This window comes from Mixophyes fleayi, chromosome 2, assembly GCF_038048845.1.
Source record: "Mixophyes fleayi isolate aMixFle1 chromosome 2, aMixFle1.hap1, whole genome shotgun sequence".
Lineage (NCBI taxonomy): Eukaryota > Metazoa > Chordata > Amphibia > Anura > Limnodynastidae > Mixophyes > Mixophyes fleayi.
The window spans coordinates 150,221,445-150,365,623 of NC_134403.1; the positions used below are offsets into that span (position 1 = coordinate 150,221,445).

The following is a 144,179-nucleotide window of genomic DNA, read 5'->3' on the forward strand; positions in this document are numbered from 1 at the left end:
GATGCCTGTATCAGTCCCACGTGGTGCGGTGTCTGCATGTCACTCATTTGGTAATTAGGAGCTTCTAGCGGTAAAGTAATAGCAGGTGTCTATGGGGATATCGTTACATGGACCTCATAAGTCGTTTAAGTGTGTACAAAATTCTAATCTTTGCTCATGACAATATGGCTGTGAAAAGTCACTGCCTGGATGGTCGGTCTTCCGTTAATCGTCTAAAATGTGACTAGTGTGTACGCATTAATCGAGCGATCGGATCTTCGATTAAAGGTAAAGTCATTGTAGATTACACGTCAGTCGAAAATTCTTCAGTGTGTATCTAGCCTAAGTACTCAGACAATTAGCTAAGTGCCATGGTCCATGCAGCAGGACCACAAAGCAGATGGATACACTACCCAGCAAGAGAGACAAGTTCTATAATTTATACAGCACTTTTTAAAAACCTATTATAGGTGAGAATGTTTTTCACCTGTATGAGATGTTTAGAAAAATAAGCGAAGATCCTTACCTACAACATCACACAGTAATTGCGGCTAATTGCATCAGACCCAAGTGGGTATATTTACTAAACGGCGGGTTTGAAAAGTGGAGATGTTGCCTATAGCAACCAATCAGATTCTAGTTGTCATTTTGTAGAATTCACTAAATAAATTACAACTTGAATCTGATTGGTTGCTATAAGCAACATTTCCACTTTTTCAAGCGCGCAGTTTAGTAAATCTACCCCAAACACTTGAATGCAAATTATCCTGTGGCACAGTTCATTTTTCTCTTCTACATACTAGTCGGTAACTGCATCTGCGATCTTCAGTACAAAGTTCCCCACTATTGGATGGAGACTGGAGGGGGGAGGGGGGGGGCTTTGTACTGTAAACAGCACTTGCTACTTGTGGCTGCTGACACTTCAAGCAGATCCAGGGAGAATCTTCAAGTTCCATTCTAGCCTATGGTGATCTCTGGCTTGGAATAGCTAATGCAGCCATTGCAAACACGTTTCAGCACCTGGCTTTCACGGCAGTAAGAACTTGCACCTAATGCAGGATAGAGGCGTGATTGTGATGTAAGTGGCCAAGGACATAACTATAGCCATAGTCATTCATGCGACTACAATGGGGATTAATATAGCTTCATAACAAATTTATCCAGGTAGTTATATGATTAGGAAAATAATGAAGGTACAATGCCAGGAGCCAGACTGCCTAAAGGTAGACTTTATTCTTTGTCTTACCCTCAAACTAAGACCATGGAAGATTATCTTCAGGATAACCTCAGTAAAGACTTCATATATCCTTCTAAGTCACTGGTGTTTCTAAAAAAAAGATGGGAGTCTTCGACCCTGACTTGATTTTAGGGGTCTAAATAAAATTACCATGAAGTATACTTATCCATTACCATTGATCTCAGTCTTGATCAGCTCAAGGAAGATAACATTTTTCTAAAATAGACCTTCATGAAGCATATAATTTAATTTGTGTAAAAGAAGGAGATGACTAGCAAACTGCATTCAATACGCAATCTGGATATTACAAATATCTGGTTATGCCCTTTGGTCTCTGCAATGCTTTGGCAGTCTTTCAAGAAATAATCAGTAGGGTTCTAAAAGACTTCCAAGGCAAACTTGTTGCGTGTCTAGATGATATTTTTATCTATTCTTCATCTCTTGAATTACATCTGCTTCATGTTAAAAAGGTCATTCTCAAGCCTTGATGTACCACCTTAACTAAAATGACAGCCTTGGCCTTGGAAGCCTCCACTGTTCTACAAAGAGTATTTTTTTCTGCTCCAGTGCTTTGTCATCCCAAACTTGACTGGGCTACCTCTTATCGTGGGAGTGGATGCTTCTGATCTTGGTGCTGGAACCATCCTTTATCAGGTTGCTCCTGAATGGTTACATCCCTGTGCCTTTCTTTCTCAAAAGTTTAATCCAACTATGATGTTGATGACTGGGAATTCCTTGCCATAAAATGGGCCTTTGAAGACTGGAGTCACTGGTTAGAACAGGCCAGTCATTCCATTACAGTCATTATATCACAAAAACTTGCTGTATATATCAAGTAGCTAAAATACTAAATTCAAGACAAGCATGTTGGGCACTATTCTTTACACAAGACAACTTCATTATTAAAACCTCAAAGCCTATCCTCGATCCCAGAGCTTCCTTCAGAAACATAATCCTGAGTTTGTACAACTGCCAGTTATTCCTGTTACTTCCATTATAGCAGGACTCACACAGGATCATTCTACCCAATTGTCTCAAATGCAAGATCAAACCCCTCCTGAAACATCCACTCAGCATGTATTTGTTCCTGCCGGTCTTAGTAAAGCAATTCTGTCATAGCTCCATTCTTGCAAGACTTAAGGTCACCCTGGGATTACTAAAGCATTGAAACTTGTCCCGTTCTATGTGGTGGCCTTCCATGAAGATGGGTGTAAAATAATTTGTCCTGTCTTCTGAGATATAGGCCAGTCCTAGGAATATTCCTTCTGGACAACTCATACCACTCTCTGTGCCTTGAAAACCTTGGATCCTTATTTCCATGGATCATTTTGTTCCACTTACTAAGTTAACAACTGCCAAATCATTGCCTTCTCTTTTTATTCAGCATGTATTTAGACTCCATGGTCTGCCTTTTGATATAGTATCGACAGAGGGCCTGAGTCATTAAGGAGAGTAAAACATAATAAAGGAGTAAATTTGCACCTTGGCAAAACCATGTTGCATTGGAGGGGGAGATATGTGGGGATAGATTTATATTTTGGGTAGGGTATGGCCTAGATCAACAATATATTTCAGTGTAAAAATAAAGCTAATACAGAAGTGAAAGTTGCTCAATAAATTTGTAGGCTCAAGCAGGTGCTTGAAAGGGTGGGGTTATCCTTAAAGGAACAAACACACATAAAATTCCCCCAGCACACTGCTATAGCCAGCAAAAGACCTGCCAGTAGATAAAAATGCTAAAGTCTTAGTTGCACACATTTGCAAATGTATGTTAAAGCCACCCGCCACTCTACGGCTCTTTTGCTAATAGGGTGGTCCTAACTCTAAACAGTGAAAGTCCCATATATTTGGGCTATACATATACGTATTTTTAAATTGAGAGCTAATTTACCAAAGAGGCTATCAAGTATTTGGTTGCTACATGAAAAAGCAGCCAATATTTTCCTTACATGCAAAATAATAAACTAATTTGTACCCCTTGCATTGTAACATGGTCTTTCCAGGAGCAAGCTTACTCATTGTTATGCTTTTGTTTCCTTAATGACTCGGGCCCAGATGGTCTCAATTTGTTGCTCAGTTTTGGAGGTCGTTTAGTGCTTTGTTAGGTATAAATTTAAGTCTATCTTCTGCTTATCACCCATATTCCAGTGGCCAGACTGAGAGAATGAACCAATCGTTGGAGCAAGACTTCAATTGTTTGTTTCCAAATTCTATGATAATTCGATTGGCTTCCTACCTCGGGCTGAATTTGCATACAACAATTCTTATTAGTCATCCTCTAATACCTCTCTTTTCTTTATGTGTTCTTGGTCAGCACCCCTGAACTGATTCCTTGTCTCATCTCATACCGACTAATCTTTACGAAATATGTAACACTGCTGTTTGTTTTAAGTCCACTTGGAAGAAAGTCCATACTGCCTTATTACCTGCCTCGTTTAGTTCAAAATAAATTTCAGACCACCATCAAAAAACTTGTAATTTCAAAGAAGGCGAAAGTGTCTTGCTATCCCCTCGCAATATCAAACTAGGCAGGGAGGGCTTATCCTACCTGCCGGTTATAGCGTTTTTACCCTGCATTACATTTGCCTGCTGTCTTGCTGATATTCTATTCTGCGGATTGTCTACCTGTTGCCTGCGCCTACGTATTTCTGGATTCTCCTAGTCTGCTGTCCGTCTCAATCCCTTGGCTTGTTCTTTAGACTTTCCTTGGTAGCTGCGTACCCCGACCTTCCTGTTCGCTGCCTGCCCTCGACCATTTGCATTGTTCCTGGCTCCCCTGTGTATACCGCCTGGTATAAAACTACTCTCAGCCTCCATTACCCATTGCTCCCTGGTTAATAAGATAAGCTCCTACTACTCTGAGTACAAGACATCCAAGTCTTTTGACAGGCTCCTCCACTTCTTTTTTTGCAGATTGTAATTTCCATTAGATAAAATAAAAAGCAATATAGGATGACAACTTGCTCAGTGAGGGGCCGCAACACCGATAACATCCACAGTGCCTGTAAGACTCTATATCAGTACAGAGCGACTTCCTTTTGATTGGTCAGAAAACGGGACAGACGCTCTGTAGCGGTAAGACCTCACTATTCACAGCGAGCTACACTGCTACAATGTAGTTTGCTGATATTTTATTATTATTATGATGATTATTATTCATTTTTATTTATAAGGCGCCACTAGGTATCCGTAGCGCCGTACAGGGACAGACAGAAACACGATACAGGGTGAGACAGCACGGTACAGTTAACAAAAAAGCACAGTAACTCGGAAGCTCAATGTACAGCTAGATGAGAGGTGAGAGCCCCCAGCGGGGTAGCTAGAGGGGTAGAAGGGCAGGAGGACCTCACGGAGGAGACAAGGAGCTGGAGAGCAGAGTTAAGGTGGTGAACAGGAGGAGAGGAGGCTCGAAGGAGTGTACAATCTAAGGGGAGGGTAGGACGGACAGAGACGCAAGGGTAGGAGGAGGAAAGGGGTAGGTGGGAGGCAGAGACGGAGAGGGGGGGGAGAGGAGGAGGGCAGGATAGGGAGGGCGGTAGGTGGGAGGCTTAAAGGAGGTCGGTTAGGTGGGGGACTGGAAGGCTTTATAGAAGAGGTGGGTTTTTAAGGCCCGTTTGAAGCTGGACAAGTTGGGGGATGTTCTGATGGAGCAGGGGAGCTGGTTCCAGTGGAGGGGGGCAGCGCGGGAGAAGTCTTGGATGCGAGCATGGGAGGAGGTAACCAGGGGGGAAGAGAGGCGACGGTCATTAGCCGAACGCAGAGGGTGGGATGGAGCGTGGATGGAAATGAGGTTGGAGATGTAGGAAGCAGTGGAGTTGGAGAGGGCCTTGAAAGTAAGCGTGAGGAGCTTGAACACGATTCTGTAGGGGAAGGGGAGCCAGTGAAGGGATTGGTAAAGGGGGGAGACAGAAGAGGAGCGGCGAGAAAGGAAAATGAGCCGAGCGGCTGCATTGAGTACAGAGCGAAGGGGAGCGAGATGAGTGCAGGGGAGGCCGGTAAGGAGGATGTTGCAGTAGTCCAAGCTGGAGATAATAAGAGAGTGGACATGAGCCTTAGTGGCATCTTGGGAGAGAAAGGGCCGAATGCGTGCGATATTACGCAGCTGGAAGCAGCAGGATTTAGCGAGAGAGAGAGAATGTGAGGGGCAAAGGAGAGAGAGGAGTCAAGGATGACACGAGGCAGCGAAGTTGAGGAACAGGGGAAATAGAGGAGTTAAGAACAGTGATAGAAAGGTCGGAAGGGGAGGGGGAATGAGCGGGAAGAAAGACAATAAGTTCGGTTTTAGCGAGATTAAGTTTGAGGAATCTAGAGGACATCCAGGAGGAGATGGCAGAGAGGCAGGCGGACACCCTGGAGAGGAGGGAGGGAGAGGAAAGGTAGAGTTGGGTGTCATCGGCATAAAGGTTTTACTGAAGACCAAAGGAGCTAATGAGTTTCCCCAGGGAAGAGGTGTAAAGAGAGAACAGTAGGGGTCCGAGAACAGAGCCTTGGGGGATCCCTACTGGAAGGGAAGAGGGGGGAGAGAGAGGCAGAGAAGGAACGGTCAGCAAGGTAGGAGGTGAACCATGACAGGGCTGGGCCGGAGAGGCCAAAGGATTGAAGGGTGAGGAGCAGGAGCGAGTGGTCAACGGTGTCGAAGGCCGCTGAGAGATCCAAGAGAATGAGAAGGGAGAAGTGGCCCCTAGCTTTCGCAGAGAGGAGATCGTTAGTGACTATGGCCAGGGCAGTTTCAGTGGAGTGGAGGGGGCGGAAGCCAGATTGGAGAGGGTCAAGGAGGGAGTGGTCAGAGAGGCCATATAAAAATGATAAAATGTATCATGTGTTGGCACTGTCTTTATTATATTTGTCTCAATTGCACATTTTAAAGATTGTGTTACACTGGTAGAATTGCACCTATTATTATTATTATTATTATCGTTTATTTGTTAGGCGCCACAAGGCTTCCGCAGCGCCGCACATAGTACAAACAGTAGACTATACAGGGTATAACAGTACAGAACAATAAACAAAAAGCACCAATACTTCAGAAACTCCAGGCAGGCTGATGCAATGAACACGGAGCAGAAGAACGGGTAAGGAGACAGGAGGGAAGAGGGCCCTGCTCATGCGAGCTTACATCCTAAGGGAGGGTTAAACAGACCAGGCACAAGAGGAGCCAGTTGAGGCAATAGGAGAGAGGGGAGAATGTGCGGAGGAGATGGGGGTTAAGTGGATGGTTGGTAGGCTTTGAGAAAGAGGTGAGTTTTGAGTGCATGTTTGAATGAGCACAGAGTAGGAGAGAGGCGGATGGAGCGAGGGAGGTCATTCCAGTGAAGGGGGGCAGCACGGGAAAAGTCCTGGATTCTGGAGTGGGAAGAGGTGATAAGAGTGGAGGAGAGGCGTCGGTCTTTGGCCGAGCGCAGGGAGCGGGCAGGAGTGTGAATGGAGAGGAGGTTAGAGATGTAGGGGGCAGTAGAGTGGGAGAGAGCCTTGTAAGTGGTGGTGAGGAGTTTGAAAAGAATTCTGTAGGGGAAGGGGAGCCAGTGTAGGGCAAGGCAGAGAGGGAAGGCAGAGGAGGAGCGGCGCGAGAGGTAGATGAGTCTTGCTGCCGCATTGAGTATAGAGCGGACGGGGGAGAGACGGGAGTGGGGGAGGTCGGTGAGGAGGAGGTTACAATAATCGAGGCGGGAGATGATGAGTGCGTGGATGATGGTTTTGGTGGCCTCCTGAGAGAGAAAGGGACGGATGCGAGCAATATTGCGTAGTTGGAAGCGACAGGCTTGGGCAAGGGAATGAATGTGGGGGGCAAAAGAGAGAGAGGAGTCAAGGGTGACACCCAAGCAGCGGAGTTGGGTGACAGAGGAGATGGTGGTGTTGTTAACGACAATGGAGAGGTCATGGTGGGATGGGAGGCTGGGAGGAGGAAAGACAATGGATAAAGTAGGAATGACCTGAAAAGTGCAGTTAGGGGAAAGGAGAAGGCCCACTCCACCTCCTGGACGCTCATCCGGTCTGGTGGAGTGGGTGAAGGAGAGGCCCCCATATGAGAGGGCGGCAGGTGAGGCAGTATCAGAAGAAGTGAGCCAGGTTTCAGTGATGGTAAGAAGATTAAGAGAGTTGGAGATGAATAGGTCGTGGATGGAGGCCAGTTTGTTACGGATGGACCTGGGGTTCCAGAGGGCACATGAGAAGGGGAGGGAAGAGGGGAGATGCGGATGAGATTGTCAGGGTAGATGGGGCGTGAGGGAGGGTGGGGGGTTGGGCAGCGAAAGATGGGCGGCATGGTGAGAGACAGGGATGGATGGGGAAGAAGAGAAGGGGCAAGGGTAATTAACACAGAGGTGAGGGCAGCAAAGGGAGACTGAAATGGACCAGAGCAGATAAGAGGCTTAGTTAGATTAAGGATAGACGGAACAAAGTAAGACAAAGGGGTATATTTACTAAGCTGCGGGTTTGAAAAAGTGGGGATGTTGCCTATAGCAACCAATCAGATTCTAGCTTTCATTTATTTAGTACATTCTACAAAATGACAGCTAGAATTTGATTGGTTGCTATAGGCAACATCCCCACTTTTTCAAACCCGCAGCTTAGTAAATCTAGCTCAAAGACTTAGTTAAATTAAACTTAGTTAGATTAAGTTTAGTTAGATTAAGTTTAGTTAGAATAAGTTTAGATAGATTAGGGATTGACGGAACAAAGTAAGACAAAGACAGAGGAATGGAGCAGGAACAATAGGCGGTCACAGAAGCGATATAAAGTGCCGTAAAGAATTAAAATAAAATGGAGAGAGTTAAAAATGCAAATAAAATACAATAATTAAGATAAAGTCAATAATTAAGATAAAATAATTAATATAAAATACAGTACAATACAGTACGGTACAAAACAGTACACTACGCTAAAATTAAATTGCAGTAGAATAAGGTTAAATTAAGCTTAAAATGAGTTTAAGGTAAGTTAATCCACTGTACTATGAAAGTATAGGCCCAGGACCAATCTCTGCCCTCTCTAAGCACATGTAAAAATAAAGTCCTTTTGTGGCGAGAAAAAGGCATTGTGATCCCTGTTATCTAGGGAACTGCCCTAGATGATGCATTCTCATTAACCCTTGTATCACATATAAATAACTCATCTCACAAATCAGAATCTTCTTTTTACATGTGCACCTAGCCTGCATTTAGCAATGAAGGCACCAATCTACACAGCTCCTGATATCAGACAATGTTGAATTTTACCCCCACCAGGTACAGGTTGCTCTACCTGGTATCTGAAGGTCACTCTGTGGCATCATTTTACATTTAAATTGTGGCGATTAACATGTTTTTAAATGGTTCACAAAAGTTTCGTGTGTCTTCCAAGTCATTGCATTTTAAGTTGAGAATAGCAGAGTAAATATATATATATATATATATATATATATATATATATATATATATATATATATATATATCTGCATTTCAATTCCCACTTGCACTACACACTTTCTATTTTACACTGTGGCATCTGTGGGCATTACTGAAGATGAAGCCATATCATCATCATCACGGGTTTATTTATATAGCGCCACTAATTCCGCAGCGCTGTTCAGAGAACTCACATCAGTCCCTGCCCCATTGGAGCTTACAGTCTAAATTCCCTAACACACAGACTAGGGTCAATTTGTTAGCAGACAATTAACCTACCAGTATATATTTTGTAATAGCATCAGAAATCCACATCTTTACTATATATTTTACCCCAAAAAAACATTAATGTTTAATGTAACAAAAGTAACCCATCACTTTGATTGTTGTAATTTTTTTTTATATAGAAATATTTAATTTTTACAATAACTGTACAACACACTAGATATTCAATATTACATATAATCATTTTGATAGAAACCTCAACATAACAAATATTACAAAATATAGAAATCAAAAAGTGCATGTGTTTAATTTAATCTTCAGTCCTTTCTCCAAGAAAGGGGCATTACAAATGCTTTGCAATATGACTCACAATCGGGCGTTTAATAAAATGCATAATGTTCTGTACAAATATACCATTATTTATGAAAGAATCACTGGGATCATTTACAGCAGGCAGAAATAGCACAACAGTGCCAAAACCACTATTACTTATCTGCAATGTCATTATGGCTTTTTTTTAGCTCTCTTTCTACTTATATGGTGCCTTTGTGTGTGAAAATCACAGCTTTGCAACACTACTGTGAATTTGACTCCTAAAAAGGTCATATTTGAGTGGGTCTTAGGCACAACAAGGTAGTTGGATTTCATGGCGCACAGTAAAAGAGCAAAATGGGAGTTGACTAAAGCTGGGTACACACTACAGAAATTTCTACCAACTTTTTATGCCGAGCGATTTTACATGCGATCGATGGTCCGATCGCTCGGTCCATGGACTGCATACACACTAGCCTTGTTTAGGACGATAAAGGGAAGAGCAGATGTCCCTTTAGCGAGTTTTTACAGCCATGTTGTCGTGAGCAATGATTTTAATTTCGTACACACTGCAGCGGCATTTGCGGGGAAATGTACGAGATACCGGAGACATTAGCATAAAGGGGCGGACTCTGCACTATAGTTAACTCCCAAAACAGCTTAAAAACAGAAGGCTACACTGTCCCTTCATTCATTCCCATTTGTAAACGTACAATGGCTACAAAACAAGAACAAGCAGCTGCACTTCTCATGCTTACTGTGGCAAGAAGACTGCTGGTACGGAACCGAAGAGAAAGAATAAGAAAGTGTTGCGTTAACACTGTGTGGTTTATTCTGAGTATTTCAGACATATTGGGGCATATTCATTATGTAATAAAGGTTAATATGGCGTTATAACTTTAATAGTTTGGAAACTTTATAAAGGTTAAATGAGAAATGAATGCCAACATACATCCAAAGGGTAATAACCCACGTGCTTTATACACGTGTAACGGTCTGCCGCCAGACAGGTGTAATACACATCTATACAAAACACAAGTCTGTGATGTGCGGATTCCGCACCACGTGGTACTGGGATTGACATCAAAAATTTACATACACACGCCCCCCAGGTCGAGGAAGTATCGGAGGATTGTCGTGGATCTGTCAGAAGTCTATATACACTACAGAGCGGAAACGAGATTGGAACGAAAATATTAAACAGTACGACCAACCGAATGAGGCGAGAATCGTCCATTTGGGCAGACTTTCGACCATCATGTAACTGTACACACTGACCAGACTTTTGAACGAGCGGTCGTTTGTCGGCTGTATCAGCCGATTATTGGACGAAAACAGTGTAGTGTGTACCCAGCTTAAGCAAAATTGAAGGCATGTTCTTTGTTTGATTGGGATATTATGGCTTGAGGCGATAGAAAACACTTGGTGAGCAGATGCATTCAAAGAATAGCAGTGTAATAAAAAACTGAACTGATATATCATGCACAAAATTAATGTACAGCCCATTTTCCTCATCATTCCATTGAGTTGTTTAAACACAATAATACTCCTTAATACTGTATAGTCATTATTGGCACCCAAAGAGAATGTGTCTTACATATTTGGGGCTTGGTCACAGTAAAATGGAGCATGGTGAGGTGGATAATTGTGTTAATTTTAACCAATTTTTTTCTGGTAAGTTTTGTTTGTAATATGTCATTTACTTGGTAAAACTGCTTTGACAGTGGTGTGTACCACAGGAACAGGGCAGCAGGATGGCACAGTGGTTAGCATTGGTGTCTCACAGCGCTGTAGTCATGGGTTCAATTCCGACCAGGGCCCTACCTAAGTTTGTATGTTCTCCTCGTGTTTGCAATAGTTTTCTTTGGGTACTAGGTTAATTGGTGTTAGGTTAACTGGCTGCTGACTAAAAATGGAAACCAGTATGTGTGTTTATGTGGTAGAGAATTTAACTATAAGCTCCATTTAGGTAGGGACTGATGTCAGTGATTAAATATTCTTTGTACAATGCTGCATAATATGGTGGTGCTATGTAAATAAATACTATGAACATAGGTAGTCAATGATTAGACATGACTTTCTACATTTATACAGACAGCAAGGGTAGTAGACAAGTGAAGCATGCAAAGGGGTTGTACACACATTTTTGACTGACAAGTGTACATTTATACACTCAGTAGTATAGCAGCTATTATGGTAGAATATAAAAGGTGATGTATAGTTGGAACACTGCAGTTACTTGTTGTAAATTACCCCCAATGAGCGAGCGTTCTTTGCACACAAATGTACGTACTGAACGTGCATTTCTTTATAACATAAGTCTAAGGCAGCTGAATGCTATCAGAGGGGACACCCTATAGAGGTTAGTTATAATTTGCACTAAGCCAATCAAATGTCTATCAGCTATGTTTTAGTGCATTTCTGCACTTTCACACCTTTGTAAATAACACTCACTCTGCTTATACTGCCCTAATACACAAATGCTATAGAAATATGTTTTAGTGTTACTGCAATTTGAGAATATATATATATATATATATATATATATATATATATATATATATATATATATATATTATGTACATATTTTACACAAGGATGAAATTCTCATCAAAAACAAAGGGCAAATTGTGTTCATATATTTGGTATTTTCTTGTTGCAAAAGTCAAGTAATTGCCCCACATATCCTTTTAGTAAATATTGTCTACATGATTTCTTGCAGTCTGGTCCATTTCTTCCTCTCCTATACCACTGTGCTTCAGCTCTATGACACAAGGGTGACAGATTGGTACCTCCAAACATCTGCACTACCAAGGTTACAGGAACAATGCCCAAAACAAACAAAAACTACAGTGGAACAGACGGATGAACCCTTCCAATTCAAATTCTTACCACAATAGGATGTACAGCAACTGATAGTACAGAAGAGAAGAGAAATACAATATATTACATATAATGAAATCCACAGTCACCATTTACCCTAAACAGTCCTGTTTCTTGGCAGTGTAAAGGGACAGGACCTGCCGGAAAGCGGTTGTAACCTTGCTAGGAATGGCTGGAACAAGAATATGGCCTTATTTGTTCTGATTTTGGGAATGTTGAGAGATAAGAGTAAATACACAGGCTCAATCCTCACTGACCGCAGTAAGAGTAATCTAAAATAACTAAAATATATTTCCTTCAACTACAAATCTGTGGTTATGAAATGTGTATGTACCAACAAAGAGTGAGCATTCTAGCAAAGGACTTGTCAGATCTGATTTAAAGGGTTTGTCCACCTTCAGATGACTGTAATTCATTGGCTTGTACAGATGATGTAAATGTTATAAGGAACAGTGCAATCCAATGTTGAAGTCAAGTGTGCACACTGGATATGGATGCAGTAGCCACACCCCCACCATAGTGTTCCTATACATATTAATTATTATTATTAATTTTTATTTATAGGGCGCCACTAGGTGTCCGTGGCGCCGTACAGGGACAAACAAAATTACAATACGAGGAGAGACAGCACAGTACAGTAAACAATAAGCACAGTAACTCCATGAGCTCAAAGCACAGCTAGGGGTGGGGGAGGGGAGAGGGGAAGGTCCGCATACGACGGAGCCCAAGAAGGAGGGCACGGAAGACAGGGAGACCCCCAGGGAGGAGAGGAGGGAGCAAGAGGGGACGGGGGAAGAGGGTCCTAGAGGAGGAGGGCAAGGTAGCTGGAGAGCAGAGTTAAAAGTGGTGAAGACAGGAGGAGAGGTGACCCTGCTCAAAAGAGCGTACAATATAAGGAGTGGGGTAGACAGACAGAGAGACACGGGGGAGAGAGGGAGAGAAGGAGGAACGGAGGATAAGGATAAGGGAAGGGGAATAAAGGGGAAGAGGTTTGTTACAGACACTCAATCCATTTGCTGCACTGAATAAAATCTGCCCTATATGGACAGGTTCTTTCCATTTGCTCTCTGCATTTAATGCAAGTGGTTGTATCCCAAGGCAAAAAGCCTGTACAAGCCATTAAGTCATAGAAAGGTGGAAAAATCCAATTAAAGCCATTAATAGTGAGAGGGAAATTATATGATGTTTTGACGTGTACCTAATACAATAAAATCAGAAAGAGAACCACTTGCTAATCATTTGAAAAGGTGCGTTCCTATGCCCACAGTACAATTCATCAATAGTTTCTTTTTAAAAACCATAACGTCCATGCACCTTCAGCTATTATTGTAGAGGGAGAAATAGAGAAAAAATGGTACAAACAGTCCAGTGACGAAATCACGAAGAAAACGAACAAGAAAGAGACATATAGCAAATGAATGGGCATATAAAGCAGAATTCATGGAGCAGATCTCCATACTACCAGTCCTGACATTTGTATGAGACCTGCACTGCACAGACATAAAATGCATAATTTTTCATCAATATTTGGGAATTTGTAAGTTATCTACTAATGTTGAATTGACTGACTATAGTGCTTTCATAAATACAAGAGCTGATAAAATGAAAAGCTCTTCTTGAACGAGGTGTTTAGAAGTGGCGCTTCCAGCTGCAGGGTGCAGTCCGCGTAGAACAGTTTATGTGTCCTGAACCATGTGACAAGCACAAGATCTTCCAGCAGATGAGCCATAACTTCACTGACAGCAATTTGTGCCATACTACTGGGTAACTACACAATATGCAGAAAACGAGGGATTTCTAAACTGATGACAAAGAAAAACGATGTCTGATTAACAGGTTTGCTACTGTACACCAGATGTCTCACAAAGACTATTAGTTCTCCTTGGTGCAATCTGCTGTAACTCCAGACTCCCCTGATGCTGGGCATAAGTAGGCAGAATCAGGGAATCCAGCTGTTCCTTCCGTAAAGTGCTTGGTGTTGCCACCTAGTGAATAAAATGAAAATGTAAGCCAAAAAGGGTTTCAGAGAAAACATTTTTAAGATATTAAAATTTATTTGAATTTTCTCTACTGAGCAACAATGCAGTGTATTAAATTAACAGAAAGGCTTCTACATGTTTAAGTAATTTAAGAGCAAAAATTCTCCACAAAATATTTGCCTCATTACACATTTGGCTGTGAAATTGGGCACACTGAATAGACTTTCATCGTCCCAGCTGTATTTATAGACCGTAAATTCCACAATATGCAATTTTACAAATACAGTATGGAATGGTGAAGCAAAAGCAGAATTTGAAGATTTGGGGGTAAATGTATCAAGCTGCGAGTTTGCAACTCCAGCGATTTTCTCAGGAGAGTTGAAACTCGCCGATGTATGAAGCTGAGATTTCATGCAAAATCGCCAGAGTTGTGCTTCTGTCAAAATCGCTGTTTGCAAAATCGCCAGTGATCAAACTCCCGACTGTTTGCCACTGCAGCTATACAGCTCTCAAATGTATGAAGCTGCGAGTTAGCAAACTCAGGAGAGTTTGCTTCAAAACACGCCAGATACAACACGCTGCTTGATAGCAGCGTGTTGTACAAACACATCACTGTTACACTGCCCTGGCAGTATTAAAATGTTAAAGAACAGATAAAAGTTATAAAAAAAAAAAGCGTGGGGTCCCCCCGCTATTTATGCTTAACCCTAGTGCTGCCTGACTAGTGCTGGTCCCGTGAAAATCTGGGAAAAATTTTGCGTGGGGTTCCCCCGATTTTCACTTTACCAGCACTAGGCAAACCAGCCAGGGTTGGCGGCACTATAGCAGGGGGACGCGCGGCAGGGGTCCCCCTGCCATAATGACTAACCAACCCTAGACTGTTCAGCGCTGGGCTGGATTCCCTAGGGAGTGGGGTCCGCTGAAAAAAACGAGCGGGCCCCCCCCCCTAGAAAGAACCAGCCCAGTGCTGATAGCACTAGGGCTCTTCCTACCACCCCTGGGCTGCGGGTAGTAGGGTAATCTGGCGTAAAGTAGTTAAAAAAACAAACTGACACCAATTTTGTTTGTGGAACTACAAGTCCCAGCCAGCCAGGTTGCCAAAAACAGTGTGGCCATGCTGGTGCTTGTATAACTACAAGCACCAGCATACCCACGGCAGCCAGGGCATGTTGGCACTTGGAGAACCACAAGTGCCAACATGCCCTGACATCCCTGGCTTGCTGGGCCCTGTAGTTCCACAAAGAAAAAAGTTTACAAAGCCACAACACCCTCTTATAAACCACATACATTTAATAAAAATAATAAAACCCACAATAAAGACACTAACCACCCTCTTTTAAACCACAAGTATTTATTAAAATAATAAAACCCAAATACTTACCGATGATGCCTTCTTTCTTGCTCCAATGTCCCTTATTATTTGTAAATCCATCTTGCCGGCTTGCCCCAGTCCCAGCCATTGATACCTCCATAAGGGAAACTGTGCCATCAGGAACTCTTCGCCCAGAAGGGGCACATATTTGTACATCCCGAATCTTGAGTCTTGATTGAAGATAAAAATAAAAAAAAGCCAGGAGCCGCCGCAAACACCTCCTACCTAGTAGGAGGTCCGTTCCGCAATGCTCTTACGCTGTTTGCGTAAGAGCTAACTACTGTATTATGGTATTTTCCCACGCTAGTGGGGAAATCACATAATACTGTATCTAGCGCTTACGCAATTAACGTAGCGCATTGCACATGCGCTACGCTACTTGCGTAACCTGTAATACAGTAAATTCCTACCCACAGCCCAGGGGTGGTAGGAAGAGCCCTAGTGCTATCAGCACTGGGCTGGTTCTTTCTAGGAGGGGGCCCGCTTGTTTTTTTCAGCGGACCCCACTCCCTAGGGAATCCAGCCCAGCGCTGAACAGTCTAGGGTTGGTTAGTCATTATGGCAGGGGGACCCCTGCCGCGCGTCCCCCTGCTATAGTGCCGCCAACCCTGGCTGGTTTGCCTAGTGCTGGTAAAGTGAAAATCGGAACCCCACGCAAAATTTTTCCCAGATTTTCACGGGACCAGCACTAGTCAGGCAGCACTAGGGTTAAGCATAAATAGCGGGGGGACCCCACACTTTTTTTTTTTTCAACTTTTATCTGTTCTTTAACATTTTAACAGCTGCCGGAGCTCCGGCAGCTGTATGACAGGTCAGTGTAACAGTGATGTGTTTACATCTCACTGTTACAACACAGGAGAGTTTGCCAAACACAGGAGAGTTAGCTAAACTCGGGAGTGTTTACATCGCTCAAAATCGCCAGAGATGACCAGCGATTTTGAACATGAGTGTCAAAATCGCAGCTTGATACATTTCCATTTTTTTTTTAAAAAATCGCGGGTAAACACCCGCGATTTGCCGCGATTTCAACACGCTGGCAAACTCGCACTTTGATACATTTACCCCTTGGAGTTGGGAGCAAATCCATGTTGAGATGCAAGGCGTGCAAATGGAATGTTTGTTGTGTGTGCAAGGAAAACACTGCCTGCTTTATTTTGACTTTAAGGTGCAAAGGTGGAATTACTCTTAACTCTATTATTGCCATACCTTTTTGCTGCAAAACTCTTATCACCATGATTCATCTGATCCTAAATATAATTTAAGGCTGAAATATTCTACATTGATTCCATCCTAACAGAAACTCATAGATTGCTTATGTTATTGTTCAGTCAAACTAGTTTATTCCTGTATACAAAGGTCAGATTGTTGTTCTATTTCAGATAGACTAGCATGGTCTACTACAGAGTGGTGCTCTACATTATGTGTTCCTCTAAGCTGGAGCATCTGCAAGACAACTTAGTTACTCACCCAGAGGGTACAGGGTGAGGGTCAGTTTTCTGCATTTCGTGGCATAATTTTTAACAGGTCAAAAATCCATAAAATAATATTGAGTTCAAAATTGGTGAAATTAAAGGTTTTCACCAAATAATTGGTCTAGAAATAGTTTGTCGCCTATCATTCGGCAGCATTTATTCATTCACAGAATAATGAAACCAACAGTTAACGCCACAATTTCTGTACTAAGCAACGTTGGGAGAATCAATGAAGGAAAGCGGGGAATAGCCTTCAGTAATTTTGATAATTGTTGACATGTTTTTAACAGTTTTTACAACTACTTATTAATTCCAGAAACAATTTAGCATCTTAACAAAAAAATAGGCCAATTTATAATACATTATGGTGCTCAGTTAGAGTTGCGTGGATTTGCGTCCAAAGTGCAGCATCCACCTATCAATAACAAAGAAATCAGTCTAAAGATCTTTTACCTGGACAAATTGCTGCTGAACTTGCATAGACTGGAGGTTCGATTGTTGGGATGAATGTGCCGATGTAAAACCAGGATGTAAAATTGCTTGGCCCATTAGCACAATAGGACCATTGTTGATAGACGTCTGCACCTCTAAGCTCCCAAATATTTGTGAACTCTGTGAATATCTGTTATGTAAAAAAGAAAATCGATAAGTAATGCTGGGTACACACTACAGGTTTTTCACTAGATTATCACACGATAAATGACCATTTGGCCCGATGTCACATTAGTGTGTACGGTCCAACGATGAATGATTATTGTTCCAAAGCACATCGTATCATTTGCTTTGATTTTAGAAACGTACTAAAAAATGTTTTCAACAATGGAACAATGTCATTCCAATTCAGCAATGTCTATGCACTCAAGACCAGATCTCCATAGACTTTACAGAGTCACCATCTTTTCAGCAGATGGTTGTGACAGATGAAGGGCACAGTCCTGAAGGTAAAACGTGTAGATTGTGTACACATGAATCATCATGCTTATCAGGAGAAATTTTCTGTAGTGTGTATCCAGCCTAAACCTTCTATCCAGCAAAGAAATATGTTACAAGAGTCCCAGCTCTGATAAAAAATGTATAAATTACCATAACACCCTGAAGTCTGAGGGTTTTTATAATTTAGTGACCAGACCAAATTTTACTTTCCTATTTCATTTTCATCGGTTGATTAAACTTACAATACATTTTAACAAATTTTTGTACCCATGAGCATTTTACAGTTTTTTCAGTACAGATTCGGTTTTCTTTTCATATGCTTATAGATATTGTCTAAATAGTTATTATACAGCGATAACTGATCAAAAATATAAAAATCTCAAACTTTCCTTGATTTCAGCTTGAACATTTTTTATAAATAAACTAGTGCTATAGACAGATATTCTACTAAATTGATGCTTATATTTGCCCCAACTAAATGTTATTTACTCAAGAAATGCTGTTTGGGAGTATATTTATCAAGCAGTGTTATGTAAAACCACAGCGGTTTGCAGACATTTTCAAAAATGGCAATTTTATTCAAGAGAAAACCTGATGGGCTTTGCCTTTAATAAAATAGTTTAAAAAACTGTCAGCAAACCGCCGAGAATCAATGGTTTTACAAAACCGCCGATTGATACATCTACTCCTTGGTCTACAAATAAAGTTGTATATTTAGCTTTCAAAGTGTAATCATTTTCTCAGACCATGAGAGAAAAATCCTAGCTTGCCACAACATGATAAAAACCTCTAAAAGCAGTCCATTTAGAATAATAGACAACTAAAGTCTATTTATTTATGGATTTTTTTAAACTAAAATTTTCGCTTTGTTTTTTATTTCTTTTTAAGTTTAGGCAACTATATCTTAAAAAAAAAAGAAGGAGGAAGGCATTTGTCATTACTGCTACATTTCAGTTTTTTCCCCCTTCATGAGTTAAGTGTAAAAACACAGTCAGAATATGTTCAGCAATGTCTCCTGTGTATGAGGATACAACGTGTGCTGAAATGGAGAACCACATGGCTTTCTGTGGATAATTTTTCCATAGCTGGTTTCCTGTCTCCATGTTGTCATTACAAGGAATCTGCAGTGCCAGATTAAGAACACCCCTAATATCACTCTTCCTAGAAAAACAGACACTCCAAGGTTTTTCTCTAGGGGTATAGTGAGACAGTTGAGATATATAAATAAATGTCAAATAATTTCACTAGTATATTCCAAGCAAGAGAGCCCGGTACTGTGTGACATTTTACCAGCTGTGTCAAAGTCCAATGAAAAAGGTCTATGAAAAGCCACAATTGCATCTAATAAAAAGTAACAAATAAACGCACTGTTTGGCTAATATTAACATATACAAACACAAATATACACTGTAAATAGAGTGTATAAATGTATATAGATAGATGTAGATAGATATATTTTTTACACTGTACCAAGCTATTTACCTTATACACATAGATTAGTGTTAATTACTATACTTACTACCTTTAGTACAAAAAGCGGACACTAAACGTATATATTATTTTAACCTTATGCCTATCTACCTTTGATAGAAATCTAAAATAAAAAATAGCATAAAATGCAAACACTACAAGCTAACATTAAACTATTTATAATTTTTACATTATACCTCCCGTTAACACTAAACTCAAACACTGATCTATATATCATTTGTACACGGTCCCTAGTTACCACTAAATAAATACCATAACTATTCAGTGTGTCACTTTAGCTCTTCATAGGTAACCTATGTAGATCGCAAATTCATACAAAGACCACCTACCTATAGCTATTCCTGTCTAGAAATGATCACAATTTTCAACTTGTTCTGTGGTCATGTTTTGTCCTGAAATTTTGCATATTTTTAAAGTAGAATTTGACCTTACATTTTCCTAGTTCTATCCTAACCACACCAAACAGCAGAATTAGTTGACCATTGACAGCGAAGCAATTGCCATTGTACATCTTGCATATGTGTTTTATGCTGAGTAAAACAAATAGGGTTAGTGAAGATTTTTAGAAAATTAAAAATATAATTGTATTGTGAACACTCCATTTTGTTCCACTGAAGATCACCAGAAGCTCAGACCTACACATCTATCCCCCAACGCTAAAGTTCCACCAGGAATATCTAGCAGTACATACTTTGACTGATGTCCGCTGTCTGAAGATGTCCTTGTGCTACATGAGCTTGGCATCATTGGCTGGATAGGTTGGCTGAGCAATAGTCTAAATATTAAAGAGAAACAAATAAATATTTTCAGTTTATCTGTTAAAAAAACAAAACACCTTCTTAAAAGGGGTGGGTACCTACTTTTAGACAAGCTACCTCTCTTTAAATCCTGCCCTCATGTAGCAAGGCCAGAATGTACTACAGGAGGGTGCAGAACTTGAACAAGGTCTTTTGTCCCAAACCCTTTTAGGTAAACCATAGAGAAAAACAAGTTTTAAAATCAATTGAATAAATTAATAAACACTAAATCCCTGGTGCAAATTGAGATGTCCAAATTAAGTGCATTATCTGTGTGGAGTTTGTATTTTCTCCCTGTGTTTGCGTGGGTTTCCTCAGGGTGCTCCGGTTTCCTCCCACAACCCAACATCATACTGGTAGGTTAATTGGCTACTATCAAATTGTCCCTAGTCTGTCTGTATGTGTATGTTAGGGAATTTAGACTGTAAGCTCTATTAGGGCAGGGACTGATGTGAGTTCTCTGTACAGCGCTGCGGAATTAGTGGCGCAATATAAATAAATGATGATGATGATTGTAACACAAAAGGGGGTAGATTCAGTTACAACGTCCCATAGGAACCTCACATGATGTATCCATGGGATATTTAAGAGAATAATCTCTCATTTTTGCTCTCACCTATTTGTTTTCTGTACTGTAATTGCAGTCAATGTTCACAAAAAAAGCACAGGGTTCCTGTTTGTGTGTAGGAAAGTAAATGTAAATATACAATTCTTTTGACACTTTTATGGGAGACCGTGTGCTTTGGGATGCCAAGTGTCCCTGTGTTATTGTTCTGTAACCCCAAAAGAAGAAGTTCCCAATAGAATATAATGTGAGACAATCAGTGATCTCACCTCTAACCCACGTTGCCCACCGCTGCTGCGGCTGCTCTTAACTTATGTCTGCACAATATTTGCAGTTGAGAAGATGAGTGGTACAGAGGTAGGTGGGGATGGGAATTTTTAGCATATAGGACTTATTTCGAAAGACAAAAACAATGTTGGAACTGCTTTAAATAGTCTGTTGTTTGAAGCAATCATTGTCATAGAATGTACAAAAAGCTTTTCTGTACACATTTTTATATAAATATACTTTTTTTACGACTTTATTAGATATATCATACGTGAAAGATAATGGGGTTCAACATATTTAGGATGTTAACCTAAGGTGTATATTGCTGCAATTGAAGGCAGCACAGGGGAATCTAAAACTTGTATTTATTACTCATATATTTCCATCCAACTTCAGATATATCCTGCTGCTCCAGTATGCAGTATTAATAGCGCACAGTAAACTCTATTTGTTTTTCGTATATTTTGTAGTAACGATGAAATTGGATGTTAACCTAAGGTGTATAATTCTGCAATTGGAGATAGCGTAGTGGAATCTAAAACATATATTTAGGGCCTGATTAATTAAGGAACGTAAACGCCAATACATTGTATTTTGTGTAAAATTGCTCTGCGCATGGCCAGAAATGGACTATACACCAGTGAACGCAAGTACATCCAATTCATCTTCGAATGCAAAGGACAGTTCCGACAGCCTACGATTTCAAAGGTGGAACGGGGGAGGGAAGGGACGTATGCACGTAGTCAATGCACAGTAAAGGCGGGCCAAGGTTGAGTGCTCACACATACGCCCGATTAATGCTCTGGACATCTCTGAGGTACGTGATTTTCAGCCATATCACTTACACCAGCTACAATAGAGAGTGATAGTGATGACAGCTGTGTAGGTATGCTAGAACATGTGTTTTTGCAATCAAGAGCAACTGTAAAAATTATTTTTATGTGCAGGAATTAGCAACATCCTGATAAATGTATTTCATGTAAAAAAGAAAACATTTTAAAATGTATTTTTCATTAATAAATATATTATTAACATGTGTTAATGTATTTAATATATTTTTTTCTGTTTTCTTGAGTTGACTTTGACAAGGGCCAAATTGTGATGGCTAGACGAGAAGCGAAGACTAGCCTGTCTGGTCCAATTCCACAGAAGAGCTACTATACCACAAATCGCTGAAAAAGTTAATGTTGTCTATGATAGAAAAAGGTGTCAGAACACACAGTGCATCGCAGCTTGTTGCGTATGGGGCTGCTTTGCCGCAGACTAGTCAGAGTGCCATGCTGACCGCTATTCACCACCGAACAATGGGAGCATCGGAACTGAACCATGAAGCAATAGAAGAAGGTGGCTTGGGCTTATGAATCCCGTTTTCTTTGACATCATGTGGACGGCCTGGTGCGTGTGCACTGGGGAAGAGATGGCAGCAGGATCCACTATGGGAAGAAGCAAGCCAGCGGAGCCAATGTGATGCTCTGGGCAATGTTCTGCCGGGAAATTTTGGACATTCATGTGGTGTATATATATATATATATATTATATCTATACCTAGCTATCTATATCTATCTAACGGTGTATATATGCATTGTGCATATCCTGCAGTGTGTTGTGTCTGCCTGCATACGGTAAGTGCCGTATAGGCAGAGCGCACTTAGACCTTATTCAGGCTAGAAACGTTTCGTGAGCCCCTCTCCGTGATGAATACGGCGTACCTGTGTGCATTTTCTACCTGGTTAAACAAAAATGCATATTACATTCACTTTGCGTTCTTTAATGTGTCAGGCCCTTAATGTTTAAGAGTCATATGCAATGTAACTGGACTTATACTGCTATTGTTTTATTAATCATTATTGTTATATAAATGGTCGTCCAAGATTGATTTTACTGTGTATAGAAAATCATTTACTTGAAGGTCAGAGACAAAATCTTTAGTAGATAGCAGTAATGTAACATACTGCTCGCTGGAGCATTGTCTTGCTTGGTGCTCTTTACTTAGACCTGCCCCTGCTCCTTTACTGTCTATTATGTCTTGAAGCTGGAACGTGCGGCTGCACATTGGATTCGCACTTGCTGATGTTGGCAGGCTCTGTATTTAAAAGTGCTCTCAGTGAACATTATTGTGTCTGAGCAATAGGCATCTTTGTTATTTCTGTGCGTCCCTTTTTGGCTTTTTGGTTAATCATCCGTTCAGCCCTCTTTGTGACGATCACAGTCTGCTCGCTATCCTAACGTTTGGCAACTGCAGCCTAATGAAGTTAGCCTGTGGCATGTGGGTGTCTTACAGCAAAGTCTCCTTGAGGAGACTGGCTGGACACTCATTAATCTCTGGACCCCAGTTGAACAAGGACCAACTACTATATTACAATATGGGTCCACTAATTGTGCTGATGGCAGCTTGCTACACGCTCTAAAGCTTGGAGCACTCTCTCTGTTCCTCCACCTGCTGTGCTGACCCCTGAGCCATCAGTCTTTATGTTCCTTCACCACTTCATTACAATGGGGATCCAGTTACTTACTGGGGGTTCTTCAACCAGTGAACCATTCTGTTCAAACTACAGTATGGAAACCTCTGCTACTGAACATGCCAGGGGTCTTATATAATCCCTTACTTTCAGATGAAACTATTTTCTTAGCCTTGCCCATTTGTGAAAGAAAAAATCCAATTTTATAAAGGTCAACTGCCCTTATCTCAGCGTCGCCTTTCATGAGCCTGGATTGAACTTCGCAGCATGTGCCACTTGCTGTGCTTACAGGGCATTATTACCAAGGGATTAGTATGATTATTTGTTTCATGCTCTGGTTTCAGAACGTGGGTGGAACAAAGAAGTGCAAGGGCAAGAAGTGTCAAGGCTTTTTGGATACAATGAAGCATGAATTGGCAGGCTGAGATGTTCTAGCATTGCTTAATGAGCTTGTCACTCTTTACATCATGATAAATATTTGTACTGAAGAAAGAGGTCGAGCACGAAAATCACACTCTCCTCCTTTGGCTTCAATCTTCTACAAACTTTTGCTTTCTGCCCCAGAATAACACATAGAAACATACACAAAGAAAAGAAAATGGTACTCACTAATATATTGCCAAATATAAAACTTCTATAATTTTATTGGTATATTTTAAAATAGTTCCCATCCCCACTAAACTATGGTTAATTTAAAAGCAGGGGAATCTTAAAAAGTGATCGTCAAATAGAAAGCGTAGCAGAAAAATTGTGAATCATAAAATGCGAACTGATAAATACTGGTTTAATTGTTCTTAATTTTGGTACATTCATTGTAGACTTTATAATACAGATTTTTTAATTATGTATCTCATAGTCAGTTTAAATAGTACCATTCAATGTTCACACATTTTTCAATCATTGTACTATATTTAACCTATTTTTTTAACTATATTTATCTTGTTGTTTCTTTACCACAATTCATAAGCATTAGGTAATTTATTATATAAACATATGCTAGCGTGTTCCTCCGTAACTCTTTAGCACCAAATGTATGTATAATTATTCATTGATTAAGTGTATGTTCATACAAATAAATCAGGGTTAAGGTGTGGAATGCTATACAATTGGAAGCTTGCGAGCAGGGCCCTTTTACATTTCTGTCTGTCTGTATTAACCTGTGTTTGTAAAGTGCTACAGAATTTTTTGGCACTATATAAATAAATGAAGATGATTTCCACTCCTTGTGTATTCTAACTAGTCAGGAGAGATACATATATCCCCATTTTGATAAATTCATAATGGTAGTGAAGACACATTCATTGGAGAGAATTGGAGTTAATACGCAGTACAGTGTGAAACAGGACATAGAGTACATTCTAACTATCCTTGCCAGTTAGAACAAAGTCTTGGCTGAGTGGGACAGTCACACAAAATTGGCACTGCCCCACCAGAATCAAGACAGTGGGCTATAGTTGCCAGTGTATTTGAAGGGTATGGAGAGCAGCCTTGCATTGTCTCAGATTATAGCTATCTAACCCCCCTCTACAAATCTTGTGTTTGTCCCTGCCTACACAAAGCACTGCAAGATATTTTTAGCAAGTAAATCAAAACTCTTTTACCGAAGATGTCTGTCATGACTGAAATCTGGGGCTTCGTGGTGTTGGCTGTTATCCTGCTGTGAGCCAGAAGAGGGTGCTGTGTTCAGATTTTGTGTTGATGCAGCAGGAGTGCTGAACTGAGAAGCAGGGTTTCTGTTAGTTGATTGGCCTCCATTTGATATTCCTTGCATGTTTCTTGTTGATTTTTGACCCTGAAATACATGTTTGTATTGTAAAATCCTTATAGTAGATGTCACAAAATGGAAGTAATTTACAAACGTCATCTTGGTTTAGCCCCAGTGCACTTCAAGGTAAGCCATACTTGCCTACATTATCAAGTGCTCCTCCAGGAGATCAGGTGGGTGTGTTGGGGGGGTGACGGGTCACGTCATTTGGCCCCACCCCTAAACCATCAATCACTGTACCTGGCCAATTAGAGCTGGAGGGGGGAGGGCACAATGACTTGCAATTTGCGTCCTAAGCCTCACCCCCTGCCACTATACTATCGAGGCGATTAAAAATCGGGAGGTTGCCTCACTCTCCCGGGAGGCCTCCCAGAAATTCAGAAGTCTCCCAGACATTCCAGGAGAGTAGGCAACTATGAGGTAAACACTTTCACTCAGCTCCTGGGAGCCACCTCCACAAACTAAGAGTGCTTGGTTTGGCGTTGCATATGGTTTACTGATGACAATTGAGAGAGAGAGAGTGTGTGTGTGTGTGTGTGTGTGTGTGTGTATGTTTGTGGTGTAGTGTAGAGTTTTATTACATTGATCCAAGTGCAGAAATATTCTGACATTTGATCAAATTGAGGTGCACAGTGGGTCTAAAGCTACATTTCCACTGTGGAGAATCCATTTTGTGCTTTGTAAATATCTTACAGTGGCACAATGTAACCTAAGTCTTTTTTGTTTTCTAATTAAATTATTTGACACTTTCTTAGTTATTCTTTCAAGGGCTTACCTCCATTAGAATGTGCTATCATATATAGCACATTATAGTGAAGGCAGTATAGCAGTACGAAGATTAGGTCTGCAATTGCCTGGTCTCTCTGCTGGTATGTCAAGAAACAAAGAAAATCCCCCACAGGTGGCGCTATAGAATATAAGGTCTGCCACTATTTTCTGAACACAAAAACACAGCACTAATTATATTACAGTTTTATTAGTTATATAATCATTTAAAAGATAAATATATAAAAATAAAATTAAAATGTAAATATAATTTGAGGCTTGCTTTCTTAGTGTTCTAAATATGTTTTATTGATTAAAAAACACAACAACAAACGTGTACTTTGGGCAGAAGATTATTATTATTATCGTAGGTTTGTAAGGCGCCACAGTGCTCCGCAGCGCTAATGACAGTATATGATCGATAAGATTTGTATATCAAAAATAAAACAAATTCATTGCTGATATTACACTACTCGCCTGCTGGTGATTTCATCAGAAGTGCACATGACCATAATTAATTTACACAGCTTATTAAAGAACTTCTAACCAATGAATGAAATCCAGTCTAAACTGACACATTAACCCCGGAATGACAGTTCAGACCCATGAGTGAATTTGGTTCTTAATAAGCAGATTAACAGTATTTGTGTCATAGGAAATTGGGTTCCCCTTATGCTGGTTATATATAACCTATAAAATAATCCACATGAAGCAATTCCATAAATAAAATAAAAATCTTGTGTCTTCTAAAATAGAAGATTCAAGCTGTTTATCTACAGTAATAACAATTTAAGTTTCCAGTATCAAAAAAATGTTAGACATTTAACAGTTATAAATGTTTATATTAATGTGAGCCACATAAACAGAACCCACCCCCCAAAAAACACAAAGGTGAAGAGGGGGAGATTACTAACATTCTTCAACAAAATAATAATCCAGCACTATTCCATACTTGCCAGAACAGAAGGGAACCAGAAATAACATATCATAATACTAGTTTTCAAGTGATCTTTATATACTCCTTTTATCATAATGGGCTCCCAGAAAGCTTCATGTGGACAAAATCTTCTAAATTTATGCCCTCCTCTAATCATTAGTGGAACTGCTCCAATTCCCATTATTGTTTAGGAGTACCATTCTAAAAATTACTAATATGTTTGAATACTATGTGAGAAGCAAATATTTAAAACATGTCTCTGACGCTCCAAAAAACAACATTTCACTGTCTGGTTATGCAACCACATATTAGATATGACTTGTTTTATTCTTGATGGAATCTCTGTCTTTTATGAATTACTGATTTTATATGCATTTTAATATATCAATAAAAAATATTTAGAACTGTATAAAGACAGCAAGCTTGTAAAAGAACAACATTATTTGTATATATTTATCAGTCTTGTAGCTAGAAAAGTCTAATAAAAAAAAATCAGCTATCCTTGGCGAAAGGGATTATTAAGAAGTGAGGGGGGGAAAAATAATAAGAGGGTTTGAAAATAGTTATGGATGGAGACCTCAAATCAAAATACTACACCTCCCCATGTTGTAAACGGCACAGTATGTATAAACTGAGGTATTGCCTAAACATGCTATATAGCATATCTGCAAATTATTAAACATATTTAATATGCTAGCAAAGGAAAGCATCAGTAACATATCAGAATACTTCAATATATGGTTTATTTTAACAACATTAAATTGTATGTAGACTTCATGTTGTTTTTTTACCTATTTATATATATATGTCTCCCCAGTATTCTGCAATATGGATACTCAGTGGTTATAATATCCAGTGGTTATAAGATGATGGTGTGGTATTGTACTATGTAAGAGCAATGTTACACCATTCTATATATCTGTAATATGGAAAACCACTGGTCATAAGATGATGGTATGGTACTGTACTAAGTAAAAGCTGTATTACACCATTCTACATTTCTGTAATATATATGTAGCCATAAGATGATGGTGTGATACTGTACCATGTAAGATCTGTATTACACCATTCTACATCTCTGTAATATGAATATCCAGTGGTCATAAGATGATGGTGTGGTACTGTACTATGTAAGAGCTGTATTACACCATTCTACATCTCTGTAATATGGATACCCATTAGCCATAAGATGATGGTGTAGTACTGTACTATGTAAGAGCTGTATTACACCATTCTACATCTCTGTAATATGGATACCCATTAGCCATAAGATGATGGTGTGGTACTGTACTATGTAAGAGCTGTATTACACCATTCTACATCTCTGTAATATGGATACCCATTAGCCATAAGATGATGGTGTGGCACTGTACTATGTAAGAGCTGTATTACACCATTCTACATATCTGTAATATGGATACCCAGTGATAATAATGGTGCATGACTCCACTTTTGCCCCTGTTGGAGTGCTCTTATCTCCCCTGTATTTGGAAGAGAGGGATATATTTTATGTTTACTTAAACTGTACTTTCATGTAGTACAAAGCTGTAGCTCAATAACCTGCATGTTGTCATGTGAGCAATTACAAAATGCAATGCATAGTTTGCATTGGATGACAAACCCAGTTTGCATATTCACCAGCACATTATTTGTTTGCATCTGGAGACCTCCTTGACACCTTCGCAACTCAGGATTTCCTCCCCAATGTGCTGAGCCTATTTTAGCTAGCCACATTCCAACATTAGCATCAGTAATATGCAGCACCCACATATATTGTACCTCCTTATGTGTCAATGAAAATCACTTATAGTGCCCTCTCTTATTCCCTTGACTCATCAAATTTGTAGTGTTTTTGTAGTGTGATTGAGCACAGCATGCCCAGTGACATCATTGCACACCAACAAGATGATGTCATCATTATGCAACTTATCACCTGACCCGCACTGACAGGAAATAAGGGTGGGGAACGGGTAAGTATGATTTTTTTCACATCTTTGTACCTTTTCTGTGCTAAGGATGATTGGAACCGGTCCTTAGCACTTTAGGGGTATATGTGGAGGCCCTTATTACTGCCGAGTTTAAATGCAGTATTTCTGTTTTTTAATAAATGAAGGATATAAATGAAGTGGTACCTTGCTGGATATGACATTCACATCTCTCAGTATTGGTGCAGATGACACCAGATGCTGACTTGTAATCTGGGAAGTTGGTATCTGTGCTTGAATTGGAGGACTAGACATCAGTTGCTGTTGCTGGGATATTATGGCAGACCTCTGGTGCACTTGTTGCTGCTGAGGTTCAGTTGGTTGTACATTGCTAATGCTCAAAGAAACAATTTGCGGCTGGTAAAACATCTGGCAGAAAAAAATCCAAACATCATTATTCAAGCTTGAACAAGAAAACAATGTGCATTGTGAGGAACAATAGGGTCATTTACACCTTGACTTTTTTGAAAATCTTTTTTCTTTGTAAATCTCAAAATGTCTTTCTTTTTTTTTTCTACTGTTAAACGGCTAATTGTTAGTTTACCAATCAATCTGCAGATTTAGATTTGATGGAACATTGCTATGTGTTTTCACCAACTGCAGGACAACTATTACAAGGAAAGCAGGACTAGACCCTAAACAGATTATTATGTAATTAGTTATAGGTATTTTATTCTTGGCATATAACTGCCACTACTATTTATATAGTTTACACATATGTATAACAGATTCCTAATCGGTGGCAGCCTCAAGACAACCCAGCTACCAATTAGGTGACCTAAGATTCAGATAAAGCATATCTGAAATAAGTACATATAAATTATAGCTGATAAAGATCTCTGATGAGCATGAGCAGTGCCCGATTTTGAACAATGTGCCCCTTTAAATAGCACTATTTTATATATATACAGAGATTTTTTTATTCTGTATAAATCACACACACTGTTCATGCATATGGATGATTCAGGTTAATACAGGACAAATTCATGTGCTGCTGATGGAGCTCATTGCTGATTTTATATATGATCTTCATACTCAATGTCTATCTTATGTAGGGGGCGTAATTTATGTATAAATTGAGTGTGCAGTGTATATCACATACAGACGCACCTGACCAACAACATATTGTCCCTGGGAACTGGAGTCAGATGTTGGCAACTTTAAAACAAGAAGAGTGTAATGTTAAACAAAGTCCCAAAATGAACAGCATTTTATATAAACTGAAAATTGGGTATATTGTAGTAACCTGTCTATGCTATGCAATCTACTACTCTTCAATTAAAATACATTAACAAACAATAGTTAACGGGTTCTCTACTGTCAGTGAGCTTTATCGTCAGTCGTGTCTGTTTACACTGCTTTCAACTGCAGCACCCCATGTACAAAAACTGCATCCAGATCTATCACAAAACATATTTATTTTTGCATAGATGTCAATTAACTTTGACTGGTTAGTCTACTTTGGTATTTCGGATAATCGAAATGTATTAAATGTTGAGTTTATTTCATCTGTATCTTAGCTATAACTTAAATAAAATATTAGTATTTGTGAATAACCCACATGATAGGGTGGTAAGAAACAACTTTTAGGCTTGTATAATGCATCACTCATTTTACCCAAGTAATTAACAGGTCTCTCCCGTTTGTATCAAATGACCCATGATGTAAAGTGTAACAAAAACCTCATTATAAACAGCAAGAACCCGTACAGAAGTGAGGAGAAAGCAGAGTTGGCACTCCGTTAGTATAATGTGATAACGAGATTTGTACATTTCACACCAAGTGCAATATATGGGAAAAAAAGCAGTGAGTTGCTTCTAGAGGATGAGTAACAAGCGAATAACTAGATATATTTTTAAAAGGTTTTCCTGGCAGACACTATGGTGTAGTTGGGGGTGACACACCTGTAAGTTGGAATCCTGGACTATACTCAGCTGCTCCTGAATCTTTTGTAGTTCTTCCTGCTGCCACTGTATGTTGGCCTGGATATTGAGTCTCCTTTCTTCCAGTTGGCTCTTAATGGTTTGGAACATGCCATGTGCAGAAAACTAATAAAAAAAAGACACATTTAGAAAGGCTGACATATAAAATGCAATCTGCTTGCTGTGTTTTAATGTAATACACCATATAGAAGCAAGGGTTAAAGCACTAAACAGTGCATTTACAGCACAATCATCATCATAACCATTTATTTATATAGCGCCACTGATTACGCAGCACTGTACAGAGAACTTATTCACATCAGTCCCTGCCCCATTGGAGCTTACAGTCTAAATTCCCTAACATACAGACAGAGACAGAGAGAGACTAGGGTCAATTTTTGATAGCAGCCAATTAACCTACTAATATGTTTTTGGAGTGTGGGAGGAAACCGGAGCCCCCGGAGGAAACCCACGCAAACACGAGGAGAACATACAAATTCCACACAGATAAGGCCATGGTCGGGAATTGAACTCATGACCCCAGTGCTGTGAGGCAGAAGTGCTAACCACTTAGCCACGGTGCTACCTATAAACCATGCTTTCTATTATTTTAATACATAATTATTGTTCATGGCTGAAGCAAATGCTAGCAAACCAGCTCTCCAATTGAGGTAAATGAAGGGATTTGTTAAGAAAGGGTTGTCCAAAACTGCTGCCATACTGATAATAAGACCACAAGCAAACAACACATTCTGTGTGTGTCAGCAATCACTATTATATGTAACTATGAGTGGGTTATTTATTTTTGAGTATTAACGTTGAGATTACATTGAATATTGCATGCAGATTTAGAGTTAACATACAGTAGAACAAGCAATGTCCTTTAGTATTTAACAATGACTGACTGTTCCACACAGTTTTCTTCAACTGTTACAGAAGTTTCTGAAGCTCCGGTAATTATGTGGTATGTTCTTTGGGGATGCTTTATGGCAGTGAGTCAAAACTGTGGTTGGACTGCTCTTTCCCCAGGATCACAACTAGTGGCAAGCCACTGCCTGTAAGGTCCTTTGGTGACTATTATGGGCAAAATGTGCAAATATTTTATACAGTGGAGATCATTTACAAAGCACATGGCTTAGTTAAGCACCGATGCACTGGATGCTATGTCCAACAATCTTCTAGGTACACGCCTAACCTCTGCTCTCAGAAAAGGCTCTCAGAACAGAGGTGAACACAACCTGGCTCAGGTGAGATGCCAGATTAAAAAAAAAAATTGATATCCGGAAAACCTCTGCCTCCCGAAGCCATAGGTTTCTTGAGTACTGCCACAGTGATTCTAGGGGGCTTACCCCACCAGATAAGTTTCAGAAAGGAGAAATGCAAATCCCGGAACACAGAGTCCAGTACTTTCACCAGTATGGTATGGAACAGGTATATGAGTTTGGGGATCAGGTTCATCTTGATAGAGATGATCCTCCCCATCCTCCCCAGCCACAATATGATATAGCCTTGAGGTCCTGACTAATTTTAGCCAAATGGTGGGGGGAGTTTTCCCGATATAGCCTGTCATATGAAGAGGTGATGTATACTACGAGATACTGTTAGGAACTCCCTAGCCAGCACAATAAAACTCAGAGTCTACTCAGAAAGCCTGGTGTTCGCTGGAGCCCCTAGTGGTGGGGACAGACTTAGCCGCAAGCTGACAGAGGGTCGAGAATCGTATACCGGCTAAGGAGAACCCAGGAGTGGAGTGATTGGCGGACAATAGCGTAGAGTTCAGGCATAGAAAACCAAGGTCAGAGGTCACAAGCACAGGTTCAGAATCCAGGGACAAGCGAAAGGTCAGGGGCACTGGCGGAGGAGCAGAATCCGGTTTTCAGGCAAATGGTCAGGGTCAGAAGCGTAGGTTCAAGGTCCAGGAACAAGCGAGGGTCATACACGGGAAGTCAGTCACAGGTTTTAACACCAAGCAGAGAGGGCACAAGCAGGCAGCAGAACTGTGAACAGGACGCTATAACTGGCAGTGAGGCTCATTCCTCACTGCCTTAAATATTACAGATGGCCAATCAGTACACAATTCAGAATGTGTCCTCAGCTGCAGTATAATGGATATGCAGAGCCTGCAGCCAATCATGTCTACAGAGTGCCAGCAGTAATAAAGCTTAGATCAGCCTTGATTGGCTGAACCTGAGAGATATGCAGGGCTGTCCCTACCTGAACTTGTGCGCTAGCTGTCAAAAAGCCGGGCGCGGCGTCAGAGAGACAAAGGCTTCCCGGTTGTTGCCCAGGCAACCGGGACACAGAAACAGGAAGTGATGCCCCGGTTGCCATAGCAACGGCCGGGACGTCACTAGGAGAACAAGGAGAGTCGCGGCGGTGCCCGGGGCCGCCGCGACCACTAACAGATACTTGATCTTGCGCGCATGTCAATGCAGGGTGAAGATAGCTTGTAAGCTAGCTTTGAGAGAAGAGGGGGCATGAAGAAACCTGACTGAGAATTATATTCATCCATGAAGCTGTATAGGGCAGGCAGTGAGTCCTGTGGATTTGTGAGGGACAGAAGGATGTTGCCAGTGAAAACATAGATCTTAAATTCTCGGGGCCCCACCTCCACACCAGTTATCATAGCAGTCTGCAGGATCATTGCAACTAGGGGTTCTATGACTAAAGCGAAAACAAGGGGTGATAGGGGGCAACCCTGCCTCGTCCAGTTAGAAAGGGAGAGTGTGTCAGATAAGAAGCCATTAATCAAGACCCTGGGAAAGTTGTACAATGCGGTTCCACCACTCAGGAATTCAGCCGAGAAGCCATATGCCTTCAATGCATGAAACATGAAGTCCCATGAAATCCTGTCGAATGCCTTCTTGGCATCCTGGGAGAGCAGAGTGGCTGGGAGACATCTATGATTGATAATCTGCACTAAATCTGTTGCACGATGAGTATTATCCGTAGCCTGAAGGCCTGAGTTGAATCCCATCTGGTTGTAATGGATCAAGTTCGGGAGGACTCTTTTCAATCGGGTAGCCAGGATCTTGGCATATATCTTGACATCCAGGGATCCTTCCCCTTTTTGTGGATGACCACTATACACTTCCAACATCGAACTAGGGGAGGGGTTTCCACGCAAGACACCATTGAACAGGATGTGGAGGCAGGGAATCAAGATCTGGGAAAATTTATTGTTATTGGCCGCAGTAAAGCCGTCTGGGCCAGGGGCTTTAGAGGTGTTTTGCACCCTAATGACCACCAATATTTTGGCGAACGATATCTGCTCATTCAGTTGTTGTGATGACAGGTGGGAGAGCTTGGGGAGTTTTGCACAATGCAAGAAATCCGCTATGAGATCAGCAGGAGGAGTGCACCCTGGTTTCAGACTGTTTAAGTTATATAAGGAGGAGTAAAACCTCTGAAACTCGTATCTGATCTGACTGGGGCTATAAATGGGGGAACCTGAGGCAGACTTCAGGGCCCTAATATTATTTATTTTGGGAACCTATGGACCCAGCCAAGTGCCCAATATTCTATTTGCTTTATCTCCTCTCTCGTAGAACGTCTGCCTCAGCTGTTTCAAGGCCACGGCAGTGGACCCCAATAGAAGGGGACTCAAGCCAGCTCGCACCCAATGAAGTTAAGTCAAGATGGCATCATCTGGGGAGAGTTTGTATTGTTGTTCTAAGGTCTGGAGTTTTGAGTCATATAATTTCTTGAGGCGTGAGGCCATAAATATAAGGTAGGGACATGTCAGGAAGGTCATTCAAAAGAAAATATTCATCTAAGGTAGACTGCAATTGTAGTGTAAGTTGTGGATTTTGGAGGATAGAATCGTTAAGGCGCCATATGGAAGGACATAGGCGGGAGACTATGTCTGAAAGGTCAGCCGATATGTGGAAATGCTCACACCAGATAGGATGTATATGGGCCTCCTGGAGTTTTAGACTCAGATTGTGGCTGAGGAAGATCATGTCTAAACTTGAGTAAGTATTATGAATGAATAGAACCTGTAGTCATGGACCCGGGTTCTCTATCCCTTCAGGAGTCATTGAGATTATGAGAGAAAACGATGCCTGAGCTTTTGATTTATAGGACGCGAGCTGCCAGCAGGGGGGAAGCCAGAGAGGACGACTCATCTACCATGACACTAAAATCCCCACCAATAATCACTTCTTCCTCGCAAACCCCAAACAAGCAATGAGTCTAGGGCTAAAAAAAGTGATGTTAGTTCTGTTTCGGGGGGTACAGGTTAACAGTACACAGGGTCAGAATGCGATGTCAGCATCTCAAACGTGACATGAGAAGCAAAGAGGGTAGCCACTCTTCGTTTTTTATGTCTAGGATCACAAGCATGGAAAGTGAAAGGAAAGAAGAAAGTCTGGGATGTGGACAGGGCCATATCTGGTCTGTGGTGTCAGCCAAGGGGGAAATGCTAGAGGCAGGGAAACTCCAGGCATGGGTAGAATACCCATTATAAAGGTGTAGTTAGGGACAAAGGGGAAATCCCGGTGAACCTTCTTGTAGGGGGTGGACGTCCGCAGCACCCCAGGGCCGGGGTCGTAGAAGCTGGTTTAGATCACAAGGGAGGAGGTGAATGTCATAAGGGGCCTGGGAACAGTTATAATCGTGACCTGGAAACCAGATCAAACCAATAAACTGGGCAGTATGAGAACAGCTACTCATGATCATTTTTAAAGTCCTACTTGAGATGTGTTCTGTTCCTTTAAAGAGCACTTGATTGTAAGCTTGTGAGCAGGGCCCCCTTACCTCTCTGTGATCTGTATTGTCCAGTATTGTTTTATTACAATTGAGTAAAGCGCCATGGAATCTGCTGGCATTATATAAATAAATATTGATGATGATTACAATACAACTCAGGCAGAGAGGCAACACAGGCTTCAACACGCAATGTACACATGCCCAAACAGACATTTTTACGAATCAATCAGTATAGTTCCCTTTAGCGTAAAAATAAATCACTTCATGTATGCAGAACAAGGTGCAGACAAAGGTTTAGTATGTGACACAGATAATGTATTATTTTGTATTGTGCGCCTTATTTACTGGAAATGTCATTGCCTAAAATCTTTGTCACCATTTGTGGGCTTTACAAAGGAAAATCATAAAATGCAAGTGCAAATCATAAAAATGTATGAAATCAATGCCTAAGCTATTACTGCATTGTGTACAATTAGGTGAAAATGTTATCCAAGAAAAAGGAAAAAGTGGGAGCACATAGTGCTTTGACATTGACAACCCTGCACACTTTAAGTGAACAATGGTTGTGCAAAATGAGCAAATTAAAGTTGCAAATGTAGCATCCTGAACAAAGAGGAACAGACACAGGAGCAAGGAGGCCAGACAAGTGCAGTTTACAATGTGTTGTCCATTCGGAAATTATTTCCATAGAATGCTAGTTTGTAGAGGTCCCATGAGTGACAGCAGTCTTACCTGGGACATAGGGGTAGGTGAGCTTTGTAGTGGATTTTGCTGTAGCAACTGTTGTTGAAGTACATCACATTGCTGGGTAGGTACGGAGGCCTACACAAAAACATTATGATAAATAGCATTTGCAAAAGCAATATTTGGCATGGAGAAAGAGAAGACATGATAACAATAACACATATTAAATTATATTATCTAGTCCAAAGGTTTGAACACATGCGTTAATGGATAGGTACACATTAGTGGTATTTCCTCTCTAGCATAACTATGGGTTATGTTAAAAAAGGGCGTATTTTATAATAACAACCTCTACCCTATCTTTAACCATGGTTAAATACACTCTACTAAATAATGTACCTGACTGGCACCTTTTAGTTCAGTGTCCCCAAATTATGTTAATGCTACCACTGCTGTGTCATTTCCCCAAAGTAAACAGTCTCAAATCACTAGTTCGAATAGCTATTCACAGTAGTAATTTCCAACTGTTGATGTCAGACATATCAAGTGACAGTGGTGGTGAACCAATAGGTCATTGTTTTTCTGAGAGAGTCCATTTAACTAATGACTAGAGTGAGGTAGGTGTTACATTTCCAAAATTACCTTTGGATCAATTTTACACATTTATGCAAAAAAATAGACACCAGCAATTCTGAATCTATCAAATCTGTATCTGTCAAATCAATGTTAGACAGCTGAGATAACTCAAACGCAAGAGAAGCTAAATACAAGATCTCCAAACATAAATCTGAAGGAGCCCATGCCCAGTGATAATCAATTTCCTTCCCACTGTCCCACATTCTAATGCTGTTAATCTAGAGCTGGGAATTTGCTATTGATCTGTAAGTCTGATCTTGCACCCAGGAGAGCTGTGTTCCTATATTACCATGACATAGCATTACGGGTTTAATGCTGATACCTGAACTGGGGCAGGCTGACTCATTCGTTGCAGAGGTACATCATGCTGTATACTGGGAATGCTTTGCAAAGACTGAGTGTTGTAGTCTGTACTCAGCTTTGTGGGAGGAGCTGAAAACAATTATGAAAAATAAAAAATAGAATTACAACAAATGAATTTATTCATCGTAGATGGATGGCATTCTGTATGGGGCTCTACATGAAAGCAAAGTTACTGTGTATCTCATTTTATTAATATTAAAGATAATTTAAGTACAAAAAAGTTTATATGTGCAAATTTCCGCAAGTATTTCCAGGTCCGTCTGGAAATGTGTATGGTAGAAACAGGACGTATCTGCATCAAATGAGAAGGATGGTAAAAAAAGCCTCTCAATTACTTGTAACTACTGAGCAACAGTTAAAGTTCCTTTGCGGTCTATGAGCATCTCTGGAGCCACCCACAAACAAGTGCAAGCCATTGTAAAGGCATATTATGCACCACTTAAATCTCCATTAAAGATTTTATCCCACAAAACGAAATCTTGGTGTAATCTTACATTCAGCTAGGAAAGTCCCAATCTATCCAGAAACTCCCGTTAAAACATGCAAACATTTGCGGCTGCCACAGACACTGCCATTTTGAGGTGCCGCTTCCTGTGAAAATGACGGCATTTGCATAAGACCAGGGGCTTATTTATAAAGCTCCTAAGAGCTGAAGATCTCCTGAATAACTGCATTGTTAAGTAATATTGCTATTTATAAGAAAAGGATTGCGGCAGATATCGCACGCAAAGGCAGTCCCCATAGTTACTGTTGGGACTATGATGTTCCTTGATTTACCAAGTTTATAAGTCTTATTGATCAGGTAGACATGGCATTTTTTATTGTGCACATGTTGAATGGATGGGGATTATAGATATTTTCCAATGATCTGCTATCAGGCACCTAGCAGTGGTGGTTAAGTTATTCCAAAATGTGGCCATTTTGGGGCAGGACCACCAAACGTGGAAGAAGAAACTATTTTCACCACATCCTCTCCAACATAATGGGGGAAGAGGTGGCAAATATTCTTTGGACGTTACTTTTACTCCACCTTTAGCCCAAGTAATTTTTAATAAAGTAACCCTAGGAAAGCTAAGGAACCTGGTACAATAACGATTGTTGCTTTGAATATGTATACACAATAGGCCTGCTCTATTTTCAGAAGCCATCTCCTTTTTGGTGAACGAGTGACTGGTGTCAGCATTAAGAGTTGTTCAAATATACGGACATTTCTATGCAGACTAAAGAACATCTCTTTACTCACGAGCAGGTTCGGTGACCAGGGTTTGAGAAGATTTGTGGGAACTCCTTGAGGAAACAGAGGGCGTACGGCTGGGGCTGAGTTGCGAGGCACTAACGTCTAGCACATTAAAGTGTTGGTCACTGTCCACACTTAATTCTTTGTCCTAAAAGCATATTTATCAAAGAGGAAGGTCAGTATATAATATCACAAAATTGCTCACTCCCTTTACCAACTCTTTTACCCATTCTTTTTTCCCTGGTCTGTCCTAAATGGCTATTTCAGGTACACCTCAAATTACCTCAAGTGTGCATGGTAGAAAAAGTGAGCCGTCACTTTAAAGTCACATTATCTCAAACGTGCAACTGGAAGGTGCAAACTGTGTTATATTAAGAGTATAGGATGAGACCCAAACGCCGTACCTCAGAAGTGGTGAAAAAATAATGTTCTTCTGCAGGGGAAAAGGCTGAGTGCATTCTTCAGCTGAATCCATATTCAGCAAGGAATTCCCTTGATCAGCCAAAAATCTCAAATCGGTTTGTGGAAATCTTTGCACTTCCCTGTAAAAACTGGGGGCACTAGTGCAAAAGTGGGCTTGTCACACAAAAGAGCATTTGTGCTGTATAGTTTAACTTTTGTGCTTTTGGCATGTAAATTACACGTAATATGTGTATATTATTCAGTAATGGAATGCTAGTGAACACTAGATCCCAATCTCAAGTGATCTATCATTAATGACATGCAGGAAAGACTTGGATCGCATCTCCAAAGCTTCCCTTCATTTGAGGTAGTGCCAAATCAGGGATTGCAGCTTACTGTGTGTTAAGGGCAGAGTAGTGTGAGATCCTCAACTGCTAGAACCGCGTCATGAGATGTTCACGTTTAGCAGCTCCCTTTCCGAGAAACCTGCTACGTTCCACAATACTCGGTTGGCCCCAGTACTTTCTGAACTATCCCAGTCATTAAAGATCCATTCTGAACTATCCCAGTCATTAGAGATCCATTCTGAACTATCCTAGTCATTAGAGATCCATTCTGAACTATTCCAGTCATTAGAGATCCATTCTGAACTATCCCAGTCATTAGAGATTCATTCTGAACTATCCCAATCATTAGAGATCCATTCTGAACTATCCCAGTCATTAGAGATCCATTCTGAACTATCCCAGTCATTAGAGATCCATTCTGAACTATCCCAATCATTAGAGATCCATTCTGAACTATCCCAGTCATTAGAGATCCATTCTGAACTATTCCAGTCATTAGAGATCCATTCTGTACTATCCCAGTCATTAGAGATTCATTCTGAACTATCCCAATCATTAGAGATCCATTCTGAACTATTCCAGTCATTAGAGATCCATTCTGTACTATCCCAGTCATTAGAGATTCATTCTGAATTATCCCAGTCATTAGAGATCCATTCTGAACTATCCCAGTCATTAGAGATCCATTCTGAACTATCCCAGTCATTAGAGATCCATTCTGAACTATCCCAATCACTAGAGATCCATTCTGAACTATCCCAGTCATTAGAGAGCAATTATAAACTATCCCATTCATTACACAAATCTTATATGTACAAACTCTGTTGTACCAGCTGAACAAACAAAAGAAAAAAAATCAATGAACTGATTAATCATTTCATTAATCTCTATTAATTATTTATTGCACCATGGTCATGAGGGTAAAGTTTTTTAAGATTATCCATTCAATTCACTTTGCGTAATATTCATCCCATAAAGGGAGGATGTAATTTAACATATAATGCATCAATTATTAAAATGTATCGTACTATAATACCTTGGATGTATTTTTCAGCTTTAAATACCACTTACTTTATTTGTGGCATTGACTTGTCAGATACAAAATTATTTTGTTTGGTCTTAAACATTTACAATATTATTAAGGAATACTGTTTATAGAGACTTTTTCTTATTTTTCTTTCTCTTATTTTGTATGTCTGAAGCAGAGCAGATAAACTTTTCACATCACTTGTTAAATATAATGCTTGATATAAAAACACAGAATTATTACCTTTAGTGCAGATGTAATGGCTTCTGATGACTTGTCATCCAAACTACCTTTTTGTCTCCTTTCCACTCGAACATCTGCATAACTAATTGCAACAAAAAAAATTATAATTTAGAGCAAAGAAAGAAATGTCCAGATCCAATTATCAGTAGTGGGTAAATGTATCAAGTTGAGAGTTTTCCAGCGGGTTTGAAAAGTGGAGATGTTGTCTATAACAACCAATCAGATTCTAGCTGTCATGTTGTAGAATGTACTAAATAAATGATAGCTAGAATCTGATTGGTTTTTCAAATCCGCAGGAAAACTCTCAGCTTGATACATAGTGTTTACTATGGCCAAGTTTAGCTCACGCTTAAATCATGAATGTGAAGCATGTCACCTATATTCTCTAAAATAATCTGAATGATGTTAAACCAAGAACTGGTGAAGTATAAACAATTCTGAGGTCCATGTTGTGTTTAATAGCAGCTGAATCCATAGCTGTCAGTGTTTCAATTCAGTTTCTTGAGACACTTTACTGAGGGGAACCACTGAGAATGGAAACCTTCCTATTTATGGTAGGTTTATATGCAATTGATATCAATGGAACCAAAACCCCTTTCTGTTGGCCATGCTGATAAAGTACAGACAAGGTGACAATCCTAATTTACACAACCACCCATGTCAAAGGTGGCACTCTTGCAATGGGCATGATTCAGACATAGGGCTGTTTGTGCAGCGTATCTTGCGTGATTTCGCACTGCGCATGCTCATAAGCCAAACTTCCGCAACTGCACACAATTCATATCCACACACATCTGACCCTTATGATCCCTTATGGCTTGAGAGCCGGAACGGGAGAGGGAAGTGGAGGACTAATATAGGCCACTTACAGTACACTCAGCTGCGGGTAATTCAAATCCAGTGTTTAGCATAAGTATGAGTTCCGAGTTGAATCAGGCCCAATATGACCATTGAACAGGATCATAAAACAATTCTATTGTATATTAGATGCTTACGTTTACTATGCTTAATCTAATTTAAATATCTGACGTTAGTTGCTGCAATTCAATCAAACCACAGTTCTCCCATTAATGCACTGAAAACAGAAGTGTCTGCATTGTACTCAGAAAGGAAATCCCCAAATTCTCCCATCACAAAATGCACATAGCTAGTGCTAAGTTGTCATTATACTAAGTATATATTTTGCAGTTTTGTAAAAGACCTTTAAGATGTTACAAAATAAAGAAAATGCATTTGTGCTGGACATGCAAATTTGTCAATTACATTTGGCGGTAAATGTATCAAATCTTTTAAAAAGTTAGAGAATCTGCCCATAGCAGCCAACCAGATTCATCATTTTCTAGAATGTACTTTAAAGTCAATTATTTCTGCTAGTTTCTGTACAGTTTTGTTTAGTGCGTTCATCTGCTAGGCATGTAGCTTTAATTATAGTTTTACACGTACCTGTTTCCTGTTCAAAGAGTACCTGTGACCTATACACAGCTGCACATTAAACATGAACAGGCAGCGTAGATCTAAATACATGTTGAGCTCTGAGTTGATGCAAAAGTCAAGTCCGTTTGAAGGCTAGTGCTGAGGGTTCAGGGCTAGTGTGGAGGGCAAGCAACGCCCCTGCAAATACACTCTTTAAATTCCACTTATGTTATTACACTTATCTCACTCTGCAATATGAAATCCATACCTTCCAACCGTCCCAATTTATTCTGGACAGTCCCGACTGTAGGGCTCTGTTAGTGCTTAGTGCTTCAAAAGCATAGACATGCCCCCATCTGGTATGGCCCTATCTTCACGTATCATGCCCCAGTGTGTAGTGTCCATTACCCCCGACCCAATGCTGCCTACCCAAATGTAGGGAGATATGGAAATCTCAGTTCTGTACTGAAACATACAACTTCTGCACATTCACAATTTGCTCTGCAAATTTATGTGCTTGGATGAAATCTAGGTACGTTTTTGCAAATCAAGATACACAGCAGCTCCAATGCTGTTCTTGTACTGCAGAGAGCTTCCTTCCATTTGTAAATTACCTCCACTGTCTTCATAAAGCATAAGCACAGTACCTCTATTCACAGGTCGGGGAGATAAGGTACCTCTGATAACATTTATCTTACAGAGTTGACACATGACTTCAGTCTCTTTACCAGACATATATTGTACAAAAACCCCATCTGCAAGTCACCACCCTAGCAATGAACTAGTTAATATATGAATCCTGCTCAGATTCTCCCAGCACCTTCACATCACTCTCCAGGGGTTAAATGTATCAAGGTGCGATTTTGCAAAATCAGCGATTTTCTCGGGAGGGTTGAAACTCGCAGATGTATGAAGCTGAGATTTCATGCAAAATCGCCAGAGTTGTGCTTCTGTCAAAATCGCTATTTGCAAAATCGATAGAGATCAAACTCCCGACTGTTTGCTACTGCAGCTATACAATCTCAAATGTATGAAGCTGCGATTAAGCAAACTCAGGAGAGTTTGCTTTCAAACACGCCAGATACAACACGCTACATTCTAGCAGTGTGTTGTATAAACACATCACTGTTACACTGACTGTAAAGAGTAGATAAAAGTTAAAAAAAAAAAAAAAAAGGTGTGGGGTCCCCCCTCTATTTAGTCTTAACCCTAGTGCTGCCAGCCCACTGCTGCTTCCATGAAAATCGGGGGGACCCCACGCAAAATTTTTCCCCCGATTTTCACTTTGATCTATTCTTTTGCTCCGGCAGCTGTATGACAGGCAGTGTAGCAGTGATGTGTTTATACAACACGCTGCTACAACACAGGAGAGTTAGCTAACACGGGAGTGTTTTACATCGCAGCAAATCGCCAGAGATGACCAGCGATTTTGAAAATCAGGGTCAAAATCGCAGCTTGATACATTTCAGAAAATTTTGACTAAAAAAATTGCCGCGATTTTAACACGCTGAAAAAATCGGACCTTGATACATTTACCCCCAGATCTCCCAGGGTCATTCAAGGCTATTATAAAGCGTCTGAATCATAATGAAAGCAAAATATGAAGGCAGCAGCAGGAGGTGCCACTGCTGGTGTCATGCTGGATTATGATCTTCATGCACAGTTATAGGAAGGTGATGGCAACTGTAGCCACCAGTCCACACTGTAACTTGCGGGTGCTCAATAAATGGTGTGACGCCCACACCTTAGATGCAATGATATATAGAAGCTCCAGTCTCAAAGATCTTACAAGTTGGAAGGTTAGGAGAAAGTGCGGAAAATGAGAGCATCCATTATGGATCCCCTATGTATTAAAATCATGTTTTTATTAATACTTTCATTATAATTGATTATAATAATAGCAAATTTTTATAAAAAATGATGTACATATTCTACAATATACATAAATTTCACAGAAAATATGCTACAAAAGGTGCAATAGTGCAGGACATACCTCACAACAGAGTGAGTGCATACAATAAACTCTGGTTTGGAATTCCACTGATGATACGTGATATAGTAATGAGTCTGAAGCCAGATCCACTGTTGACCTTTGGTGAGAAACCGATAGCAGCAAGACTTTCCTTTACCAAACAGCATCACTGTTGAAGGAAATTAAATAGATTTTGCTCCTTTAAAAAATATAGGAATAAAACCTTACCTCTGAGAATTTCCTTATCATGAGACTAAACATATAAATCATTAAATAGTCCCCAATTTATAGAATTAGTGACACATTAAAGATATAAATGTAGACCAAAGGGTTCACCTATGTGCTTTGCTAGTGTGTAAGTGTAGTGTGCTACAAACATGGTAATTCTCCACCCAGTTGGTCTAGAAACAGTACTAGTTAACTATTTGTTACCATACAGAACAATATAGACACCATAAACAATGTATAAGCAAATAGTGTGAGATGTGGATAGTGACTGGATGAAGATATGCGTGTTGTGATGAATATTAAAAGTGAAGAATAGGATAAATAAATAATAGTGTGGAAGAGTAATAACGATGGTGTTATGTGAATGAAAATCATTTAAAAAATTTATAATAATAAAAAGGAAATACATTTTATAAATAAAAATAACTGCTTAAGAAAAGTAACATAAAGAAGAAATGTAATATGTTATAGAGGCTGGTCACATAGTTTGACCAGTGGAATATGGTAGTGGAAATAAATGATCAGACCTTGTGGGGCGCAGAAGATTTCCACTGTTTAAGTGTAGACTGTCAGGTAAGGGAAAGGACCCCATGGGAGGACACCTCCTGGACTCATAGGATCTCTACTAATGTGTGAGACACCTTTTTAGTGGAATTAATTTTTTAAATGTGATGTCAATTTTGTTTTCCATTCCTGTCATATAATAATTTAATACATTTTCCCAGCTGCAGTCCCCAATATTTATTGCAGTATGGCCAGGGACTCAACAGCTTCACATGATGGTAACAGCGGCAGGTGGTATCTGTCATCCCAGAGAGGTTGAGAGCATCTTGTGATAGGCTCACATCCTACCCTGGGTTGGTCAGTTACGCCCACCTCCTGCCTAGTCCCCAAGCCACAGCACAATAGATGTTGCAATGCAGCTACCCTATTAATCTTATCAGCTTCTCTGCAGCACTAAGTGTTAGCTGATTTGGAGAGTACAACATTATTTCACAGATTAGTTTATTTAACGCTTAATTGATTATCATAACCATCATTAATGTTGCCGATACTACTGCATATTACAGGCATTGCCATAAAGACTTATGCACACACTAAAGCACATTATTCAAGGATAACTCCAGCCAGAACTTTTTTTATTTAACTAAAATAATCCCCCAATATGTTAAACTGTTGTGTTCCTGTGCTATTTGGTATTTGGAATATAAGCAATCCCCTACACTACTAGGATTTCAGCTGATTATAACAAACAACAACAACTTGTAGAATTTTAATGATATGTGAGACTGTAGACAGGGTGTTGAATGCAGCCGATTGGATGGTTTACACCAGGCCTGTGAAACCTGCGGCCCTCCAGGTGTTGTGAAACTACAAGCCCCAGCATGCTTTACCAGTAGACAACCAGTTGATAGCTGGAAGGGCATGCTGGGATTTGTAGTTTCCCAACACCTGGAGGGCCGCAGGTTGGACAGGCCTGGTTTACACCATCCAATCGGCTGCATTCAACACCCTGTCTACAGTCTCACATATCATTAAAATTCTACAAGTTGTTGTTGTTTATTATAATCAGCTGAAATCCTAGTAGTGTAGGGGATTGCTTATATTCCAAATACCAAATAGCATGTTCTGTATACTGTGCAAACATTAGTCAGGCTGCTGACTACACAATAGAATATTGACCAAAGCCTGGCTGAATAATTGTATTAAGACATAAGGCTGCTGCAAACAGAGTCTTATAATATTAACATAACTTTAACAGTATGCATATTTTAACATCTACGTTATGACATTACCCAACTAATAATTAAACTCAAGGTCTGCTATTTAACTTACACAGAACAGTTACTGAACACACATTGGCAATTTGTTACATGTCACCTACCTAGCGCAATTTAAACATTACAATCCAATATACCATAATTCACAGATAACATTACAACATATGAAATATGACACACAATGCATAATAATGTGTCAACCTTGTGACTCTACCATCTGTGTACTTTAACAATTACAAGCAAATTGGTGTGCAAACCTTACACTAAATAATGATCAAAGCAGTTGCATTATGATTTCTAATATTGTATCCTTCGCATCCTACTTTCCTCACAACATTACAATTGTAAATATATATGTACCTTGTCACAATACTAGGGCACCTATAAGCTATTTGCCCTCACTGACCGGCAGAGAGTTTAACCTAAGCATTTTGCTGACACCTATCACCAACCTCAGTACCATTGACCTGGGAAGTATTTTCATGTCCAGGTAAATATCTGAACAAAGAGTATTATGTTTATTTAAAACTATTGACCAGCAAAACTATAACACTTTTATGAAAGGGTTAAACAATCACACACTGATAATGCAAAATAACATAAAGGGAAATAGTAAATTATGATTAGTGGCCTCTCAATAGCCAACCCATTGTGTATCTGCACTGTCCAATTTTACTCCACTTCCTGTAGCAAAGCAGCGGCCCTGTTTCAATATCTGCCCACCTTCGTTTGGCACAAGCATCCACAGGACTAGCAGGGCATGAGGATGAAGATCTATGGTCCTCATCGACCTTCCTTGTAGCCTCTGGTTCTTGGCAAACCAGAAGATGCTAATCTAACTGAACTCCCTTCTCATCTACAGGCATGGCTTTTTATCCTGGCTTCTGGGAATGGGAAGGGAGATATCTCTGCTGGCTGCTTGATTGGCAGCCCTCATCACCCAGGGGCTGGAACAAGGTGCCGCCTATCTAACACCTAGGGGTATATTTACTAAACTGCAGATTTGAAAAGTGGAGATGTTACCTATAGCAACCAATCAGATTCTAGTTATCATTTAATTAGTACATTCTACAAAATGACAGCTAGAATGACAGCCAGGGAGACTCATCCCCATACTGAAAGTACTAGGGCTCTTCCTACACCTCTGGAGTGGTGGATTTAGGGTAAAAAAGTGAATTAAAAATAAGAAAAAGTGTAAAACACCATTTTAGTTTGTGGAACTACAAGTCCCAGCCAGCCCAGGTGCCATTAACAGGCTGAGCATGCTGGTGCTTGTAGAACTACAAGCACCAGCATACCATGGCAGCCAGGGCATGCTGACACCTGGAGAACCACAAGTGCCACCATACCCTGACACCCAGATCTCGCTGAGCCATGTAGTGCCACAAAGTAAAATGTAAACAAAATAATGAGCAGGTTTATTATGTTCAACCACATGATGGCAGGTTAGCAGAGCCTTTATAGGCTGGAGAGTGAAACACAGCAAATAATAATGCGCATCAAACAGTCCAATATATGGAACAAAATAATAGCAGAGCTATAATGTCACAGAAGTACAGGTAAACTCAAACTTGAAGCAATAATATAAAATTCCCCCTGCTTACAGAGTAACAGCTTGGCATGTTTGCATGAAGAAGAAACAGTCTCTGAGAATCGGGATACCAATACTTGAGTACAGCTGGTTCTGTAGGGGTTTTCAATACATCTTACTTGCTCACATGTTTCTTACACAGTTGAAACCCTCAATGGCCAGCAAATTCTTATAGACCAATTAGAAAATGATTTCACAGTGGTACCAGGTCCATGCTCTATTGCCTCAGATATACTCTTCTTTCTGTCATCCCTGCTGGTCCGGCTTAAGCATTCAAGGATCCCTGCACAATTACACCCCTCCTACTAGTAACCCCCATCCTCTCCTTAGTCTGCCTACTCATTTTCTTATAGCGGCTGGAATGCGCAAAGTGTGTCCCATTTTGTAGATTAAAAAAAACTTTGCGCATATTTAAAGGTGTTTTAGTGGGGATCTGCAGTCTTCACCCTTTAGAGTTTACTAAAATATTCCATTTTACATAATGAAATATCATTTTGCATTTGTTCAAATAATTAGATGTCTAATTAAGGAACGCTTGAATTGCACCTGGAAATCCCCAATCTCGCCAATTCTGGCCAGGTTCACCTATCTCCTTGAACACCTATCTCCCAGGTCCACCAATCTCTTGCAATGGATGCCATCTGGTTACACTAATCTATGCACATTTTTATACACACAGATGCAACAGTGTAAAAAGACAGCTTCACCATTGTACCCCCACATTTTTTGTGCAGTCTTCAATGACCTTCAAACTTGTAAGAATAAGACAAGACTGCTGGTAAACACATACATTTTACAGTTCCATAATTTTGAATACTTACAATGTTCATGACACTTGGCTAATATCTCTAGGTCATCTACATGATAGTAATCATATCCAGATGTACCAAGAACTTCAAAAGGCAAGTATCCAATGATTGGTGGAGCCCTGTATAGGGTCAATATAACAAAAAGGGTTAAAGTTGGCACGGAACTCGCTATAGTACAAAGACATTCCCAGATTTCACACTTTCACCAGTGGCCAATAAAAGCTACCTTTGACCCAACTGCCTTCCACTAAGTATGTTTTTTCTGTACACACTGAAATATTTAGAATTATTAAGTAACAGCTCTGGGCCCAATGCTACTGCCCCAAACACACCTGCTATAAGTCACCCCAGACTCACCTGTAATCTAGAGAGAGAAACTTCCATTCTAGACTGTGCCTTGATGTGAATTCTTCAAATATTTCCTCAACTATACACATTTCCTGCAAATCAAAGAATCACACATACATTAAGTGCAGTTTTCAATTATTGATGAAAACAAAACCACTGAAGCACTGCAAATGGCAAATTCATATACAAGTTATCAAACTTATTCTTATTAAAAAAAAGGCTTACTATATGCAGATACAAGGACCACGAAGATCCAGAATGCACAAAAATTCACTCAGTGGATGCGGTTATATTGAAATTTCCAAAAATCAAAGTTATTGGCCTTGCACAGATTTACTTGTTAGCTCAGTTGGAAAGTCATTTTTAGTCAACAATCCTCTTCGCTCCAACCAGGACCCCAGCAGTCCCACAGAGTTCACTCACAACAGCGATGCAATGATTTTTGTTCCAGTTTTGAGCAACAAGAACAGGTCACACTCAAACTGTGCTGTGCCAGTTTCTAACCTAGACACTGACAAGACAAAGCAACAGCTCCCCCTTTCCCATTTGTCAAGGTGGGCCACGAATAGTTGTAGTGCTTTTAGCAGTGAGTTTCTCAAACTCTGGGGGTCCCTGGCTTAGGGCCTACACAGATATGCTAATTGGGTGGAGGGAGTTGGCTAAAAAATAATTATTATCCCTTATGGGGATATTTATCAAGCTATGCAGTTTTCTGTATGATCTTTATGCAATGCTGCATACCACCCTATTGTATACAGACACATGCAAAGAAAAATTCCATAAACAAATTTCCTCACTGGACATGCAGACTTTTCCTGATCGGAGATGCTTGTTTCAATATAGATACAGATTATACCTTATAGCTTTCCTGAAGTATCTTTGGTATGTTCTGACTTTCTAGCCTTCCTATACCTTTGTCACATTGTCAGGCTAACAAAGACTTTGAGCCTCATTTAGACTTGGAGCTGATCCTGTTAAATGTGCTTCTGGCTTTTAAACTGTTTAAATTTACCCTCCCTGTAGCGTAACATGGGTTTCACAAGGTGGAGAATTACACATTTGAGCTGTGTTTCCTCCTAACTCTAAATGAGGCCTTTGGTGCTTTAGGGGCTTATTTATTAAGCCTTAAACCATGTGGAAAGACAGGAGATATCATAGATATATCCTTGATTAGGCTAAGTATTGCATAATACCGCAGTCCCCATAACTCTCAATGTGGACTGCAGTCTTGGCCAATTAGCAGCTCTGCCCTATGGGGAGAGCATCGCAGGAGAAGGATCTTAGACTACTTCTCCGACAGGCTTTGTACCCTACCTTCTGTTAAGTAATGAAAATGACTCTGCGCATGCGTGATCTGACTCATGGTCAGATCCTGGAGCTGTAAATTAGGTAAAGACATTTCCGGGACAGCCTCTTATCGGATGTGCTGTCCCAGCATTATATTGTAATAAATGGTTCTGTTATATCATCCCCTGTCATTGATATAAGGGATGATACATTATGGGGAGTGTGTGTGTGTGTGGGGGGGGGGGGGGGAGCTGAAATAGTAATATAATACCAGTGGCCTGAAGAAATATATGTTGTCTGTAAAGCAGTAGGCTAGTACTTTTTCATTCTGGTAGTATTGGCTAAGGACATTACGCAAGTGAACTTTGGTGGAGAATCCTAAAAGGAAATTACAAAAGTTACTTTCAGATTTTAATGCGTTGTTTGTGATGTTATTGCATTAGATATGCTTAATGTTTGTAGACACTCCCTTATATGTTTAAGCTTGAATCTTTAGTGATGGTCCCTAAGACCATGGGGAATGCTGGGAAGTGGGTGTGGCCAGTGTGCAATGTACCCAGAGTCTGCAAATGGCTGAATAAAGAGCTCAGCAGTGCCCACCCATGCTTCAGTGTCCTGATGAACTGATTACAAGTATATTAACAAAACATGGTGTCAGAAGAAGTTTTAACTGGACTGCTAGAGCTAAGAGTGTGAAAGGATCCTGCAGAAGTCTGTAAAGCTGTGACACGCAGTGTCTGAATATCTGTCTTGTGCTCTGGTCACATCAAACAGTGAGTAACTATGGATAGGCTGTCTCCTCCAGCAGGCATGCTCATGTCTGGCAACTTGTCTGAAAACTGGAAAAGATTTAAACAAAGGTTTAATATATATCTTGCTGCATGTGGAGCTGATGCAATGGAGGATAAAACAAAGTCATCCATCTTCCTCCATGTGATAGGAGAGGATGTGCTGGACATTTATAACAGTTTTCAGTTTGCTGAAGGGCAGAATATGGTGCTATCTTCTATAATGCAAAAGTTTGAAGATTACTTTGTGCCAAGGAAAAATGTGACATATGAAAGATATAAGTTTTTCACCTGTGATCAGAAGTCTGGAGAAGGATTTGATCAGTATGTTACAGAACTGCAATCACTCAGCAAAACCTGTGAGTTTGGTGATTTAAAGGACTCACTGATTAGAGATCGTATTGTCTGTGGAATACCTGATAATGGACTCAGAGAAAGATTGCTGAGAGAGCAAGACCTAGAACTTGACAAGGCAATGACTATGTGCAGATCTACAGAAATGACCAGACTGTAAGCCAAACAGTTACACAAGGAATCTGATACTACTGTACATGTGGTGAAGAAAACAGAGCCAAGCAAACCACCATTCTCTAAAATGAAGCAGTCTAAAATGCAATCTAATAGGAAAATCTGCAGTAGATGTGGAAATACTCACAATCCTAAAATGTGCCCTGCTTATGGTAAAACCTGCATGAAATGTGGTGGACTTAATCACTTTGCCAAATGCTGTAGAACCAATAGTGAAACAAACAAAGTGCATGCCGTTGAACAAGCTACGTCTGAAGATTTTTTTGTGAATTGTATTGAACTTTGCAGTACAGACAAGAAAGAATGGATTGTTCCTTTAACAGTGAACGAGATTGTCATTCCCTTTAAGCTTGATACTGGTGCGCAGGTGAATTTGATATCGTTTCAAGACTATAAGACTTTTAGAGTAAAACCTAAAATTCATCCAGCCAATGTGAAAGTTACAGGCTACACTGGGGAGGAAATTCCTGTGAAAGGTACATGCCTAGTGACCCTGAGCTACAAAGGACAAAAGTTCAAAACATCGCTACTGATTGTGGATAAGGATGTACAACCGATTCTAGGATTAAGTTCATGTGAGAAGCTTAACTTGATAAAGAAAGTTTTCATGGTGACATCACAAGTAGAAGATGAATGCAAATCAGTGTTTACAGAATACAGAGACATGTTTGAAGGTTTAGGTTGTCTGCCTGGCGAGCATAAGATAAATCTAGACACGCAAGTTCCTCCAGTGATACACCCCTGTAGAAAAGTGCCATTTGCGCTGAGAGAAAAACTAAAACAGGAGTTAAACCGCATGGAAGCTTTGGGTGTGATACAGAAAGTTGATGAGCCTACTGAATGGGTGAGCTCCTTAGTAATTGTTGAAAAGAAAAATGGACAACTCAGAATATGTCTGGATCCAAGAGATTTAAATAAGGCTATTAAAAGAGAACATTTCAAACTACCAACCAGAGATGAAATCATGTCACAGTTTGCGGGAGCAAAATGGTTCAGTAAATTGGATGCATCTTCAGGATTCTGGCAAATGAAGCTAGATGAAGCCAGCTCAATGCTGTGTACATTTAATACCCCAGAAGGTCGATACAGATTCCTTCGACTACCATATGGGATATTGTCTGCTCCAGAAGTATATCACAAAAGGATACACATGATTTTTGAACACATTCCAGGTGTTGAAACAATGATGGATGACATTATTGTCTGGGGATCTACAAAAGAAGAACATGATTCTAGACTGAGACAAGTAATGGAACTTATCAAGAAGGTGAATCTAAAGCTGAACAAGGACAAATGTGAATTTGGTGTGAAAACACTTACCTTTATGGGTGACGTGGTCTCGGAGGAAGGTGTGAAGCCTGACCCGAGGAAAATATCAGCCATAATAAACATGGAACGTCCTAACAACAAAGACGACGTGAGAAGATTCCTAGGAATGATTACTTACTTAGGAAAGTTTATTTCTCAACTCTCCGAACAAACAGCACCTCTAAGATGGTTGTTGGACAAAAATAATGAGTGGATGTGGTCACATGAACAAGAAGAAAGTTGGCAAAACTTGAAATGGACCATCACAGAGCAACCGGTAATCTATGCATCAAGAGCATTGACAAGTGCTGAAACAAGATATGCTCAGATAGAAAAAGAACTTCTAGCAATCACATATGCATGTGAGCGATTTCATCAATTTGTGTATGGTCAAGCGTTTACAGTGGAAACTGACCACAAGCCATTGGTAGCTATCATGGCTAAATCGTTGCATGACTGTCCCATGAGAATTCAAAGAATGCTTATAAGACTACAGAAATATGATGTCCAATTGCTGTACTGTCCTGGTAAATACATGTACATTGCTGACACACTTTCCCGTGCTGTGAACAAAAGTGAAGGTTCTGAAAGTCTGATGGATAAAGAGATAGACGCATATGTTAATTTGATTGTAGCTTCTCTACCTGTGTCTCTTGCAAGACAAGAACAGATAAGAAAAGAAACAGAGACAGACATCACAATGAAAGTGTTACAAGACATCATTCTGAAAGGATGGCCAGCAGAAAAAAATGCGTGCCCACTGTCTATTCATGATTATTGGATGTACCGCACTGACCTTACGGTTGTCAATGGTATTATTTACAAAGGCAATAGAATTATTATACCTGCACGACTAAGAAAAATTATGCTGTGCAAGATACATGAAGGCCACTTAGGAGAAGAGAAATGTAAACGGAGGGCGCGTGAAGTGATGTATTGGCCAAGAATGAACCAGGACATAGCACAGACAACAGCTACATGTGAACTGTGTCTTACGTACAGACCAAAGCAACAAGTCGAGCCGCTGAGTCCTCATGCAGTGCCAGAGAGACCATACCAGAAGGTAGGCGCAGATTTGTTTGATTGTATTGGAAAAACACACATTGTCATGACTGATTATTATTCTAATTACCCTGAGGTGCAGACTCTACCTACAACTACTAGTAAAGCCGTAATCAGTTGCATGAAGTCAATCTTTGCAAGGCATGGTGTTCCTATGGAAGTGTTCACTGACAATGGACCTCAGTTTTCCAGCGCTGAATTTAGACAGTTTGCTGAAGAGTGGGAATTTGTCCATGCAACATCGAGTCCCCACTATCCACAGTCAAATGGGTTGGTGGAAAGTTCAGTAAAAACTGTAAAGAGTCTAATGAAAAAAGCACAAGACGGCAAAGAAGATTTCTACAAAAGTCTTTTAATCTACCGCAGTACACCTTTACAGAATGGACTCTCTCCTGCACAAATGCTGATGGGAAGGAGGATTAGAGCAAATCTTCCGATAAGTGACGAACTGCTTAATACGCATAACTCAGCATTGGTGAGACTGAGTAAGGTACGTCAACAGGAGAAACAGAAACTGTACCATGATAGGCGAGCAAAAAGCTTATCTGATCTAAGATCAGGTGACCAAGTCCGTCTCCGAGATCATGAGAAAGGCATTTGGATGCAGAAAGGTATTGTGCAAGCACAAGTAGCACCAAGATCTTATATTGTACGTACAGATCGTGGAACAGAAGTAAGAAGAAATCGGGTCGATTTAAGATCTCAACCCAACCATAGTGATGGCAACACGACTGAAGAATACCCTTCATCTGACATGTATGATGGACTTGATAATGGTGAACAAACCATGATGGAAGAAAGGTCCAACATGGTTGACGATACACAGACTTTGTGTGAAAGACCCATAAGAGAAATACGCAGACCTGAGAGACTCATTGAAACGTGTTAGATGATGTTCTTAATGTTATATTGTTAAATTGTTATACTGAAGGATACAGGGCTTATCTTTAAAGAAAAGAAGATGTGATGTTATTGCATTAGATATGCTTAATGTTTGTAGACACTCCCTTATATGTTTAAGCTTGAATCTTTAGTGATGGTCCCTAAGACCATGGGGAATGCTGGGAAGTGGGTGTGGCCAGTGTGCAATGTACCCAGAGTCTGCAAATGGCTGAATAAAGAGCTCAGCAGTGCCCACCCATGCTTCAGTGTCCTGATGAACTGATTACAAGTATATTAACAAAACATTGTTATGGGAGGAAGACAGGTATAGTTTTACAGTTTGTGACATAGGAACACCTCAGATGATGCACATACAAACACCTTTATGCTTTTTACTTTCTTTTTATTGTCAGGATGCAAAGTAATTCATAACATGAAGTTGCACACAATTTCTTGTGACCGTAATGATAAAGTAGCAGAGACCAGCTCCCTAGATACCGGCCACTGTCTGGCATCGATCACTCCTCCCACAGCCCTAACTTGATGGACAGATGACACTCCCACCCTTCTTTTAAAAGGGAGTTCTTTGCAGGTGTTCTGTTGCTAGCTGTGGAAAAAATTCCACTTCAAAATATGTAAGTTGAATTAGACTCTTTATTATTTTGTCACACATATGTCCTCCACCAGTATCTCTTTAACCTATGTGCACTATTGTACAAATGTGTGCCTCTGTTTGCAGCCTTACAAACTTAGTACAAACTTAAACATGACATTTCTTACAGGTAAGTTGATTGTTAAAAAAGAGCACGGAACTTAACCATAGTTCCGACTGTATTCAAATCTAAGTGGATCTCAAGATGCATTTTGATTTGAATCTGGGTGTTCGTATGCTCTGCCTAAATGATACTTGTCTTACGTTGACCAACAGAACAGACTGCAGTATACGCACAAGTGTATGTACAATAAAAGTTCACATCAGAACGCATACAGAAAAATGTATATTTTTAAAACAAATTAACAACTCTTAACAGTATAATCATTAATACAAATATGGATTAAAAAAAAATGTTAAAAAAAGTATTTAACAATACATAAACATTAAATACATAAAGATGCTTTTAATGCATACTGTACATACAATGCCTTTATATAGTCTATCTTACTTGCATACACATGTTCTGTGCTATCTAGTGGCATGCATAAGTGCAGTTTTTAAAACAAAGACTATGCTGTATCAGTCATTACTATTAGTGAACACACACAACACCTGCCCTGTAGCTGGTGCATATGATACGACTGAAACCAAGCGTACTTACGGTAACCCAGGACTTTAATCAGCCGCATCTCGATGGGAGCGCCCTCGGAGCGCCTTACTATACATGGCCTACGTTAGCTCACACCTTCCCTCCACGGTTATGAATATTAGTCAAGAAGAATAATTTCCAAAACTGCTCGTACCTCAGTACATATGCCATTTGCACTGTTTTTGTGCAATTGTGCCCAATGTTAAGCAACACATAGAATTTGCATGTAAAAATGGTGGTGTTTTGAGCGTGCAAATGTTTGCATCTTTTGATGGGAGTTAGATTGGACGTGTTGATTATTTACACAAAGATAAATTTACATTAATGGCGTTTATGGTTCAGGTTCTAAGAAATGTATGGTGTTTGGTCTTCATTTCACCAGAAGAAATCTAGTATCAGCGGCTGCACTGCAATCGCTAGTTATGATTATTGACACACTGCAATCGCTAGTTATGATTATTGACACACTGCAATCGCTAGTTATGATTATTATAAGATTCAAACTCTATAATACTGTATGCAGCACAATAGATTGGTTTAAACTGGATTTAGTCGGTTCCCTGAAGCAAGACATGTGCTCAGCTGTTGGAGTGTGTTGTCCCCTCCTTTGGATAGGGAACTCCTTTGAAATGACCAATGAGCAGCATTCTACTGGAACATCATACACCTTGTACCAATGAAGAAAGACCTTAGTTTATCTTTGAATTAACAAAAAAACTGTAATGTCACAATGTATACAAACTGTATATAAGCAAGCCCCTGGCCCAGTAACAGGTCTCTTTGACTGCAGATGTCAAGACTGAAGCTGTACCTACATCCAGGAGCGCATACGTAATGTATTAAGTTATACTTTCTTGTATGTTGTTATACCTTCTTATACTTCATCATGGATTGCTGTAATTCTGCTATATTTTGATATTAAATCTCTTTGCACATTGGAACCACATTAATCGCATTGGACAATATTTATTGGTAGTGACAATACAAACATATCACTAGCTAACATAGTGTTGGGGTTACGATTAGATGGAACCACTCACCTTTAAAAACTGAGGTGTCGCAAGTCGGACTGTAGCAATGAAGCACACCTGTTTGCTGTGCTGTGATCTGTACATTCTTGAAACAGCCCCTTCAAAGCCATTACACGATGAGAGAGGTACTGCAATAACAATCTGCATGTGAATATATTTTCTTCAGGAGACATGATTTCACTGGAACAATATTGTGTCAATTATTGTATTAAAGAGGATCACACAATTTTATATGCCATTTTAAAAGTGTAATATCTAAGTGTAGTTTTTATCATTTGATTTTAATAGTAGCTATGAAGGGTATATTTTGTCATTTATTTATGTATTTTATTTAGCTATTAAAACAGACTCAGTAAAGCGGCCATCACACAATTTATAAATGGTTTATGGCAGGAGAAATCAAAGATTTCTCCTGCCATAGCCCATTTAACATTTCTAAACAAAGCCCACATAGATTAATATGAGGTTTGTGAAGTTCTGCAATTCATTAAGCTTTGAAAAGCTCTGCTTTATGCAGCAAGGTAATGCCACCTCAGGATGGCATTGCCTGTCATTTTCTATGGGATCCAGCTAAATCCCTCATCCGCGGAAGTGCTATGTGCATGTGCATAACACTTCCTCCATTCACCGGCAGCGCTAGGCTGCTGGCAAATAGTAAACACAGTTCGTGAAAGAAGGGGAACTTTGCCAGGGGTCCCAGAGCAGACCCGGTATGTTAAATTACAGTGGTACTTCATTAGAACATCACTGCGACTTGTGATAATGATTGTCATTCAACTCTTTTAATACATAGACCCTATAGATTCTTATCAGTCTATAACTGAAGCAAGCCACACACCTCTTTCCAAGGTGGCTTACAAAATGCTTTCCGAGATTAAATTATACACAATTTGCAGAAAACATCTTTGAGGTGATGGTCATAGTCATACTTGCCTACTCTTCTGGAATGTCCAGGAGATTCCCGAATTCCAGGTAGGTCTCCCAGACTCCCAGGAAAGCAGGCAATTCTCCCACATCCAGCCCTCTTCCTTGAGAAGTGGGCCAGATGTAAGCCTTAATGACGCGTTTCGCGAGGATTCACATCATTTGGGCCTGCTCCTGCAACAAAACATCAATTTAATTGCAAAGGCAGGACCAAATGACGTGATTGGTCCGCCTCACCCCCGTCTGCCCTCAGGGATCTCTCGGAGGTAAAAAATGAAGAGTTGGCAAGTATGGTCATAGTTATATGAGACGACACCATAACTACATAGCCTTGCACAAACATGATGTAGAGCTAATAATTCACATACAATCAAATTAATATTTCTAAGTGCAAATTCTGCAAAGTAAATTGGAAACAAAATAGATGCTCAATCTCCTGTTTAATGGAGTGAACACAACACCACTATAAGAAATGGGTGAGGTGCTTTGACAGTCTTTTTGAAAATCAAATTGAGAACATTATCAAAAATCATATGAACTTATAAGTTTAAGGCTGGTGCTGAGACAAGAGTAACAATAATGCATTATTGGTTTGCCCAAATGCTTATTTTATATTTCTACCTAATAATAGATTTCTATAAAGTTAAGTACCTCAGCTAATAAGTTATATGGAAACTTACTTAACAAAATAACCATTTTTTTCTTTACTTAAGGACAAAAGATACCTCCGTTATAAGTACTTTAGGAACAAATAACCCAGTGTTGTCTGAGAGTTTTAGAGGGGTAGATTTGCCCAAAACAATGAGTCACATGGAAAAAATCTAGCAGAAATACAAAACAAGTAAAAAGCAGAAAGCTTAAAGACAGCCTAAGCCGAAAACATTGGTCTGGTTTTCTTTTACATTCTCTGTACCACAAAGTGCTTTATTAGACACATTAGGCAGGGAAGCTCAATACACAAATATGTATCCCTCCCCAAACTGTTTTATACATGCTATAAACATGCTTTGGACCTCAGAGGTGAAATGAGGTCACTGAATCACACTGCCTGAAAGGGATGTGAAGGAAATGCAATGTGGTTTCTGGAAGGCACGCTGAGGAATTTCTGCAGAGGATGACCTATTTGGAAAGACACCAGCGGCATTTCAATTGCTGGCCTCTGAAATAAAGCAAGGCAAATAAAGTACAGACAATTATGATTGCATCTCATTTACTTGCTAACATTGGCCAATGCCTTATATTGTTTATGAAAGGATTTGTGAAAAGTTTACCCAACCTACAAAGGATGCAGTGTAGATTATTGTATACCGAACATATAACTGTAATATAGGCAATTCCCTCTTAAAAAAAAAATAAAAAACAATTTTAAAGTATTGTTATATGTTATGTAACAATATGTGACGGAGGTAAACATAGATAAGTTATATATATGCAATCATGCTCTGTCATCACACCTCAGTACAGAGCTCAGTAGATATTTCAGTGCAGAGCTACTATGTGTCCTGCTATAGGCAGGATAATTGAGAAGAGGACAAGAAAAGAGGTCTGTTCCGTGAAAGCTAATTTGGAGGTGGCGCTGTACTTAGCATTTCTGCCTTGCCATCCTGGGATCATGAGTTCAATTCCCAAGCAGGGAATTCCATGACATTCTATTATTGTGGAGTTCATATGTTCTCCCCATGTTTGCATGGGGTTCCTCCAGGTGCTCCGCTTTCCTCTCACACTTCAAAAACATACTTATAGGTTAATTGGCTGCTGACAAAATGTACCCTAGTGTGTGTCTCTGTGTCTGTTAGGGAATTTAGGCTGTAAACTCCATTGGGGGCAGGGACTGACGTGAATAGCAAATATTCTTTGCTGTGTAATTGGTGGCACTATATAAATCAAATAAACATTCCGCCAAACAGAAGCTCAGGAAAGTCCTGTGATTGGAGGAGAGACCCAAAACTGCCCTTTGCTCACACAGGGACGGTCGCCTGCTGCTAACTCCAGCCGCCGGGCCGCAGCTTATCAGCATGCGGGTCCCGTTGCTAGGCAATGGGACATTATCCTGAGGCCCACTGAAGGTTCCTGACATCACCTCCACCGGTATTATTATTCGTAGCCCTTCCTCCTATATAAGCAAAGCTCTGTCATCACTAGGGTGCCAGAGTATCAGGTCCCCCCTATGCTCCAGCACTCCAGTTTCCAGTTTCTACTGTTGGTTGACCCCCCGGTTTCTGACTCGTCTACTCCTGACCCTCATTTTGGATATTCCTTTGGGCCCTGTTCGCTTATCCTGGTATTTGACTTCTGGCTTCCTGACTCCCCTTTGGTTTAACTCTTTGAACCCCGTATCCCGCACAGCTTGACTTCGGACTGTTTGACTACGCTTATTCACCCGTTACTTCATTGGTAGCTGACTTGGAAAACCGCGACCTTGCGCCTCTCTTGCAGCAAAACCCAAACCTCCTTGTGGGAGTCCCTGCTGAAGACCAGGGGCTCTATAGACTCCGTGCCCCCAAATTTAGTTGTGTCAATACCAGCAAGTAGCCATCAGTCATACCAAGCCTGTGACAGCCAGTTGGAGACAGGAGGTTGTACTGTCCTTGAAGAGTTGGAACTACACCATTTTTCTTGCACCCTAGTAGGTGCAAGCAAAAATTAGCAAGAGCAAGTCCTATTTTCAGTCGCAATGAGTATTGCAGGTCCTGTAATTTATTAGCTCTACCTGCATTGGATATGGATAAATGATATGTGAGGCAACTCTCGCTGAATTGAAGGAGAAATTTGAACCCAAAATTGGCTTTTCTTCCAAGGAAGACAGCCAGGAACTGTGGTGATGTTTTAGCTGTAAATATACATTGAGTAACTGGTATAGTTGATACTTTAACAATTGTCTTAGTTACTACAAGCAGTGTTGACAATTTATATGGCCCATACATAATTTATGAGATGAGAAACATAACAAACTATCTACTCACTGAAGGATCACTGAGAGGAATATAACTTTCATATGTCTATTACAAAACGTTTAAATACATATATAAGGCTTTATGTTTTGCTACTATGCAGAGAGTTTTTTGAAGTACATATTGCATTTTGCTTTACAAAACAATGTGTTTTTATATACAAAGCCATATTCTTTGAAGCCATTTTACACCATTTAGCATATTTGGTCAAATTTTTAACGTATTCTTACTCATGTACATTGGCTACAGTCAGGGTATTAAATGCCAGTTAGTGATCCTCTGCTTAGATCAGTATAAATGAGTACTGCATATCTATATTTTCTATTCAAGTGCTCTTAAACTGTCCTTCAGCTATTTTTATATTGGCTGCAGTGCAAATACCACATGTAAATATACCACATGTAAATTCACCACTTTTCTGGGTACGTTGAATAAATGTTTATAACACCATCTATTAATGAACTAATCATTTTGTATATTCCATTTTATATAGTGTTTTTCTCTAATTCATGATTATACTGAATGAGCCCACTTCATACATTTTAGATACTTTCTATATGAATAAATAATTAAAACATTTACATAGTGTAACACACTCACATTAGTATATACATAACATATTATAGGCGTTCATAAGAGTGATTTTGTGACAGCCATAAAATAAGTGGATCAATATTAACATACTAAAAAAACATGAACCCACAGTGCAGAATAGTTATGTTCACAAGGTTGGGGACAGGAATGTGCATGCACACACGCATGAACATTATTTACATACCATATGAATCTGGGTAACAAAACTGGGATAAAATTTGACCATGCTCCCTATCTACCAGATGTGCCCCTCAGACTGGTCCGTATCTTTCCCTAAAAAGACTCATCTATTGCAGGTGCCAAGAACTGTCCCATGAAAACTGGAATAATTATTATTATTATGGGGTATGTGTTTATTAAACCAGCGATATATGTGTAAAAATGACATAGTTAATGATAGATATAGTAGTCAATATATATGTAGTCATACAGAGGGATTTCCAAGAAGGAAACAGGGTATACTGTCAAATCTATGGGGATTAGGTGATGGGGACTGATGTGAGTGAGTTATCTGTACAGCGCTGCGGAATTAGTGGCGCTATATAAATAAATTATAATGTTGATTAGGTAACATTGGTTACTTACTGTGATCATGTATTTATGTTTCAAATAAAGTTTTTCAACAGGCCTCAGACTGGGTATTCTTTTTAGGAGTCCCTACCCCTTTTGTGGTTTGTGCTGGGTCACTGATGTAAGCTCAGAATCTCCCCATTGCCTGACAATGACCCTGTTAGCTGCTAGTTGATATCTTCTAAGTGTCTCCACTGCCCCATCTGTGTCTTAATGTATGGCCCTGCACTGGGTATCTTGCTGTTTGTACAAAGAACTTGTCTTAAGAACATAGTTCTTCTGTGGACCTAATCCAGTCCATGTGATTTGGCATAAAAGAAGGTGGCCTCTCCAGGTAGGTTGGACCTTGAGTTCCATGGTTAAGCACTTTACATGTAGCTTAGAGAGTTTCAGATGTAGGCTGCTACTTCTGCTTCACTTCTTACCTTGGGAATGATACACCTAGGGTGTCATAGAGACTAGGGGGTATATTTACTAAACTGCGGGTTTGAAAAAGTGGAGATGTTGCCTATAGCAACCAATCAGATTCTAGCTGTCATTTTCTAGAATGTGCTAAATAAATAATAGCTAGAATCTGACTGGCTGCTATAGGCAACATTTCCACTTTTTCAAACCCGCAGTTTAGTAAATATACCCATTGGAGATAAAAGATCTCCTTGCTATACTGAGATATACAGTATTCCTTTTTCCTGCACTTATAATTGTACGTTGATATGTGACATCCACCCCTCTTATTACAGTACAGAGGACTTTGAGAAGCCTTATGTTACCCATAACAAGGACTACCTCAATAAAATTTTGTTATCTACAGTGATTCCAACAGATCTCTTAAGGTCCTAGGGCAATATCTCTATTATTTGATAATTCTACAATCAGGCAGCTCCTCCACAAGTATAGCCATGGAATGCCACAGTGTAACTGATAAGAGTCAGAAAGGAATATATTGCCCCACATACTTATGCAATTCCTAAGATAAAATTGAAATCAGAAATTATCTTGGGAGAGTCTGTTTTAATATGAAATTGTCCTCAATTGAAGACAAAAATGCTGAAAAATGCTGAGTCAACAATGGATACATGATGAAATGCTTACCATTGCTGCAAGACCGAAAATTTCCTACAAACTTAATATATTCATATGTTGGGAATTCCTTGGAGTTTAGAGTGCCTCTCAGAAGGTGACAGCAAAATTCCAAGTCTTTGTCAGCTTTTGAAAAAGAAAAATTACAAGATAGAAATACACATCCAACTCAAAGAGATGACAAAAGGATATATACAGTAAAATACCTAGTAAGAAAACACATAGAAAAACAACATACTCTATCAGCTAAAGTAAATCAGCTTCCATGTCTAGGAATTTTAAGTTTAAGCAATGCTACTGGTAACAGCCATAAAATTTTTTAAATATTTTAAAACATTTATTTACTGAACTGCTAGTTTGAAAAGGTCTATAGTAACCAATCAGATTCTAGCTGTCATTTTGTAGAATGTACTAGATAAATGAAAACTAGAATCTAATTGGTTGCTATAGACAACATCTCCACCTTTTTCAAACCTGCAGTTTAGTAAATCTAGCCCTTAGTCTGTATTGTTAAATCCATACTCATTCCTGGGGGTAAATCTATTATGCTGCGCTTTCTCCATATTGCCGATATTCAGCAACTTTGTAGGGCAAATTTAAAATGGCAATGTCTTTAAGGGCAAAACATGCCCTTGAAGAAATTCCAGTTTTAAATTTAGTTGTCAAAGTCGCCGAATATTGTAGAGTTGCAGAAAGTGCAGCATAATACATTTACCCCCTGGAGTATAAACGACTATAGATAGGGAAATATGATCTTTTCTTCTTTCATGCTTTTGTTTTTCTACTTTGTAAGTTTCAAGCACAACAAAGGGTGATCTTAGAAGCTGGTGTCATGTCAGTGATGTTCCCATATTTCTGTAATGAGAGCTGGTAGTGGGTTAATTTGATTGGAGAACAGGTTGTCTTGCTTAAAGGTTTAATATACAAATTGAAATGGATGTGAAATGGGGCAGCTTGGTGGCTAAGTGGTTAGCACTTCTGCCTCACAGTGCTGGGGTCATGAGTTCAATTCCCGACCATGGCCTTATCTGTGTGGAGTTTGTATGTTCTCCCCGTGCTTGCGTGGGTTTCCTCCGGGTGCTCAGGTTTCCTCCCACACTCCAAAAACATACTAGTAGGTTTATTGGCCACTATCAAAATTAACCCTAGTCTCTCTCTCTCTGTCTGTCTGTCTTTGTGTATATTAGGGAATTTACACTGTAAGCTCCAATGGGGCAGGGACTGATGTGAATGAGCTCTCTGTACAGCCCTGCGGGATCAGTGGCGCTATATAAATAAATGGTGATGATGAGGATGATGTAAGTTACAAGCAGTGTTTCATCAATTAAATATATAGTCCAGAAGTTGTCAATAGAGTAAGCCACAGATATATAGAGTCCAATCGCAAGTGCACACAAACCATATACTTAGTCTGAAGTCTGGCTTTATAAATACACAAACGTGTGAATGGGTTACATATTTAAAGTTATATGTGCAAAGTTTTAATGCCCATGCCAAAAGCAGGATAATCAACACGTGGGGCCTGATTCATTAGTCCACGCATTCTGAGCGCAAACCGCGCTCAAACGCACCTGTTAAAAAATTGTCTATTTTGCCAAATGCAGCTTCCAGAAAGCTAAACAAAGACCATAGAGCCCTAGACTACATACAGTACTTTAGCAAACACCTGACAGACACAATGAGAACAGGCACCGTGTAAGGCCCATTAGACTTCTGCTAAAACACTATGGGTATTTTCAATGCGTAAGGATCTGTGATCCTTATTCTTAGCTACTTTCATGTTGTGTCCACCAAAACATTTCCAAACTTGAATATTGAGCCAAAAATGTTAAGTACACCTGCTATAAACATTTCAATCAATGCACGTTTTATTCATCAGGATACACACTGCGTAATTAGTGAAATAAAAACTCACAATTCAAATAGTTGAGAGATGCAGAATCTGTCACAAGCATATACGAAGAAAGCATTTTATAGATGTCTGAATGCTCTTGTTCTGGTAGGAAATTCAGCAAGTTTTGATCCATGATGTCAGACTGTTGAGGGAAAATGACATAAGTGTTTTGTCTATAAAATAATAAACATGAATCCAGGATGTCATAGTGATGTTGCAAGGAAATGATTTACTTTAAAATGATTGTATAATTAAAATTGAGCAACTGGCATGTCCTCAAATTAAACATGTTGGAAACCGGTAAACAAAGTTTGCTGTGACTATTAAATCAATGTTGTGTTTTTAACTATGGCTTGGTTTATGTACAATTCTTCACATGGCAGAGAACATAAAAACACTGAATGAGGGAGGTCTCTGTACAGCGCTGCAGAATTAGTGGCGCTATATAAATAGATGATGATGATGATGAGTGATATTAAGTCGCTCTTTCAGTGTTTTAGGAGCCCTCTCAATTTTGAGGCTAGAGTGCAGTGGTAATGCTGGCCCTGCACTCTGGTTACACACATTTCATACAAACTAGTTAGCTCAGCAGGTTGAACTTTTGTGGCTCACCAACCAAAAGTACGATTGTTCTGTCAGTGTTGACTTTCAACCAGATGGAATTCATTCACTATTGTAGAACAATGACATTGTATCCCTGAAGCCTGGCTAAAAGATTTAATTGCATGCCATATCCATAACAGGTGAGCAAACAGTGGGTCAGGTTCCCAAGTGGAGTCCCAGAATCTGATTTTGGGACTCCCTGATTACCAGATGTGGATTGCCATTTGGGGTCCACAAACAATGACACACTGGGCTCCCAGCTTAAAAAAAAGGTTGATCCCGATAATCTAGACCAAGCTTAAAAAAATTAGTATCCATTTTTTTTATATAGAAACAGAAAACAAGGCATAACATTATAATTTGCACAATAAAAAAGTAAAGAAGTTGCCCATTTAACAAACAAACAAAAAAAAATACTAATGTGTGTATGAAGTATGAACACCTGATTGGAGAATGCGATACGCAAGTGTTACACGTATGTGTTAGTACTCAATGCGGAAGTGGCATTACTCTATTTGTACACAATCTATAATGTAATGCAAATTTTTTAATACGTTACTATGTTGTGTACAAACAGACATGCATTTGTATTTACCATATATAAACAAATTACCACATGTCTACATCTGTTGTTTATCCCTTTACCAATTAAATCATCATCATTTATTTATATAGCGCCAACATATTCCGTAGCGCTTAATTAAATGGGAATCACCTTTTCTGCAGCAGTCCATATGGAAATGACAATGACGTAATGTGAATAGACGGCTGCTAATTAATTTAATTGATAGGTATAATATAGCCATGAAGTACAATCAGCTAAAGGTTAATACACAAACAGAAGCACCCACAAGGGATACACTTCCTTATAGACATATCTTCAGCTGATTGAGTCACAATTAAATGACCACGCCCTTCTGTACTCAGTCTACGATTGCCTGCTTCTACCCTCCCACATACCACCTCTCCAGGCATTACATGTAGTAGGGTGAATATACACAAAAAAAACCTTCATTCACATGTGTCACGAGCCGCGGCGGTACTCACAGCCGCCGAGGCTCGCTTCCTGCCTGCCCCAGCGTCCCGGCCGTCACCATGACGACCGGGACGTCACTTCCTCCTAACTCCCGACCGTTGCTGAGGCAACGGCCGGACGCCCAGCACTGTAGCGCCGCGTCCCGGCAACAGGGGACAGCTGGGTACGTGCGCAGGAAGATCTAATAGCCTGCTGGCTATTAGACTGTGATTTTTTCATTACTCAGCTCCTGAAAGTATTTTCAGAGCTAGACTCTGATTGGCTCATCTGTACATTTAAGGCAGTGAGGTCTGCAGCCTCACTGCCGGTTATAGCGTTCTTTCCCTTAGTCCTGCTGCCTGCTTGTACTATCCGTTTAGGTTCCTGCTACCTTGGATTTGACCACCCGTGTTTGACCCCTGCTTGCTTTTGGACCTGTGACCCTTCTCTTCTGACCTTGACCTTTTGCCTGGAATGCGGATTTTGCTTCTCTGCCTGTGAGTTTGACCCTTCGCTTGCCCTTGAATATTGCATCTGTGCCTGTGACCTTTGGACCTTGGATTTCTCTTATACTACAGTCCACCAATCACTCCACTTCTGGGAAACTCCTTTAAGTCAGTATACGCTACTCGACCCTCGGTCGGCCCGCAGCCCAGTCTGTCCCCACCACCAGGGGCTCCAGCGAACACCTGGCCTTCTGAGTAGTTCCCGAGTTTCACTGTACTGACTTGTGAGTTCCTAACAACATGTATGTGTACAGTTTTTTTGTGCACATTTCCATTCCTTTTCAAACTGTACAAAAAAGTTGTTAATACAGCAAAACTCTTCTATAAGATTACAATACTGTGTTTATCTTAATGACTCGAAAGCTGGTAGAAATCACAATTGGACATGTTTACTCACTGGTAAATGACCAAGCAGAGGTGTGATACTATCAGAAACATAGATGATACTCCCATCTGTAGTAACCACTATAATAAAGCCATCAAGAGCCTAGAGAAAAACAGAATAATAGTGTGTAAGGACTTCTGTTTCTGCCATGCCGAACATTTATAATTATTGCTGGTTTTGTTTGAGCTCCAGAAGAGGATCCCTTATAGTGCATTACTCCCAGTAACAAAGTTAGGAGCACTCATTAAATGTGGTTATACTGTTTTAAATGTTAAGCGTGATTATCTCAATCTTCACATAGAACTATATGGAAGTACTTTTGTAAAATACGTTTTGACAAGTCCATGCAATATGCTATATATTGGTCAAATGAAATGCTATCTTCATGTATTTAACACAAAACGAATGATGTAACTAGAAGAATAGAAAGTGAATAGAAACAAATCTAAAATCAATTATAACAGTTCCATAACGGAGACTTACTTATGGGGTAGAAGATGTACTATACCAGGGTTTCCCAAACCCAGTCCTCAGGGCTCCCCAACAGTGCAGGTTTTCTGGATCACATGTGACATAATTAGGACCACTGTGGATCTGTTACAATGTGTCAGTCAGTAATGAATACACCTGTGCTCCAGCAAGGCGATATGGAAAACCTGCACTGTTAGGGAGCCCTGAGGACTGGGTTTGGGAAACCATGTACTATACTGTAAAAGCGTTATGGACAATCCATGATTGTTAAGAAAAGAGGACTATTTGGTTATGGACAGACAGTCTGGTACTATAATTATATTGATATGATTTGTTAGGAATACAAATGTTCTCTAGGCATTTGTTTTTAAATTTGAAGTAGGAAAAAGCAGCGTTATAGACGTTACAATGTCATAATTAGCTTAGGCCTTAACAAAGGGGTCATGGAAGCTAAACAGCTTGAGCAACTACCCACAGTCAATATATGCCTTGATATTAAAGATGTTTTAATATAATGTTTAATTTACTATGGTGTTAGTAACTATTATAATACATTGTTCTGTAGAATTATTTGAAGACTTTTACTCCATTCAAAGGATCAGACAGAACTATTATATCCCAAACTAGAAAGACTAAAACATGCAGTGAAAAATCACGTATATGTTTAAATGTATTTTAAGGTGAGTGTATTTTTGTTTTTATTTGATTAAAATATACTCTTTATTGCAATTATTACAATTTGACTCAGTCTATATAGTATGAAAAAATATGCTAAATATTCCACAAAATTAAGCACTGTTAAGTGAATACTAAAAATTTGGTTTTCTTACCTCCAGCATCAGCTGGGTGAATTCTTCATTACTGAGGAATGAAGGTTTCCAGTCTGGATGAATATCACTGATCTCCAGCTGAGCTGCAACTTCTGGAAAGCAAAAAAAAATTATATTTTCTTACAATAAATGGGCACGAATTAAAAATACTCACTGCAATTGTCCACTCATCAGATAAATGCATCTAATGTTTAGACCACCTCTTATGTAAACAGATAAAGATTTGGTTTTGATATGATAGGTTCTATAGTTCCTGTAACAGCTCTAAGGCATAAACCACAAAGCATCACAGCTTTGCTAATAAACATATGGCAGCTCATGCTTACTTTCAAATATTGCTGGAGTGTGAGGCAAAGCTCATTAAACATTATATATATATATATATATATATATATATATATATATATTTATTATATTGTGCAATTAAATGTCATTTGTTAATTTGTGCTGATCCAGTAATATTATTAGTAGATAAAGACAGTAGGAAGTCTTTGATTAAGCGTCATGCTGGACAGAGACTTTGGGGTATATTTACTATGCAGCGGTTCCGTAGAACCACCGATTCCTGGCGCTTTGAAGTAATTTTTTAAAATGGCACTTTTATTCAAGACAAAGCCCATCAGGTCTTGTCTTTAATAAAAGTGCCGTTTGAAGAAAATTCTTCAAATATTATAACTGAAAAAGGAATAGGAAAAAATGTATCAAACAGCCAGACAGTCCAAAAGTATTGACATGAAAAATTGAGGTGTATGGGCAATATATATATATGGATTTGCCATTCTGCACTGGATTAGTACATTTCACATTTTCGGACATATATAATCTATATATAGAGCTGGGATGAAGACGGTATCAGTTGATTCTGCTCGGTGGTGTGGTTTGGGTAAGACTGGGAATTTCGATTGGAACAAGAATTGTAGGAGGAACACTTCAGCCCAAATTCCTTGTCTATTACCATCTACACACAATATATCTTAATACTTTTGCTGATTAATATGATATTCTTTACATACTCTTAAAGAATATTTTATTATGTATTTCAGTCTACATTCATACATAAAGGAAGCAAGACTAAATAGCATACAGAGGGTATAGTGTTTCTTTTGACAGTATGTACAAATTGGACATGTGGGACTTATGTGAACTTTGAAACACTAAATATGAATACTGCTAAGCACCCTAATATTGATTCTTTGCTGGGCACCATTTAAGTAATGATTGTTCTGCTGCTATGTAAGTCGGGGTAATTATAATCCCTAAAGTAATTATACACTTTATTTAAGAAGATTCAGCCAAGACCATGTACTTATTACACCATAAGAAAAAAAAATTAAACGTCAAGAAATCCCATCAGGAATGTTCTGAGGATTTCTTCATGTCCAGATGAATTAGTCTATTTGACATGGATAGTAAATATCTGCCTTGGGAGACTGGAGCCGAGAAACTTTGAGGTCAGTAATATTCGTCACCCGAAGTCACGCAGGAGGCAGCCATGTTTGGAATAAGTGTAACGCTTATTTACCATTGTGCTTTTGTAGGAAGCCAATAACTTTTTCCAGCACAGTGGTTTTGTCCATCTTGCGGGTGTTCCCTGGAAGCATGGTGCTGAGCTCTTTGATAAGTATATTGAACTGGTCTCGCCTCTTTTTCTCAGATCTGTTACGTGAAGCCCTTCGGTGAAAAAAGAAATAAAAAATTAACTATAATGTTTAAATATAATATGCTTCCAAATCTATTAATTTTGTATTGGATTGCTGAAGTAACTAAAGACTGTGAAAAACTACATACACCAAGTAGTATTTGTCCAGTTCACTAAAATACTTTTATGAGAGCATGTATTTATAAATAGTCTAGCTATGTTTAGTAAAACATTTCCTACTTACCTCTTTGCCCTATCTTTCTCATCTTCATCCATTGACTTCTCTACGCAGTTATTCCTGTGAACAGAGGAGTTGCAGCTTACATGAGAAAAACATTCTGACTTTTTTTTTTTTGGGTGATTCCAAATGAGTCATTTTTGTTTTACTGGAACACAATTCACTGGCAAGGCGGGGAAATGTATCACACAATACCTTGGCGTACATTTTAATGGGAAAATAACAGCCCAAGTTTCTTCTAAAATGACATTTTCTTTATGGGCAGCAATGTTTTTTTTCTATTTACTAGCACGGTATTATCATAATGCATGCCATGTATGTTGCTTTTTAAGTATATCATGTAAAAGTAAACATAATCATTTTTTTATTTTAATTTACTTACAGAAAAAAAGTTATGCTTGGTGTGACATCATTGACAATACTCCTGTATATGAATACACCAATATGCAGTCTGAATTGAACATTTCTGCTACCCAGGACACTGGGATTCCAGCCACACAAGCTCTGCCTTCTACACCGCCCCATTATGATGCAGAATTTCCAGAACCAAAAACACACTTAACAAATTTAGTTGAGTAGAGACACAAAATATATTTTGTGCATGATACTTAGCAAAGTATTATACATGCTTTAATATTTTAACATTTCTCTTTAATTGAAAGGTTAGTTGTTTGAAGATATCCCCATGTCTACGTTTGTTTTTTTCAGCTGTGATTTTACATTACATTATGTAATATGTTTTACAATGTTATTTCAGGGGTCTTATTATTGAGTTTATCAGAGCAGATAGACACAAGTAATAAGTATTTCCTAACGTTGACAAATACATTCAATGAAAGTTTCATTCCAGAGATCAGAAAAACAATGTTACTTTAAGCATTATGCGTTACTTACATATTATTATACTCTATTTATAAAACACACACTGACAATTTGTATACAAAAGGATGCAAAAACACAGTTATCACACGAATAGCTTTATCCCTGCCCAAACACTAGATTTTTATGCTAGATTGGAGTCAAGTGTGTTATGATGTATTACATGGAGTGTAAGTTTGTAGGTTCAAAATACAACTAAATCTGCATATATTTTCTATTAACAATTATTTCTATAGTGTCAACATGCTCCAAAGCACTTTTCAATTGGGAACGAATATTGTAATAGAACAAGACTGGATATTGACCATACTTGCCAACTTTTGAGATCTCCCTTCCAGGAGGGGAGATCTTGCTGGCGATTTTTTGGGAGGGCGTGGTCAAGTGGGAAGCTTCATTTGACCCCACCCCTAAGCTGTCACAACCATTATACTCTATTACAGCGGGGGATGGGACCGCAATGACATGTGAATTGCGTTGCTAAGCCCCACCCCCACCAGTTAACTAATGAACTGCCAAGGAACTGGGAGTCTGCTCTGGCCTCCCGGTAATCCGGGAGTATCCTGGACATCCCGGGAGTATTCTGGACATTCCAGGAGAGTAGGCAACTATGGTATTTACAAACAGACAAAATGGCCGGCTCACAGGTTTACAATCTATAGGACAAAAGGAGTTTGGTCAATGCGGTTAAGGGGCTATTCATCAAAAAGCGAAAAGCCCAATGGCCTGCGAAAATGTGTGTTTTCACCGGCGATAGGGCATTGCCCTATACATCAAGGGGGTACCACCAACAATAAGCGTTACCACCACAATCCTTGTTCTGTTATTGCCATAAAATGCTTCCGGTTGATAAAATAATCAATAACATTAGTCTTAACCTTAACTCTTAAGTAATGTAAAATAAAGACACCACACCAACTTGTTGGCAAATAACTCTTATTTATTTCAATTAAACCGTAAATGCAATGGTGGCGGGAAAACACTGTACTCAACCTTGTCCATCCATAAGCGCACACCGTTTCTTCAACTTAAAGGGGGACAGCCATACCCAGGCATCCCGGAACCCGTACTCCTCTTGGCTAATCGTAAAATCGTAATGCACCACAAGTCAGCCCAGATAAGCTGTACTTGCACCAAACCTAAGCCGCCTCTTTGAAGGGCACGAGTTCCCAAAGCCTGACTAACATAAATGGGTGCTTTAACACTTTGCTTATCCTGTACAGTGTTCATCTGCACATTAAAAGCTGCACCAGCCGCTGAACGGCAAACCATGCCACTTTCATTCTGACCAAACATCTCTGCGTTACCTCCGGGGTTTAACCACAGCCCGTAACATACAAAGGCCCATCGACATGTGGCACCAGGTACACCTAGAGCTGAACCACAGCCCGTACCATACCATAGCCTTCATCCAGGAGGCACCAGGTACATCCAGAGCTGAACCGCAGTCGGTACCATGCCAAGGCCCTCAAACACGTGGGGCCCAGTACATTCAGAGCTGGACCACAGTCCATACTATGCCACTGTTCAATTTTATTGCTGGCCCCTTAATAGCTCTGGGGTTGAACCACAACGCCCGTACCATTTTTTCAGCCGTCTCTCCGTGTTGGCTCAACATGACTTCGAGGCTGAACCACAGCACTCTTACCATACTTTGCTCCCTGTTGTACCAACATACGTCTGGGGTTGAACCACAACACCCGTACCATACCACGATCCCGTGCAGCAATTGGCTTCTTATACTTCCGGCCAGCTTCCACACTCCATTGACAGATTGGCCCCTACATACCCTGGCCATATGTACCAAAGCATGATATTCTCTACCATTAGCTGACAGTAAACACTTGCCCCAGGACTCTGGGATGGGCGGGAGGGATTGCTGTCCTGGGCCAAGAGAGTGAGATAACTCCACCCGCACTCTTTTAGACTGATCCCTTATGCCTGCCCCTTATGACACTTGGTTGCACCCTCCTACTCCTTTTGCTAACCCTTCGTGATCCGACTTGATTATGTAACCACCCAAAGCTTTTAGTTTTCCCTCGGGCTTAATACAGCCCTCCGTTTCCGATTCTTAGCATATAGCATTTTTTCTATGTGTACAAATTTTGTAAAATATACTTTTATTTTCTTCTATTCTTTAAAATTTTCCTTTTTCACTCAGGGGAGCTGAGGGGAGGGGAGCTGAGGGAAAGGAAGCGCAGCTGCGATTTTTAAAGGGGGGGGGGGCGGCGATTTTTAAAGGGGGGGGCGGCGATTTTCACACTGTGCCTAGGGCGCCAAGGACCCTAGCACCGGCGCTGAGCGGAGCAGTAGTAGAATAATGTTTGTCAAAAAAATTAGCCTTAGCCACTATGTCGAAAATAGATTGTATGGGTGAAAGCTTAGTTAGGGGGAAAATACAAGTTTTTGCAGTGTCTTGTGTGACAAAAAAAACTTATTCTAAAACAAGATTAGATGATACTTAGTTAAAGTTACTACTTATTAATACTTAAAGCCATATGAAACATTTGTTAAGATGTTCTGGTGGTCACTGTGTGATTATGACTGCATTGTTTTCTGTAGGATGCCTTGTGTTATTATTCAAATCTGTAAGGATCTTAGACTATTTTAGCCCTTACTTTATAATGGAAAAGTCAACACAAATATTACAATGTGATTAAAAGCAGTTATGTGTTAATCAGCTAATTTTTGTATAACTGCAATTTTATGAGGTCCATTCAACACCTACAAGACATTCTCAGTCCCTCCATTCTGCATCTACAACATTTATTTCAATCGGTGAGGTACGTTTTTTTTGGCAACAATAATACAGACAAAAGTTAGAGCGACGTGAAAACTCTGATTCCCATGAAAGTGACAAGGAGCAAATATAGACTTACTATAGAATAATATAATAGACATACCACATTCCCCACAGGCTTTATCAGCGGCACCAGTAAATTGCATTTGATGCTTCTGTATGTGTATTATATATATATATATATATATATATATATATATATATATATATATATATATATATATATATATTTTATACACATACAGATATATATACACACCTGTACCCGGGTGCCTCTCAAGTGGTGGCAGATACTAAATGAAGATATGGAAAAATGAAAGAAGGCGCTCATAGTACTTAATTTCTGTACTGGTCAAATGTTGTTTTATTCTTTTATTTGTGTATTCCAAGCAGGGTGCTTTTAATTCCTTCTATATACACTATGCATGTTATATATCAGCAATATATAGAATTGAATATACATATATATATATTGCTCTACCAAATAATTTTACAGAACCTAACATTTTTCAACTTTTAAAATACTGGAATTGTATGAAGTGTGTTGAAACTCAATCAGCAGATTTTCATCAAACATAAGTATGTGAATGATGTACAGCCAATGATGTAAGAACTGTTTAGTAACAATCAGTGTAGCTACATACATTCCCAAAAAATGTACAGTTTTTGTGGAATACCAACATTAACTCTCCAACGTGTTTTCATGTTACAATACAACGAGATACGGTTGATAACGTTACGCACCTTTGATGCCCCGGCCAGTAGAATAAAGCCACCATGTTTCAGAGTTTCCTTAGTGAAGAGGATGCTTCATGTCACCTCACTGAATAATTTCAGTAACTTACATAAGAAATATGTTCACTGTTCCCATCCTCCTTTAGCCATGCTAAACTGGATTAGCCTGCTCTCAGCAAACAGTAAAAAGTAGGTCAGTTTGACAACATTGTTGTACAGTGATGATGTGATTGCTGTTGTCTGCTGGCAATCATATTTTATATGAGCCAACAAATCAGTCTCTAGATGTAATGATTGATAAAACTTCTCTGCATCACCTCTACCACTGTTGCCTCATATCTTCCACCGGAATATACCAGACTATGCCCAATACATTACACCAACCCATGGTTAACGTATTAAACGACTTTTGCTCTGCACCACATTATACCAGCATCTGCCCAATATGATATACCTTGCTCATCAGGCCAGCCTGTGGTTATCACATTAAGCCAGACTTTACTCAACATATTATACCGGCCTGTGTTTAAAAAAAAAAAAAAGAATCATATCCTAGTGCCTGATTTATTAAGGATCTTAACTTAAGAAACTTCTTATTTAAGTCTCCTGGACAAAACCACGTTACAATGCAAGGGGTGCAAATTAGTATTCTGTTTTGCACTTAAGTTAAATACTGACTGTTTTTTCATGTAGCACACAAATACTTGATAGCTTATTTGTACACTGAAATTTAAAGTTGATATTTGTTTGCTACATGAAAAAACAGTCAGGATTTAACTTATGTGCAAAACAGAATACTAATTTGCACCCCTTGCATTGTAACATGGTTTTGTCCAGGAGACTTAAATAAAAAGTTTCTTAAGTTAAGATCCTTAATGAATTAGGCCCCAAGTTCCCAAAAACAGCATGACACCAACCTTTGTCCATAAACCTATACCAGTCTGTGCCAATCACATGCTAATCTAAAACTGAACCTCGCCAAAACTGAACTCATAGTCTTTCCTCCCCCTCACACCTCGCCCCCTTCTGACCTCTCTACCACTGTCGACAACACCTCTATCTCCCCTGTCCCCCAACTCCGCTGCCTCGGTGTCATCCTCGACTCCTCTCTCTCCTTTGGCCCCCACATTCTCTCTCTTGCTAAATCCTGCCGCTTCCAGCTGCGTAACATCGCTCACATCCGGCCCTTCCTCTCCCAAGATGCCACCAAATGTCTTATTCACTCTCTGATCATCTCCCGCTTGGACTACTGTAACCTCCTCACTGGCCTCCTCCAAACTCATCTTGCTCCCCTTCGATCTGTTCTTAACGCAGCCGCTAGGCTCATCTTCCTCTCTCGCCGCTCCTCGTCGGTCTCCCCCTCTACCAATCCCTTCACTGGCTCCCCTTCCCCTTCAGAATCCTCTTCAAGCTCCTCACTCTTACTTACAAGGCCCTCGCCAACTCCACTGCACCCTACATCTACACCCTCCTCTCTATTCATGCTCCTTCCCGCCCTCTCCGATCTGCCATTGACCGTCGCCTCTCTTCTCCCCTGATCACCTCCTCCCATGCGCGTATCCAAGACTTCGCCCGTGCTGCCCCCCTCCACTGGAACAAGCTCCCTCCCTCCATCAGAACTTCCCCTAATCTGTCCAGTTTCAAACGGGCTTTAAAAACCCACCTTTTTCGTAAAGCCTTCCAGTCTCCCACTTAATTACCTACCTTTTCTTCTGCTTCTTCCCCTTCATTCCCCTTCCCCTATCATCCATTCCTCCCTCTCTCCCCCATGTCTCTCTGTCTGTCTACCTCACCCCTTAGATTGTACGCTCCTTTGAGCAGGGTCACCTCTCCTTCTGTCTCACCACTGTTAACTCTGCTCTCCAGCAACCTTGTCATCCTCCTCGAGGACCCTCTTCCCCCTGTCCCCTCCCGCTCCCTCACAAAATCACTGGCGATGTGCTGCAGTTTTAAACCACCACCAAAAACAATTTTAGCAATTTTACCCCATGTAGTGTGAGGTGAGATCCAATGAAGAGGAGTGAAAGGACATGTACATCAGGTGCGGGCAGATCTTACACCAGAGTTATGAGAAAAATCCTCATGGAAGAGAAGCAGAGATTAGGACTAGCAGATGGCTTCAAAAATAAAACTGTGTAAAATTGAGTAAACTGTGAGGAAAAGGCAGCCAGTGTAGTCCAGAAATAATTCACAGTCAGGGCCCTCACAAATTGAGGACTATAATCTCTTCAGCTGAATCCAGCTGTGAGAATGGAGAGTGTGCTGCTTTTTGTTGTTTCATGTATGGTAAAGTGTTAGGCTGGGTACACACTATACAAATTTTCTCCCGATGCGATATCCTTAACGATGTTACCAACGATAAAAAAAAAAAAAAAAGGCCAGATCAGCATACCAATTCATGTGTACACACTAAACACATTTTACACAATTTACCTTCAGATCTGTGCTCTTCATCTGTCATAACCATCTTCTGAGAAGATCGGGACTCTATAGTCTATGGACACTGCGTTGTGAGTGCATACACAATGTAGAATTGGAACAACATTGTTTCATCATTGAACAAGATTTTTTGTTTGGTTTAAAAAGCAAATTAAATGATACGATCGGCTTTGGAACCATAATCGTTCATCGCTGCAGGGTACACACTAATGTGATATAGTGCCGAACGGTTGTGTATAAACCTATAAACCAGGTATATTGCCCATCGCTAACTGGCTATAGAAAATACCTTTTAGAAGCTTCTGTGTCTCACTATAGTGATTACAAAATAATGTGTTTGAAATCAAGGTTAAAGTGTCCTATAACTGCATTAAAATCTTCACTAAAATACCCACATTTCATATCTCTATACACAATAGAAGTAGCTGATTCAAATTTTAGGGTGATGAGAAAGTGTATGTACATACAAAAAGTTTAGTCTCATGACAATTGCTATTATCTCTACAGAAGATTAATTTTTATTTAATTTCTATATGTTCCGACACATAGAAGCACCTGAATTAAACACATCTATTCAAAATAGTAATGCATAAGTATCTCCTTATCAGTTCCAAGTCAGCAACCCTCTCTCTTCTCTTGCTATCTGGAGTCACATGAATAATAAATAAAATTGCAGTTTTGAAAGAGTCAATCTTTGTCTATCTCACTGCTATAGGGTGTGAAAAAATGAGAAAACCCAATTTACAGATTTTCCAATGTGTTAAAATAAGTGTGACTTCTTAAGTCACATGACCAAGTACATTGCTTTCGCAATATTATATTGTGTTGTAGGCTTGGATGTCAGTATATCTTAAAGGCTTACACCACTTTGATAACTTTAAAGGTGTGGTGAGGTCAAAAATGTTACTAAACACTGTACATAACCAGAACTCACCAAATTGATGCCACTAAGGCACAGGGCACTTTGAGAATATTAATCATACCTACCGACAATCAAAAGTCCTAAATCCAGTGGCGTTAAATCTCTCTCTACCTACCCATGTAGCTGAAGGTCACCAGCAGTCGTTCCCCTTCCAATGACACCCTGCTCATATCAAGTATTTGGGTGTGTTGATCTCTAGTGATCTGACCCAACTATTTGAAGTCAACTTTGACCCTCTTACAACAAGGCTCCGACCTGATCTGAGAGAGTGGAGGGTTAAGGCCTTTTCCTGGATAGGACGGGTTAACATAATTAAGATGAATGTCCTCCCATGCATTCTATACATCCTACAGACGCTTCCAATCCATATACCTGACAAATAGTTTGCTGACTTACAGAGACTGTTGAGAGACTATGGGGGTATTCAATTGACGGCGGGATCACCGAAAATCCCACGCTCTAAAAATATTACCGTTAATACGGTAATCCTGCGCGTAAATACCGTTAATACGGTAAATTACTCGCTGGAATTCAGCTCGCAGCTCAGGAAGCCGCAAGCTGAAATCCAGCGAGAGAGATATTACCGTATTAACGGTAATATCTTTCGAGCGCGGGATTTTCAGCGATCCCGCCGTCAATTTAATACCCCCCATTGTGTGTGTGTGTGTGTGTGTGTGTGTGTTGGTGGGCAGCTTGTTTTAAACATGACGTCCTGTACCGGCGTAGGCACCTGGGGGGAGTCCAACTGCCACATTTTTCTACATATCACAATGCAGTCATTTTGGGGAGGACTGTGGCGTGGATAATTTCAGCCGGTGAAAAACAGTGGATTGACATTGAAGGTACATACCTGCCCTCTCTTTCCAGATATATCCCATGGTTAAGCAAATTACCTACTATCAAGCAACCAACTATTGGCCCCACTATTTCAAGGCGGGTCTACGGATTGACCCATTCAAAACCTGGGCTCATTTTTTTTCCAAATAGGGCCCCCAACATTCCAGGATCCAGACAAGCCGCAACTAAAGAAATCAGCAGCCACAGGTTGTGAAAGTGAGAAGAACAGGTAGGAGAGAGCAGGACAGTCTGTGAAATGTTGTGATTCCAGTGGGACAATCCCGATTTTGGTGACTATTCTGTTCAATCTAAGGTGCAGGCCAAGACAGTGTACTCTCTATATACACACTACATTCTTTATATACTACACTATGGTGCTAGCTGTCCTTTGTGGACTTGCCACACCGCCTCTAGTAGTTTGGTTATGCCTCTCTAGTGTCTAGCCACACTCCCTCTGGTGGGCCTCTACCATTGTATTCCCCTTGTGGGCCCTTCATGCCCCAGTCAGACACTGTCCATATTAACACTGTAGAGATCCTTCTCTTATGCCTGGAGAGACAGAAGAGGGAAATAAGGGGCATTGAAGTGGAGGCCAAGTATAGTTAGTACATGTACACGATAGTGGAGGCAGACACTGAAACACCTGTCATGAAGTGTGCAAATATACATTATGATAATGATGACTATCAGCAGCACTATCTGCTTTTGATTGACTGATTGCATTTTTAATGCTCCAGCTGACTTAAATCATAAGTGTGTAGACTATATGAGAAATGAGTAGACTATATGAGAAAAAAAATCCAATTTAATATTTAAAGGGAAATAGCAGGTGTTTATATTTAGTGTAATTTACCTTTAATCTTTCTTTTGTATTTGTTTTTGTACTTAAATTTTATATTGAAATTTATTAATAACTGTCCAGACACTATTCTATTGTATATGACACTTCATCACATTATTATGTTGTGTACAAATAGGTTAATGTGACTTTAGCAGTTACTACCAACACTGTCAAGCCACATCACCATGTTATTTCTACTCTATCATGGGCATAAGTATATACACTTGCATGGCTGGTCACTCACAAAACTGTGAGTGACCACACTCCCTTGGCTGAGAAGCAACCCCACACATGAATGGTCTCAGGATGCTTTAGTGTTGGCATGATACAAGACTGATGGTAGCGCTCACCTTTCCGTCTCCGGACAAGCATTTTTCCAGATGCCCCAAACAATCTGAAAGGGGATTCATCAGAGAAAATGACTTTACCTCAGTCCTCAGCAGTCCAATCCCTGTATCCTTGGCAGAATATCAGTCTGTCCCTGATGTTTTTCCTGGAGAGAAGTGGCTTCTTTGCTGGCCTTCTTGACACCAGGCCATCCTCCAAATTTCTTCGCCTCACTCTGCAAGCAGATGCACTCACACCTGCCTGCTGCCATTCCTGAGCAAGCTCTGCCCTGGTGGAGCCCCGATCCTGTAGCTGAATCAACTTTAGGAGACGGTCCTGGTGCTTGCTGGATGTTCTTGGGCGCCATGAAATCTACTTCACAACTTTTGAACCTCTCTCCTTGAAGTTCTAGGTGATCCGATAAATGGTTGATTTAGGTGCAATCTTACTAGCAGCAATATCCTTGCCTGGGTATCCCTTTTTTTTTGCAAAGCAATGATGACTGCACATGTTTCCTTGCAGGTAACTATGGTTATCAGAGGAAGAACAATGATTGCAAGCACCACCCTCCTTTTAAAGCTTCCAGTCTGTTATTCTAACTCAATCAGCATGACAGAGTGATCTTCAGCCCTGTCCTCATCAACACTCTCACCTGTGTTAACAAGAGAATCACTGACCTGATGTCAGCTGGTCCTTTTGTGGCAGGGCTGAAATGCAGTGGAAATGTTGTTTTTGGGATAAAATTCATTGTCAAAAAGGAAATTAATTGCAATTCATCTGATTACTCTTCATGACATTCTGCAAATTGCCATCATAAAAACTGAGGCAGCAGACTTTGTGAAAAATAATATTTGTGTCATTCCCAAAATGTTTTGCCATGACTGTACATAGTAACCTGACAAATATATCCCACCTGGTCATGTCCCAGCTCTCTATTCATGGCAGATATCTGAAAATGTCAAGAAACAAAGAGTAAATATAAGGCTACAGCAACATGGAGGAGTGTTGGTTATGCTGGCCACACAGCAGCGTGAAAAATGATGTAAATATAATTGTTTATGGCCCTACTTGTAGCAAAATGCCCGGAAAATGTTTTGTGGAAAATTAAACTCATTCAAAATTTGGTCGTGGTTTTGCACATTTCACTGGTGGAATTTTGCTTAATTACACTCCAACCACAACACAAAGCAGAATGAACTGCTGCTGTCCCCGTCCCAGCTCAATGTAAAGACTATAAAATGCCATAGAATAAAGTGTAGAAAGCAATTCTACAGAGTGGCACAGCAAACGCAGAAGCGGAGGAGGAGAATGAGTGGAACAAGATCATGCAAGCATACTAATTAGACTGGTCATTACCATTTGGCATGTTGCCTCCTCCCTGCACCAAAATCCTTAGTTACCTCCACCAGAGCTGCTTTCTGTGTGGTAACTAAATATTACAAATGGAGCACTGGTATCAGCAATATTTAGAATAGTGTTGTTTGCAACCTTGGCAGGGCCATCTTAACAACATTATGGGCCCCCGGCAAAGCAGTGCACTGGGGCCACTAGATATAGATATATAGATGTATACAGATACAGATATAGATATAGATATAGATATATAGAGATAGAGATAGAGATAGAGATAGATAGATGTACTTGCTCAGTGACCCTTGAAGGTTTTTTTTTTTGCAGGTTTTTTCTTTTGCAGGATTATTTATTCTCATTAAGAGCCGTGCCTATGGGGCCCCCTTGCCAATGGAAAAGATGGCCCTGAACCTTGGTAGCCAGAGCACAACTACATATGTCACTAGAAAAAGACATAACAAAAAGTCAATCTTATAGATACATATTTCGTTATTTAATAACATTGCTCAAAGTTTAAAATCCCTTATTATCTAACTCATACATGCCAACTATTTTAAGATTTCTCCCCAGGGAGATCCGGGGGACATTGTCGCAACACCATAGCCCCGCCCCCACTATAAAAAGCTGAAATTCACGGCATTGAATGGAGGGGGTGGAGCTTAATGGCACTATTAAGCCCCGCCCCTCCCTTCACTGTCCGCGAGGACTCCCTGAAATTCAGGAGCCTCCCGAGAATTCCGGGAGAGTAGGCAAGTATGGTCTAACTTGCACTGGTCAGATGAAAGCTAATTGCTGATTGATTGCTTTATTGATTAGTTTTCGTGCATATTTGCACCTTCAAGCAAGTAAATAACCAGGAGGTCATTTATGAGGCGCACCCGAGACCCATCTCAAAAATGTTCAGGGCATATGATGGTGCACGACTTGAAAGCAGCATCTACAAACTAACAAGAGAAATCTTGTTAATAACCCCAGCAAACACAGCCCATGGAGAACTTGAAGAGCCCCAATAAAGAGACTCTGAAGGTGCGGGAGCTATTTTTGGATCCCTCACTTAAAAAAGAAAAAGCAACATCACAGCCCAGACAAGTTTGAGATTGATTTAAAATATGGCAAGAGAGCCCCATCTTATAGTGGAAATCAGCTTAGCACTATTACAGAAGACTGCCAGATTGTGCCATGTCTGAGCTCTGGACAACTGGAGTCATCCTAGTGATCCAACATTCTAGTGTAGGAGCTGTGTGCAGAATGTAGCACCTGATTGGATGACTGTGGCTACTAACCAATCAGACCTCGCATTAACTGCACACTTACCATTTGGTGTATTTGAATTATCTGACCAGTATTCTTCTCCACAGTAATCATTTTCAGACCCATAAGTGTGACCAAACTGTCATTGGATGCTTTCACTATGAGCTAAGAGCAAGTGGCAGAATTGGCTTTTTGTGGGTGGCCAGCTTTAGAATATACTAACCAGTCAAAACAGGAATACATTCATTTCATAATTTACAATATGATTTTAATTTACTTGGTGTAAACAATTAATAAATTACTTTGTTACTTTTGTGTATGACCAAAATCAGGCACAGATTGGTCGTTAAGAGAATGTGGAAAATGACAGCTGCACACCGTGCTTAAGCTAAAAGTACTGTGGCAAAGGCAATATAAAATATGTTTTAGGGTACTTTTTTAAAGTGCATAGTACATGCAAGTTTGTTTTTTACATTAGACTTTCCCAGTACGAAAAAAAATTCTTATTGTTTATTCTGAATCAATTTCTCAGAACAGAATGAGTTAATACAATAGCTGCACAGAGAAGCAGATAACAAGTTCAATTCATCTACTGCCCATCCAATGCCTGCATTATAAATATGCTGGTAACCCTTGTTCAACTAGTTTGTTAACCTCATATGCCCTCAAGAAATGTGCTTGCCGTAAAAACAAACACTATGGCAAAATGTGCCAAAATCTGAATTAGCACATTGCCCTTATTCATTTTTTAATAACCAAATTTAAAAAAAAAAACTAAACCAAAAAGGAAAGTTAATGTTTTGCTTACTGTTAATTGTAAATTGGAACATATTTTATATCTGTCATGATTGCAGAACATGCAAAGAACTGTAGTTTAGCAATAGGTGAACCATCTCTAGAGACTGAAGTGTCTTTTACATTTCTGTCTCCATTACTGAAGTCATGTTGTCTTACCTGTTAGTCTTTGATTAAAACTTGGTCTCCATGAAAATGGCCACCTCCATAGGCATCAATACATGGAAATAGGACACAATTTCTGAACTGTGTCATCATGCCACAGATGGCGAAGCCAACCACATCTTGTACTGGCTCAGCATCAGGGAGAATGCCAGACTCTTCAGGGAGTGAGGGAGATCATCCCTATTTCAGGGAGTCTCCCTGACATTCAGGGAGAGTTGGCAAGTATGCTTTTAACTGCAATTTGGCTGCCATTTAGTAGTAAACACCAAGGCATAAAAGACTGGTGAACATTGGGGAGTGTCGTGCAAGAAGCCTCTTTCGGCTCATAACCTAAAATGGTTAAAATAACAAATGAATATTTACAGCATATTGGTATACTGTATCACTTTTATCAGTGACATGTCATCTCCTGCTATATTTTGCAGGCTTTATAGCCTATAGAATTGTGAAAGAGAGCCGGACTGTGCCAGGATGTTGAAGACACTTGAATGCAGAGCGTTCCAGTCAGGTGCGCTTAATACCATGACAATCCTGCACACTTTCAAAGTTCCATAGACTCTGACGCCTAGAGAATAGATTGATTGCTATATATATCAGTAAAGGAGGAGAAGAGACACTCCACATAAAATGAGGACTAGCACGCTGCTGAACGATTATGTGCGCATGATACACAAAATATACATTATTTATAAAATAAATAAAAATAATACAGCAATGCACTTAACATGTCTTCTCAAATAACTACTTCAGTTTAAAAGGTAATTTCAGTGGTGCCAAAAGCCACTTTAAGCACCAGCATGTTCCAATCTCATGGAGATGAAAAGTTGCAGACACATTATATTCAATGGTTAATGTAAGGGAGAGGGAGAAAATTCTATGAAATAGCAAGAGCATGTGTAGCTTTCAAGACAAGCTACTGATTGGCGGGTAAGTGTCTCAGATTCTTTAGCTCATTCCAACACCTAATGTATATAATGCTTACAACATTTTTGCAGGTAGTAGAAGACAAACAGGAAGGTACACATTTATAGCTTATTTTGGAGCTGGCAAACTGGTATTATGCCAGCCTCATGCCACACACTAGAGTGCCTACTATGGCCTGAGACCCTGATATACAGCATTGTCCCTACATCCCATTATGAAGCTGAGCATTCTCGCTAACTGTTTCGGCTCCGTTCTCCTCTTACAATAGTAGAACCCATGTTAATGAGAATATTTATTTATGTTACGAGCAGGCCCGGCGCTCCCATTAGGCAACCTTAGGCAGTTGCCTAGGGCGCCAGGACCTGCAGGGCGCCGCTGACTAGATTTTTGGGGTGCCGCCGCTGTTTTTCAGTGTCCGCGGCGCATCGGTGAAGTATCACACTGTCTGTCACTGACAGACAGTGTGAATAAAGTTCTTTCCCGGCGCCCCCCTCCCCTTCCAGCATGCATCACTCCGCCTCCTGTGTGAAGAAGGCGCGGATCAGCTAGAGAAAAGAAAGAAAAGGTAAGTAAAATCTACTTATTTTTATAGCGTGTTCGCGGGGGGGGGGGGGAGGGGGCGAAATTCTGCCTAGGGCGCCGTGAACCCTAGCACCGGCGCTTGTTACCAGTGTTACTGAAATTGTTTAAATAAGGTTAACACTAATATAGGTAAACAGTATTAACAGTAGAAATTACTGTGCATGAGTAATGTGTTAAGATAAAGAGTGGGAAGGAGTAGGATTAGAAATGAAGAAAAGATAAAGGTCGGGAGACAGTTGAGACATTTGAGTGGAGATGAATAGTAGAGAAGGGGGAGGACATGTGAGAGGCGAGGAAGAGGAACACAGAGGAGAATTTAGCACTAAAGTATATAAAATGAGAATGTCGTGGCAGACTAAGAAGAAAGTGACCAATACAAAAGCTATAGAGAAACTTCAGGACCCAATGATGAGAATTTGTGCGCCAGGAATATGTCAATTGTGAGAGATAAGTGTATGTGTACTAATTTGTAATTTGCCTACAGATGTTTATATAACTTAACTACAGTAGTTTCTTTTTCTCTAAAAAAATGACTGGATTTAGAGATAATCAGACTAAGATTTTACTTCAAGCAGAGATAGTTAAATTATAATAACGTTTCACATCACTCACTGCAGTAAGATAATGAACACATAAATATACAGGGTCTGATTCATCAAGGAATGCACACTGAGCGCAACCTGCATTTCATTTAAAACGCAAACATTTGGGCTTTGCGCATGCCCGAATTCATCAAGGCATGGATCTCAAGACACATGCGCTGCTGTATTCGGGTGTAGGTCTGCTGTGCTGCACTACACAATATTTCCAAAACCCATGTTCGCAAAGGAACGGACAGGAAAATAAATAAATTATATATATATATATATATATATATATATATATATATATATATATATATATAAATTATATATATATATATATATATATATATATATATATATATATAAATAAAATAAAGGCAAAAATAAAGGCATTAATGATTAAACATTTATTAGTATGCTGTTAATGTCTACTGAACATGAAATACGTTTTACAGCTTCTCCTGTTTGCAAACCCATATTATAGCATGCATACGGGACTGTCATCATTAAACCTGTAGCTGGAGCAAGAGATATGGAAGAAACACAGCTTTGTGATGCCCAGAACTTGATTCGGATGTGGCTGTGTGTGTTTGAGCTTGGCATGCCCTTACTGTACATTGACTACAGCAAACGCCCATTTCTCATCCCATTCACTCACTAAAATCATAGTCGGAAGTTAATGTCTTTCGCGTTCGAAGATGAAGCGGACAGAGCTGCATTTACTAGCATATGTCCCGGTTCTGGGCATGCACAGGGTGATTTTGTGTACAATACACTTAAAATTGGCACATACGTGTCTTGATGCATCAGGCCCATGCTGTCTGGTGTGTGTACATCTTTCCACAGGCTGTTGTGTCAGTCATTTATGAAACGTTACATTTTCTGATTCAACAACATATTGCAATTTTAAAGAAACAAAGTGAGGTTTAATTTCTTAGGAGATGGTTTCCACGAAAGGCTATCTAATGTGGCAACAATATTGAAATTAAGAACTATACAGTTTCAATATGAAGCCCTTGCAGATTAATTATAGTAAATAATAGTGGTTTCATTGGACAGTAACTCTGCAATTTCATTGGATTAAATCCCTGTACTTCTTCTCCATTGGCTTCCCCCACTAGCAGGGCCATTCTTGCAAATGTTGAGAGAACGTTAACCACGGCTGAGAGGAGGAAGTCAAGGGAAATGAAGGGCAGGGATTAAAGACGGTTGGCACAGGGCTGTATACTGTCTGAAGGGAACTAAAGCTGCATATGATGGGCATGAGACTTTAGGCTTTCCATTCTGTCTATCAGCTATATTTGGTGTACTTGAGACTGAAATTCTGGGACAGGACTGCATATGACAGAGTGGGCATGAGGTGGTTAAACTGCACATCTGTAATAGGCTATAGGTGGGTGTGTAATTGTTATAATGTGGGGGCTTTAGGTGGGTATGTAATACTTTTTTTGTGGGGGCTATAGGTGGGTGTGTAATGTTTCTTTGTGGGGAGCTATAGTTTTATAATTTTAGTTTTGGGGACACAGGGGCCTATTTATCAATAGCCGCAATTCCCCCTGTTAATTATCATCTCTTATCGCAATGATAAGGGATGATACAATAGGGCCATTTATTAAAAAATCATCCCGGAACAGCGTGCCTGATAAAAGGATAACTTTATTTTTACAATAACTCCGGGATATGACCCAGAGTTTTTAATGCATATCCGCGACCTTGCTACGCGAATGTGCAGAGCCATTTCTCGTTAGTTAATGGAGGGGAGAGCACGAAGGCTGCATGAGTAGAATCCAAAGGACTCTTATCCGCGATACTCTCCTCATAGGGCTGAACGGCTAACAACGTCTTCAGGTGGCGTTAGCCATCATGGTCAAATTTTGAAGAGCTAGGCTTTTTGAAGCTTGTTACATTGGCCCAGACCACAGTCCCCATTGAGAATTATGGGGATTGTGGATTAATGCGAAACTTAGCGTTAAGCAGGAGATATGGCTTTTGATAACTAAACATGTTACTTAAAAATGCCTAAACCGTGAAAGAAAAAGCTGTTTCCGCATGGCTTAAGAAATGGGCCCCACAGACTGGTTTTCAACATTTTTTCTTAGTTCACAGGTGGGTGTAATTATTTTGTAGGGCCCAGACAGGTGCTATCAGCTGCTGAGCAGATGCTGGTTATGTGTGGATCACAGTCTGGCATTGTGTGTTGTGTAACATTAAAACACATGATAATGTTTTGGGTGCAGGTAGTTGTTATAATATGCTGCTCATTAGGTCTGTTTACCAACAAAATAAATGGTTGAGCAACCATTTGCTGGTAAGGTATGGTATGAAGCTTTTGAAGTCCAGTGTGCATAATTCCACCTCTAATAATTTATCTGTAGCCTGCACATTTTTAATGACACAACTGTTGGTTCAAACTATAACTTGGATGTTGGCGTGTAGGACATTGTTTTTTAAAGGTTTTTTTTAAGGCTGAATACAATTCTGTGAACCTTCAGTAAATGTTTGCAGGAATAAAAAGAATAGCTTTAGTATGCTACATAGCTGTCATTGGTTTAAATGCTGTAATTAAGTTGAAATTCTTCTAAATTGTACTGTGTACAATAATAGTGAAACATAATAGAGGATTACAACTGTAATTAGCTTCCTGTGCCAACACAAATCTTCTTTCCTTGTTATTCTGCAAAATTCTATCTTAATCCTGTTGTTACAGAACCGATCACTAAATCTGTGAATAACTAATATATATTAATCCATGACAGGCTCATTACTGCACTACACAGGAGAAGTTCCAAATAATGCAATACAAGTGTTGTCTTCAGGAACAGTGGATTTGACACTTGTAGTGTCCTTTAATCTTGACATTAAGGCATATCTGATGTGAACAAACAAACATGGAATGAAGATAACACAAGCATAGACTAGTGCTGAAGGAAATACATGGGAATTACTCAATTCTGTTAGACAAAAGGGGCCTGATTCAGTAAGGCAGACAAAATGTTGGTATTATCAGTTTCTTTTTTAAAAAAAGCACGTAAAATCGGGCATACACATGTCCTTAATCAACTAGCAGCAGATCTGAAGAAACCTCTCGTTTATTAAGGGTGTAGGTACGCTCTGCATATACAGCACTTGCCGCATCAAGACAAACACAATACATTGCTGGATACGTACAATACAGATGTGCAATACAAAATCCCAGCAAAAAGCACAGAAAAAGAAAATTTTTACAGTTGCAAACACATTTTTTAGCATGTATACACGCTCATCATCACTATCAATCAGCACTTACAACTGACCTGTGACTGGTGCAAGTGATACAACTGAAAAACACGTACCCAAGAGGTACGCCATACTTGAATCGACCTCGCAACATTCCTACTTTACATTGATAACATGCATACACACCTTCCCCTCCCACTTCTCCCCATGAAATCGTAGGCTGTCAGAAGTGTCCTTTGCGTTCAAAGATGAATTGGATGTTCTTACATTCACTGGCATGTAGTACATTTCTGGCCATGCACAGTGCTATTTAACGCAAAATACAGCATGTATTGGCATTTATGTTCCTTAATGAATCAGGTCAAAGGATGTTGTTTACATAAGACAAACTATGAACAGAAAATAAGTGTATATGAAGGGCAAATGCAAAGAGTACAAAGAAAAAACACAGTGCTGAGGATGGCCAGACTGTTAAATATTAAAGTACTAACACAGTAAAAATAAAATAAATATACACTGTATTATCAATACAAATATAAATATATTAACAACCACTATATGCTGTTTGCAATATCATTGAAATTCTGAGGATGCTCATGTATAATATGGTTTTCTGTTATCCAGTGTGTCACCTGGTTTCTCTGTGTAATGAATGTCCTTTTAACTAAGTATCATATGAAAATAGGTTGGCATAAATCGATTCCCACCATAATTCACATATAACTTGGTGTTCAATGAATATCCGTTCTATGGTTAATTTTAATCTCTTTGTGATATGAAATAAGACTCAAATCAAATCATACAAACAAGCAAAAACCAGGAAATTGTGCAGACTTATGACATGGCATAAACTGGTATATAATCTAGATCGGTATTTTTGCTTAGGTATATGTTAAATGCAGTTTTGTGTTAATGGAGTTTCTTATTCCAAAGGTTAGGGCTGAAGCCTGCTGAATATGAAACTGAACAGTTGAAATGAGCTGTTTGGTAGAGATCCGATTTAACAGTAAACAGCGGTCAGCAGGGGTCTCTTCTGTGACCATCAGCAAGGTGTAATTAGCTTCACCAATGTACTCACTAATATTTCATCTCAATCTTGTGAAAAACAGGCAGTTCCAGCCTAGAAGTAAACTGCAGATAGACTCTACCATGAATTACCTCTTATAACAGGAGATACTGCTACTGATGACGATAGTATGGGTGCTATCCAGCATGTAAATAACAATACATTTCTTTGATTCTTTCATGAGCTCCAACAGAATGTCCTAGATTTCCTGACCGGTTTCATCAACATTAAGGTAATTTCCTCAGAGGGTATGTGGGCTGTAATGTGGGCTGTATCTGTTCAGCAAACAATAGAATACCAAGCTCTGGACAAGGGAGACTTCTTACTTGGACACAGAGCTGTCATAAAGTCCAGATAAGCCTTTGTTATTTATACTCATTGTAAGGTTTTTTATCTTGTATTTTAGAAGACACCATCCCAAATGCTCTAACTCTATAAGTTTCCAATAATTTCCACGTAATCTATTACACATTATCAGCTATGCTTTCTTCTGTATAAAAGTATCTCCTTTTTGAACTATGTCCTATATAGTCTTAAAGTTGTATTCCCATGTAGAGTGAAATAAAATCATCTTACCCGCTGCTCCCCTTATTGGAGCGCTGGGGGACGGTGCATGCAGTCATTTATCTAGGGTTCTATTGTTCCTTTCACAGCCCTGGCCAAAAGCGGGGGGAGAGTGGCCATGTAGAACAATGTGAAATCACAAGCTTGTAGCTTCCGATACGTCCTCCTGCTAATATTCGTCCTGGAGACTTTAAAATTGTGAACAATCTTTTTCTGGTGATATATTACATAAATAGAGGATTCCAAGAAACATGGTGTGCTCTTGCCAGGGCTCCACTAAGGGTTATCAGTGCATAAGTAAAAATGAGTAACTAAGAACAATGCCTTAAAAGTTCTGCAAACACATAATCAAATTCTGGGCAGTAAACAGTCTCATAACTAGAATTTTGAAGGGACCCCCATTGTTCAACAGATGGGTAGCTCTTGCTGAGGTATTTTACATGGTACCCTTTCCATTAGTCGTGCTTATATCATGCTCTCCTTTCAAGACTGTATCACGCTCCCTTCCCCAATTTGTATCATGCTCCCATTCCTCTCCCACCACTCATGCTCTTTCACACCTGCATCATGTTCTCCCACATGTATCATGCTCCCCTTCTCATTCCCTGACTGTATTATGCTCTCCTTGATTTCCTTTACTGTTACTATGTTTCTTTCACCATTGCCTACCGAGAGCCACATTCTGCCAGCAGCCAGACCGCATGTTCCACTTCAACACTCACTCTGCACGCTACTTGTGCTATGCTTCCTATCCGCTTCTCCTCCTCCACAACTTAACACACTCAGCTGTTAAGGGCATCGCAGGAGAGCGGTCAGAAAATAGGACTTTCTTCTTTGACTTCTCAATTGTGGTTAGTGGCAGAGCCGGATTTAGACCTCATGGTGCCCTAGGCAAGTTATTGGTTTGGGGCTTCCCCCCGGGGCCCCCACACGCCCCTCCCAGCCCCCCATATGCCCCCTCCCACAAACAGCCCCTCACACACACATAATATAAATACACTGCCCCCCCCCCACACACACAGTGGCCCCTCACACACACATAATACACGCACACAGTGGTCCCTCACACACACATAATACACACACACAGTGGCCCCTCACACACACATAATACACACACACAGTGGCCCCTCACACACACATAATACACACAGACAATGGCCCCTCACACACACATAATACACACACACACACACACACACCACACACACACACAATTAATATACTACCCTACCCCTCCCCCAACTTACCTTTCTACATCTAGGAGCTGTGCAGTCTTCTGTGCATCCCCTTCACACATGGGATGGCACCTGTGATGTGGTGCACGTCCCATGTGACACACATCAGGCCACACAGAGGAGAGAGGGTGGAGACCAGCCTCCACAGTAGCCCCTCCCCAATCTCGTGGAACCCGACCCCCGCTCCCCCGACTCCCCCCCCCCCCCCGCACGAGTCACAGGGGGGTGGGGTGCCGCGAGTCAGGGGAGGGGCCATTTTTTTTTTCTCTTGTCCCCCCAAGCTGGGCCCCCCGAGAACCGCTAGGCCCTAGGCAGGTGCCTAGGTTGCCTAGCGGTAAATTCGGCCCTGGTTAGTGGAGTCATAGATGGCCTCCTCTTCCACTAACTCAACACTCACTTTGAACATGTGCACTATGGGAGTGACTTCAAATACAAAATTAGTATTCTCGCAGGAAGGGAAACCCATAACAGTCACACTCCCTGCTACCATGGTAGTTCTGCCACTGACAGTAATGATTTCACTAAAATGATTAAGTATGTAGTTTGACCTCGAGAAATGTTACATAATGACAAAAAAAAAATTGTACTTCCAATTTAATATCTTATGGAATCTGTTTTCTACATTTTGCAGAATGTTTTGTTACAAATAGACGTATTATTACACCAATCCTCGGGTAAATGTATTAACGGATTGGACAAATCCACAGGTTAATATATTTACCCCCTGGTCTACTAAATTTTGCTGGGAGGTGTTGATGGTATATATTTATGGGTTATCCATTGTTGATTCACTTCAGTATTCTTGGAGGATAACTGACTGCAATTTTCAAACTTAAGAGATTTTCTGACAATACAGTAGAAGGGCAGGAAAACATTTCAATGGCAATTTTTGACAAGACAGCACACTCTTTAAGCTTATTTTGCTAATACTCCAGTGGATCATAATCAGGTGAAAGTAATAGAGAGAAGTTCAGATATGTATCCACCATTTTTTTGTCCATAGAATTAGGTAGTCCTTCAAATTCTATTTCATACTTTTTGAGTCTCAACTCGGGGATCTTTGTCAAGTGACATGTGAGGAGGAGGCTTCACCTTAACCCCTTAATTAAGCAAATTGCCTTTCCACTCAAGATCAGGGAGGTGTCCTCTTCAGGGCCGTCTCTTCCATTGGGCACGACGGACAAGTGCCCGGGGGCCCTGAGGGCAAGGGGGCCCGTCCGAGGAAGCGCTCTTAATAAAAGATAAAATCCTGAAAAAAAAAAAAAAAAACTTACCTTGCGGTCATGTCAGCTGGCGATCTGGCTCCGGCTCCCTCCCTGGTCTCCTCCTCCGTGCTGCACGGAGGAGTCACACCCGCGCGCGAGAGAACTAGCAGCAGCCAGCAGTGAATCGGAGAAAAGAAGAGACGAGGATCGGAGAACAAGCCGATTAAAGGTAAGTTAAGGGGGATGTGAAAAAAAAAGTGATTATATATATAATCACTTTTTTTTTTTTTCCACACACATGAATGCCATTAATGTCTTGGGCCTTGGAATCAATGACCCCAACAGTTTAGGCAGGGGCATCTTTACAACATACATATATACATTGTATGTATATATGTATATATATATATATATATATATATATATATATATATACATATACACACACTTTTTTTTTTTACATATATAGTGGCCCCGGTGCACTGCTTTGCCCGGGGGCCCGTAATGTTGTTAAGATGGCCCTGGTCCTCTTCCAGGAGGACTCCACTAAATTTGAAAGTCTCCCGGACATTCTGGGAGAGTAGAATGTCTACTATGAATATAGAATGACTTATATATTTTCCAGGACCTGACTGCTACAGTTGACACTAATGATTACTCAATACAAATGCTACATTCCTTAGACACTGATCTACCCTGATTCCCATCCTACTTATCAAAATGCTCAATGTTTGTTTCGCAGGATCCACCTCTATAAGTTTTAGCATCACCAGGCTCCCTCCTAGGCACTCTGCTCTTCTCTATCTATACAACTTCACTAGTAATACTAAAAATCTTATTTGGATTTCAGAGTCATGTTCATGCAGATGATATCAAAACTGTATATATCCTCTCCAGATCTCTTGCCTCTGTTTGCCAGTATTAATGAATGTTTTTCTCCCATTTCATCTTGGATGTCTTTACACCACCTTAAGCTTAGTCTTTCAAAACTGATCTAATAATATCTCCACAATCCAACAGAAGTTACCGATTTGACATCTTAGTTTCTGTTGACAACAGAACAATAAGCCCTACAATTTAAGCTTGCTGTCATTCTTGAATCAGGACAGTCCTGTTTCCCACATCCAACATATTTTCAACTCCTGTCACATTCAACTAAGAATCAAATTTTCACCCCAATGTATTTTGAATGCAGTGACTAGGATCATTTTTCTCACAAAATGTTCTTCTACTTCTGCTGTACTCTGTCAATCCTTACTCTGGTGTCCTGTATTTTACTGAATCCAGTCTAAAATACTTCTACTAACATACAAAGTCAAAATCTCAAAATATCTCCCAACTTGTCTTCTTTGCTCTGCCCATGATCCACAACCCTTGTCTCTGCCTACTTGCTCCTATTCCCAGTCATTCATTACCAAATACTCAAATACATGCAGTTTTCTGCTCATTTTTTATTGATTTTAACTTCTGCATTTAAATGGAGCTGGTTCTTTATTGTCACGCCTGGGGATTTGTCTGTACCCAGACTGGGTTGTGTCTCTGGAGCTGTACTAGGGGCTATGTGAGCAAAGCTGTGTGACCTGATTATGTTCCTTCGCATGAGAGAGAAAGAACAGATGCAGGTTGCTGAGAGCTCAGGAGGCTACTGAATAATAATGGCACTGGAGACTGTCAAGAAGTCAGGAATAGCAATATGGGGATCACATTAGACAAAAGAGACCAGGTTGGAACTGGAGTACTGGCCCAGACTGGAATCAGTACTAGATCGAACTGGAACCGGATTGGAACTGAAATGCTGAAACCTGAATGCTGGACCAGACTGGGGCTGGAATGCAGACTGCACTGTCTGAGCAGGAACAATAGAAAAGACTGCAGAACCAGGGTTGGCTTTTGAAGATTCAATGTTCCACTGGCAACAGATAAGGGCTCCAGTAAGTCCTTTTATACTACCTGTTAGCTGATTGGAGACTGCAGTGAGCTGGGCTGAAGCAGCGCTCTGACTGGCTGAGATGGATCAGGTAACTAGATCCAACATGGCAACTCCCAGGAACTGGTTTTGGGGGGAACCCTGGAGTGGAGACTGCTATCCCCTGATTAGAAGCTGCAGTCAGCTGAGCTGAAGCAGCACTCTTATTGGCTGGGGATGAGGAGGTGACTGAATCCAATATGGCAGCGCCTATGTACTGGTTTTGGAGGGTACTCTGAAGTGGAGACAGACTGGGCAACATCCTGCAGAGAGATCTGAGACCCACAGAGCCTGAGGACTGCAGAGACATCTTTGAAAGACAGCAAAGGGGTAAGTAACAGGACATGAGAGTCTGGTGCATGACATTCATATGCTACAAATAAACGTTACATTGATGTCTCCCATGTGCTGTTTACTTGTTATTATCTTCTAACATGAAAGTGCACCCAATATAAATACCTTTACCAATATATATTTAATGGAAATTCTATTTAATTATAATTGTTGCAGGATTATGTTACCACTTTACTTTCAAGCATTTTAGACACAGAAAATTTGTAACAGCCAGAGATGACGGAAGAGGACTGGTATACGGTGTATGCCATAACGCCACTTCTCCTAGGACTTTCATGGTAAAACTATCAAGTTCCATTCATTTACATTTACCACTGGCGACAGCTAAATAAAAACTAGTACACAAGGGTGATTATAATTTAACCATACTCCATCCGGTTCTTTATAGACAAACTGAGGACAGACACAGGTGAATGGCTGCCCCTTAGGGATCAGTGAGTGCCATGATCGCAAGTTGCATGGATGAAATTAATTTCATATAGAGGTGTATCTGACAACACAAACGTCTTGCATCAGTTGGCAGGAGCCTGACATGACTGCTCTGTACTACTGGGTACCATAAGTTTTCCATTCAGTCTGTGGCTTCCTGCTTCCTTTCATTCCCCTCCACAAATCCTGACATTACCCCTGACACATGCCTCACTAAGATAATCACAGAAGTGGACAGACCACTGCCCCCCACAAGATTAGCACACTCGCTGATTTACTTTGAGATACTGTTAACATTGTGACGATCTGACTGGCTCATAAACAGGGTAAAAATTTATTTTCTTGTTTACAAAGGTAAACAAGAGATAAAGATTGTCTACAATTAAGTGTTCTGCCTGTTGTCAAGAGGACCCTTCAAAAATGTCACTCAATGCATTATTGCTTCTTCACATAATATATAAGTTGAGGGAAAAGGCCTTAATGACCAGACTTTCATGAATCATCATCATCTATTTATATAGCGCCACTAATTCCGCAGCGCTGTACAGAGAACTCAAATCTGTCCCTGCCCCATTGGAACTAACAGTCTAAATTTCCTAACACACACACACACACACACACACACACACACAGTCCAAAAGAGACTAAGGTCAATTTAATAGCAGCCAATTAACCTATCAGTATGTTTTTGGAGTGTGGGAGGAAACCGGAGCCCCCGGAGGAAACCCACACAAACACAGGGAGAACATACAAACTCCACACAGATAGGCCATGGTCAGGAATCAAGCATGACCCCAGTGCTGTGAGGCAGAAGTGCTAATAACCATAAGAAAAGAAAGTTCTAGAATTAGAGGCACTCTAATATATACCAATGTATGGGTTAACAATGGGCTGTTCTGATGAAAATAATAGGGAAATACACCAATTCATAAGAAATTTATAGTTTCAACTAGTGCGGTTATCTAATACCGGCATAAGTGCTAACCACAAAGCCACCATGAATAAATGTAACGTGTAAGTGTGACAGTAACATAAGAACTTGCTTAAGTGGGTAATGTTATAGCTGCTTAAGGTATTGTTCTTAATTAGATATGTTATCTTATGTATAGAAAACTATGAGAACAATGCTAAATTTTTAATAAAGAAATGTCAAATTTAAAATCTGGCAAAGGAGGCAAAATAAGCAGAGGAAGAATCCTGTGTAATTACCAAGATGAAAGGAAAATGTTCTGTACTGGTAAAAGTAACTGCTTTCAAGAAGATCTTATTGTGATGTTATTCTGCTCTGCATGTTAGTGAATTTTTTTTTCATTATTTTATGCTATATATACCAGTGAATTTATTCTTGTAAAAAATAGCTCTGCAATTCTTATGGTGAATCTATCTGGCGACAATACTCTCCGGATGCGTATTTGACATAATCATATGTTCATGCACATGATATACATCCATGGAAATTCATATTTTTGGGAACACTACCCAAACAGAGCAATTTTTCACAATTTTCCCATCAAATGTAGGAAGAATAAAGTATGGGAACTGAAAAGACAAAGATGACCAAGGCCATTGACAGCACATGCTAGAATTAAATATTTAATATAGAACATTTGTTCAGATATTATTAGTCATTTAATTAGACTCTTTTAAGAAATGATTCTAAGAATTATACAAGACTTATGTATGCGCACGAGCTCTTTCCTTATTTACATTAATATATAATACAAAATAAAAAATTATCACTGCTTTCCATGGTAAACATTTGTGTGCATCTATTGCAGGGGATTGGGGAGATTACAGGTGACCAGATCCCCCCTCTAGACCAGCTATATTAAAGCACCAAGGAAATCGGCTACACTGCCATTTCTAACACTACATAAGCATTCTCCTGGCTCATTTTTGCACTGCAGTTGATTTGTCCAGGACATGAAGTATAGTGGTGAAGTCAATACAAGGCAGGTTTCCGTAGAAGTCTTGCGCAATGTGCTAAACCAGTGATGTTTTACTGCCTGAACAACCCGCGGATACGAATCGCCCAAGACTCCTATGGTAATCCGGTAATGTTTGCAATATGTATAGAAGCTATAATTTCCTGAGCTTGTATATACATAAAATGGGCTCTGTGTAATGTGCATGATGAGAGCGACAGTTGGACAAGGACAAAAGTCAGATGCAGAGAAATATAGAGAGCTGACAGGATTACATTGTAAAAAAATGAAAGAGAGCTGGTAAGATTAGCTGGAGAGAATGGACTGGAAAAAGAATTCACAGGAGTTTGTGAGAAAGGTTAAGAGAAGAACTACAGGGAATAAGATTGGAACTAGGGGTCACTTGAGACTGATTCATTACCTGAAAAAGAGAGATCATAAGTATCATCATCATCACCATCTATTTATATAGCGCCACTGATTCCGCAGCGCTGTATAACTCACTCACATCAGTCCCTGCCCCATTGGGGCTTACAGTCTAAGGGGCACATTTATCAATATTCACATAAAGTGAAAAGTAGTTTTCAATCCTTATCGCAATGATAAGGATTGAACTATTTCTCACATTTATGTACAGCCCTGCACAGAAACAGCATTTCCGAAAAACTGCTGTTTCTGTGATGTAAAAAATCATACTTACCCCCCTCTTCGGAAGCGCTGTCTCCGGGTCTTCTCCTCCTTCTTTTCATTCTTCAATTGCGCATATCCAGTTCCAAGAACTGGACATGCGCACAAAGATCCCCTCTCTGTCTCTGCAACTATCGTTGCAGAGAGAGCGCTGAGTGACAGGGAGGGACCATGTGATCCCTCCACACATGCGCTGTCCAGCTCTGCTCTTCGGAGCAGAGCTGACAGCATTGGATTTCTTAAATTCTGATAATGTACGCCAGCTTCAGCAAAAACGATAAGGAGTGCAAAGCAGCAGATATCCATGATATCTGCTGCGATGCACATTTAATAAATTTGAGTAGGAGACATCGTGGACTAATTTACACGGTAAGTGCACAATAGTGCACTACCGTTATTTCTTAAATATACCCCTAAATTCCCTAATATAAACACACAGACAGAGACTAGGGTCAATTTTGATAGCAGCCAATTAGCCTACTAATATATTTTTGTATCTCCCAACAATCTCCACAACCATCACAGAGCATTTTTATCGTTGAGAAAATGGCTTCCCAGATGTACAGGAGATGCTGTAGGAAACGGTAACTACAACAGGAGGGAATTTATGTACAATATGAAACTAGGTTCTCATATGTAGAATCTACCCAAGTATTAACGAACTGAAGTTATAATAGCCCATTAGAAGACACCACTTTTAGGTAAGTGACTCATTGCCGTTATACACCAGCTCCCAGGTGTCAAGGGCCGGACCTCTGACAAGTCTAGCACAGGTCCCCTGCTTGTTTTAGAACACAACAAGTTGGTTGGGAACTGCCCTTCTGTATCTGTCACTAATGCAGGGATCACCTTACAAGACACCCACTACTTGAAATATTAGACCACTGATCTTTTGCAACCTGTTCCAGGGGATAGGTTCTGACTGATAGCCGGTAACAGTTTAGGGGTACCCACTTATGGATACTGTATTCCAGAGAAAAGCAAAGAAGTAATGAAAATGTAAAACCCAGGAGTAATTGTGAGTAGACCACTTCAAAGCAGACTGTCCATGGTAATTTTAGGGAAGAATGTCCTACAAAATTTTAATCATTTCTTTTTGTCCCTACTACAAGTACTACAACAGATGATAAAATATATTCAAGGCTACAGGCTGTTCTATGAGAAGATTTTCACAATTAAGGTTATGGGCACTGTCAATTTGTTAAATGTGCTCAATGGCTATGAATTTATAAACAGAAATGACACCAAGGAAGCCATGTTTGTACACCGCACTCCCGTTAATCCCAGCGTGGGAGACAGAGAGACTGTAGAGTTTGATGTAGTGTGAAGATATAAGGGTACAGGCAGCTAATATAACTGGTCCTGGAGGTATTCCAGTTAAAGGCAGTAAATATGCACAGATCGCAATCATTATTTGCACTACCAATATGGCTGGTGATGTACAATAAAAGCTAATCAAGCAGTTACTTCTCTGACAGCTAAAGCCAAGTACAGAAACACTCCAGAAAAGGAGTGGTGGGAAGAGATCAATGTAGGAACTGCTGATTCTCCAGCGACACACTCAGGTATTTCCCTTTGGATTTTGTAGCAACTGAAACTGTCCAACAAAAATTGACACCCAAGATGGCCCCAGATTAGTGAAATGTTCCAACCACTATCCAATGTCATACACGGAAATGTGAAGGGGGTGATCAAAGAGATTATTGAGGCTCAAATCATCTGAGAAAGTCATAGTCCATGGGTTGTACTACTTCTACTAGGAAGAAACTAGGAAGAAACAAGCAGGGAAGCATACGATTATGTGTAGACTATAATAACCCACAAGGATGCACACACACTACCAAAAACAGATGAATCAATAATGACCTTGGGATTGGCTGCTGTCTTTTCGACCACTGTTTTGGCCAGAAGATACTAGCAAGTGGCAGTAGCACCAGAGAATTCACAGAAAGCCATGGCAGCACAACCCAGATTAAAACTGGACTGTGATACGGACAGGTAATAGATAAGTGGGGGAGAGGGGGGGTGCACTGAGCCATTACAGTGGGACTGGCCATAAAGTATTTAGTGGGGACAAGGAGTAAGGCAATGACGATGACAATCAGACAGGAAAGGCGGCAATGAGGATGCAATCAGACATTAGAGTAGGCAAAGAGGATGTTAATCTGGCTGGGACAGTCCCATAATGGGCTACCTTCGGCTGTGTCACTGGGCTTCCTCCTTTACAATGTTCCTAATAGGCTGCTGATTGAAGTTTTGCTAAAATTTGCCAGCCAGCGCCAGATGGTAATCATACAGTAGTGGGAGCAATGAAATTGAAAATCCGTCAGGACAAGGGGAATTGAGGATGGCATCGTAGTGATGCATTTCTCATTGACACCGTATTACTTTAATAGATGATTTTTTTTAAAGAGAAATAGGGGGACTAAATGCTATTCCACAAATGTAATAAAAGCTTCATAGGCATTATTTTTTCTGGCAATAAAATATTTAACAACTAACTTCCACACTACCTTTAAAACTAAAAATAACAATATTGTTAAAAGTATACATTATTCAATATAGATATTGTATAATTATAAGAATATCTGTAAGGAAAAGAGTTAAAGTTCATATGTAAATTTGCCTACATGTACTTAAGGTGTGAAGCAGGGAAACATATTAAATACATTAAACCATGTGATTGCATCCTGACAAGCAGTACTGTCAAATGTAAACTAACTATTCATTTCAGCGCAAGGCTTATTTTTGGCCTAAAATATACATGTTAGTTACTCTGATCTTCTAAAATAACGTTTTCAAATAAGAATGTCACAATATCAATACCACAGGTATAACACGACATAAGCATAAAAACAATTTGAAGTACAAACAGGGGAATATTTACCAGGGTTCCTTGCGGGGAAGGCAGTAAAGCTCACATGAGGGTGCGCAGAGTATTACACTTTATGCAAATAATTCCTTCCTCACACATAACAAGTAGCACGTCAACATTGTTTAGTTTTTTTTGAAAAGTCCCTGTAAAACTAGCTTGTTCCTAATTTTGCTAGATTAATATCCAGATGGAAAAACATATAGTAGAAACATCCCTCATAATTTAAACTCTTGAAATTTGCCCCATCAGTTATGTCTTTAATTAATCATTGGACTTGCGGGTCACTGCATCTGCTGGTACAAAAAGCGTCTCATTGTGTAGAGTTGGACGCAGATTCCATCTAAAAAGCAGCTGGAAATTGTATCCCAAAAAAAGACATCTTATGTGGGTATGTTGAGGCAAACGCATCGAAGCTGGTGGTCATCACTATCAGTTTGTAACTAACTTACACTGACCAGTTATAGAGCATGGGCAAGTTTCTCATCTACTGACAGCAAGCATGCGTCCGAGTCTCAGTCTACATAAGTCACATTTGCTCCAACATGCCTTTACACGTCTCCTCCTTCCCCTCTTCAATTGTAAGTGCCCACAAGTGGCCATAAACGCAAAATGCGAAACAGTCGTCATATGGCCGCAAACGTAACTAGTGCTTAGTGGGCACGCACAATAGTAAAAAAGCGTAGATAGTAAACACTGAAAACGCTTATTGCATTCTACTCTTCATGAGTCCCTGAATGTATAGGTTGTAAGCACATAAAAATAGGTCATTTACAGAGCGAAGAGCCCTATTCGGCCATGGCAAAACCATGGATTGCACAATGCTCCCTCTCCAAACCTTACATCTCATTTAACTATCTTGTTCTGCAAAACAAAATATTGTTGTTTTTGCATATGGGCATAAAATAATTTCCCCAATCTGCCTAAATAATCCGAGAAGATGATGCTAAATATTGCACCCATGCGGATTATTCAGTCTTGGTCATGAAATCCAAGCACTTTCCTTTGTAAACAGCACATTTGCTCAAAAACAGTTACATAACATCAAAGAAGCTGGTCAGCAGTTTTTGCACTTTCATAAATGACCCTTACTGTTGTAAATTCAGAAGCAGAAGTGCAGATAATAGTTCTATTTGACAAATCAAGATTTTTCAATATATAATTTTTTTTTTGCATTTTATAGCTGCATGGTTAAAAAAACTGCAGATAACAATTATAATTTCAAAACTGCAATATATTTAAGCTTGCAAAAAAAAACCCCCATGAAATGAAGGCAATCATTATAAATCCACCTTTATGTCATCCTTATATTATTGGTAGTTGTAATTTTCTCTTCTTCCCTTTCTACAACTTAACCTAAACTCAATACACTTAATTTCTGTCTCAAACTCTGAACAGCTTAATTTAATCGCAACTTTATTCCAGTTCTCATTAAAAAAAGTAGCAATAGTAATGCTATTATACTACTACTACTACAAATAATAATAATAATAATAATAATAATAATAATAATGCAACAAAATACAGAAAATCTGACAATTGTAAAATATACAACAAAGTATTTTTTTTATACAAGATTAGGCCAAATAGGATAATGGGGTTACTCCATATATGTAGGGCCAGTTCTGGGATCTCCAACACCCTTCTGCCCTGAGTTGGCGCTTGCGCCAATCCTCTATACTCCCGCTATTGTTCCGATACCTTCTCTCTCCTGAGTGGGGACTCAAATCATAACGGAGTCCAGCGCCTGTGCTGAATATATATATATATTATTTTTTTTTCTGGAGGGCGCCCCAGAGAGTGTAGCACCCTCCTGCCACACCTACTGTGTTCAGTTGGCCCCACATGCTCCAGGTGCAGAGCTGGACAAGGCACTTGCTATGCAGGCGACTCAGCATAAGGGCATAAATTAAATACGCTATTTTTACACATGGCTTTATTTTCTGTTATAAATCACGCCTGACATACATCCAACTGGCATCAAACCCATTGTGCCCTGTACAGTTCCAGAGTGTGAAGTATACAAAAACTATATTTAAAGAATAAACAGATAAACATATATAAAACACTTGGACAAAGAACATCAGCTCTTTTGCTTTCACATGTTATTTAATAAAAAAAAGAAATGCATTTAGAAAGTATCAGAATATCATGAAACAATGATAATTTCCATTCATAAGTGATGCGAAAATTGTACAAAGGAGGTGGTCTACGCAATGGTGACAGATGATATTTCATGAGCATTTATTAAAAAAAAAAAATTCATCCCTGGACAGTGCGTCCGTTAGGAGGCTGTCCCCGCAATGACTTCACTGACTTTAAAACTCCTGTTGTTGGTCTCTCCTCTCTGGTCAGAATCAGAATGTGGCTTTGCGCATGTGTGACATGAGGTGCGCAGAGACATTTTGCGATATCAACCAGAGGAGAGAGCCGGTACGCTCTACTGCAATACTATCCCCATAGTATTCAATAGTTATCTTCAGCCATGCACAAGTTCTGAATAGCTCATTTTTGGAACTTGATAAAACTGCCCAGAACGCAGCCTCCCATTGACTATTATGGGGACTGTGGTTAATGTGGTAATCTTCTCCGATATCTCCTGCGTTAGGCTTTTAGTAAATGAACATTTTACTTAAAAATGTCTAAAGCATGCTGAAAAAGCAGTTTCCACGTAATTTAGGTCTTCATAAATAGACCCCTTAGAAACTAAGGGCTACTTACCATGAAATTAAGGTCCGTCTGTGTCCTCCGTATATTTAAGAAGGGTGCATCAAAGCAGCAGATATCCACAATATCTGCTGCTTTGCACTCCTTTTCGTTTTTGGGAGCAGTCACCATTCTACAGTATGGTGAATGCTCCCAGCCGCAATCTAACAAGTTCTGAAAAAAAGTTTTTTTCGGAATCTTGTCATGATAATGTACGCCAGCTATCATAAATGAAAGATTTCAGTGCTGTCAGCTCTGCTCCGAAGAGCAGAGCTGGACAGAGCCTGTGTGGAGGGATCACATGATCCCTCCCTGTCACTCACCGCTCCGTCTCTGCTACTATAGTTGCAGAGACTGAGCAGAGATGTTTGTGCGCATGTGGAGTTCTTCAAACTGCACATGCCCAATTGATCTATGAAGAGGAACGAAGAACACCTGGAGGAGATCCGGAGACAGCGCATTCCGAAGAGGCACGATAAGTATGTTTTTTTTCATCACAGAAACAGCAGTTTATCGGAACTGCTGTTTCTGTGATCTGTTTTTCATAAATTTGAGAAATAGTTCAATCCTTATCCATGCGATAAGGATTGATAACTATTTTTCATTTTTGCCGAACATTGATAAATGTGCCCCTTAATAAATCTAGTGCAAAGTGAAAAGGCTTTCAGACCGACTTCCAAGTTAGATGGGTGCATAAGTATAGAGATGAGCGTCCTCCAGTTCATGTAGTATGTTATTCTGTGTCCCACTGTTCTTCATAAATGACCATAATATTGTTCACCTATTTAAGACACAGATCTGACCCACTGGCCACAACTTGGAGGCACTTTCCACCACTCAGGATTAACTCGGGAGTTCTGCACCCCTTAGAACACCAGCGTTTTGGCCATTGTGTAGAATCAAACTACAAACAGATTATTTTTAACCAGTGTGGATTCTAAATGCCAGTAAAACCCCTTCTGAAACCACATATGGCTGAAGTTGCCACCTTGGGGTAAAGTTATCAAGCTGCGGGTTTGAAAAAATGGAGATGTTGCCTATAGCAAACAGATTCTAGCTGTCATTCTGTAGAATGTACTAAATAAATGATAACTAGAATCAGATTGGTTGCATCTACACTCTTTCAAACCCGCAGCTTGATACATTTAGCCTAGCCTCTAAATGAAAACAGGTATAACAAAAATAAAAAAATAAAAATATAATTGACATGGAAAGTGTATCAATTATAAAACAAATAAAGCAATTCTGTATAAAACAATTATAAGTATAAATCTTCAAAATGTCAAAAGTGTAAATGTATTTATAACTTGAAAAACCCACATCACATAGGGATTACACGTATCTATGACATGTCAAAATGTTACATTAGTAATGATTCTTGCAAGAAAAATGAGAATATTAAAGAAGTTTATGCATTGTTCGGTAATTACACTTTTGTGTTATATGAATTAAAATAGCTTATTATGTAGACATGGGGAAGAATTAATTATCTCCATTTAACTTTTCTTACATTACTTGAATTTTTGACTTACTAACAAGGAAAATTCTGCAACTTTTCTCCTGGTATTATGCTATATTTCAATGAAAGTTTACAAAATCTGCAAATTAAATTGTTATTTGGTGAGTATATACTGATATTCTCCAGGTGATCCTTAAATTGGAGGATACACATGAAACTTTATGCCTGTCTTGTGTAAAAGACCTAGGGTACACAAAACTATTATTAATAAACTAATAAAACATACATTATTTCATATTTCTAACAGTAATCAGTGATATCATAAATCAGCTATTATTTCAACACAGTACAAATAGACAGGCCATTATACCTTATCAGCAATAAAAAGGAAATACAATGTAAAACCACTAGTAAGCAGGGAAAAAAAGCTGGCAATACACCAGCGACAATATAATTGTATGTGTCAAAATAATTAACATACTGTTTTTAACTGTGTTTAGAAGCTGTAGGAAAATCCAATGAAAATCGCACCAATACAAGAAATGCGTCAGTGCCCTGTGTGCTATCAACACTTACAACAAACAATACAAAAACTGCAACTTTCAAAAAAACTACTGTTCTATGTTATCTTGACTTCTTCGATGTTTTCTAATCAGAGGATCATTTAATCGCAACACCACATACAACCCCGTAAACTACTCAAACCCTTTTACCGCCACATGGTGCTGCAACAGACTCGTATCAGTGGTGCCAGCGCAAATAATTTGCGCATATGTTTTTCTGTGCGCATCCATATCCAGACGTTAAAAATGTACCAAATTGGCTTAACTATCATTCACCGATATGTCGATTAGAGCATTTTGCTGGTACATGACATGGGAAGCCTCTTACCTGGCAGAGTTGCGGTGATCTGTAGACTTTGCGCTGCGCTCCCAGCTCACGGTGCTACTGTCCGCCGAAGCAAGCTGAGTCTTAGGCGGCCAGCGGAATGTGGCTTCCCCTGGTGTACTGCACCGACTGTTGGGGCTGTGCAGTGAGGTACGGTCCGATGGCAAACTCTTGGTAGTGCTGAAATCGGGACTTCCCTTAGCTTTATTGCTGTTGCTATATCTCATGGTGCGAAGTGGCACAGTATGCCAGGCTCGGGAGGCAGTAGAGTGCCAGCTTCAGACTCGGGGAGAGACTGCGGCGACACACAGGCAGTGACAGCAATATGCAGGATGCGGGGCCCTCTCCAAATACCCCTCTCTAATGTATCGATGTGTGCATGGTCATAAGCTTCGGATACGGGCTGCATCTCCAGGTGGGCAGATCTGCATTGGCCCAGAGAGAGCCAGGGGCTTGTTAATCTCACCCCAGTGTCTTCTCTTAACTCCTCTCAGGTGACACTTACAACAATAGAGGCTTGTTTTTCTCAAATTGGAATAACTAACAATATAATGAAATCATACGAAGGCAGAATTGGGTGGGCAGCTTTGCGGGGAGCTGATAATATGCCACCTATGGTACTAGGTGGGAGCCCAGAGGGGTGTTGGCAGAGGTAGGGGTGTATGCTCTGTTAGGAATTAGGTCAGTAATAAAACAAAAATAAACCTTTTTAATAGCATGACTTTAAGAAATAAAATATAGTGTAGGTGGTTTGCAGATGGGTTTTGATAAAAGAAAGCTAGCTAGCTCTCCAGCTGAAGTGCAAGAAATGTTCCACTGACCTACATATTTTCCCAAACATACGTGACCTTTTTTTCTGCTGTGTGGGAGGAGACAGACGAGGATTCAAGGCGAGGGAGCCAGTGAAAGGAGAAATAGAACACAAAACAGGGAGGGTTCTCTTATTGCTGTGAGCAAGTATCAGCTGAGAAATGTGGATTTTTATATAACCTCTTCTGTAACTGAAACAACAATGATGTCCGCCTCGACAATTGTGAGACAGGCACAGTAAGCATTCATTTGGTTTATGTGGCACAAAAATATTAAGAATAATAATGATTTATAAGGAAACAAGATTTTTATTGTATTTTACTTGCTTTGTGTGTTGCTGAGTTTGTATTACTGGGTAGATGCAAATGAGTCAATCAGGGCTGCCAGCTGTCAGTAAATATAGTGAAAGTATAAAAAAAGAAACATTTTCACCCATTTGCAAGAAAAAAGTAGAGATGATAATAATAATAATAATAATAATAATAATAATAATAATAATATAATTTATTATCCTATAATACACGGAAAAGGTCACAACAATGATTTTGAGGTTATGTAACTCCTGGGGTCAGATTCATGCAGGCACTTGTGGTTCTTTAAACTGAAGCTGTGGGCATAGCAGCTTAAACTGCTGTGATAGATAGAGATAATTGATCTTTAAAGTGAACAGGATGCCAGTACACACTGACAATTTCCCAAACGCTTGATGAACCATGAACCATAAGCTGGCTTCTTGTTGCATTTGTGGACCTGCAAGATTTTTGGAAGTTGTACTGGCATACAATTTGCTATAGAGATCTATATTTTTACAGCTGTGAGCTCAGCTCAGACAGACTGTAACACGAAGCAAAGCAAGTGCCTTATGTATGTGTTCTTACTCTTAGGGGCATATTTAAGAAAGCACGATAGTGCACTATCGTGCACTTACCATGAAATTAAGGTCCCTCTGTGTCCTCCGCATATTTATGAAAGGTGCATCGCAGCAGATATTGTGGATATCTGCTGCTTTGCACTCCTCTTCGTTTTTGGGAGCAGTCACCATTCAACAGTATGGTGACTGCTCCTGGCCGCAATCTAACAAGTTCCGAAAAAACATTTTTTTCGGAAACTTGTCATGCTAATGTACGCCAGCTGAAGCTGGTGTACATTATCATAATTGAAAAAATCCAATGCTGTCAGCTCGGCTCCGAAGAGCAGAGCTAGACAGCGCATGTGTGGAGGGATCACATGATCCCTCCCTGTCACTCACTGCTCTCTCTCTCTGCAACGATAGTTGCAGAGACAGAGCAGGAATCTTTGTGCGCATGTGCAGTTCTTCGAAATGCACATGCGCAATTGAAGGATGAAGAGGAGCGAAGAACCCCTGGAGGAGATCCTGAGACAGCACTTCTGAAGGGGGGGTAAGTGTGATTTTTTTTATCACAGAAACAGCAGTTTTTCGGAACTGCTGTTTCTGTGATCCGTTTTTCATAAATTTGAGAAATAGTTCAATCCTTATCCATGCGATAAGGATTGATAACTATTTTTCATTTTTGCCGATGATTGATAAATCTGCCCCTAAATCCGCTGATCCCATCTTGAAACTAACACTGCTTCCATAATAATATAACTTAAAAAATGACCTGTCATTTAATTTTTTTACAATTGTGAGTAAATAATCATGAAGATTAGAACTTGTAGGAGATCAAAATTTAGAAAGGGTTGAAAATAGAAACTTTCTTCCTCTTCATTGCTCTCACCTATGCATGTTAAAAAGACCTAAGCTGATTAGCAAATGTATTTCTACGTCGCCTAGGTTTCATGGGTATAAAGGTAAACATGTATTTTCTCCATCTGGAGTTCTGTCAAAATGGAGACTTAGGCAAATCCGATAATGAAGATGTACATTTGTTGATGTCAATGTGCTGTTTGGGAGCATAGCCTCCATGGCTCCTCTATGGGAACAGTAGTATTAGGCAATTTATCATGCTGTGAAAAGCAAAGTAACACCACCTCGGATGGCATTACTTTCGATTAACATTAGATCAGGCAGAAGCCACTCCACATGCGCCACCGTTAGCTGCCCATGTGCATAGTACTTCCTTCTTTTTATGGCACTATTAGGCTTGTGGTCAATAAGGACACAAGGATAAATAGACCACTCAGATTATGAAGGTAAGAACTTTGTGTGCGTCTGTTTGTTACCAGCAGGCACTACATTTTGACATAGTCGACAGTATAATGATTGCCCACCATGGGACCATTCTGAGGTAGGAGGGACCCATCATTGTAATCTCGCATGGAGATGTGGAAGGATTCCTGAAGCAAGCCTTGGGGCGGCAAGGGTAATAGAAAAAAGATGGAGGTGCTGGCGGACAAAGATGGAAGAACCATGGTGCTGGAAGTGTAAGCGGTCAGGACACGCATGCAACTGCCTGGAAGATGAGGAAGTCTTTGAAGAGTGGGAAGAAAAGGAAATCTTTGGAGAGTGGGAGAATGAAGAAGTGTTTGAAGAGTGTCCTCGCGTTGAGTTGGAGGGAAGGATCAGCAGAGATTGCTGAATACCGGATCGCAGGTGATCATTCCATCTGGACAAGATTCCCAACAAGAATACCCATGGCTGCATGTATTAAAGACCAGGTATGGGAGATGTCAGATACAATGGATGACTGGTCGATGCCCGTGGAGGAGGTGGTCCCTGAAGAATAAGGTAGACCTGTGAAGACTCTCCACTGGGACATGTATCCGGAGACATGTGAAGATGCCTGTTCTGTAGTATCTGAGAAGATGGATGCCTGGAAGAGATAGCTGCTGAAGAGGTACCTGATGGAGAAGAAGGTACTCTGGATAATGCAGCTGGTGAGTGGTGGATGTTGCCATCCTCTGTAAAGGAGCCAGGACCCACAAAAGAGGTGCCAGATGAATGCAAGGTTCCAGCAGCCGCTGTGGAAGAGGCTCCCTGGGTACCTACATTGGGTGAGGAAGTTGCCAGTCTGAACTGGGTCCTCTGTGAGAGGGAGCTACCAAAGAGGATCTGGTAGATTGGATGTACTGGTAAGACACCTTTGGGAATAGTCATTGAGAGGGACGATAGTTGTAGCATCCACAATGGAAAACAAAGTGGGAAATGTGAGACTGTGCCCCCCAGAACCCCTATTGAGGGCAAAGAAAAGAAGAAAATACTCACCTGTCCAGAGATTCAGTAAGTTCTTCCTTTTTCTAGGGTATCTTAATGCTAGTGACAGCGAATCGGAAACAATTCACTGCCAGCTAATCAGTGGGCAGAACGGTGAGCCAATCAGGGCTCACTTCTGGCCATTGGAATTCTGGGCGTCAACAGCTATTATATAGCCATCCAGTGCAGTGGGGTTTCAGTTCCAAGTCGTAAGGGGGTATTCAATTGTTTGTTTTAACGCGCTAAACCTAAAAATATTACCGTTAATACGGTAATTACTCGCTAAATTTCATCTCGCAGCTCCCTGAGCAGCGAGCTGAAATTCAGCCGCTGGCAGCGAGTAAGTACCGTATTAACTGTTTACGCGCGCAAAATTACCGTATAATATGACGTTTTTTTAGAGCGCTCGTTTTTTTTGGTTTTAGCGCGTTAAAACAAACAATTGAATACCCCCCCTAGAGTCACCAAGAACAACGCTGGCGAGAAGACAGGAGGAACAGGGTAGAAGAGAGAAGGCTGAAGAAAAAGCGAAGGAGTGCAAAGAGCACAGTAGAAAGAGAAGCGCCAAAGAAGAGGGTCTGGAAGAGATGGAGATGCCGGTAGGAGGTCGGTTTCCTGCATGGAGCAAAATGAAAAGGTGTGTAGTTGTGCTATGGAGTCCGTACAATCGGTAGGGGGTCCAGTCGTGATAAAGGTAAGAACTTTGTGTGCATCTGTGCGTTCCCCACAGGCGCTACAGCAGCTGGCAATGATGTTAGTAAAAACAGAACAGGAGATCCTTAACGCCTCTGAATTCAGAGGGCCTCTCTTTCGACTTCTGCACTAGAATTTATTAGAACCTTAGAGTGAAGTTGATTTAGGTCAGAGATTCAATCAGGCCCTCAATGTAAGAAAAGTTAGTGGGCTTCTCAGGTTAAGTTACAAAGTCTTTGACTTCCCTAATTTAACAAACACTCATCATTTATGCCCTAATTTTAGTAGTCCTGGCATGGTGAATTGCAGCAGTGTTTCATTACACATCACTGCGATATACAGCGATGCATAATGATTGTCATCGCTCTGTTTTAATACATAGACCCCAAAATACAGTTAAGAATTATGCTGTATTTAAAATTTAACATAACTTTTAAATCCAGATCTAAATTTTCTATCTCAGAAAATTTAATTAGGATTCCAGGATTCTGTTCCTTTAGCCTTTTCATTTTTAATCGTCACCAAGCACAAACTAGTACCATGTTTCATTAAAGGTGCATCATTGTTATATCTTGAGATATGGAGCCATTACTATTTTGTTTTTCAAAATTGATTCAAATATCAAGAATTTGAATCTTCTGACTGTGAAACTAGATTGCCTACTAGATTTGGCTTTTGAAGCAGAGAAAGGTTACTTCAAGACCCAGAATTTCGGTTTGCCACATTTTGGCAGAAATTTGGCTAAAAAATTATTGCAGCTAAAATTGTTCTTTATTTTCCCTGCAGATGGTGGTTCAGTTTGAATGATCCCAGCTCTGATTCGCTCTGCCTCCACTTTCTATAAACCACTTTTAATCCCTGTGGTAGCAGCAAGCAGCACAGCATAGCAAGCGAAAGCTAAAGCTGGTGCTTAAAAGTTGTAATTGTGGTTTACTTTTAGGGCTAGATTTACTAAGCTGCGGGTTTGAAAAAGTGGGGATGTTGCCTATAGCAACCAATCAGATTCTAGCTTTCATTTATTTAGTACCTTCTACAAAATGACAGCTAGAATCTGATTGGTTGCTATAGGCAACATCCCCACTTTTTCAAACCCGCAGCTTAGTAACTCTAGCCCTTAGTGTCAATGTATAAAGCAAAAAGAGCTAGGTTTTAAAAATGAGGGCTAGGTACTTGCCATTTTAGTTCTGTGCAAGCCATCAATTTCCAAAAGAATCCAGATTCAACTTCCACTTGTAAAAACCTCTGCAATATCTGTTAAATAGGCTTCCCCAAGGCAAAACGTCTCACTGGCAGGGTTTTTGTCAGCAATAGCAATGTTTTTGCCAGCAGTAAAGCTTTTCTCCCTTTTCTAAATATGTCTCTTAAAGAGGAAGTGCATTTTTATGGGACCCTGAATGTTTCTGATCACAGACAAACCCGAAAGCCCTGCAACAAGCTAATCAGAGCACATAGCAGAGAATGTGGCATTATCAACTTCTGATCACTTCTTTAAAGCTTAGAATAGATTATTGCCAACGTTTTCCTATAAAACAACATTGTATTTTTAATTTTATAGTGGCAGAGGTTTTGGTGCAATTAAAGGGGTTGTCCATTTCTTGATATCCCCACCTTACTATAAGGATGGGGGTGTGATGTGGCGAGCTGTGTTATTCGTGGCTATGTGCTGCAGGGCACATAGCCACAAATTCTGTCATTGATGCATCCTGTCCCTCCACTTCATTAGAAAGTGGGCAGGTATAACTACTTAAAATTTGGGAGTCTCCAGATATTCCAGGAGAGTAGGCAAGAATGATAAGGAATACCCTATTACCTGAAGCTGTGAGCACGGTACTGCACCTCAAGTACTACTTCAGTGGGGACGCTACCGCTGCTGTTACTTATTTCACTTGCTGTTGCAGAAGGAGCATCCCAGTAAGCACATGTGACTTTTGTGATGCTTGTTTTGCCTACGTACTGCATAGTCTGGAGTGGAGCCCAAAAATAAATGACCAGTTAATGTCTCTATCTAAGATAATATGCAATCAATATGTTCAGTAGTAACCCAAAGTGAAACATCACTGTGGGAAAAGAATGAGACCAGGGGGTAAATGTATGAATCTCCGGATTCTTCATCTCCGGCGAGTTCAGCCTCTTCAGCGCTTAAATTTAAAGCGGCGCTGCCTTGTAAAGGGAAACTTCCCTTTACAAAGCAGCGCCGCTTTAAATTTAAGCGCTGAAGAGGCTGAACTCGCCAGAGATGAAGAATCCGGAGATTCATACATTTACCCCCAGCAGCAGTTGTTCAGGAAAGAGTAAATTATATTATCCACTGTTATGGTTGATAAACAATGTTCACAGAACTCATAAGCCTATTCCTGCATTCACTGTATTATTCAGCACCCATCTATGTGTAATGCAAACGCATTGCAAGCAATACAGGAAAAATATCCAATCTTTATTCCAACATGATAAACAACAATTAGCGAACACATTTCCATAAAAATATTAACAAACTCAAGAGTGCAACTATAATAAATCACTGAAGTTAAGGAATCCGATATCCATGATCATCCCATATTTCAGAACACATTTGTAAAAGATACAAAAAAAACATCATATGGCTATACCATTTAGAAACTATAACAAATAGAAAATGAAAGTTTCTTGTTTATTTAAACTCTCAAGAACAGCGTTCCTTATTTATTAGAAGCTTGCAAAGCATGAGAGGAATTCAGGGTCCTTGCACTCTTCTCGCTGCTAAGCTGCTCTCTAAATTCCGGTTACCAAAGTGCTTCAACCCGCAAGTCAAACTGAACAGATTGGCAAAGTGAAATAATTCCAGCAGTGATATGCAGAAATCAGACTCTGAAGTAAATGTTGGGCAATCTGAGGCTCTCCAGGTCTTGTGAAACTACAAGCCCCAGTGTGCTTTTCTGGTAGATAGCGCTTTGGCTTGTAGTTCCACAACATCTAGAGAGCCACAGGTTGACTAGGCTTGATGTAGGACATGACCTTCGAACTAGGAAGTGTATGATGTGAATGGAGAGAAAGCATGCTTTAATTAAACTGGAAGGACCATCTAGGTGCAGTGGTGCAAAACCAAAACCAAAACCAAGGATTGCTTGCAGTGCACTTTGTAAATTAGGTCCATTATATTCCTCTTGAATTTAGCTTGTGATCTCTGAGTCATTGTCAATATCTCTTTTTACCTGTTCGTGTATTAATATTTAATCACAAGGAATAATAAATCACTGAAGGACAAGCAAGAAATTACTGTGTACTGATGTAAAGAAGAATCTAATATGTTCTATAGAAAAGTATTACTTTCAACTTCAATCTGAATGCCTATTTATTATACAGTATATATTATATATATATATATATATATATTCAGAGCATCCTAGGTGAATGCATATTGTCAGAAATGTTACTAAAATAGTAGCATACAAATATTGTATTATTTCCATATGGTAAACTTTGGATCCTAGCAATTAATTCTAGAAAATTGAATTTTCCAAAATGGTTGTATAATAGCATTTATTTTTCCAGCCTATTGAAGATCAAGATCGAATTTTGGTGACTTGTTCAAAATGATGAAAGTGGAAATTAAACTAGGGTGTTCACAACATAGAACATGTGAATACTACATTACTAAACAAACACATCATTTGATAGATATGGGATTTTCCCATTCAAATTATTGATGTTGCCAAATAAAAGAATGGAGTTGAATAGTCATCTCTCAGATTCACAGGGTCAAACTAACCACAGGTTGGTCAGCATTGGCTGGATTCTCTGGGGAGATCGAGCCTGCAAAAAAAGAGTGCATTTCCCCCAAGGTATAACCAGCCCTGAAATGAAGTCCTGAGTTAAGGCAAATCCCCCTGTTAGATATACTGTATGTACATATTTAACTGTACTGCAGCTAAGAGCTTATTTGCAGCGATGTGGGATGTAAAATTGTGACATGGAGAGGTATAATCTGAAAATCATTTTAAAATGTAAGGGAATAGTTGTACTCCAAAGTAAAAATATAACATGAACGAAAAATGTAGTAAGGGTTTAACCTTGAAATATTTTAAAGATAAAGGCTGAAGACAATGAGTTGGACTTACGCTTGAGGGTAGAAAAGATAAGGATGGCGACAGACGCTGATGCGATAGTCCCCTCTGCCCTCAGTAGCGCTTGTTCATGCTTCCCATCTGCTCTACCTGTGATTCTAATGAAAAGCAAATGAGTGACAACGATTGCCCTGACTCTTTTAGAAATCCAAGTGGAGCTGAGTGTAGAGAACACGGGAACATATACTGTATAATGGTGGTGGTGGGTGAATGGAACCAGATTCTAAATTAAGAATGAGGTTTTTTTACCTACCGCGTAGTACTCTGCCTTGGAAAGCAAGGGGGCACTATGATCATAGTAGCCTAGGGCTGCCTGAACCCTTATTAATTTATTCTAATGTTAAACAATTACCCCACACCCACTGCACCAGGGGTGTGGGAACAACACTAACAGAGCAGAGCAGTAAACGATTAAAGCCAAACCTCCAATAGCTCCAAGCATAGCTAACACAGTGACGATGGTGGAAGAGAAATGGCGTAGAGACAGGAGGGAAGAGGGCCCAGCTCATTAGAGCTTACATACTAAAGGGAGGGTAAACAGACCACAAGATAAATTAATGGAGGGGAACAGGCGCAAGTGTAGTGCCTACAGGGAAGAGGGAGATGAGGAGAACAAGAGTGGAGAAGGTTAGGTGGATGGCTAGTAGGTTTTGAGGAACAGATGAGGTTTAAGTGTATGTTTGAAGGTGCACAGATTAGTGGAGTATTGAATAGAGTGAGTGAGGTCATTCCAATGGAGGGGGACAGCCACAGAGAAATTTTGAATTCTGGCTTGGGATGAAACGATCAGAATGGAGGAGAACACAGGGAACGGGCAGGAGTGTGAATGGAGAGGAGGTTGGAGATATAAGGGGCAGTGGAGTGGGAGAGAGCCTTGTAGGTGAGGGTAAGGAGTTTGAAAAGGATTCTGTAGTGGAAAGGGAGCCGGTGTAAGGCGAGGCAGAGAGGATGAAGAGCGGATTCCCTAAAGAATCCAGCACTGTGCTAACCTGCCTAGTGCGCTGTGGATTTCCCTGCTTTAGTGCCACCAGCCCTAGTGATGGTATTAGTAGACTCGGGAGAACTCCATGCTTTTTGTCTCCATGATTTTTCTAGTACCAACCCTAGGCTGGCAGCACCTAGCTGTTCGGGGAGAAACGCTGTTTTTTAAATTTATCAGCCTTATAGGGTTGCAGCCATTAATATACTTAAAGAGTTTCAGACTTTGGTAACTTAGGATACACTGTAAACGTACACTATGAAAATGGACAGCATGGTGGCTTTGTGGTTAGCACTTCATCATCATCATCATCATTTATTTATATAGCGCCACTGATTCCGCAGCGCTGTACAGATAACTCATTCACATCAGTCCCTGCCCCGCTGGAGCTTACAGTCTAAATTCCCTAATATACACACAGACAGACATAGAGAGAGAGACTAGGGTCAATTTTTTCTTTTTTGATAGCAGCCAATTAACCTACCAGTATGTTTTGTGAGTGTGGGAGGAAACCGGAGCACCTGGAGGAAACCCACGCAAACACAGGGAGAACATACAAACTCCACACAGATAAGGCCATGGTTGGGAATTGAACTCATGACCCCAGCGCTGTGAGGCAGATGTGCTAACCACTTCGCCACCGTGCTGCCCTACAGCACTTAGCACTAGCACTTCTGCCTCACAGCACTGGGAGTCATGAGCTTGAGAAAGGTGCTACAACAATCTTTATGATAGATTTACAGTGGACCATACCAATGTTCCTACTATGATGGCGCAGCAATTCCTGGTCAGAGTCAACCTTTGTTATCCAGTGTCAGCAACTCATAATATAAAGCTGAGGAGGGCCAGGAACTTTCTAAAAACATTTTAAACATTCCGAAGCACCAGAAACAGACATAAATTTGAGTTTGTATTATAAAGTATTTGCCCGAGTATTAAGAAATGGGGACAATGTATTGGTTCAGAGCTAGATGATATTCAGTGCTAAAGGATTTGGGACTCTATGACTAAAATGTCAATCAATGGTTTGATTAGGGAAAAAACTTATAACATTTCAAATAAATAATATATGTTAAGTGGCAAGCTTATTAAGCAAATTAACTAGATTTCAGAGAATGCAACCTCCCAGCAAATTATTTTATTTGCTGGTGGATTGCCCATTATTTCACCACACTTGGCAATAGGAGAGAACAAAAATAGTTTGTTTCGTGACCTGTTCTGTAACCCCTGATGCCAATCCAGTAACCCTCCGATTAAGAGCATCTGCTATATAGTGACTGGTGTCAGTCATGTCTGGTGTACGTTAGATTATTCAGAGCTGGGCACATAACATATTTCTAATAAAGACAAGTTAAAAACCTGTGTAAACGAAACTGAGGTGTCCCTGTGTGCTTGTCTCTGGTACAATGACTATGAGCATTATGTTTATATATTACGAAAGTTTTCTAAATTATGCATAGCTATATATAGCTAGAGATGAGCGGGCTCGGATTGCGCGAATCCGAGCCCATCCGAACAGTGCGGATCCGATGGGATCCAAGCACTGTTCGGGTATTTCCGGCGGCCAAAAGAAATGAAAACGAGGCTATGACGCCCAAGTCTCGCGTTGGATCTCGCGAGACTTGGATTGCATAAATTCCCCGCTTGCGGCCGCCATCTTCAGTCGGGCTCAGATCATTGAAGAGGGAGGTTGTAGTTTGGTGCTCCTGTGTCCTGTGTCCTGTCACTCTGTCCTGCTTAATCCAGTGGTTACTTAGTCCTGTGCTCTGTCCTGCTGATCAGTCCAGTGGTGCTTTGTCCAGTGCTCTGTCCTGCTGAGTCCAGTGGTGCTGTGTCCTGTGCTCTGTCCTGCTGAGTCCAGTGGTGCTGTGTCCTGTGCTCTGTTCTGCTAAGGCCATTGTTATTTAAAAATTATTAAAAAGTTATAAAAAAAAATAATAAAAAAAAAAAATTATACTAAAATAATTTAAAAAAATTATAAAAAAAAGTATACTAAAATAATTAAAAATATATATAAAAAAATTATGAAAAAAGTATATAAAAATTTCTACTGTAATATATAAATACGTTCACTGTTCCTGCAGTCAAGAAATATTAGTACTGCAATATATAAATACGTTCACTGTTCCTGCAGTCAAGAAATATTAGTACTGCAATATATAAATACAATCACTGTTCCTGCAGTCAAGAAATATTACTACTGCAATATATAAATACGTTCACTGTTCCTGCAGTCCAGAAATATTAGTACTGCAATATATAAATACGTTCACTGTTCCTGCAGTCCAGAAATATTAGTACTGCAATATATAAATACGTTCACTGTTTCTGCAGTCCAGAAATATTAGTACTGCAATATTTAACTACGTTCACTGTTCCTGCAGTCCAGAAATATTAGTACTGCAATATATAAATAGGTTCACTGTTCCTGCAGTCCAGAAATATTAGTACTGCAATATATAAATACGTTCACTGTTCCTGCAGTCCAGAAATATTAGTACTGCAATATATAAATACGTTCACTGTTCCTGCAGTCCAGAAATATTAGTACTGCAATATATAAATACGTTCACTGTTCCTGCAGTCCAGAAATATTAGTACCAGAGATTAAACTACGTTCACTGTTCCTGCAGTCCTGAAATATTAGTATCAGAGATTAAACTACGTTCACTGTTCCTGCAGTCCTGAAATATTAGTATCAGAGATTAAACTACGTTCACTGTTCCTGCAGTTCAGAAATATTAGTACCAGAGATTAAACTATAATGGAGTACAACAATTTGGAGGATAAAATAGGGAAAGATCAAGAACCACTTCCTCCTAATGCTGAAGCTGCTGCCACTAGTCATGACATAGACGATGAAATGCCATCAACGTCGTCTGCCAAGGCCGATGCCCAATCTCCTAGTAGAGAGCATGTAAAATCCAAAAAGCCAAAGTTCACTAAAATTAGCAAAAAAAGAAAATTAAAATCATCTGAGGAGAAACGTAAACTTGCCAATATGCCATTTACGACACGGAGTGGCAAGGAACGGCTTAGGCCCTGGCCCGTGTTCATGACTAGTGGTTCAGCTTCACCCAAGGATCTAAGCCCTCCTCCTCCCCCCCCTGTAAATAATTTAAGAGTTAAGCTGACATCAACAACACAGCAAACAACTCTGCCTTCTAAAGAGATGGCATCACAAATCCCCAAGGCGAGTCCAAGAGTGTTGGTGGTTGCGAAGCCTGACCTTCCCATCACTGTACGGGAAGAGGTGGCTCCTTCCACCATTTGCAGTACGCCCTCTGCATATGCTGGAAGGATCACCCACAGTCCAGTTACAGATTTGGCTAATGAAGGTGTCAATGTTGTACATCGGGAGGAGGATATTGATGTAGCTGGCGCTGAGGAGGAACTTGACGAGGAGGATGCTGATGTGGTTATCTTAAATGAGGCACCGGGGGGGAAACAGTTGTTGTCCATGGGATGAAAAAGCCCATCGTCATGCCTGGGCAGAAGACCAAAAAATCCACCTCTTCGGTCTAGAGTTATCCCAATCCGGACAACAAATGTATGGCCATATGTACCTTATGTAAAGCTCAAATAAGCAGGGGTAAGGATCTTGGCCACCTAGGGACATCCTCTCTTATACATCACCTGAAGAACCTTCATAATTCAGTGTTTAGTTCAGGACCTGTGGCTAGGACCGTCAGCAGTCCAGGGACACATAAATCCCTTGGTCCTGTTGTATAGACACCAGCAACACCCTCCTCGTCAACTTCCTCCACGATCTCCATCAGAGATAGTCCTGCAGGCCATGTCACCGGCATGACTGAGTCCTCTTCAATCCGGGATTCTTCCGGAGGATCCTGCGGCGGTACGCCTACTACTGCCGCTGCTGCTGTTGCTGCTGGTAGTCGGTCATCTTCCCAGAGGGGAAGTCGTAAGAACGCTACGTCTTTCACCAAACAGTTGACCGTACAACAGTCGTTTGCCATGAGCACGAAGTACGACAGTAGTCATCCTATGGCAAAGCGGATAACTGCGGCCGTAACAGCTATGTTGGTGTTAGACGTGCATCCGGTGTCCGCCATCAGTGGAGTGGGATTTAGACGGTTGATGGAGGTATTGTCTCCCCGGTACCAAATCCCATCGAGATTCCACTTCACTAGGCAGGCGATACCCGGGATGTACAGAGAAGTACGAAAAAGTGTCAGTGCTCTGAAAAATGCGGTTGTACCCATTGTCCACTTAACCACGGACATGTGGACAAGTGGTTCAGGGCAAACTAAGGACTATATGACTGTGACAGCCCACTGGGTAGATGCATCGCCTTCCGCAGCAGCAGCAGCATCAGTAGCAGCATCTCCACAATGCCTGCTCGTTCCAAGGCAGGCAACGTTGTGTATCACCGGTTTTAATAAGAGGCACAACGCTGACAACCTCTTAGAGAAACTGAGGGAAATAATCTTGCAGTGGCTTACCCCACTTAGACTCTCCTGGGGATTTGTGGTGTCGGACAACGCCAGTAACATTGTGCGGGCATTACATATGGGCAATTTCCAGCACGTCCCATGTTTTGCCCACACAATAAATTTGGTGGTGCAGCATTACCTGAAGAGTGACAGGGGTGTGCAGGATATGCTTGCGGTGGCCCGCAAAATTGCTGGACACTTTCGGCATTCTGCCAGTGCCTACCGCAGACTCGAGCAACATCAAAAAAGGCTGAACCTGCCCTGCCATCACCTCAAACAAGAGGTTGTGACGCGCTGGAACTCTACCCTCTATATGCTGCAGAGGATGGAGGAGCAGCAAAAGGCCATTCAAGCCTACACAGCCACCTACAACATAGGCAAAGGAGTGGGGATGCGCCTGAGTCAAGTGCAGTGGAGACTGATTTCCGTGTTGTGCAAGGTTCTCCAGCCGTTTGAACTTGCCACGCGAGAAGTCAGTTCCGACACTGCCAGCTTGAGTCAGGTGATTCCCCTGATCAGGCTGTTGCAGAAGCAGCTGGAGAAAGTGAGGGAGGAGCTGTTAAAGCATTGCGATTCCACAAAGCATGTAGCTCTTGTGGATGAAGCCCTTCGTACGCTTTGCCAGGATCCGAGGGTGGTCACTCTTTTAAAGTCAGAGGAATACATTCTGGCCACCGTGCTCGATCCTCGGTTTAAAGCGTATGTTGTGTCTCTGTTTCCGGCGGACACAAGTCTACAGCGGTGCAAAGACCTGCTGGTCAGGAGATTGTCCTCTGAAGAGGACCGTGACATGCCAACAGCTCCACCCTCATTTTCTTCCACATCTATGGCTGCGAGGAAAAAGCTCAGTTTTCCTAAAAGAAGCGCTGGTGGGCATGCTGATAACATCTGGTCCGGACTGAAGCACCTGCCAACCATTGCAGACATGTCTACTGTCGCTGCATTGGATGCTGTCACCATTGAAAAAATGGTGGAGGATTACTTTGCTGACACCATCCAAGTAGACATGTCAGACAGTCCTTATTTTTACTGGCAGGAAAAAAAAGGCAGTTTGGAAGCCCCTGTACAAACTGGCTCTATTTTACCTGAGTTGTCCCCCCTCCAGTGTGTACTTGGAAAGAGTTTTTAGTGCAGCGGGGAACCTGGTCAGTGAGCAGCAAAGGAGGTTGCTTCCGGAAAAACGTTGAAAAAATGATGTTCATAAAAATGTATTATCAATTCTTCAATCAAGACCAGCAATGGCCTCCACAGACTACAGAGGGATCTATGGTTGTGGAGTCCAGCGGGGACGAATTGATAATGTGTGAGGATGAGGAAGTACACACTGAAGGGGGCGAGGAATCAGAGGATGAGGATGAGGACGACATCTTGCCTCAGTAGAGCCAGTTTAGTTTGTACAGGGAGAGATGAATTGCTTTTTTTGTGTGGGGGCCCAAACAAACCAATCATTTCAGCCACAGTAGTTTTGTAGGCCCTGTCGCTGAAATGATTGGTTTGTTAAAGTGTGCATGTCCTATTTCAACAACATAAGGGTGGGTGGGAGGTCCCAAGGACAATTCCATCTTGCACCTCTTTTTTTTCTTTGCCAGCTCGTTTTGTGGGGGTCCAAACAAACCAATCATTTCAGCCACAGTTTTGTAGGCCCTGTCGCTGAAATGATTGGTTTGTTAAAGTGCGCATGTCCTATTTCAACAACATAAGGGTGGGTGGGAGGGCCCAAGGACATTTACAGCTTGCACCTGTTTTTTGGCCAATATGTGCTCTTTGGGGCCTAGTTTTTCAAACTGCCATCCTGTCTGCCACTGCAGTGCCATTCCTAGATGGGCCACGTGTTTGTGCCGCCCACTTGTGTCGCTTAGCTTAGACATCCAGCTACCTCGGTGCAACCTTTTGGACTAAAAACAATATTGTGAGGTGTGAGGTGTTCAGAATAGACTGGAAATTAGTGGAAATGAATATTATTGAGGTTAATAATAGTGTAGGAGTGAAAAAAAAACAAAAATATGGATTTTAGCACTTTTTATGCTTTTTTAAAAAAAAATCAGAACCCAAAATCAGAACCAAAACCTTTCGTGGGGTGTTTTGGCAAAACAAATCAGAACCCAAAACCTCAAGCTAATCAGATCCCAAAACACCAAAAGTGCAAACCCCTATATATAGCCATCAGTAACTGCATCTGTCACTCATACAGGGAGCTGAAGAGATCAGATTCATGCAATTGTCAAAGTGTTTTCTAGCACGAAAGAACACGATAGGGAGCCAGAAGCTGTTGGATTATGCTGTGGTATCATGTATGCTTAGCTCACACTCTTGTCCTCCCAAGGCTCCTGTAATATTCATTTTGATAACACTCAATTAAAATAACAGCAGTTTTATGCTGCATGATATGTTACATAAGCTCAGACATTATTGTTGAGTATTTAATTTTGAAACAATGCTGATATTATAATACAGAAGTTGTACTTATATTATACATTTGAATTTGTTTTTAAAGTGCCTCAATTATGCAATTTGTTCCAGGTGATTTGATAAGGCTGCATGTTCATGAATATTGGTTCAACCTACTAAATGCTTGTACTGTACGTAAGTGACAGCAGGTCCGGATTTGTGGAAAGGACACATAGGCCCAGACAAGAGCAGCAAATGTACAGAAGCAGCATTCTGTTAATTTATTTTATTCTGGATTCTCAGTATCTAGTTTTAAAAATTGAATCAGCTTGGACTAAAAATTGGACAGAAGAAGAAAGCCAGAATTTGTTTTAGTAAATGTGAAGAGTTTAGTCACATAATGGACCTCATTTAGAGTCAGACGCAAAGTCTGTGTAAGGAGTGTAGAAGTGGGAGTGTGCTGCAGCTTGGTAGGGTATTACGAGTTGCAAGCAAACCCCAGTTGTGTCCCACTCCTTATACCCTATTGAGCTGCAGCTAGCTAACGTTTGCGTCACCTATTTCCTGCCGCTCAGCTTTAGCCCTGTTTTGACGTGTGTTGCGTCTGCGCCTCACCGCGACTAGGATGCATTTACATGGTCACGCCTTCACAATTCCACGTTCGTCCCATTCTCTCCTAGTGAGTCGCAAGCTGTCGCAAGTAGTAATTGCGCCCAAGATGCAGGCAGATCTGGAGCTTTCTGCACATGTGTGGTAGTGTTTTTTGGTTAGATGCGCTTAAATCAGACTTTGCGTCCGACTCTAAATGAGGTCCAATATCTTTACTGTCAGTACCAAACATTCCTTGGGGGAAATCTATCAAGCTGCAGTTTGTGATATTTTTTGGGGGGTTTTGAAAACCACAGATGTATGAAAGGGTGAACTGATTAAAAAAAATGCTGGAAAATCAATTGCCACGTTACAAATCGCCATCCTGATGTTTAGCCATGATAAGAATACAAAGCATGAGATGAATCAAACTGCATGTTTAACAAACCACTAGGAAACTGACAAAACAAATGCCAAAAAAATAGATGTGGTCCTGATAGGCGAGATTGTTCAAAAAGCATGCACAGCTATCTTGGCATTCATAACATAAGGAGGCACCATTCATTTGTGAATTATGTGGCAAGAATTATGTCCTAATTAAGGGGGCAAAATTAGTTAATAAAGAAATTAAGAGAGAAATATTACTTTATAAATAAATTATGGGGGCAATTTTATTTGGCTGCAGACAGTGGCAATATTTAATTATGACAGGGACAACACTTATTATTATTATTGGAGGTGAATAACCAATGCTTGATAATACATCCAGCACTGGAGGTGAAAATCACTGGCAATGTGCAGCGGTTTTAAATCTATCAAAAAAAAGGCAGCTTGATACATTTCTCCCCTTGTCTGGGCACTTTGCAAGCTTCCAGAATTGGAGTTTTGAGATTGTTCGGTTTTCAGTCAAAATTGGAGAAATTCTTATTTTATTGAGAGTATGCATGCACGCGCTGAAATCACATGGGATTTTCAAATAAAATAATTGGAAACATTTGATCCCAATAATGAATCCCTCAAAAGATGTCTACAGTTTTTAAATATAGAATTGTGAAATATCCATAACGTCTGTTGCCAGTTAAATATGTCAGCGGCTTTGAATTGCTAAGCACGAGCATCTTTATGCTCTGTACGAATCAAGCTGATGATGATGCAGCAATGGGAGGCAGTGACAGGATTGCAGTCACCAGATATACTCAACCAGAGTGTGCATCTAATTCAACATTTCTTGAAAGGTAGGTCAATTGCTATATTCACCTCATTTCATCATGAGGTGAATATAGATAGCCACAAAAAAACAAAAAAAGCAAGTCTTAATGGTCCAACTTTATTTATGTGAGGTTTTGTTAGATACTAATAACTAATAACACTGGAATAAGTACCTTAAATATTATGACACTACTTAAGGTTGCCAACTCAGTTCTTTAATAATGGACATTTGACTTACTGGTTCATTGGGACCAGGTTGAGATGAGCTAGCCATTAAACCTGTATAATTGACATTGGCCCCTTAATAAATGGTCGAGTTGGTAACTGTAATGCTATTTGATGTCATAAATTAATTAAATATATGTATGATATATTAACTTTATTAAAAAACTGATATAGGGTGATTGTGGTGTCGAGCTATATAAAATATTTTCATATGCCATGTGTTATAGTGGTTAGCATTACAGGGCTGAATCCATGGGTTTGATTGCAACCAGGGTACTAACTGTCTGGAAATCGCTGCATATTATGATAGTGCTACACAAATAAATGATAATAATTGTACAGGTGTATTTCCTGCTGTTCTCCTTCCCCAATCATCGTTGTACATCATGGACAAGCAGATGCCGAGTACTGAATATGATATAGTGCTCAGAATTTAATACACCTTAAAATATATATGTGTAGGGAACTATACAAAATAAATGTCTTGACCTCTGAAGCAGATGCCATTCTTCTTGGGAAATAAAGCAAGTAGTTCATTGATGCAAGATGCAACACTTTTATGCTAATAATATTGCCAGACAAGGAAATGCAGCTGATTTTGACTTGCAGGCTAAATAATGAAATGCCCCAATACCTTCTTGTGGTAGTTTCATATTTTTCATGCCTGACATGTGTTCACTTTGGAGCACAATTTTTGAGAGCTGACATATTCTCTAAGTATATGAAAACCTCTGGGTGTATTCTAATCAGAACTAATCTGGAACAATTCTCTGTAGTTCCAATTGTTAAGAAAAGCTCCCAGTGATTGCTGTGACTCTTCTCACAATTCTGCAGATCACAATAACTAAATTAAACTTCATGCCCTTATGGGTTGTCAGGCTCTGAGGAAAGGGTCATATTTTCATTTCTTGCAATTAACCTACTTGTCATTTTCAATGTAATCTAGAATGAACATATAGGCCTTTTGCTGCAAGCATTATATTAACTGAGAATAAATGCTTGGATTATGTGTTTCCAAAGCTAATGAAAGTGTCTTAACTGTATTTAAATGTTTCAGTTATTGTTCTTGAAAAATTAAAGTAAATTAATTTATGGCCATTTGTGTTCTCTGATAATTACATTGTAACTTGCAATCACTTTGTTTTCAGGCATGGTTATTGAGATTGTACAGAGACAAAGGAAGTCAGTCTGCAATAGTAATGGATTTGCATTAGCTTTATTTATTTCCGTGTCCATCAATTCCTAATGTGGTTGGCATGCCACCGCACAATAAATAATAATAATAATAATAATAATAATAATAATAATAATAATAACAATAAACACAACAAAAAACATCTTAGATAAGGACTTTATTTAATGTCAAACATACATCAAATAATAATAAACAAGAAAAGTGAAGGAGGTGGGACTTAAAGCAGCAATCTCAAGATTTTTTTTCTTTAAATAGCAAGTTAAGTTTTAAGCAGGCATCTGATAATCATTTTTCTTAGCTATCCTATTATAAATCGTTATCTCCTTTTCAAAAGCTCTCTGGTTGGCAAACAAAAATGGCCGACAGACATAGTCAGCCTGCTACACAGACAAGGTGCAGCTCACAGCTCTCAGCATGTCATGTGATGGTGAAGAAGTAAGACGCCTTCCAAATCTTCTCTGTTCACTACATCCAATGTCATATGACTGTGGTAAGAATCATAAACCTTTAATTGCAACCTGAAGAAAATGGTAAATATTGACATTCTGATACACATCTGATTTTTTCATGGGATTGCTGTTTTAATAAAACAATCCCAAGGGCACAAATACTGTGGCCAACACCTTCTCTCTCACCTGGAGAAAATACCTTCAGGCCTGTCCAAAGATTTGTCTAGGAGCAGCGTCAGACTGGGGATTGAAAGGCCCACTGAGTGAACGCAATTGTGGGGACGCTCTAAACAGTTTTCATTGAAGGGGCATAGCCAGTTTAGAAACAGAGAGAGGAGTGACCAGCCATTATTTTGTTTGAGAGCTTTTCAGGATCATGTTGAGAATTTGTGAAGGAGGGAGATTTCAAATGTAGTTAATAATAGAAACATGTGGTGTGCTGCATGTAAAGCAAATAGACTGTGTAATAAAGATATATTTATTGGCTGAGTGTATTGGCTGTTTGTCAATTACATATGCTCCAGATGCCTTCTACCAAATACCCCCCTCGGTTCTCTCAGACTGAGAATACCCGTAAGTGCAATACTAACCTTAGTGGTTCCTATTAGCTCCTCTGCATCTTCTTGTGGGTTGATTGGCTCCTCCCTGTCTTTCAACACTGACAGTGGTGCAACATCATTAGTCGACGTCTGCAGAGCTTAAAGATGGCTGGATCCAGAAGCCTCGCCTCTCAACATTTTTGGCTTGGACCTCTGGTAGAGGGGAGGGCATGAGGCAGTAGTGCCCACCTGGGAGAGCCTATTATTCCTACTGATCAAATAACCATTAAATACAATAGCAATATATAAAGAGGGAAATAAAAAGAGGTCACCTTGAAAGTGAAAAAGAGGAAAATAAAAAGAGAGTCACCTTGGAAGTGAAAAGACTAAATATTACACTAAGGAATTGAAGGGCGATGAAGTAAAGATTACATGGGAACAAGTAGGGTACATGAATTTTGTTTCATATAGAAGGCATGTTACACATGTACCTCACACATATGAAGTAAGGAAGAGAAGATAGCTGTCAGGATTTGCCTTCACCTTTTCTGCAGCATTGCATCTGCATGCTTCTTTGTATTGGCAGCGCCTTCCTTCAGGACTATATTGGACATTCCATTGAATGTATTATCCGGCAGTACCTCTAATTCACCAGAGGAGCTGCTATTATGCCTTGCTTCCTCTTTCTACTATGGGTTTTATATTTAGCTCTTTTGCTGCTCAGACTAGCTGGTTTGCCCATGTACTAGCTGAGGACATCTGGTACCCCTCTGGGTTTGGAATCACTTAGGCAGACAACTGGAAAAGTACAATTGCACTTTATTTTATATCAAAATAGATGTATTTACAGATCACACAAGGCACATGCACCAAACATACAGCCAGGAGGTTCACCACATAAGGGAACTTACTAGTCAACCTAGTCAACCTATCCTAAATAGGCTATAGTCACCAAGTTCTCTGGAGTGATGTTCCTGATCCTATGAAGCGCCATCTCAGCCACAGTGCTTCACAATTTACACCTTTGCCAGCCATACAGGAACCAAGTCTAATGTCATTCAGCTTTTTTCAGATACACAAGGTGACAAGAAGTCTGTGGAGGTTTGAAGATGCACACTGGCATGATCTTGGACCAGCCCAACAGGAGCACATACTCCTATTCTGCCTGTCCCACAGTAGAACACAAATAACCCTGAGCTTCCTCTTTTAAGTCAGCTCTGGTTCCCATGGTGGTGTGGCCTAAATGAGGCTGGTTCATGATAAGACTTCTCTGCCCCTCCCGACCCTTCCCCCAAGTCCTCAGGTTGCAGCAAGCATCCTGCAGAAAGTGGTTCTAGGAAGTCTAGCTGAACTCAGTGGAGAACAATGGGCACACATTTATCAGGTAGTAAAGTGGATTTGATTAAGTCTATGTTCCAACCCTTGGGTAACTCATGAGTGTCTTTTTGAGTGAAAGTTGTCCTACAGCCGATCTGCACTTCCGGCACAACATGACAGACCACTAGTAGAGGTAATCCTGCAAAGTCTTTAGTCAGTGGTCAGACCTGAATACCTCAGATGACAATGGCTCTTTTAGAGGGCATATTATAGAATCTAGTGACATATAAGGAACATACAGTAACACTATACAGTATATACCCCTAAAATGTGGTTTCCCTGGAAATTATTTGTGAAAGTATCTTTTCAACCTTTCAGCATGAACTTTGACAGAAGGAACAAATGACATCTCCTCAGGACCATACCCCTTATAATGAAGGTGAACTATAAGCCATTTAGAATCTAATATCTGCTTTGGCTTAGAAGAAATGTTAAAATACCTTGAAAGGAAACCAGGTTTAAACAGAGAAATATGAAATGTCCTGGGAACCCTCATGGATAACGAAAAATTTATCTAAAAGGAAACTGGATTTGTCGTCTCAATAATCTTGTAAGGCTTTTATATCTAGGTCCTAATTTGCTCAGTAGTTGCCGCACATTGATATTTTTTGTAGAAAGCCAGACTCTATCTTCAACCTTAAATTTAAACCGTCTGCAATGGTACTCTGCAAAACGCTTCAGAATGTGTCAGGGATGTATGAATAATGTTACCAAAAATCTCTAGCGCTCCTACACCAGGGATAATTGAGCAATTTTTCATACAAATCTTAAACATTGAGCAGTTTGTCTAACCTCAGGAACATAATGTAATTGCATAACAGAAAACAAGACTTTGGGAGAAGTCTGTAAATGCAATAGAAATATGAAGTACCAATAGAAATGTGAGAGGAATTATTGCAAGCAAACTCCGCCAAGGCAAAAATTCCAACCGACCAATCATTATGTAAATTAAAAACATAACACCTCAATTATTGTCCTTGACTTGACCATTGGTCTGCGGATGATATGCAGAAGAGAATTATTGATTTATCTCCTAAATTTTAATGAAAGCATCTCCAAATCCTGAAAAAAATGACTAGTCTCTTTCTTAGCTAACGCAGTAATAAAAGCCACAATGGTAGAAAAGGATTTCATAAAATATTTGTAGTAGATTGTGAAACCTAAAAATCTTTGAACAGCTTTAAAACTGATAGGCATGACCCAATCAATTACTGCTTGTACCTTAAAAGCATCCATTGTATAACTGGTTTGGGAAATAATATACCCAAGAAAAGATAACTATTATACTTCTGACTCACATTTCTCCAATTGAGCAAGCAAATTATTTCCCCTAACTTCACCAAAACAACATGGACCAACATGCTCAGTAAGAGGATAAAAAATAAGAATATTTCAAGATATATGACTACAAATTTTCCCAGACAGTCCATTTGTCTCCATCCTTGATTCAAATTAAATTATATGTGCCCCTAGATTCATTCTTAAAAACACAATAATCAATCAATGGATCAGGGTATTTATTTTAATTGTAATCTTGTATAGACCTCTGTATAATACAAGGTCATAAACCACTACATTTACCTTAATATATCCCTCCATTGATTTCGATGCAGGGGCTGAAAGGGAGTAAACCTTCCCTTTAGAAAGTTTTGAACCAGAATTAGCTGAATGACATGGTCATATGAAGCACAGAGGCATATGAGGCATATGAAGAGATAATCTGACAGCTGCTATTTTTAACAAAAGATATCAGAAAATTCCCTATAAACTTCTAGTACATTTTTCAAGACATGTAAGTGACAAGTTGGACAGGTAAGGATAAACTTTTTTAGATTCTAGCTGTTATTTTGTAGAATGTACTAAATAAATGATAACTAGAATCTGATTGGTTGCTATAGGCAACATCTCCACTTTTCCAAACCCGCAGTTTAGTAAATCTAGCCCTAGGAGTCTTTCAGCAAATAATACCCAAGATAAAGGACGAATCCTCAATTACTAATACCAGAATATAGGTTAATAGTAGGAATTTTCAGTTTCAGCTACAGTAGCACCACACAAAAAATTCCCTGCACTCCCTTAACAAAAGCCAAAATATATATTCACATGGCAATAAGGCAATAATTTTTGAAAAAAAAACCTTTGGACCTACATGATTGTAACGCTCCGGTCCCGCAAATAGTACCTGTCTCGTGACCTGCATTTCATTCATCTGGAAACTGCCATGTCCCAGTGTCACACACTCTTCATTTTATTCATTCAGCTTTATCCAGATCAACGCAGGTGCAAGTCTATTGCACTTCAGGGCCTCCTCCCTCTTTTCAATGGCTAAGCATTTCTGGAGCACTATTTAAACCTCCTGGATTCACCTGTCTGATGCCTGTTCTTCAAGCTCACTTCCTGCAACCTGTGGTTCTGGTTCCTGTTCTCCTCGTGGTTTGCGTGTAGCCCAGCTTGCTCTCAGTTCGTGGCCTGTGCTGAACCATTGCTGCTCCAGTACCTCTCTTACCATCTCCAGTGTACTTCATCGTGACAGCTCCAGTTCTCTCATCGCTACCACTCAGAGCCGCTACTACACCTGTGACTCATCAGCTGTTAGTCCGAGTTGCCTCCGCTATTCCAGCCTGCTCTCAGTTCATGGCCTGTGCTGAACAATCGCTGCTTCAGTACCTCTCTTACCATCTCCAGTGTACTTCATCGTGACAGCTCCGGTTCTCTCATCGCTACCACTCACAGCCGCTACTACACCTGTGACTGATCAGCTGTTACTACGAGTTACACTCCAGTCTGCCTTCAGTCTGTGGCTGTGTAGAACTATTGCTGCTCTAGTACTTCCATTACCATCTCCAGAGTACTTCTATGTGACAGCCTTTGTTCTCTCACTGCTGCCTCCGAGAGCTGCAACTACCTCTATGACTCATCAGCTGTTGTCCTGAGTTACCTCCGCTTCTCCAGTGTGTTCAGCTTATGTCTAGTGTTGAACTTCCGCTGTTCCAGTATCTCTACTACCTACCTGAGTACACCATTGTGACAGCTCCTGTTCTCTCATTGTTATACCGCAGGGCACCTATTCTCCTAGTGTCTCATTGGCTGCTGACCATCAGCCTTATTATTGTTGTTCCTATATCTATACCACTTACCTGTGGGATCCATTGTGTCTACCCGCTTCACCTGGCTCCTCCACATCATCCTGCTGTTCACCCACTCACGGGACCGTGACCTGCAGGTTTGGTGCCGCTAAGATCATACCTCCTTGTGGTGGTTCCTGGTGAAAACCAATTGCCTGTTAGACTCCGCTCCTGTGGGTGGGCCAAGCCATGTTCAGCAGAGCCTAGGGATCTATTTCCAGTAAGCCAACCGTGACAATGAGCTTCCTTTAACTCATCTAGACCCTGCCATTTCCGAAATTCATGGGGCAAAAATGGGCAAGATGACCGTTCTATTCACAATATAGACACAAGTCAAAGATTTGTCGCCTCTATCTTTCTTTGGGAGGCAACCTAAAAGCTTCTATTTGCATAGGCTCTTGATGGTCAGCATCCACAAGAGAAGAAATAGTGGAAGGAACAAAGGCATAAAATTCCTGCTCCTGTTTTCTCTCCTTAATTCACGTATCAATCTTAATAGCCAACTGCATCAGGCTCTCTAGAATTTCTGGAGCTTTATACTAGATCATGAGATCTTTTATTGGTTTAGTCAATCCTAATTGAAATTCACTGAGCAATGCCAGATTGTTTCAATTATAGTCTATAAATCAACACTGTAACTGGGAACAATATTCCTCAACAGTTTGATGACCCTACCAAAGATAACGACTAAGGTGACCCTGTCTGGATCGTCATACAGACTCAAAAAAGACCTCCACTGAGGAGAGCGCTGAATTATTAGGTGTGGCGCCAAAAGCCCAGGATTATAGATCCTCTTGCAATAATGATAGTGTCAGCAGTCCCCTCCTGCTTGTGATGTCCCGGCCGTCTCCATGACGACCGGGGCGTCCCTTCCGGTTCCTATGCCTTGCCTGGACAACAACCGGGACGCATTGGGCTCCCTGCCACCACGCCCGGCCAGCTGTCAAACAGCCAGGCGCGCGCGCGCAGGGCTGTACAGAATCAGCCAAATATGGCTGATTAGGTTGTTAAATTTAATCTGCTGGGCGCACTTTGTCATTGGCTGCTGGTGCCAGCAATTAATTAGGCAAGTGCTGAGTGCACTTACAGGGCCTGTTTCTGATTGGTCATCTGCACTATGTAAGGCAGTGAGGACTGAGCCTCACTGGCGGTTATAGCGTCCTGTTTTCAGTTCTGCTGCCTGCTACCTTGTTCCTGTGTTGGTGTTTCTACCTCTGAGTGATTACCCGTGTATGACCCTTGCCTGTTCCTAGGCTCTGAACCTGTGCTTCTGACCCTGATCTTTTGCCTGGACTCTTACGTTGCTGTTTTGCCTTTGACCTCTGACCTCGGCTTGTTTACTGGTTTTGCTGTCTGCTGCCGGCCCTCGACCCTTGCTTGGATTCACTCTGCTGTTTGCTCCTACACTCTATCGCTGGGTTCTCCCCAGTCAGTACACATCTCACGACCCTCTGTTTGTGTGCGGCCAAGTCTGTCCCCACCACTAGGGGCTCCAGTGAACACCAGACTTTCAGAGCAGACTCCGGGTTTTGTTGCACTGGCTGGAGGGGTTCCTAACATTGAAAACGGACTGAACAGAAATTCCGGAGACAAAAATTTGAATGGATGAAAGCGGAACCAAATCGTCTCCATTTCAAGTTCTGGCCATGTTGACACCGTGTATCAAATGATCCAGGGATTGGCCCAGAGTTTGTCAGCTCAAGAAGAGGCCTCCAGAAACCCGTAACCTCAGCAAGCCTCCTCTGGCGTATCTCCAGAGCCAAAGTTGAATTTGCCTGATCGATTCTCAGGAAGCAGGTCCGTTTTCCGCAACTTTAAGGAGAGTTGCAGGTTATACTTCCGCCTGAGACCACGCTCCTCTGGTTCCGAACAGCAACAAGTATGGATTGTTATCTCCCTACTCCAGGGCGATTCTCAGTCTTGGGCCTTCTCCCTTCCACCAACAAGTCCAGCCTTACAAACCGTGGATGCCTTCTTCTAGGCCTTGGGGTTGCTATATGATGACCCAGACAGAGTGGCCTCAGCTGAGTCTCATCTCAGGGCATTAAGGCAAGGACTTCGTTCTGCTGAGGAATTTTGTGCGGAATTCCGACGATGGTCAACTGATAGTGCCTGGAATGATCCGGCACTGCGGAGTCAATCCCGCTTGGGCCTTACCGAGCAAATTAAAGAATCCCTAGTTCAGTATCCTATACCAGCCTCACTTGAAGATTTGATGCAGCTTGTCATTAAGATTGACCGTCGAATCCGAGAGAGAAAAACTGAACGAGAATCTTATATATCCTCTTGCTTGCCACCCAAGTATTGTCCTACTCTTCCGGATTCTCCTGGACCCCTGCAGTTGGGCGCTCACGATCTGCCTCCAGAAGATTGTTCCAGATGATGCTCTCTAAGTCTCTGTTTGTATTGTGGCCAAGCGGGTCACATAATTCGTTCCTGTCCAAGCAAGGCGGGAAAATGCCTAGACTCAAGTGATGGAGAAGAGGTGCATTTAGGTCTTCAAATAACTTCTCCACAAAATTCTCTGTTAGTCCCTGCACGCTTAGCCTTCAGACATCGTTCCACTGAGTTGTCAGCTTTCCTCGATAGCGGTGCAGCAAGTAACTTTCTGGACATTCTCTTGGCTCAAACTCTTGGAATTCCTGAAGTCAAATTGGATTCGAGCATTACCGCCTGCGGCTTGGCTTGTAATCCCCTGGTTGGGGCCGAATACTCACTAAGACTCCATTGCTTCGCCTGTCCGTAGGCGCTCTTCATACTGAAGAACTCACATTCTTCCTGATTACCTGTCCCTCCGCTCCATTGATTCTGGGGTATCCATGGCTGCAAAGTAATAATCCCCTTATTGATTGGAAAAGAGGAGAGATCATCCGTTGGAGTCCAGAGTGCTCTACTTCCTGTTTGACCCTGCCTCTCAGAATCCTGCAGCCTAGTCCAGAATTGTTGTATACACCATACCAGAACTTCAGTGACGTGTTCTGTAAACATAAGGCTGACTCTCTCCCGCCTCATCGGGACTATGACTGCGCTATCGATCTTGTGCCGGGTTCAAAATTGCCCAAAGGGCGTCTGTATTCTTTGTCTGCCCCAGAAACTCAAGCTATGGAACAGTACGTGGAGGAGAATCTAAAGAAAGGATTTATCCGTCCCTCCAAATCCCCAGTAGGTACTGGATGTTTCATCGTGGCTAAAAAAGATGGCAGTCTGAGACCATGCATCGACTACCGTGGCCTAAACAAAATCACAGTCAAAAACACTTACCCGCTGCCCTTGATTTCTGTTTTATTCGACCAGCTCAAGTCAGCCACCATATTCTCTAAGATCGACCTGCGGGGTGCTTATAATCTCATCCGCATCAGACAGGGAGACGAGTGGAAGATGGCCTTTAATACCCTCTCTGGGCATTATGAATATCTCTTGATGCCATTCGGATTGTGCAATGCCCCGGCAGTCTTCCTAGATCTCATCAATGACGTCTTACGTGAATTCCTGGGTAAGACCGTGGTGGTTTACTTGGACGATATTTTAATTTACTCTCAGTCTTTGTCTCAGCACCGCCAACAGGTTCGGGAAGTTCTGGAGAAGTTACGTGAACACCACCTCTACGCAAAATTGGAGAAGTGCGAGTTTGAAGTCCCCAGGGTGGCTATCTTAGGCTACATCATTTCTTCATCTGGCTTCTCCATGGACCCCAGTAAAGTCCAAGCAATCCAAGACTGGGTTCTTCCTACTAACCTCAAGGCGGTCCAAAGATTCCTTGGCTTTGCCAACTATTATCGGAGGTTTATACGCTCCTTTTCTTCCTTGGTGGCTCCGATTACTGCCCTCACCCAGAAGGGCGCAGACCCAGTTAATTGGTCTTCGGAGGCGTTGGCAAGCTTTTCTGCCCTTAAAGTCACCATCACATCTGCACCCGTTCTCAGGCACCCAGACCCTGAGCTTCCGTTTATTGTTGAAGTAGATGCCTCAGATGTAGGAGGAGGCGCCATTCTCTCTCAAAGAGATCCTCAGAGCAAAAAATTGCATCCGTGTGCATATCTCTCCAGGAGGTTCTCATCTGCTGAAATTAACTATGATGTTGGTAATCGAGAGTTATTGGCCATCAAGTGGGCCCTCGAAGAATGGCAGTATTGGTTAGAAGGAGAATCTCACATTATTACCATCTACACTGACCATAAAAACCTTCAGTATATTCAGAACGCCAAAACTCTAAATCCTTGACAGGCCCGCTGGGCTTTGTTTTTCACCTGGTTCAACTTCCTCATCACTTACCGACCAGGATCAAAAAATACCAAGGCTGATTCTCTGTCTCTGAGTTTTATGGCTTCCCTTCCTCAGCCTCCTGACCCACAACCAATAATTTCCTCGACCTCCATTCATGTCGGTCTAACTCAGGATCTTGGGGCCACACTCCGCCACTTCCAGAAAATTGCTCCAGCTCAGACACCCGCTGATAAATTGTTTGTCCCAGTTCATCTGAGGAAATTGGCCCTCATCGAATGCCATGACAACCGCTCAGCAGGTCATCCCGGTATCCAGAGGACCATAGAAATACTTTCCTGCTGGCTTTGGTGGCCCACCTTGTCTGCTGATGCAGAAAACTATGTCTGCACCTGCCCAGAATGTGCCAGGAACAAATCTTCCAGAATCCGTCCTCCGGGTCAACTTCTACCCTTGCCAATTCCAAACAGGCCTTGGACCCATCTTTCCATGGACTTTATTGTCGACCTCCCTTTTTCCTCAGGTCATAACACCATTTGGATAGTCGTTGATCAATTCAGTAAGATGGCACACTTTATACCCTTACTCAAATTGCCGGATATCAGAAGTTTGGCCACTTTATTCATTACCCATATCTTCCGTCTCCATGGCCTTCCAGAAGACATCGTCTTGGACCGAGGGTCCCAGTTCATTGCACAGTTCTGGAAGTCTTTCTGCAATTCCCTCGGAATCAAAGTTAGTTTGTCCTCAGCCTACCACCCTCAGTCAAATGGTCAGACGGAAAGAACCAACCAATCCCTGGACCAATTTCTACGCATCTACGTTTCCAAGTTCCATGCCAACTGGTCCTCTCTCTTATCTTGGGTAGAGTTTGCCTATAACAATTCTTGCCACTCTGCAACACGTACCTCCCCCGTTTTTCTGCAATTTTGGGTTCCATCCGAAAGCGAATTCTCTTTCTTCTGCCATTACCATTGGTAATTCCAGGACACCCACTGTTGTATCCCGAATGAAGTCCGTTTGGAAGAAGGTCCATTCCGCATTGTGTCAAGCCTCTCTCAGGTCTAAAGCCTTTGCGGATCGCCATTGTGGTCCGTGTGTATTAAAAGCAGAAGATCGTGTATGGTTGTCCACACGAAACATCAAATTGAGGCAACCTTGCAAGAAACTTGGTCCCCGACTCATCGGACTATTTTTGATTGAAAAGAAAGTGAATCCAGTAGCATTCCGACTCAAACTACCACCTTCTTTAAAAACTCCCTGTACTTTCCATTGCTCTCTTCTGAAAAAGGCTGTTGCTCCTAGCAAGTTTAATCAACCTTTCTCTAAAAGACCTCGGCCTCTGCTTGTAAATGGAGACCGCGAGTTCATCATTAAAAAAATTCTGGACTCAAGAAAAGTTCAGGGGCAGGTCCAGTTCTTGGTCCATTGGAAGAGTTACGGCCCAGAAGAGCAAACTTGGTTACCACAGAAGCGTCTCCACGCTGAGAGACTCCTTAAGGAATTTTTTAAGAGGTTTCCTTCCAAGCCTGGATGTCAAGGGGGGGGGGGGGTACTGTCAGCAGTCGCGGCGGTGCCCGCGGCCGCCGCGACTCTTCCCCTCCTGCTTGTGACGTCCCGGCCATCTCTATGATGACCGTGGCGCCACTTCCGGTTCCTACGTCCCGGTTGCCTGGACAACAACCGGGACGCATATGGCTCCCTCCCGCCGCTCCCGGCCAGCTGTCAAACAGCCGGGCGCATGCGCAGGGCTGTATAGAATCAGCCAAATATAGCTGATTAGGTTGTTAAATTTAATCTGCTGGGCGCACTTTGTCATTGGCTGCTGGTGCCAGCAATTAATTAGGCAAGTGCTGAGTGCACTTACAGGGCCTGTTTCTGATTGGTCATCTGCACTATGTAAGGCAGTGAGGACTGAGCCTCACTGGCGGTTATAGCGTCCTGTTTTCAGTTCTGCTGCCTGCTACCTTGTTCCTGTGTTGGTGTTTCTACCTCTGATTGATTACCCATGTATGACCCTTGCCTGTTCCTGGACTATGAACCTGTGCTTCTGACCCTGATCTTTTGCCTGGACTCTTATGCTGCTGTTTTGCCTGTGACCTATGACCTCAGCTTGTTTACTGGTTTCGCTGTCTGCTGCCGGCCCTCGACCCTTGCTTGGATTCACTCTGCTGTTTGCTCCTACACTCTATCGCTGGGTTCTCCCCAGTCAGTGCACATCTCACGACCCTCTGTTTGTCTGCGGCCAAGTTTGTCCCCACCACTAGGGGCTCCAGTGAACACCAGACTTTCAGAGCAGACTCTGGGTTTTGTTACACTGGCTGGAGGGGTTCCTAACAGATAGTCAGGTTGTTCTTCTTTAGCAGCCACTTCCCTTTACATTAAAAGATACTCTCCTATATGTGATTTACTCAACATCTTATGCAGGTAGTATTAGAGGCTTATTTCGACACTGACCCTGGAATTGGATAAATAGAAGATACAACAAATAAACAATACTACCAATGGTCAAGAAATGTAGATATTCAAACAGTTATTGGAGATCAGGATCTGCCAAGTTAAGATTTAAAGGTTGGAAATATATTCTTAAAGAGGCATGTGATCCTGATAATAAAATTGTAATTGTCTTTCTTCTAGTGCTTTTAATTAATCTGCCCTATTCTTAGGAGTTTAAGCCAAAGAACATATGTTTAAAGACACCATATATGTGTCACGGTCCGGGGACTGGATAGGAGCCCAGTGGCAGGGAGGAAGGCAGGCTAACAGGAGATGAGATGGAAGAAAGGTCAAACAAGCCGGGTTCAGTACACAGAGAGGTGTAGAAGTCTAAAGGTTGAGGCAGAAGCGTAGTGGAGGGCAAGCCAAGGTCGGTACACGTGTAGTAGATGCAGGTAGACAGGAACAGCAACAGGAGCAGGAGCTAGATCACAGGCACAGAGCACAATAATCAGGCACTGGAGACAGGAACTGGCTAGGCTTTTATAGGAAGTCAAGGGGTGGAGCTAAGGCATGCTGGAAGATCAGGAGTTCACTGGAACTGATCTAGAACACCGAATAAAGGCAAGGAACTGTCCAGCAGCCAGAATAGCTCAGTCAGCAGAGCAGCAGTCCACAGAGGCAGAAGCCCTGGGTACAAATCCTGACAGTACTCCCCTCCTTCCAGTACATCCTCTGGACGTCTCAGGAGCTGGCTTACCAGGATGTCTCTGGTGAAACAGGCTGGTCAATCTGGAGGCATGGACATTTTCTGCAGGCTCCCACGAATTTTCTTCTGGACCATATCCCCTCCATTTTACCATATATTGTAATCTATTTCTGTGCATTCTAGAGTCCAGGATCTCTTCAACGATAAATTCTTCTTCTCCTTCCACCATGACTGGTGGTGGTGGGGCTGAACTCCGGCCAGGGAAAGGGTTGTCTCGAAAGGGTTTGAGCAGAGAAGTATGGAATACTGGATGTATTTTCATAGAGGCAGGAAGATCTAAGCGGAAGGCAACTTGATCAATTTGGGATAGAATCTTGAATGGCCCAATAAACTTTTGACCCAATTTTGGTGAGGATATCTGCTGTTTAAGGTTTTTAGTGGATAGTCAGACCTTGTCTCCAACATGAAAATTGGGTACAGCTCTACAGTGTCTGTTGACAGCTTGTCTGTAATGTTCCTGGGCCTCTCTCAAATTTTCAATAAGCCTTTTTTGAACTTCTTGTAAAGTTCTGATTCTATCAGTCACCGTTGGAATTGATGTGGAAACCGGGAGATTTGGAATAAACGTTGGATGGAGTCCAAAGTTGGCAAAGAAAGGTGTCTGGGAAATTGAACTGTGTTCAGAGTTATTGTAAGAAAATTCGGCAGTGGGTAGAAAATTCATCCAATCATCTTGAAGGTAACTAATAAAGCATCTTAAATATTGCTCAAGTGTCTGATTAGTCCTTTCAGTCTGTCCATTAGACTGTGGGTGGAAAGCCAAGGACAGATTCATTTTTATTCCCAAAGCGGTGCAAAAACTTTTCCAGAGTTTAGAAGTGAACTGAACACCTCGATCAGAGACTATGTTATCAGGGATGCCATGAAGCCTAAATATTTCCTGAATTAGAAGCTCTGCAGTCTGTTCAGCAGTGGGTACTCCTCTAGCAGGAATAAAATGAGCCATCTTAGTTAGATGGTCCACTACCACCAGAATTGTTGTCATCCCTTTTGAAGGAGGTAAATCAACTATGAATTCTATCGAGATAGAGCTCCAGGGACGAGATGGAAAGGGAAGAGGTTGTAGCAAACCTAGTGGTGAGGAGCGAGGAGTCTTGTTACGGGCGCACGTCAGACACGATGAAACATATTTTTTAACGTCGCTTTTACACTTCGGCCACCAGAAGGAACGTGTCAACAATTCTTGAGTCCTGTATACTCCTAAATGTCCAGCGGGTTTGGAATCATGGACTAATTTCAATACTTCAATTCGTACTGACTCGGGTACATAAAGGCGATGAAGCTGAGTCCAGTAGCCATTCTTAAAAGTTAAATTAACATCTGAAGAAGGACTTCTAAGGAAAAGATTAGTGTCATAACCTTTCTTCAAAAGAGAGAATAAATCCGTAGGAACAGTTGCCCCTAAGACGTTGTGCTTAGGTAGAATAGTCTTTCCAGAATCTTCTTCTAGATGCGGCTCGGAGAACATTCTTGAGAGTGCATGTGCTTTGCCATTTCTAGATCTGGGTCGGTAAGAAATTATGAAGTTAAAGCGAGAGAAGAATAAAGTCCATCTGGCCTGTCTAGGAGACAATTGTTTAGCAGTGCGTAAAAATTCAAGATTTCTGTGATCAGTAAGGACTGTCACGGGATGGATAGAACCCTCAAGAAGGTGTCTCCATTCTGAGAAAGCACACTTAATGGCCAGTAATTCCTTGTTCCCAATATCATAGTTTTTCTCAGCTGATGTCACCTAGCGAGAAAAATAAGAACAAGGATGCAACAACATCTTCTCGCCAACATGTTGAGAAAGAATTGCTCCCATTGCAGAATCAGAGGCATCAACTTCGACAATAAAGGGTAATTCAGGATTTGGATGTATCAGGATAGGTGCTGATGTGAAAAGAGTCTTAAGTTGGGTAAAAGCTTCTTAAGCTTCAAGTGACCATTCAAAAGGAACGCCCTTCTATGTAAGTTGCGTAATGGGAGAAACGATTCCAGAAAAGTTTCTTATGAATTTTCGGTAAAAATTGGTAAAACCAATAAACCGTTGTACTTGTTTTTCGTTCTTAGGTACAGGCCAGTTAATGACTGCATCGATCTTACTGGAATCTATGCTCAGACCATCAGGAGAAATTATGTATCAGTCTTTAAAATACAATACAGACATGTTTGCGATGTTCCTCTAGATTATCAGAGAATATAAGAATGTCATCCAGATAGGCAACAACAAATTGATCTAATAAGTCTCTTAAGACATCATTGATTAAATGCTGAAAAGTTGCAGGGGCATTACATAGGCCAAAAGGCATGACCAAAGACTCAAAATGTCCATACCTTGTCCGGAAGGTGGTTTTCCACTCATCCCCGGGTCGAATACGAACAAGATTGTATGCCCCACGCAAATCAAGCTTTGTAAAGATCTTTGCCTTCTGTAGCCTCTCCAACAATTCAGGAATTAAGGGGAGTGGATAACGATTCTTGACTGTAATCTTATTGAGTTCCCGATGATCAATACAGGGGCGTAAGGAAGAATCTTTCTTTTCAACGAAGAATAAGGCGGCACCAGCAGAAGAAGTAGAATGGCGAATGAAGCCTTTTGTCACGGGCACTAGGAGTTGCTTACCCGAGTTTCACCAGATGGAACTCTGCTAGAGAGGCGGGGTTATGGCACGCACCTCAAAGCAGGCAGGTGAATGATTGGAGCGACACAACAGCAGGAGAGTAGAGATAGTCTGAGGAAGTCAGCGACTTGCAGCTATGGTTAGAGGAAAGTCAGCGACTTGGAGCAGTAAACTGGAGGCTGAAGATAATGTAGACACGAGGAGTGGACGTGGATAGGTGATGGTAGGTAGAGGAGGAGTCAGTGGTCTGCGTACAGCAAGTTGTACCACTGTAGTGATGGGAAGAATAGTACTGGTGCAGGTAGGTAGCAGGGTAGTCAGTGGACTGCGTTCAGCAAGTTGTACCACCGCTATGGTGAGGAGTCTGGTCCAGGTGTAGGTAGGTAATAGGAGAGTCAGTGGTCTGCGTATAGCAAGTTGTACCACCGCTGTGATAGGAGGACTTGTCCAGGTGCGGGTAGGTAGCAGGGAAGTCAGTGGTCTGCGTGCAGCAAGTTGTACCACTGCTGTGAGAAGGAATGAGGACTTGTCCAGGTGCAGGAGAGTGAAGTTGAAAGGCAAACTGTGGCTGTATGGAAACAGCGCGAGTAGAGCAATGTCTTGTGAGGCAGAGATGGAAGGCACAATGAATAGTCTGTATGGAGTAGATGCCTTGCAGCGAGGAGAAGCTGGTCACAGCAGATATGCACAATAACGCTAAGTAGTAGCGTGAGGAGATATCGTAGCTTGAGTGAAAGCTTGTCCTAAATGAAGCAATGCAGTAACACAGGCACCCTGTGCAGCAAACAACAATAGATACAACTGGTATGCGAGAAATAGGCAATAGTCAATAGTCAGTAGAGCATACCCAGTTGTGTAGATCTGGAATCAGCTGAGAAGTGAAGCATTGTAGCGGTATGGAATCCGCCGCTGAGTTGAGTAGGGAGCAGCGTGGAAGCTGAAGCACGAGTAGAGCTGGAAGCAGTTTGGAAACTGTACACACGAGTAGAGCTGGAAGCAGTTTGGAAACTGCACACAGGAGTAGAGCTGGAAGCAGTTTGGAAACTGCACACAGGAGTAGAGCTGGAAGCAGTTTGGAAACTGCACACAGGAGTAGAGCTGGAAGCAGTTTGGAAACTGCACACAGGAGTAGAGCTGGAAGCAGTTTGGAAACTGCACACAGGAGTAAAGCTGGAAGCAGTTTGGAAACTGCACACACCTATAGAAGTTCACTGGGAGGGAGACTTCAAGATCAGGCCACTACCTAAGGCTGCAGGTGCCTTAAGTAGGGAGGGGTGATTGATCCATCAATCACATTAGTGGTCAGGTGTAGTTGTTAAAGGGACCTGCGCATGCGCAGTGCGACAGGATGGCGGACGGCCGCGGTTCCACACAGGTGTGAGCGGGAAAGATGGAGAACCACGTACCAGAGTGGAGGCACTCACACTCCGGTGAGTGACACCTTTGTTTAAGTTTTCATCCAGAAATTCCCGAAGGAATCTTAACTCTGGTTTGGATAGAGAATAAAGTCGCCCAAAAAGTATGGATGATCCTGGTAACAGCTCAATGGGACAGTCATAAGGGCAATGAGGAGGTAATATATCTGCATTCTTTTTATCACAGACATCTGAGAATTCACTGTATTGCGGAGGCAATTTCAAATCTTTAGAGGAAAGTTCGGTGACCTGCTGGTCTACTGATACCACAGTTCTAGATAGGCAGTTTAGTTTGCAGTGCTCAGAAGGAAAGGATAAAGTGCGAGTATCCCAGTTGACAGAAGGATTATGGGTAGACAGCCAGGGGATTCCCAGTATTATGGGAAATTTAGGTGAAGCAATCAAATTAAAGCTTATAGCCTCCTGATGCCCTGGTTCAATAGTCATTTGTAGCTGGATTGTTTCGTGAGTTACTGGCCCAGAAGACAAAAGGGATCCATCTACAGTCTCCAGATTTACAGGAGCTTGTTTACTCTTCGATTCAATGCAGTTTTCCTGTGCAAAGGTGATATCCATGAAATTGCCACCAGCACCCGAGTCAAGCATAGCCAAACTGCAAATTAAAAGAGACCTGGATGAAAGCGTTATTGGGAGAACAAAATGTGATTGTTGTGGCAGAGGATCTCAGTTTTCATGAGCCAAGGGATTAAGTGATTGCGAGAAGGAACTGGATTGACTAGACTCTTTGGAGTCCATTGGCTTAAAGTCAGTCATAGTGATGGTCTGGTGAATCTTATTTGGGCAAGTGAAGGCATAATGCCCTTGATCACCACAATATAAACAAAGATTCTCCTCCCGACGTCTCTGTTTCTCATTAAAACTGAGTGGTTTCCTTATTACATCGATTTGCATTGGTTCGGGAGAGATGCTTGGATTGTCTGATGGTGCAGCTTTGAACATTGTAGGTCTATTAAACTGATGCAAATTTATGCTCTCATCCTGACACTTGCCCATTATATCTTATCATCCTATCTATAGT

The 144,179-nt window shown here is 40.7% G+C and overlaps 1 protein-coding gene across 2 annotated transcripts; it reads right to left on the bottom strand.

Annotated features, from left to right (window-relative positions):
- Positions 1–12,102: 12,102 nt before the first annotated feature.
- NPAS2 (neuronal PAS domain protein 2) lies at positions 12,103–107,245 on the bottom strand. Of its 2 annotated transcripts, none has more exons than XM_075200240.1 (22): positions 106,415–107,245; positions 70,415–70,468; positions 70,054–70,202; positions 68,532–68,623; positions 67,243–67,332; positions 64,743–64,863; positions 62,840–62,953; positions 56,718–56,836; positions 48,528–48,610; positions 48,183–48,289; positions 43,783–43,930; positions 40,377–40,458; positions 38,364–38,505; positions 37,080–37,189; positions 36,170–36,259; positions 30,710–30,853; positions 29,916–29,963; positions 28,953–29,174; positions 24,955–25,145; positions 19,957–20,040; positions 17,295–17,463; positions 12,103–14,003 (listed from the first exon to the last, which is right to left on the bottom strand). In XM_075200240.1, exons 1-22 carry the CDS (start codon positions 106,636–106,638, stop codon positions 13,860–13,862), a joined length of 2,727 nt encoding a protein of 908 aa, XP_075056341.1. In that variant the 5' UTR covers positions 106,639–107,245; the 3' UTR covers positions 12,103–13,859. The 2 variants fall into 2 exon arrangements, with proteins under 2 accessions (XP_075056341.1, XP_075056342.1); XM_075200241.1 differs by lacking the exon at positions 106,415–107,245 and adding an exon at positions 74,829–74,968.
- Between the last annotated feature and the right edge of the window lie 36,934 nt (positions 107,246–144,179).

Bases quoted from the DNA above. Each gene is read 5' to 3' on its own strand.
- NPAS2 (XM_075200240.1), bottom strand. From the start codon at position 106,638: ATGAGATATAGCAACAGCAATAAAGCTAAGGGAAGTCCCGATTTCAGC. The intron at 30,854-36,169 runs GTAAGACTGCTG...TTTTTTTATTAG, and splicing joins CACCTACCCCTATGTCCCAG to TTTTCTGCACATGGCATGTT. The intron at 17,464-19,956 runs GTATGTACTGCT...TTTACATAACAG, and splicing joins GACAGCGGACATCAGTCAAA to ATATTCACAGAGTTCACAAA.